This window comes from Semicossyphus pulcher, unplaced genomic scaffold (genome assembly GCF_022749685.1).
Source record: "Semicossyphus pulcher isolate SPU_LCO1_2020_fin unplaced genomic scaffold, fSemPul1.0.p SCAF_15, whole genome shotgun sequence".
NCBI lineage: Eukaryota > Metazoa > Chordata > Actinopteri > Labriformes > Labridae > Semicossyphus > Semicossyphus pulcher.
The window spans coordinates 25,340,682-25,484,860 of NW_027211659.1; the positions used below are offsets into that span (position 1 = coordinate 25,340,682).

Sequence of the window (144,179 nt, forward strand, 5' to 3'; positions counted from 1 at the left end):
ATTACTGTTTTGCTATCTCAGCTAACTTGAGCTTAATACTTGTTCTAGAAAGATCTAAATCTATGCAACACATTCATGCTATATTGCTTGTATATCCAAGAAGGATGAAGACAAGTTTGTGTGTTTGTCCAATATAAGAAATACAGGTCAAGACAGAGCTGCTAACATTAGCTTAAACTTTAGCATCTTTACTCTCACACAGCAGATGTTTAGTCATCAACAGATACAATATGGCCATTAATATTGCCTTTTATACAGTAATGCTGTTAGGCAAGGATATACTCTTTGGGTTTAAAGGGATAGTACGGATTTTGTGAAGTAGGGTGCTTTGATGTACTTAACCATAGTAAGTGCACTACATACAGTAGATAACAATCAGCACGGCCCATGCTGGTGCTTGTTTTTGTCCGGACTGTTCAAACAAAGGGTGCCCTGGTTACCTTATAGATTACACCGAGTTCTATTGAGTGATAATGGCGTTACATAGCGGTGGCTAGCGCCGCTGACTGTAAACATAAACTCCACACGCATCACTGGGACAGCTTCACGTCTGCGCCGATCCATTTTCTAAAGAGGTTTATGCGAAACCAATAATAATAATCCAGCTAGCAAGTTTGTGTAAGACAGCTTCAGTCTAGCATTAGATGATGTAGAGCCATCATATGCATGTTTAAGATCTTTCAATCAAGCCGGCTTCTCCTTACAGGGACCGTGCTGACTGTTATCTACTGAATCCGAACTGTCCCTTTAAAAAAAAAAGCTATGTCACTATTTAAGCTAGTTAGCCAGGGGATGCTAACATTTGCAGCTTACGTTAGAGCAGGCAAACTCTCTGTTGAACCTATTCTGTAACATATTGTTCCTGTATTACTGGCTTAAGAAAAGTGGATAAAACACCAAAGACTCTTATTGGCATATAGAAATCCAAAGGCGGTTAGCAAACTGTCTTTAAATCCATCCATCCATTATCAATACCACTTATCCTGTTCAGGGTCACGGGGGGCTGGAGCCTAGGGGAGGTACATCTTGGACATGTCAGCAGTCAATCACAGGGCTGAGTCAAAGAGACAGACACCTACGGGCAATTTAGAATCACCAATTAACCTGACGAGCATTTCTTTGGACTGTGGGAGGAAGCCGGAGTACCTGGAGGGAAGAACATGAAAACTCTACACAGAAAGGCCCACTTCGTCTGAACCGGGATTCGAACCAGGAACTTTCTAGCTGTGTAATACACTTAACTGGAACTAGTTTACATATATTTTTCGGTGCATTTCAGTCAATTAACCCATTCTTCTGATATCTGAGCTTTTAAATCTGAAGCATAACTTTAAAGAATTTTAAAGAAATATATTTTTGTGTGTTTAAGAAGCAATCGTGTGAAAACATAAATAAATAATTTATCAATTTAATATTTTTATCCTTGTATTATTTTCATGGGTTGGGGGGAGTTTAAGTGGAGCAGATATTTCCACATCCTCTGTAACACACCTGTCGGCTCAGTGCGTTCATAATCTGACACCGACAGTGAGAGAGATTTTTACTTCCCAACAAAAACCGAAACCGTAACACCCGCATATATCGTCCTTGAATTAGAATTTTCTTCTGTGTGTGTGTCATTTCCTGTTTTGCAGCAAATGGGCCACTTGTGTTTACTGATGAATCTCTGCTGATGAGTCTTTTCCCATCATTTTCTCCCCCGTCAGCCTGAGCATGCATGACTCTGTGGGAGAGTCACCATCTGTGTGTGTGAAACAGCTATTTTTATCACATGTCGTCGACTGAATCTTCTGGAAACAGGCTGCGTTTTTTGGCCGCGTTTCCAATCGACATGTAACAGTGAAAAAGTTTGAGAACGTATGATTAAGTTGATGTTCTTGTACATTCACAGTGTAAGCTCACGATGCACGGGATTAACTATTTAACGTGGAGGCGAATTTGGCCGGAGGTCAGGTCACGAATTAACTGGGGCGAGATGATTCTACTCTTTTCTTATATAAGGCCAGAATAATGCATTGAATAGCAGCACATTCAAGGAGTAAGGACGTATAGATTTGAGTCATTAGGTAATAATAACTCGGGCTATATGGATCCAACAAAAGCAGGATTTAAAGGACAGATAATGCATTAAAAGATGCTTAATTTTAAACCATATGTGACGGAGAATCCAGAGCCAATAACCGCCTAATCTGCATACGATGTGGAGTGGGTGCTAATCTGTTAAGCGTCACGCACAGGCAGAGGTAGTAACATCTTCCTGTGAGATTGGCATGCTTTGGCAGCAATCTCTGAATTTACTATCTTTTCATTATGTTGTGTAATTTCGCATTTAAAGTTACGTAAGGTTTCCCTTTAAGGCAGAGCCCGTGCAGTTTTTTCATCAATGTGTGCGCGCTGTTGTGGATAAGCTCCCTTACTGTGTGAACATTCACCTCTTTGTATGTCATCCAGCTGAGGCTCTTAGTCACACACAAGCAACGCAGGCCATGCAGCTTCATCTCATGCGTACATACACAACTCTCTCCCTCCTTTTTACACACTCACGCACACACATCGTTTCTCCCTCTTCTCTGCTGTCTTCCTCTCTCTTCTGCATCCAGCCACGCATGCATACGCACTTACTCTATGGATGGCACACACACACACACACACACACACACACACACACACACACGCATACACACAGCCTGCCAGGCTTGGGAGCATCAAGGCCTAATCTAGGTCACAGCATAAGCCCAGAGGTATCCTGGTCTCCACACACACACACACACACACACACACACACACACACACGCTCAAACGCACGCATGTTTTTTTGCATATTAAATCCATTTTGACTCGACTAATTTTCCCTGAGCAAAAGATTTTCATCAGACAACAGACACACCTCATTACAAGGGAAAAAAAGACGAAAATAAAACCAATAAACATCATATTTTCCCAGAATCCCCTCCCCATTCTCCTCTCCATCCTCTCTCTCCCAAATAACCCAATTTGTGACGGCTCTTATGATTGTCACAAGGCCGTCATTTCCTTGATTAAGTGCACTTTGGTGATCTTCCCGCTGCAGATCACTGAGTCAACATCCATTTACGACACTCTTGAAGCGAGCACTGAAGCCTGAACTAAATCGATTATTTGTGTGTGCGATCTGCTCAAATAAAGACGTGTGCGCTCCCTGCTGCAGTTTGTGTGCGTCGTCGCTGCAGAAGCACCATAGGATCCCTTTGATCTGCCTCCGCCTGACAGCGTACCATCCGAGATGCGACCGTGTGTCACAGCACAGAAATAGAGGAGCTTATTTCTTTACATCAGTCTCTCCAGCCTTCTATAAATATTCCAAAGCTCTCTGTTCTCTCTCTCTTTTTTTCTGTCTTGCTGCTTTCTCTGTTCTCCCCCCTCCCTTTCCCTTTCTCCCTTTCTTCCCCCCCTTCTCTCTCTGTTTGTCCATTTTTTCTCCTACACACTCTCTGCCTCCCACATCTTCCTTTTTCCCTCTGCTCTTGTCGTATAATGTGGAAAAATGTGCCTCTGTTCTGTCTAGAAAGAGGCAGAAAGAAAACATTCATGCTGGTAAGGTTTGTTTTCTTCCCGGGTGACAGTTTTGCAGAGCTATTTGGTAGGCAGAATCATCTCCTCCTTCCTTTGCTTACTTTACTATCCCACAGATTTCCACCAATCAAGCACAGTTAATCACAGCCTTTAATCACATCTACAACCGCTTATGTCTGCATGTCTGATTTAAACGCAGGAAGAAAAAGAGGGCAGGCAGATTTTGATCCAAAGCAACTGTCTGTTCGATGCTGCTGTTCCCAAAATGTGAGCGCACAGTGCCATCCTCTCTAACCTATCAGTGTGGGAAGTAAAGCGTGCCACCTATGAAGTCAGCAGTCCCCAACCCCCACCCTGAACACATGTTCAACATCCTCTGGGCACAGGCTGAGCACAGCACTGAGACACAGCTGAGAATTGGAGAGAGAGAGAGAGAGAGAGAGAGAGCAGTGAAGTGGAAATATGGGTGAGCATCAGAGAAAGACAGAAATAGAGCGATAAAGGAGTGAATTAGGCAGAGAGAGGAAGAGGAGGAGGAGAGCGTTTGAGTGAGGCGGCGATGCTTCGTGCCGACAGGGTCGTTCTCTCGTGAGCTCTCGTCGTGCCTGGATGTGAGCATCTCATGGATTTGAGCCTCATTGGAATTCATTGCATCTGGATTTGAAGCAGCTGCAGACGGAGGATGCGACCGAGGCTGGATGTTTTGATCCATGTGGGCCTGTGACGTCTGCACCCCCCTCAGTGGCTACCTTCTTTTTCTTCTCCCCCATAAGGATGTCTCCGGCAGCTCTGACCCAGATTGTGGAGTCGTGGCTCCTGGCCGTGCGCTGCTCCTCCTCGGGTGGTCTGTGAATGCGATGTGGACGAGGCATGCTCTACACCTCGGCCGAGAGCGCTCAGCCTGCTGACATCTGTCCCCGTGGTTACACACAGCAACGTGAAGGGTAAGGATGCACTGCTCTGACCTGCACGCTACAAATGTCAAGCCGATGGGGGGGTTGTGTGTGCGTGTGCCTGTGTGTTGTGTGTGCATGCATTACAAAACACAACCACCATGTGATCTATTACTACACAAACATGCTTGTCTTTCTTAGGAGTAATATATTTCCTTTCCTAGGCTTCAAACAGAGCTGTACTGTGGCTGTGAGGATGAGCTGTGTGTTCATGCACTATGCAGAAGAGGCTCATGTTTAATGTATGACCTGGGAGATATCATGGTCAGCAACAAGTAACTGCGCTTCCCCCAAAGTGGCGAGGAAAGTAGGCTAAGGATGACACAGGCAGAGGAGACCTGAATGAAAAATTGATTACGTCCTTTTGGATTCTGAGAGCGTTTTGGCTTCATTCTGCTTGGAAGGAAATTTGGACACACATGGGGAGTGTGTGTTCTTTTATCCCAGGAAAGAAAAAGCTGTTTTATTCAGCTGGATCTCATCTGAACGGGTCAACCGACGCGGTCCCTCCCCGCTCTGGTCACTGCAGGTCAGTTTAGGTCAGCGGAGGTTAGTGAATTGAATTTAGCGTCCCAAAACAAGTCGATAAGACACGACACAGATCAGCACGTCTCCTAGCACACGACAAAGGAGTGGGAGTCAATTTACCCAGGGGTCAGACGCTTTGATCAGAGGTCAGACAGAGGTCAGAGGGTTAGCAAAGAGCACAACTGACCCTTTTCATTCAGTAACACATGCCTCATGAAGGGGAAGGTAATGCTGACTTCAGTCCTTTTGCTTTCAATCTATTCTCATTATATCCCTCAGATGCTGATTCAGTCGTTTAAGAGACACATTTTGAATTCCTGTTAGTTTATAAAAACTAAATATGCACGTTTATAACACATCTGCTGTAACAGACAGAATATCTTATAATCTGGCTGGTGGCCATGTTAGGTTATGCTGGAGAAACAATAGTTAGCATGATGCGCTGTACGAACACGTCAAACATGGAGAATACAGCAATATCGTACTGCGCCTTTAAGAAGAAGAACAATAATACTGAAACAACCTGTGAGGGGGAAAGGAGACCACACTGAAAGGCAAAACTTTTCCATGCGCACCATTTAAACAACACTGAGCCTCCATCGTCTGAGCGAGATGGCAACTGTTTACGTCACACGCCAGCCCACATAGTTCACGTGCCGAGATTTGTCTCCACTTTACCGGCAGTCAGGCTGTAGCTGGAGTGATCAGTGGTGCTGAAGTGACAGGTTGCTCTTATTTTTGGAGTTATGGAACGCATATTGTACACTTGTTAAACTTATTACATAAATACGCAAGTTATTGTTCGTCTGTTAATCGCTGTTTATCGCTTTTCTGAAGAGCTACTGGTGATTTAAGAGTGGAAAGAGAAGAAGGGTGTCCTGGAGTGCTGGAGAAGTAATATACATTTTCAGACATTCAAAGTATTGCGCTCCGTTGCTCACATGAGAAGTGCAATAGTTGTCCTCAGCTGACCAATCACGGTGCGTTTGAGTGGATGTTAGATTGTTTTTTTCCAGCCTGCAACACACTGGCAGCTTTAAATATTTATTACAAGGGCACCGGTTTAGCTCAGCAGTTAAATTGGCGGCTCATGTACAGAGGCTACAGTCCCCAATGTGGAGGCCTGGGGTTCGACTCCCCCCCTGTCGCATGTCGTCCCCCACTCTCTCTTTCCTTGCTTCCAACACTATCCACACGTGTCCTCTCCATAAATAAAGCCATAAAAAGGCCCCAAAAATTATCTTAAAAAACAAAAAAAATATATTTATTACATTGGTGAGTTAGCGCACTATTTGAGACCTAAATCTCCTTTAGATTATGTAGTCCTATAGCCGTTTATTTATAGTCATCTATATGTCTTAATCCTTTAAAGTGATTTTCATTTAAATAAATGTTAAGTCACTATCTATCACCGAACACAATGAGGTAACACAATGGTGATTGAACCTATGGCCCACTGATGAAAGCCTTTGCATTTGCAGTATTACAGACTGGGTGTCTGTGGCGGAAAAAATCACAAGCGACGCCCAGTTAGTGACGTGTTTTCCATCAACCAGCAGTGGTTGGTCTGCCAGAGAGGGTAGGTGGAGCTAAGCGTCTGCTTTTCCGGTCTCTGCAAGTGTTGCGAGTAAACAGTAATCTACTATGGCTGAACAAACAAAGAAAAGATGGATGACTACAGATACAACTTCAACAAGAAGTGAAAATCCAAAGAAAAAGAAACAAACTCGACGCTCAGATGAAGCGAACAGTCTGAAAAGGAAAGCAACCGTCAGCCAGGAAAATCAACCGTGGACGTCACACATAGTTCTGGTTATAAACTTTACATTTTAGTCTTTGTACTGGCAAGAATCTAAAAACAAGAGTCATGATTTAATATTTTGTGATATACTGCAATAATGTATGCAAGGCAATATATATATATATATAATATTATTTTAGGGAAACGGTCATTGTATAAACATCCCACCATATGCATACAATCTGAGTTTAAAAAATTGTTTTAATACAATCAGATCAGTAGGATTATATGTATCAGAGTCCCTGTAGCATCAGTCTGGAATCTGAGCTCTACAGTAGCACAAACGTAATATGATACTGGAGTGCACTGATGTTTTCTTACAGCTGTAACTGTACCAGTCTGTTATCGGGCCCTTAATGGGGCTGCAGCTCGACAGAGAGCTCCTGCAGAAAGGGTTAACAGCAGAAGAGTCTCAGCAGAGAGCCGAGGCGAATGTGACAGCTGACAATTATAATGAATAAATAAAAGTGAACAACTCGGCCCGTCCCTCATGGCTGCAGAGCCCAACCTGTCACATTACTCTAATTGCTCCACTGACATGACAATCAGTTTGGAAATAACAGTTTATTCCTTTTTATAATGCTCCTCCATCCAACCTCACTTATCTCCTAAACATACTATGATACGGAGGAGGAGCTCGCCTCTGAACGGGAGAAGACCTCTTTAAGGTTTTATCGTAGCGACACAACTGACCTGACCTCGATGTAGAAAAAACCTTCACAGACGAGGATGTAAAGTAGCTCAGGGCAAAGACATAACCATTGTTTGTTGCTGCTTCTCTTCCATGTTTGGTGCATTGAAGCAGATAGTCTAATGCATACGATTGGGAGGCTGGATGATAGCATTGTGCAGCAGCATAAAAGGGGTCAGCGTTAGCCTAAAGGTTATAGAAATGCTTGGACAGTGAGAGCTCCAGTATCCATATTGGTCAGGCAAACATGTTAAGAAGAGGCTAATGCTCACTTCCAGAAGCTATTGTAGAAAATCCTCTGACCTGCAGTAATCAATATTTCTTTTAAGCTCTGAGAAATGTGCTTTTGTTTGGTGCGCATTTTTACTTCTCATAGCTCTCTGGGAGATGATTAGAATAAAAACTATACGCATTATATTTGAACAGGAAGTAGTTTAAAAAAGATGTCTCATATCGCATAATGAGATTAGTGTGTGAACAGTGTAAAACATTATGAAACAGGTTAAATGACTGAACCTTGCTGTGTAAACAAAATATTGTAAAGCCTCACTGCTGCAGTCAGATATCTATCTGCTCCTGGGAATATTGTGAATATTTTTAGGGAGAATTTACATGAAAACGTATCACAGAAGAGTGAAACATAAAAGTAAATGTATTCCTATTTGCATCACATGCGAGGACGATTTATTCTCTTATTAACTCTTGGTGTTGGAGCTGTTTTCATTGTTTTGTATAATTTGATTATTTTAAATGTAGTCATTTGTTGCTAATTCGTTTGAGGATGATATCGGACAGTTTGATACCATTCGTGTGTATATATTTGAGTATTTAGGCTTTTATTTTGAAAGAATCGGTAGTTTTGCACTGGGTGACGTGTACATATGGGCAGGTCAGATATCAGGAAGGTGAACTGTATTTCACCAGGACACGACGGAGGAATCATTCATACATACAACATTCATACAATCATACAGATGTTCTCTAAAGAGCACTTCCTTATTTGCAGCGCTGTAGCTCGTTCCTCTTGCTAAATCCATCAGTATGTACGACATATCAAACAATAAACATTATTAAGCATAGATTTTACCCAATTGTTTGATGAGGTTTTCTGAGGTTCTCTTTTGTCTCTTGAATGGTCGGAGGATGACTTGGCAAAAAAGCGCTGCCATCTTGTGTGGTGTATCGTGCTCCTGCAGCCACTAAAGTGTGCAAAGGAGGGTTTAAGGATCACAGGAGGTAGAATCAAATCACTATTCCTGGCACCATGGAGATGTTGTAGTGCCTCTTCAAGCTCAGTGCTTTGGTGTCACAGTTTGCATATTTACTGGATGGTATGAACCCTTCTTATCACCCTACCTAGGCAGTGGTGTTACCAGAATAGCTCACTACTCTACACTACCTGCCCAACACCAACTGGAAGACAAACTTTAGAAAGTTTAGAGAAATGTGAGATAAACGCCAGATTATTGTTCTGACAAGTTGGTGAAGAACAAACTGGAGTTAAAAGGTTTGCATGTGGACACTTGTCATACCTCGCTGCCTGCATGACAGGTAAACTATGAATTATTCGCAAGAAGATTTGCCAATTCATTAAACAACTTTATTATTGATGAAATATGTTGGCTCTGGGATTGCACGGTGGTGCAGTGGTTAGTGCTGAAACGTCACAGCTAGAAGGTTCCTGGATCGAATCCCGGTTCAGACATAGTGGGCCTTTCTGTGTGGAGTTTGCATGCTCCACACCTCCGGGTACTCTGGCTTCCTCCCAAAGACGGTTAACTGGTGACTCTAAATTGCGAATGTGAGTGTGAAAGGTTGTCTGTCTCAGCCCTGTGAGTCGCTGGCAACCTGTCCGTGTGTAACCCCGCCTCTCGCCCAATGACAGCTGGGATCGGCTCCAGCCCTCCACGACCCTGAACAGGATAAGCAGTGTAGATAATGGATGGATGTTGGCTCTGTTTCTTCTTTAATTTCTCTTTTAGTGTTCGGCTTCCCATACTGCCTGAAACGATCGTGTGACCATAACAAACAACAACAGTACGGTGCTAGCTGTGAGTGTAATGCCAGTCAAAGCTAGCAAAATGTTAGCAACCAGTAGTATTCCACATAATTCTGCATATTTCTTATTGTACTAGTATCAGAGTCAGTAAAAAAGAAAGGTATCAGAACATCTCTTTTCTTGCACACGATGAAAAACCAACAGTTTTTTAATTTCGGGTTGTGACGCTGTTAAATTCTAATACTGAGCATGTTTATGTTTACACCTCTGCAGTTGAAGCTGCTTATTCCGTCTAACAACAACCAGGTGGGACTGTTCCACAAATATGACAGTAATGAGGACAAGTACAGGTGTAGATAATACATTGAGTGAAGGCTGAATTCCATTTAGCTGCTTGAGTTTCAGGTACTGGTATTGTAGAAGCCGGCTGCCTGTCACACTCTCATAGCTTACTCAGACCCTGAACAGAACAAAGTCATCTTATTTGTAGCAACTGTGTAGCAAATGTTGCCTTTTTACATATCCAGATAACAGACAACAAATCCCTTTATTTGGAGAAGGATCTCAAATATTCTCTTCTTTTAGCTCTTTTTTTAGCTTTAGCTTTGAAACTCCAGCACAAAATATGTTGCCCTTCAGCTGCTGAGTACTCCACGGTGTTTACCAGCTGGTGCTGGGAGTGTGGTGTGGTGGTTTATACTGAACTGGGATGATAGGTATGTGTATGTTCTCCACTCTCGCATAGTTTTGTCCTTTGATCTACTGTTTAATGTCTTTGATAGTGCAACTTTACCCCGATCGGCCATAACATTATGACCACCTGCCTAATAATGTGTAGGTCCCTCTTTTGCTGCACCCATCGAGGCATGGAATCCACTAGACCTCCGAAGGTGTGCTGAGGTATCTGGCACCAAGACGTTAGCAGCAGATCCTTTAAGTCCTGTAAGCTGCGAGGTGGGGTCTCTATGGATCGGATTTGTTTGTCCAGCATATCCCACAGATGCTCGATTGGATTGAGATCTGGGGAATTTAAAGGCCAAGTCAACACCTTGATCTCGTCATGTTCCTCAAACCATTCCTGAACCATGTCTGCAGTGTGCTGAAAGAGGCCACTGCCATTAGGGAATACAGTTTCCATGAAGGGGTGGACTTGGTCTGCAACAATGTTTAGGTAGGTGGTACGTGTCAAAGTAACATCCACATGAATGGCAGGACCCAAGGTTTCAAAGCATCACACTGCCTCCGCGGGCTTGCCTTCTTCTCATAGTGCATCCTGGTGCCATGTCTTCCCTAGGTAATCGACAAACATGCACCCGGCCAACCACATGACGTAAAAGAAAACGTGATTCATCAGACCAGGCCGCCTTGTTCCATCGCTCCCTGGTTCAGTTTTGATGCTCATGTGCCCATTGGAGGTGCTTTCGGTGGTGGACAGGGGTCAGCATGGGCACCCTGACCGGTTTGAGGTAGTCAATGTGTTGATAAAATTATGGCTGATAGGTACATATTTGTTTTATCTAAAGAAAAGCACAATCAATACCTAATGTGGCCTCCTTTAACAAACATGGGTTTAAGTCTTAGAAACAGGGTGTAGCTGAGGAGGAGCATGTTTTCCTAGCTGACTCATTCCCTGAATAAAATCAAGTTAAAATTAAGCAACAGAATCGTAATAAATAGCTCCTCATCAAAGATTGAACTAAAAATTTGCTGCAGATCCAGATGAGAGGCTGAAAACGACAGAATGGTAACGACATTTCTGTGAGTTTCAACCTTTTCAACATGAAGGACGCCGAGAAAATAGCTTTGTGCTAAAAATATCTCGACGGAGGACTATTTATGGACCCAAGCAGAGAGGGATGCATAAAATTTCCATGTTTGCCAGACAAATTAAAACCCACTTAAATGCTGGCAGAAGTAGACGTGTTTGTGAGCTGCACGATGAATAATTAATATTGTTTATTATGTTCTTATTTTGTTTTTCTGGACATTTAATCAACACTCATGAGCACTAGAGGGGTGGAAGGCGTATGACTGCAGCTCTGTGACCAGCTGCTGATGAATAGGTCATTTATAAGTTAGTATTATATCTCTTTGTTTGGTACATTCTCTGCATGCTTAGCACATCTTTGGATTCTCTTGGCCTTTATATAGTGTGTCAGATGTTATTGCAGCTATTGTGCATGATGTTTTTCTCCTCCTTGTTATGAAACCTGTGCTTTTAGCCATGCTAACAACATGCTAACAACATGGCTGCAGGAAGGGCAATGGTCTGTCTGTGAGTCCTAATAGAATATAAACCACTGGAAGGATCGCCAAGATATTCTTTACAACCATTCATCGTCCCCAGAGTTTGAATCATAGTAAACTTTGTGATCCAGCTTGACTTTTCTCAATGAATGGCACATTTAAATACAAGTGAGATACTTTGAGAACTACATGGATTGTTATGAAATTAGCTGCGGATATTCCTCAATCCTGGGGAATAAATTCTTTAATTATGATTGTCGCTTATTCAGTGAAATATCTCAACAAGTACTTTATAAATTGGCATCAATTTTTCTGCAGTTATTTATTGATGAATAGTACGTTTGGATTCTTTGACTTCCCCTCTTGCACCAGAAGGTTGATGTTTTTCATTGCTACTGTTCTTACTGTAAAGATTCCCATCAGCGGATGTGTTTAGTGTTTAATTTTAACATGCTAACATGGGGCGCCTCCCTGTTGAAGTACCTACACCTGGGAGGACACCCCGGGTAGACCCAGAGCTCGCTGGAGGGATTATATATCCCACCTGGCCTGGGAATGTGTTGCTGGGAAGACAGACATTTAGGCTATCTTGCTTAGCCTGCTGCCACTGCGACTCGACCGCGACTCGACTGCTGAAAGGCGGAGGAAAAATGGATGGATGGATGGATGTTAACATGCTAAACTAACATAGTGAACATGGTAAACATTATACCTGCTTAACATCAACGTACTAGCGCTCATAATGATGTTAGCTTTCACATTTAAACCATTGCTGCAAGGGCGTAATATTTGGGTAGAGATTATACATAAATACTTACAAAAATGTATATATGATACGTGTAACTGTTGTACTTTTAACCTGCTGAGGAGTCGTGCATATGAGACAGTCGTCACTCTGTCTGTCACTGTAAACAAAGACTCCAGTCTACAGCTCAGTTTTCCTCTACAGTTTTGAGAACAAAAAACTGTCAATGACTATAAAAAAGGGCAACATTGGCAAAGCATGACTTCAACCTCTGTTCAAATTTGAGTTGTCTGCTGTATTTGAGTTGTTTCAGAACATTAAAAGAACATCAACTAGCCGGCACAGAATGCAAGATAAATATATCTCATATGTATCAAACATACTGGTGGTTCTCTAACTGCTGTGAAAGCAAAGGATTAGGTGTAAAAGTAATGAAAAAAAGTTTTTTATTCCCCTCGTGTACCCACCCACCTGAGCTTCACGTTTCCAAGTGTTTAAGTAGCTCCAGTTGTGTGAGTTGAAACACCGTCTTGCCCGTCTATCAGCAGGATGTGATTTGGGGGAGAAGTATGTGTTCATTAAATACCCAGGGGGCAAAATGCGAGCGACGTCCTGTCTTAATTCACTCCAACATCAATGCCAGAGGCTGAACTGCTGCTTGATTATACCAATTTACCCCCCCACCACTCCACCAACCCCCACCCAAAGGAAGACATGTAATTACTCTGTTTACACTGCAGAGCTTTCCCCTCTGAGAGGTCCTCATGTAAACACACGCCGCCTGCTTTTCTTTTGCGTTGGAGACATTATGATTGAAATGTAGAATAAATGCCGGTTTTGTTTTCCTGACACTGATGTAGAGAAACATTAACAGCTCTCACATACGGATTTATAAAAGGCTCTAATATTGACTGAATAACATCAGCTAATGGAGCGGTACAGATCAGTGTAACTGTGGTTGTTACATCATCATCATCAGATGACAGTCAGAGCCGCTAAATGTGGTTCAGATGATTCACATGAAGCTCTTTAGACTGTAGACAACAAAACAAACTAGCTTCAAAGGCATCAGATACATTTCTTTACAGATAGCTAAGAAGATAATGTTGCTCTGTTAGACCGGATATTTAAACCTGTAATTCACTGCAAGTTTCCCCTCTCTTTTCCATAATAATTCACAATGTTTAGATGTAGCAGGACCTGTCCTTACAGGCTGTATATGGTGTCTATGAGAGCTCAATGGAAGGCTTCTTACAGAAATCTGGAAACAAAGTAAACATGCACATCAGAATAGAAAATAAAAACCTGCAAATAAATAAACCGCAGCAAATTTCAAACAATTTTCAACATTGTAGAAGCCCTTTTTTATCTTTCTGTGAGTGAGAAGGAAAGATTGATATTGATCTTCAGTCTTAAGACGTAGTTAGCCTAGCTTAGCATTAATACAGGAGGCAGGAGGTATGATTTACTTGTAAAAACACACCTACCATCTCCTGTAAAGCTAAAGTGTTCATGGCTGTAGCGCATTTGGCCGAATAAGATCAATAAGACGTTTTTAGTCGAGGTCTGTACAGAGCCAAAGCAGGAAGTTGTGCAGAATAACTTCGTCCACCTGTTGTTCAACTAGAAATAGTTATAGCTTGTAACTCCCTGTGATACTGATACTGGTGTGTTTTTGACAGTGCTGTTTGGGTCACACAAACGTGATGGCCAACAAGGGTATGCACACCACCAACAGGCTGCAAATTCAGAAACTATGCCAATTCAAAAACACATTCAAAGGTCCAAAACAAATGCATCGATTGAAACATGCTGCAAAACCCTGAAACAAATGCAATAACATCAAACATGCTGCAAATACAATAATAAACTGTTCCTCTGAGCGCCCCCTGCAGGCCTGGTGCACTTCCGTTGTGTTGACTGGATTCGCAGCGTCTTTCTTTTGTCTTGTGTTTTCTGTTTGTGTGTTTTTGACTTTGCATCATTTCTGTATTTGCAGCACGTTTGATGTTGATGCATTTGTTTGGGCTTTTTGCAGCACGTTTTTTTCATTTGCAGCACGTTTCTGTTATCGAATGTGTTTCGGACTTTTGCTTGTGATTTGAATTTGCAGCATGTTTTCTAATGGAAACCGTTTGAGCTGTTGAGCGCGATCGGCCACAGTAGATACAACATGTTTAAAGATGCTTGGCCTTTAGGTCTATTACTTTACGTTGATAATAGCTTGAAAGAATCTAGAAAAAGTGAGACTTTTTTATTATTTACTATGAACTAATGACAATGACAACAATGTTAGAATATAATAGTTACTGCTTAGAGCTTTATATCAACTTTTATCTCATTGTTTAGTCGTCGGTTTTAAAACTTCTGCTTCATTTTAATGATATTCTGGTGACATTTTTTTTAAACCGCCGTCTTCAGCTAAAAAAACCTAAACCCATCAAAAACTCAACATACCCTCAGCAGCAGACAGCGTTGAAGTGTTTAAAGTCGAGCTGAAACGGCATTTCGAGAGTATCTATCTTCCGTATCGTATCGTATTTCTGAGTGAAACAGGACGTGCAGGCGGGACCTATCATTAGAGGGATTTGATTTGATCGTTGAGAAGTGGGCGTAGACAGACGTTCTCCACAGCGCAGTAGCTAGCTAACTGACCGAGCGTTCTTGGTGCTCTGCGGCTAAATGTTGCAGATTGATTGGTTGAAATTGTTTGGTGCCAACTTACGTAAGCACGCGTGAAATTTAGTTGTACCGGAAGAAAAAATGATCGGATTTTAATATAAGAATACGAAGAAATTGACTTTTTTCTTTTTTTTTGGCCTATATTGTCAAATAGATGCACAATATTACCGGGGATGTGATCGAAAAGAATTAAAATGACATTTTTCATTTCACCTCGACATTAAGGTATTTCCTCTTCTATTTCAGTTTACCTGTGTTGTCACTTTGAGCTTTATCGACCTGAACATTTTTATATTTCTTTAGATTTTATTTATATATTAATTCTGGTCAGCATTAATAACTTCATTCAAGTTATGCAAACATTACAAAGAAATACAATTAGGGATTAAACTGACTGAAAAGGTGTAGGCTGAAGCTTGCCCTACCCTTGTTAGATAACATACTGTGTTAGGAAACCATTTAACTACTAAGTTATAGTACACCATAACAAAGCTGAACAATCAAAGAGAAAGAAAACTGAAAAAAAGAAAAGAAAAAGAAAAGAAGACTGAAGTTCCAGAAGATTTCATCCTAAACAAGAAAGAAGACACAACCATTAAAAAAACACATATACACATATATATCTGTTTATCACCTTATTTTTGAACACAGTTCTGCTTTAAATTTGTCCTCACACCTGTTCCTCCTCGTTCAAACCGGCTGGCTCTAATTTGAAACAAACTCTGAACACAGTTAGGAAGTGATTTTGTGCTTTGTAAATTATGTGTGCAGTTTTTAAATCATAAAGAGATGAAAAATGCAGACTGCCCTTCATGCTGCATTAAACCTGATTACATTCATCTTTTAATACGGTACATTTATCTGACAGCGTACATGACTTGTTAACGCATTACTGTGTAGGGATGAACGTATACACACAACGTGTTTGTGTTTATTCTGCTTTAGTTCTTTTATGTTGACTTGTTTGTTGTTTTTAATTTGTGTTTGTTTATGTTAGACAGTCACTGAGTCACTCACTAAACCGTTCATATCTTTGTCTCTATTGTGAGTGAAAGTCTTTATTCACTCTCTGATTGAGCTGCGTGATTTAATGAACACAATCTGACCCCTGTTGGTCATTGTTGTATTATTACACTGGTGAGGTCGTGTCCAAAGAACCGCTCGTCACTATGTGCTGTTAGAGTCTGAGAATGGAGACCTTCAGTGTCAGTGAGTGCATAATGGAGTGCATTAACAGTAGACTGTTGCAGTGAAGTATTTAATGTACATCGTACATCCTCAGGGGCACAGAGATGATCTGTAGCAACATGATTTATCTGAAAGGTTTCTAAACATGAGATCTGCTGTTTGAGAAATGAGACTGTTTACTGACTCAGTCCCTCCAGGATGTTGTGGCCATTATCTGTGATTGTTGCGTTCAGGAATGTCTAAGTCCACAGCATCACACATACGATTTCTGTAAAGACGCCAAATAAAATGTGTAAAGTGGAATTAACACATGAGCTGTGTCCCAATCCAGGGGCTGCAGCCTTCGAAGGAGGCGGTCCATAGAGGATGCTCCATTCATAGCCTGTATAGGCCGTTAAAGCTGAACTGATATGAGACCGTCTGGTCTCTCCTGTTTGTGTCACCAGCTGTTCCCCTCCCTTACCCTTGCGTCACCAAATGCCGCTCCTGTCGCCTAGCAACAGGTAGCTAGCGGGCTAACTAGCTAGCATAACTAGTAAGTGAACCTATTATTTTAAAGATAAATAGTTTCAAGGGGCCTTTTGTTTTTGTAAATATGTGTAATGCTAGCTATTCGAGTTGAAACCAAAAACATTTACATTTAAAAGTTTATTCTTCGGCCGCATAAGAGTCCGCCATCTCGTTTGAATTGGTGCGCAATGCATCTCAGGATACGTTGGGCTGTGAAGGATGCACCTGATGGATCCTTGGTGGGAAAAGGACGACAGATTTGCCTTCAAATTGGAACAGCCTTCGGCGCGCTGCTGTGAAGCAATCAGCCTTCAAATACGGCCTTCGAAGGCTGCAGCCTCTGGATTGGGACACAGTTGTTATTTATGACATTTACGTTGTTCTACTCTTTGTGTTGTGGACGGCTGACAGTTTTCAGCACAGAAACATGAAGAAGACATTGATTATTGGTTCATTATTATGGACTCAAGGCTGCACAGTGGTGCAGTGGTTAGCGCTGTCACCTCACAGCAAGAAGATTCGTAGTTTGAATCCCGGTTCCGATGTAGTGGATCTTTCTGTGTGGAGTCTGCATGTTCTCCCCGTGCATGTGTGGGTTCCCTCAGGGTACTCCTGCTTCCTCCCACAGTCCAAAGACATGCTCGTTAGGTTTACTAGTGACTCTTATTTGCCCATAGTTGTAATTGTGAGCGTGAAAGGTTGTCTGTCTCTGTGTGTCAGCCCTGTTATTGACAGGTGATCAGTCCGGGGTGTAACCCCACCTCTCGCCCTGTGACAGCTGGGGTAGGTTCAGCCCCCCCTAGACCCTGAACAGGATAAGCGATATAGATAATGGATGGATGGATTATGGATTCACTGTACACAGTCTCATTAAAGACCTCATCGCAGTTTTGTGCTTTACAGCAAAAAAAGGTACATCTCTAACATGCAGCGTTCCAAACACATTAAAGAAACAGTGAAAGATGCCCTCTGATGTTTGTACAACATTGCAGACCTCAGGGGATCAATATATTGAATATCAAAGATGTGATCTCGGTGATGTAAATGAGCTCATGCATGCAAAATTGGAAAAGTTGCGTCAGTTCTATAAATTTGCAGGAATGCAACTTCCTGGCGGGACTGCTGAATGGTTTACAGAACAGAATAAGTGATGCACGCCTTAATACAAAATGCAGAGAAATGACAGGATTTCTGAGGATTTTATAAATGATTTGAAGTTTTAAAAGTCTTTAAAGCAAAACGTTTGGCTCAACATCTTAAAAGTTGTCATAGATATTACATTTGTATATTCTCCTACCAAGACGTGTTTGACGAATCTGAACCACAGAGCGGATCATTTTTCGCTTGGTGTGGTGACTAATCTTCCTTCAAAATAGATGTTGTTTATTTGTGAACAGAAGGTCACATGACTCATTCAGAGATATCATGTGACTCAGCAGGCTGAACCAGCCGCTGATATGAGAGGAAATGTGGCTCGCAGGCAGAACGTTGTCTTCCTCTGTGGCTCCAAAGAGTTACTGCAGGAAGAACAGACACACAAATGAACATAAAAACAGTGTGTGAGAGACAGGTGATGCGTTCAGGCGATGCAGGAGGAAAATGAATAAAGAACTCCATCTACTGGACAAATGTTGAGGAGCACTTTCAGGCTTGGAAATCACCTTTTCTGCATTTTATTACATAAATCAGATCAATTCAGTTTCATTTGTATGGTGTGAAATCACACAAATGTTATATCGGAACACTTTACATTTAGAGCAGGGCTAGACTGAACTCTGTGTTATATTATTCAAGTATATCAAACAGCTCCACTGTGAACGTAAGGCCAAATAACAACAGTTAACTCATGATACTCTACACATGATAATCAAAGTCTAAACCCTCCTCTTTAATGTGTTTTCTGTTTCTTTAGAGACAGGGTGTGCCTGATTTTTACAATGTTACGCAGATGAAAAAAGGCTGTCCTTAAAATGTGTTGAATGTGGGAGTTGAAGGTCGAATCCTGATCAAATAGAGCTCACAGATTCCTCTCTGTGGTGCAGGATGGCAGGGTGTTGCACAGGAGCGGACCTGGACTCTCAGCCCAGAGGGTGCGGAGCTTTCTCGTTGAGCACTTCTGATTATTATTTTAAAATTCCCAACTGAAAAAGAGCTGATATATCCTCTCCTATTGTACAAAAGGCCGTAGATTGACGACAATTATATAGTACGCGCTCTGGAGAGTGCAGAGAGAACGACCTGTTATTTTCATGTGAGTACGTCCTTGAGTTAACTTCTCTTTGCAGCACAACTTACACAAGAAATAAGCAGGAACATGTGCTCAAACTCGTCTTGCTCCTTGCACTTTAATGCACCTGTTTTATATATTTCTTTCCATTTTGGCATCTAGCTAGATCCAAAAACCAGATCAGTCTCACGCTGCATTGGGCCGACCAGTGGTGTATGAGACTCGGACCGTCAGTGGTCCATTGTCACGATCAAAATCTGTAAATTATTTTTGTGAAATGTTTTTTGTTCTGTTTTGTAATTTTTTGAATTCCCCATTGAAGTAACTCGTCTTATAGTGGGTGCATTTTAAATACGTTTAGTTTTTTTCTTTAAAGAGAGCTCATGCAGTGACGCCATACGTGCGGCGCTGTCCACAGTGCTGAAACCATAGACTGTATATAAAGACATAGCATATTAGGGGACCCCCACTGAGCGTGGGGCCTGGAGCAGCCGCATCCTCTGCCCCCACGGCTGGTCCGCTACAGATGATGCATCTAGGGCCGCTATATTATTTGATCCTGTGTCTCTGTTTGAACTGAAGGATTGTTCCAGCAGGCGATGAATCACCTCAATGGAAGGATTAACATTAATCACATCGACTGTGCTTGTCCTGCTGCTTCAAGACAAAAAAGGCTTTTTCTATGGATAATCAGAGAGACGGAGATGAGCTCAGGTTGTTGATCGCAAAATAGTGATTGTGTGACAAAGGCAGCAATGTGAAGTTAATAAAAACAGGCTTTGGTGTTTACATGCACGTATGTGTACTTTACTTTTTTAACTACATCTGTGAATCACCTCCAGCTGTAACTTATTTTTTAACGAGACTCAAAATAAGAATGTGTACGGAAGCCCTAAGCGGACATGCATATATACATTATATTTACTCCATTTTCCTGTGATAACGAGTAATTTCCGGATGTTTTCTCGAGATCCCGAGTTACTTACCTCGATATCTTTATATAACAAAGCTGGTTTTCTTGTGATAAAGGGAATACTTTTCTTTCGATCCAAAATCTCGTTATCACAGGAAAACAGAGTAAATAAAATGTATGGATGCATGTCCACTTAGGGCTTCCATAGAAACAGCTTTATGGCTCTATAGGAGCCTGATTAACAACTCTCACAGTGATTAAAGTAATACATCGAGTTTACATGTCTGTAAACATTAATGGATGTATACATTTTTAAATCTTTGTCTTCTCTCCCTTTTGCCCTCGATCATGTTTTAACTTTGGCCAGTTTTGTTGTGATCATGTTGAGTTATTTAGTTAATGCTCAGAAGGGAATTTGGTTAGCTTACCAGCTAAAATAAATTGCAGTTATGCATACGTATACGCACATGCATTATATAATATGTCCAATATGTAACAACAATATCTCTAGAAAAATCTGAATAATAACATATTAAAGTGTTAAAATATGGATAGTAACAGTGCAGACCTTTTAGACCTTCAGGATTGAAAGCAGTGGAGGAAGACTGACTGATGATCATCCGTCCTCCAGAACTCATAAACCAAACTGAAAAGTAAACGCTAGGAAACACAAGTTAGCTCCAGAGAAAAACACTCAATATCAAGTATCACTCAACCTTCCTCAGCAGATGACGTTCATTCAGTTGTCCAGTCATAACTTTTGCCCCTCATCGTACCATACATTTGATATTGAAGGATACTCGCTATAAATGACTGAATGAAACAATTTTCATAGCAATATTGCATCTTTTCCTTTAAGATACTATAAAGTATATTGGAGCAGGTGTGGCGCAGTGGTAAAGATGATTGTCTCTCAAGGTTGGCGGTTCAATCCCTGATTGCTACAGACGACAGATCGAAGTGTCTTTGGGCAAGACACTGAACCCCAAACTGCTCCTATGAATGTGCTGAGATCCTGAGATGAAATTAGAATAGTAGCCTTTGCCAACAGTGTGTGAATGTGTGAGTGAAAGGGTGAATGTGACATGTAGAGTCAAAGCGCTTTGAGTGGTCTGAAGACTAAAAAAGAGCTTTATAAGTACAGTCCATTTACCATTTGTGTTGTGTTACTGATGTTATCTAGAGGAAAAAATCTGCATATTGTGTAAAACAAAGTTCTCGTGTCTTCATCTTCTGTATCTCCCTCTAAATGACTGACAGTGTCCCTGCTGGAAATGTTTTGTTCTAAGAACGTTCTGAGAATGTTACGTGTGATGTTCTGGTAATGTTTTGAGCGGAAAGTTTTTATTTGTATCCCAGAATGTTCCTTTTAACAGCAGGAGAACGTTCTCTGAAAGCATGTTCACAAAGTTGCATCGAGAATTTTCAAATCACATTTCAGGAACGTTTTATAAATCACGTTCTGATAGTTCAGGCCAAACTAACATCCTGAAAAGATCCTCAGAATGTCGCAGTGAGCATGTTCTACCTTTGTTTTTATGTCACATTGAGTTTTATAAAAGGCGTTCAGACGTCCCAGGCCTCAATAACATCCTGAAATACCTTCTGAGTGCTGCAGTTAAAACTTTTTGTCTTACTTTAAGTTTTAACGTTATAAGAACTTTATTTGAAATGATAAACATCCTTAAAATGATCTTTGAATATTAGATTAAAATATTTTCTTTCTAACGTAAATAGAACTTGTATGTAATGTTATGAGAACGTTCCCTGCTAGCTGGGGTGCCCCTCCGCCATATAAAACATGAACTCAATAACAGGTTCTATATGTGATCATGGCGCTCGGGCCAGAATTTGATGATTTGGGACCACAGTTTTTAATTAGGCTGGATTAAAACATAAAACGTAAAGAATGAAATGAAATTATTTAGAACAAAACAGATGAACAAACTCAAGTGGAATGATCGCCTGAATAAATCAGCTGTTCTAACTAAAAGTTTTGACACCACTATAATCCTTAAGTCGTGTGTTTTTATTTGTGAGGCTAAAAATGAACTCTGACTCTCAGATATAAGTTTAAACGATGCAGTGGTCTGACATCAGAGTGCCTCACTCTGGCACTGATCTTCACACACCACTAGGTGGCAGTGTTGATTCAAAGTTCACATCCTTGTTGGGAACCCTGATTTTTAATTTATTGTATCATTGTGGAGAACTGTGACCCCAAAAACACCTTATCAGAGAAAAGACTGATCAATCAGTTCAGATAGTTGTTTCTCTCTGTGTGCTGTGACGGTTTTATTCTTTACACATTGTTCTGAACAAAAAAGCATTAATATGATTTAATCTCAATCCGACCAGCCGTTCTACTCACAGATCCTCCCAGGTGCTTCATTCTATGAATCCAAATTCACGACTTTATTGATTAACACAATTTCCTTTCACAAAATATGCAAATTAACTGCAGAGCTCTCAGGCCCATCCTCAGATATATGACTGGGCCCCTGAAAGGTCCTTTATAGGTTATTCATGTAAGTGCATCCGCCTTCTCTTTCACCACGACCTCACACATAAACACATGTAAGACTCATGTCCAGGCAGCTCATCATTATTCATCATTATTATCCTCAGAAGAAGCCGAGTCCTCCCTTTTATTACTACATTATTGCTTTAGCTCCCTCTTATTCTCCTTTTCTTTTTGGTTTCTTGTTTTTTTGCGCTGGTTATGTCATCAAGGACTCACACAAATATCACAATCCTCACAATTACGCTGCAATTTTGACATTTTCACATGCCGAGCAGATAATAAAAACATACTATTGTTGTTGTTTTAAGAAGTAATGAAAAGTGATTATTGTTGCATATATTTAGGATGAACAAGGTTATTGTTGGCCTCCATGGGCCCCCTGAGCGGCTTCCCCCTTCCCCGCTGACAGGCGGCCCTGAATGTTCTTACAGTAGTGATTCTCTGTTTCAGTTTCCCCGGATGACATTCATTACGGTACATCATAGCGGCGATTTGATCTCAACCAACAAAACTCTAAATCAGAACCAGCCGCTGTGGCACGCGGAGAGTGGATCGAATGCAGGATCAAAACAAACTTTCGTGGTCCAGGCAAAAATATGTTTTCTGTTACATTTATTAAACAACTTTTACTCACAGTCAAACAATGCTTTCACTCCTGTGTCCTGGTAAAAAACCATTCACCTTCCCGGTGCCCACCAATCAGACTTTACCTGCCAATATGCACTCACCGGCCACTTCATTAGGTACAGCTGGAAAATCTAATGTAATCCAACACACCAGCTCAGCCATAAGATTTGCTTTCATGTTGCATGTAATGTGCAGGCTTTTTCCTAAGCTGTCATAGACGTGTTAATTCAATGATATTTTAGAGTCATGGTCATAACTGGTGGTGGGGCTGCGTTATATTCAGAGGTGTTCCTAATACTCTGGCCCCCTCATGTATGTAAATATGGAGGACAACAAATTAGAGACACATCTACGGCCTCAGTAATAAACATCATTGAATTTCTTCAGACTCTCAACAAAACAAAAGTCAACAAAAACTACGTAAAAGAAGAATCCATTGCAGAGCTGTTGTATTGAACTGCATCAGACTTCCGATGCACGTAATGAAGTGGCTGGTGAGTAACACAAATAACACAAATGATATCAAACTTCCTTTATCTTCCTTCAAACGAAATAACAACAAATAAATAGAAAAGTAACTCTAAAATAATCAAATGAAAGAAAAATATGTGCTTAACATAGTTTTTCATGCGGCTTAATAGCTTTAAATCCCGATGAAGTAGAACTGATGTTTACACTAATGAATAAACCTGTGACCAGCGGCTCGGACCAAAACAGGAGAGGAAAAAACATCCACACAGACTGATGATTTCTGAAACAGAACGGGAACATTATCAGTTTGATTGACACACTGCGGTCCTCTTTATATCCCTGCTCAGACTGAGGAGAAATTAGCTTCATAGAAAGTCTCATTAAGTTGGTACAGAGTGCAGATTCAGCGAGCGTGAGGTAAATTAAAGATATACGATGGAAAATTTTTACATATTGTGCTCACATTTCCTGCCAGCTGAAGAACAAGAAGTGACCGCAGCCGTAATCCATTTTCTGTTCTCAGCTGAGTCACATTCAGACAAGTAAACACCCACAGGACAGGTCGCCAGGTAATGCACTCATTATAACATTAACAGCGGCTGAACCTTTGCTACCGTAACAGCGTGAGGGCATCTCAACATTTTTCATATTTACAGGTATTTGGTCCCAGAATGACAGTTTACCCAAAGGCCCTGTTTGAATGTCACAAGGAGAGTGTTTGTAGATTCACACGCTGTCGACTGTGGGGAAAACATGTATGTGGATACTAATATAAAGCAACAGTGTGTGAGGTGCAGAGAGGAGAGGTGAGGAGAGGCTGTGTGGTGATCCTGCTCTTGGTAAACTAACTAATACACTGTCCCTTCACAGGAGGAAGGAAGTGAACAGATGTACTGTATCTTTGAATCTGCAGTGGGATTATAAAATGCAAGATTAACAACAAACTAACTGTGTTTACTTCTCTCCCCTGCAGCTACGCCACCCAAACTGATCCACAATAATAATCCCCAGCTGGAGAACAAACAGCATCTGCGCGAGGAGAGAAAGGAGAGGGAGAAGTCTCAGCAGGCCGGGCGGCAGATGGTTACACTGCAGCAGCACTTCTCCAGGTAGCACCTTCACCACACCAACGATAAGACCCTCAAATACACTTACACACTCTACTAGAGCCTGACTGAGAGAGGTGTTAAAATGCAAACACCAATAGAGATAAAGGGGAGCGTTATCGATCTCACTCATCAAAGTCTGTTTACACGTCTTGGGGAGTATTATTGTATATGTGAAAAAAAAGTTGTGTAAAGCCTCTGTGTCTCCGGTGGGAGCTGCACAAAGTTACATAAATCTGGTTATGACTACAAGTGTGTTCATAAAAAAAAGTGAGCTCTGAAGCCAACTCCTCATCGCCACATGAAGCCAACTCCTCATCGCCACATGAAGCCAACTCCTCATCACCACATGAAATTCAAGTACATGATTACATTTTTTTGTATTCTTAGTGATCTTTTTGTGATTGAGTTTGAATTGAATACTCTTCACTCATTCAGGTGTGATCACCACAGACTGTATAAAAAGATGGACCACGAGACAGCTCCCTAAAAGAGAAGCCAAACCCTCTCTATCGCCCCCTGCTGACTGGCTGCAGTATAGCTCATAAAGCCCGCCTCCTCCATGTTAACAGATGGGACATGAGTCAAACTATAAAATCAAAATACACGTCAAATACATTTTTTTCAAACATGGTTTCTGTCATTATAGTTAGTTCTTATTATTCTGATTTATGTCCAAGTGTTCATTTTTCTGACAAGTTTATTTTAAATTAGTTATTTGATGATATAAAAAGGGGGTGTGACGTCATGACTGACAGCTCTGTTGACAAATCCGGCTCCTGCACACAGTCAGTGAAGTTTCCATATATCTGAATGTCTGCTTCAGACTAAAACAAACGGACGTGCAGGATCTTTGCCGTTCTTCTTCGGTGAGTTAAAAGTGTGTTTTGGTTAGCAGAAGGGGCGGGACATCATTACCGCGGCGATCTCTGCTGCGCAGTCTCTGCCTCCAAAAGACGTCACCAGCCCGAAATGGCAGCACCTGCATTAGGGGTATTTTGGTTTCAAATAAATACAATGAGAGTAGATGGAGACGAGTCATCCATATTTATATAGAGTCATTGATTATCGCTTAACTTTTGTTTAAATTTTCTCACAATGAAAGGACTAAATAGCCTCAGACAACTCACACACTACACAAACAATACAGCCTCTTCAGGCCGACAAACTTTGTGCCTACTACCATGAGACTAATTACTGCCTGAACTGGACTTGGGGCTTGACCCTATTATTTATTTAGTTCTTTATTTATGGACATTTTTAGGCTAACTTATCTAACAGGTGGCATTTTAAACAGTTTTTTCTCAAGCTGCTCTTGTCTGATGTTCACTCTTTGTCTGTAGCCTGTCCGGTTATGAGTTGTGTATGCACTGATGGTTTTACACAAATGGAGGGACGAGCTAGTTCAGGCAGGCAACTCAAGCTGCACTGATGTCACACTTGACATGAGTCATTCTCCACAATCACCTGACAAACACTTCCTCTCAAGTTGGCGTCTATTTAAGCTTTCTAAGCCAATTTTCTTCACTTTCTCATCAGCTTGTATCTTAGTAGTACAAACAGTTGGCCTCAACTCAAAGACCAAACCGTGCAGCAGAGCAACACACATAATGCATAACACACATCCATCCAACACCAAGAGTAATGACCTGCTGGGCCTCTGTGGTGACTCCCAACCTTTTCATTAACTTAAGAGCCCACTTCATGGAGAGATTGTCTTTGAAATAAAATCATCTCAGTTTTATTGAAGTAGCCGACACTTAAACTTGAAACGATGTGTCAACCTTCTGCGGGGAGTACGAACACTAATGTATCACAACTTATTGATTTTTCATCCCAGCAGGCGATAAAGGGAAATAATAACCAAGCATTAAGTCCAGCCAACTGTTAGGAGGCTGACGACCCCTCGTGAGTCGAGTTCGATCCCATCTGCATCTGCTCAGCGGGCTGTGAGATTACCCTGATGATTTGCGGCTGTGAATTAATTCACTCCTGTCAAGCAGAAGATATTTGAATTGCTGCCCAATATTTAGGGAAATTAGAAATTAGAGTGTTTTATCTCTCCTGTAGTTAGCACAGAGTGATGGGTCAGTCAGCTGTAGAGCACAACTTTTAATAGAAAAATCTCAACACATAACTAAGCTTATGTAGACTGGCATTTAGTGGTCAAAGTTTCTTCTCTTATTCTTAAGAATAAATCAAATTTTTGTTTACATTTACTTTGGTAGAAAAGCTCATCGTCAGAATAAAAATGTAATGGCACAGAGCAAATAAAGGTGAGGAACGTTGAGAAAATGGTAAAAAGTTGGGTTTTCTAATTTGGAGAAATAAGCAAGAGTTGGCTAGCTGAAAGTACCCTACAACAGAAATGCCAAAGCCACTCCTCTAAACACATAAATACAAACTTCCTCCTCACTACTGGCGTGGGACTAATCCAAGGTAGAGCATTGGGAAGAGGAGTGCAAAAAAAAACTAACCCTGTTACCAGTGCTAACATGCTAAGGCTCGCTAGCTTTAGCTCATGGAAGATGAGGAATTAAATGCATGGAATTCAAAATAAATTGCTTACAATAGCTTTAAGTCTTGTAGTGTATGGGGGTGCCGGTTAATAATAAAAAGTTCAGAGCCGACGTACTCAAAGACAGCTCTGGATATAGCATTTGAAAAAGAAGGATGTAGCTAACATTAAGCTAACGTTACTTTCTGTCGAGCATTGAGGGTGGTGAGACGCTCTGTTTTTAGATTTATGTTAGCATTAGCTTGTCGAAACAGAGACTATGACATTTTTATTAGCAGTGTCTTTGGTTTAAAAGTGTTAAAGGAAGTTAGTAAGTTAGTTTAGTAGATGTTAGCTAGAGGGATGACGATTTAAGTCAGTCAAACCAGCAGTACGATGTCACTGTTGGGTAGATGTTAGCAAAACAACAACATACACAGAGAGAAACAGCTGAGCCATTTAAGATGCTTTTTTGTCAACATTTGTAAAGTTTCCCTACAAACATAAAAAGGCTTTTTTTTAATTTGTTTTTTTATCTATCCTATTTTTTCTTACACAATAAATTATTATTCATAATGATAAAAAAAATGTATTTTTGCATATTTAATATCTTAATTAGAGAAGAGAAATCATACATGGAGCATCAAATACATTTCACAGTGGAATATTTATTACATATCTCCAGATAAAATAGAAAATGGAAAATAATAAGTGAAGTAATGTGACATGGTGACAACTTACAGCGTGTAACCAAATGATCCTGCTACTGAATGAATATTAGTGCTCGTATGTAAGGATCTAATATTTGAATTTAATATGTATTTGGCTCGGTACTTCCTCCTGCAGCTTCTGCTTGGGTCAGGTTTTGTGGAAGTGGGTAAAGGGGTCACGTTACTATGCAGAGATATCTAGGACGTTCATTCATACGTTGATGTGTTAGATAAGCTGACAGTCCTGCCTTGAAAAGTGTAGCCTGTAGCAAAGTGTCAAAGAGCAGCAGAAAACCCTCAGGCAAGAAGACAAGGGTCATTTCCATTCAAGACCAATATCTTTGCAAAGCCACTGAAGCAGTGTGAGACACGTACTGTAAACACATGCATGGGTGCATATGTATAGAGTTCACAGCATGTAAATGGTGTATGCTCGTTGGTCCTATTTAACAGAAAAGTACTTTTATGTGCCAAAATAAAATGTAATACAAGCATTTATTATTTAAAGATTAAACAGCAGAAACAATAACTAAACCATGAAAATAGATCATTTAGGAGTCCAGAGAGGCATATTTTTTAATCATGTTGATTGTTAGCTAAAAGAGCTGAACTACCTTCCTGAATTGTAGCTAGCAATCAGACTAGCTAGCAAGGTTTTCTAGCTAGAAAACCTGCCAACCTTAAGGAGTACAAAGGTCAGTTTGGTTGCTATTTCCTGACAAATTTTGAAAGATTTTCTTTAATAATTTTAATAAATTACTTAACATCATACTTTTAATTATTTTGTGTTGCTAATGTGGATGTAATAAAAATAACACCTGTCTCTTTCAGTTGCCGCTAACCGCCTGTGGACTGAAGCCTATGTTATGGACTTTTTATGTTTTTTTAAGGGATAATCCAAAGAATTAATGTTTATACACCCTCCAAAAACTTGTTTCTTGTCCTCCAACACAATCATTAGGACACTAACGATAGCTTAAGAAACGTGTCTGCTAATGCTAACAAACAACTAGCAATCACCACAAAACGGAGTCCAAGGCAAATCACAGAAAGTTTCATCTTGTTAAGCCCCTCATGCCAAACGGAATACAACCAACACTGGTGGGGGAACCAGGAACTAGGAACTAGGCTTTATCCATGTGGGGAAATTTGTTTAATTTTTTAGCTAACATTAGCCTGCTTGCTACTTTGGGCAACATTAGAGTCTAGCTAACATAATGCAAACAGTGCTATCATATCAAGCATTTAAACTCCATATTCAAGAATAAAGTAAGAATATTGTTTTTCAGTTGTTAATTAAAACCTGTTATGTTGTGCTATGTCTGAAATGTGTGAATTAAAGTGAAAGTGTTTCTAATTTTAACGGAGAACCAAACTATTCTACACATGACAGTAAGTTAATTAGTCATGGGAAGTTCAATTCAGCCGGTGAAAAACAATTTTAATCTGTCTCTCGTGAGTTTTTATAATGTGGCCAACAGTTTAGTGAAGGCCAAACAAAAAATCATTCAGCAGCACATCTGAAATGAGGTTGAACACAGAGGAACAATGGCACCGCAGACATTTCTCCTGCCAAACGGCAGTCATGAGACCGGGATGGAGAGTACGAGGCCTTGTTAGAGGGAAGCCAGACAGGGTGGGAACTTGTTTTTCCCCTTTTTGAGAGCACTCAGCTGCACATTATGTCCCACACGGTCCACGGGGAGACCAACAGACCCATTTTCTGCTGCCCAATCACAAACAGAGAGCAGACACAAACTGAGGGCTGAGGACGCAGAGGACCCGTGTGGTTTTCCTCATTTTAAATGGCCAGCACTGGTGAGAGTCAGTAGGAAAGCAGCATGGGGTGAGTGATGGCTGAGTGGGGAAAAAGTGGAAGCAATGAATGAAATATTTCTGAGAATAACATGAATTTTGAGGGGAAGCAGGTGGACTTGTGTGACTTCATAAGGAGCAAACATGATGAGCTGAGACTCTAAGGAGGGCTGGCTCAACAGAAGTTCCATTTTGCATTGCGGCAGGTGCACTTTGTAATGTGGAGGCTCAGATGCTGTGAAATGTAACCTGACGGAAAGAAGTGGATTTTAATTGACAAGACATTGTTTTCTAATTTAGAAAAGTTTAAATGTTATCGTAAGATGAAGCCACGGATTCTTTTTTTGATGATAATGTTGGTGGTAAAGAGTAGGGCATCAAGCTTTGAGATTAATTCAGTTTGACAGGGAGAAGAGAGGACAGAGACAGAGTGACACTATGACATCATTCATTTTTAGCTAGCATGTATAGCAAGGACCAGTTGCGGCAAAATAGGGTCATACAAGAACCCAATTCTTTGGAAGACATGCTGCAAGATTATAGAGGTCTTGAGCCTTATCAGTTTCAACCTTGTTCAGAAGATGTTGCTAATCTTGTAGGTGCCTGTTTAGTATTGTGTTTTGTTTGGAGATATGCAGCCAGCTGTAGCAAATCGACTGATACAAAAGTTGCTGGAGCTAAATCTACAAATACATCTCTGATTGCTGGTATTTAATGGTTTTATAGGAATGGCCCCAGACCTTTGACAACCAAGTAGATACATTTTGCTAATAATATGTGTACTGTTGCATGCACTGATGTGTAATATAACCTGCCTAAAAATATGAAACAGGAAATTACGTGATACATGTGGATTGTCTGCCTATTTAAATATCCAGCGGTTACAGAAAAAACACAACATTTACTTTGAGCGTTTCTTGTTTCACAGCTAATTTAAGTCTCTCTTCTTTTGCCTCTTATTCGACTCCAACAACTCTTGAAGAATTCAAAAAGCTTCATAGCATTTTCTTTTTGTTTGACACACTTAGATCATGTCTGTGGGCGTGGTCATTATCAGCCATTGTTTTTTGCTTATTGTTTTAATGCCTTGATTTTTGCATTTTAGCCTTTACCGTCTTGATTTTTTGGAATCAGAAGAGACCATATTTGGACGAGAGTGTAGATATGCATTACTACGCCCCTATCCAGTTTGCAGTGATAGCAATTTGGCATCACAGAGCGACGAGCACCTTTCTCTCTGTTAGTGGTTCCCAACCTGGGGTCCAGGCCCCCCTTAGGTGGGCCCCAAAGGTGCGTGAGGCTTTGTCTGCACTGAGATTGTCAAGATTAGATTTGCACATGTTAATTATAATCATTAAAAAAGCACTAACCTGATAATCAGAAGTCTTCAACTATTAAAAAACTATATTCAACCATACATACACACGTATGCACACATATTTTTTGACATACATTCATACATGCGTGCAGAAATGTCTACATCCACATATTTAAATTGAACTAAAAGGGGTGTTTGTTATAATAGCTAAAGATAACTTTGATAAACTAAAACAACAAAGAACTAAAGGCTGATTGGTGTTCATTTTTGCCAATTAAGATTTTGAATAAATCACTTTATTGTTTTGGTGTTCGTGTGTGCGAGCGAGAGTGGGCTCAGCCTATCTTAGATACAAGCAGGGGGGGCTCCAAGGGAAAAAGGTTGGTCTATGTGACTCTAAATGGGACCATAATTTAAAAATGAACATCATGCTGTATTAAAGAAGATTCAAAACTAATGATTTTTGACCATAAACTGATTAGGAAAGTTTTATTAGAGGTGATAAATCAAGTGAGAAGTAAGTCATATTCTTGTTGACTTCTACACCATCTAACCTCTTTTTGCAACCAGTGGAGACGCCCTCTGCTGGCTATTGGAAAGAAAGCAGGTTAAATTGGCTTCACTTCTAAAACCGAGATGCTTCATCCACTTCTTTGGTCCTGGTGGGATTTGAACCCCGACCCTGACACTGTTGGCGACCTACTGGAACCCTTGAGCATCACATGCATTACATCTTATATGCCGCACATATTCACATTTAAATGACTTTAAAGTTTGCCTTTTCTAGTCTTTAAACTCAACTTGAGAGCACATTTCCCCTCCCACCACCCGCTGTCTTCATTGAGGCCGGGTTTGTTTCAGGTCAGTGGCAGTGACTTGGGGCAGGAATGCCAATGACGTGCTCGCAGTCAGCAGCTTGTGCTAATGGCCGTGCCACACGCATCAAACTGGGGTAAAAGCTGCTCTGGAAGTGACAGGGCAAAATGTCACTGCCTACAACATTATGAGGAACATGGTCAGTGTCCATCAAGCATACACAGCTCCGAGGGAAAACAATTAGAAAATCACAAAGCTGAACTTTACGCTGACACAGTGAGGGCCATTTAAACAATGTCTGCTGCAGGATTATGTCTTATTAAAATGGAAGTATTATACGTCTAAGAACACGGTGGATTTGTGGAGGAAAATAAGAAAACTAAAATGAAACAGAGTTTTGCACTTTGAACATAATGTGAGACTCATTTTTCTGTATGTCTGAAGCCTTGATTACAAAAACGTTCAACAATTTATTCATTCAAATGGGATTTTACATTCGTCCTTTACAACACAAGAAAGTTTCACCTGCAGATTTGTCTGTATTCAGTGGATGAGGTGTTTATTAACGATCCCAAAATCATAACCGCCCTCAAATTACTTTCCGTTATCACCGTTGAGTAATTGGGTTTGAATGTGAACAGACACAGCAGGTCGTCTCAGCAGCTGATCTGATGATAATGTCGACTTTTCACCTCCTCCATCAACAGGTTCATCATCCTCACATTCCCCGAGTCAAACACCTTTGCATCCAATTAGCAACTTCATTACTGTGTCCACTCGACTGGAAAAATCACAATGTTCTGCTGACGATGGTAACTTCATCAGTCTGCGTCTGCCTCGTCTTGAAACATTAAATAACTGCAAATATGGTCAGTGATCCAAATGTAAACAAACGTACGTCCCCACCATCAACGTTGAAAACAGAGAATTGGAGTGATGGCCAAAGATTTGTTTCTAATATAAACTTGCAAGATGGTTTACTCGCATAACCTTTTAAGTACAGACGAATCCGGCGACCAATTTGTGTGTTCGCCATCTTGGGTAGCTGCCATTGCTGCGGCGGCAGCTCAGTGTCTGCTGCTGCCTGCTGACTGTGACAGCAGCAGAGTTAGTAAAGATGTTAGACAGCTGCCTCCAGTTACTGATGAAGGAACCTTATTCAGACCCCACTCGAGTTCAGATTGGGCAGGCCGTTCCTCCATCAGTTTCTCCATCATTGCCCAGTGTTTTAAAGTCCCCCCAGTCCCCAGACGGGACCCCTTCCAGGACCCCGCCTAGTGACTCCAAGAAGGCCGCGCACTCTGAACTGCTGTTTGGTGCATAGGCACAAACCACAGTCCGAGCCTTCTGACTCCAGTCGCAGAGAGGTGACCCTCTCGTTCACTGGGGAAAACTCCAACACAGCGGCGCTCAGCTGGGGGCTTGTGAGTATCCCCACACCCACCCGGCGTCCAGCCCCTCTCCAGGAGATTTGTTCCAGAACTGTGCGTGGACGTGAGCCCAACTATATCTAGTTGTTAACGCTCCACCTCCTGCACCAGCTCTGGCTCCTTCCCCATGCACGTCCAACTGGGTGGCGACCCCGGGGCAGACCCAGTGCTCGCTGGAGGGATTATATATCCTGTCTGGCCTGGGAACGCCTCAGAATCTCCCAGGAGGAACTGGAAAACGTTGCTGTGCACTTTTTTTTGCAAAGTTAAAGTTTGTCTCGACTGTTAGAGCAGCTGATTAACTCCACATGTTCTTCCCGATGTCTTTACATCGTTGTCAAAAGTAGAACTACTTTCTAACAGAGAAAAGACAGCTTGGATGTTGAAGATGTTGCAGGGAGACGCCACCACAGTAAAGGCAGTTTGTCAACTTCTGGTAATTCCCCGGATTAGTGTATATGTATACAGATTCCCGGGATATAAGCATTTAAAGATAAAAGAAATGACATAACAATGATTGTAAAACTACACTGGTGTATTTCTATTGCAGAGTATAAAGGGTTAAATGGTTTGTTAACAGTTTCGCTCTATCCCTGTTTTATCATCGCACACTGCTTTGCATGAACTCTTTGACTCCCCTGCACCTCCTCTCACACAGCGACCGGACTCTGACCAGTTTTCCTGTTTTGTTCTTGAACGCAGCATGGAGGAGACGGTGCGAACGCTACTTCAGAACCAGGACTCACTGGAGGGGCCCAAAGTGGACCCGCTGGACCTCATGAAAGCATACAAGGTACACAGGTTTACACTAGATGATATGTTAATGTTGTTCTCGCACCCTTGTGATTTGAATCAACGGAATTCAACTGAACTGAAATATTTGAACATGTTTTTTTATTTTTTTTACAAGTGGTAAAAAAAGACTTGCAAATTTAAGGACTTAGAAAGCCCTGAGGATGATTTGTTACTTGTAGCTTTAGCCATTTTAATTGGAATCCACTGTGACACAGATAATTTATTCTTCTTATTCTTTGTGACTCCAAGGCATGAATCTCCGCTCTCTCTGTGTTTCAGGACAAACTCCTGGAGGAGATGTGGAAGCAGCAGGACAGTCTGGAGGGTCCCACAGCCACAGCAGCAGAGACGGCTGCTTCTCCCGAGGCCGGCGGAGGGTCGGAGGAAAATTCAAAGGACAGCAATCCTCTGCTCGAGCGACTCAGAGCCCTGGAGGTAAAGAGGAGTGCATGGTCCACTTCTTCCTCCACAACTCTTCCCCACCACTCTTTCTGTTTCCTATGTTTTTCCTTTCATCCCTGCAATGACAGATTGATCGATAATGAGAAGACCACAATTTATTTGATTGTTTCACTACAGAGATTTGGAATGAGCTGCTCAAGGAAAACACACACAACTTGTTACGTGATTGTGTGAATGAGCACAGAGTTTTTGTTTCTTCCTTGGTTGGGAAGAATTACAGGGTTGATACAGTTGTCAGAATCGCTGTAAAAGCACCTCGCGTTTTCACAATAGGTATGATTGCTACCCCTCTCTTCTCCCCTGCCAGTCAGCTTTCACATGAATAATTTTGTTCCGTACCCGAGTTGCGGTAGGACTCTGAAGCAGAAGGTGGCGGTAATGTTCCTTAAAAACAAGGAGAAGAAGAAGAGTATCATCAACTACGGAACATTGTTTATGTTGTCGTTGTTGAAAAGCGTGTGAATAGCATGATCCCTAGCCCATACAGTGGAGCCGACCTTCACACTATGACTACTATTAGAGAAAATATCAAGAACGACCCTCTCGCCTACCTTCCTACGGTATCAGCCATGGCCGTGCAGTTCAGAGGATGAGATCAGCGGTGCTGTGGAGGAGACATAAAAAGCGGTCCACTTCTGTGGTTTGGTACAGTTAGCTTTCACACCTGATGCGTACCGTACCCGAGTACACATGAACCATACTCGAGAACACCTTTTCAAGTGGACCCGGGCACTGATCAACGAACTGTGCCCGAGTACGGTACACAGTGTTCACACTAAGCAAACGAACTGGACGTTGGGGTCAAGTGTACGCGGATATGAAAGCCCCCTAACACTTTGAAGGCCTGTGTCCACTCGCACTGTGTTTTTTTTGTTTTTTGTGCTGGCAGCGACTATTGTCTTTTCAAAACCAATGTAGTTCAGCGCCCTCGGCATCAGCTGATTTTTGTTGCTGTGCTCACAGCACTCTCAGCTGAAGCTCAACTTTTGGACTCACTGCACTGCACTCGTGAACGGCACCATTCATACATAAAGCAATTCAAAGTGCTTTACACAGTAAAAAACAGAGCATTAATAAAAGAAATGCGGCACAAAGCAAAAAAAAGAAATTGATATAAAAAAAAACAAATGTATGAAAATATAAGTTCAGGTCCGGTCAGAACACAACAACAGTACATGCTTACTTCCCTTAGGACGCTTTCTCACACAGAAAGTATTAGAAGCTCAGTTAAACTTGTTAGTCGTCTTCCCCAGAACACTTTAAATCTGCGGGTTGCAAACCCTGAGAAGGTGATCCCAGAACTTCCTTTTCTCCTGTAAAGGTTCCAAACCCTTGTTCTTACAATCACACAAATTTTAAAAGCAAAAGAATAATTTGTTGTTTCAACCTTTCAACCTTTGTGTTAAACTTAAATACCTTTTTCTTTCTCAATCACTGAATGCAAACAACTCTGTAGCTTATCCCTAAGTCTTCTCTCTCTAATTATAACTCGTCAGTCATAATTTGTCCTTAGTTTGTAGAATTCCCAGAATTCTCTTGGGTTCTAGACCCTGGAGTCCCAGACTCCTACTGTAACAAGATTCGACCTTCCCTTTTGTTTTAAAATTGTATAGAAGTAATTAAATGATGATTAAGCTCAAAGAATTAAGTAAAATTAGATTAGAAGTTATGCAGCAGTAAATAAAAGAGTTTTAAGACCTGCTTTTAAAGAGCTTACTGATTGAGAAAGCCTCCAGTACTCTGGTGGAGTCCCTGAAGAAGGGGCGGGTATACCGATATCAACTTTGTCAACAACAATGGCGGAGGAGAAGCTGATCCTTTTGTTTTTTTGAGGGTACAGTTTCCAGGTGTAGAGCTGCTGCTAATGCCAGAACACGCTTCCTTTACATTGTTTTTATGTTTTTTTTGATCCCTTAAATAAAAGCAAATATTAAACACACAGAGCAATATAAAACAGACTTCACGGTCACTACCAAGGGAAGCGGAAGTGCCGGCAGATAACTTTCGTAACCTAGCAACAGTAAGCGCCGGTGAGAAGCGCTCTGAAATTTGTGGGTGCTGACTGGATGTTTTGCTAATCAATAAACTCATTTAGTCATCGCTTTTTTCTCACTTTCACTGGTGGACCACGTCTGGCCCTTCACTACAATTATTTCCCCCGTGCACAGCACAGTCTTAAACTTTCACTCCCCTTCATCATAACCTTTAGACATGTTGCATAAATCGGCTGCAGACCCTGTGCTGTTTGAAAAGCTGTTCGGACTGGGGATACGTGGTGGAAACTGCTTGCTGAGGTTGAAGCCATATTTAATCAAAAGGAACATTTAGGATAATAATAATTAAAAAGCTGCATGATATACTGGAACATGAAACTTGTTAGTTACATTTAAGTTAACATTAGCATCCAAGGTCAAAACATTAACAATAAACACAATGTCGTGTGTCGTTATCACGGCTTCATCTGATAACCCCAGCGATGCGTGCAGATGACAAACAACAACAATCAGGGCGTCATCATGCTCGTATCCATCTGTGAAGTATTAGTGAAAATGAGAACCCATTAAGCTGAAGAGAAGCACCGAGGGCACAGAATCACAGCAGAAGACAAAGGACTTATTCATATCCAGGAGGTGATAATTAAAATGCTGACAGGGTGGGCAACATGTGCAGCCAGTGTTCCAGTGAATGTTCAGCCACACCTTCCCCGCTGAAAGGTGAAGAGACTCGCCATCTGTTGAGAGCTCTGCTACATACAGTATATACTATTAAGACTAAGCTACAACCAAAACCAGAGATTACTTAACTAGATCTGCTTTGTTTTACTGGATTCAGCGTGTTTTTATACGTTAATAATTGTTAATGTACACTGATCGTATAAAATGTCGTCAGAACTTATTTATTTTAAGGCCGAGAATAAGACATTTGTTCACCTGTACAATTTTAATTCACACTTAAGCCCCCTATGGTTTCACCTTATTTAACCTGCTGTAACCGTTTAAATAAAACCATCAAGTCTAGTTCAACTTTGTGTGAAGAAGGTAGAAGGGGGAGGGGGCCTTCTGGATTTGATGGTCTCCACGTTGATGCGTGGGTTCTCTCCGGGTACTCCGGCTTCCTCCCACAGTCCAAAGACATGCTCGTTAGGTTCATTTGTGACTCTAAATTACCCATAGGTCTGAATGTGAGTGTGAAAGGTTGTCTGTCTCTGTGTCAGCCCTGTGATTGACTGGCGATCAGTCTAGAGTGTAACCCCGCCTCTCGCCCAATGACAGCTGGGATAGGCTCCAGCCCCCTCGCGACCCTGAACAGAATAAGCGGCATAGATTACGGATGGATGGATCGATAAAGCAGAAACTTGTGTAAAACTGTTTCTCTTTGTCCTAACTCTATAAAATGGGAACACACAGATATGCTTATTTTTATCTGAAAACATCCATGTCTCTGTGCAGAAAGAATGAGGAAAAGATGACTTACCGATAACTGCAGGAAAGTTTTCTTCATTATAAAAATAAACTGAGAAAAGGAAAATAATTAAACTGCCCAAATGGCAAATCCATTGGGAGATTATCAATATATTATTAGTTATCATAGGATAAAAAGGATTGTAAATGAATGCATTCAGTGGACGCCATGTACACCTAATGTGTGCTGACTGCAAATCTTTAAATAACCAAGCGTATCATATTTGTTACACAACTTTTTGAGACCTCTACATCATCAGTGTGATCTTTTTTTCCCCTGAAAAACCTGTTGAATAGAACCAGACACATGCAGTGAATGGATAATCCACCATGGGGCAGAATCAGACCCAGAGGACCTTTGGATGAGACATCAAACATGGAGGTGGTCAGTCTGTGACCCACACGTGGACGCAGATTATGTTTTAGCTTTTTTTCTTTATTAGATAGGACAACTGAAGAGAGATAGACACTAGGATCAGAGAGCGGGGGGACGACATGAACAAAATGATCGGCAGACCGAACGAGAGTCGAACCCGCGATCAGTGCGACGAGGACTGCAGCCTCTGCACACTGAGCGCCCGCTCCCCCAACCGAGCCAAACCAGCGAGGAATATTTACTGGGTTAAAGCAACAAATTATGCCTTAATATTTTTTACTTATTTTATAGTAAAATCGTGTCAAAAATGTTCGTATCAAATTAGATACAGCAGGTATTTAAGATTACACCTGTATCAGTAGTCATTAAACAAACATAACGTGCTTTATCACAATAATAGATGAGTAATTGGCTCTCCTGCTTCTAGTTTTCTTTTGCAAATTGATTTTCGAAAAGGATTCATTGTCGTACAATATAAAACAAATGCTTTCTCTAAGTCTGAAGACGCTCACGGGAGGATTAAATTATCCGAGTGTTGTTGTGTTCCGCAGACGTGTGGTACATGTTTGTGGGTGCTGATATCGGCTCTATGACGGACATTTAAGCAGGTGTCTGCTTTTAATGTAACCAGTAAATTGCAAAACAGAAACACCTGAGGTATCAAATACGATACAAAAGAAATCTCATACATGCCAGGTGTTATTTATTTATTTGTTTTAATTGTACAGAAGGTTTAAAAAACACTACAGATTCAACTAATGTTATGGTCCAGCTCGTACAGGGTTAATGTTGCATCCTTAGTGCTGATAACATCGTGATCATTTTAATGATATTTGTCTGATTCTGCAGAGAAGTAGTTAAGAAAGCCTGCATAACCTCTCTGTCATTAGTGATGATCTCAGAATAAAGTGCCACCTTAAATTACATCTATTTTCTCGTCTTAGTTGTTGACCTGAGTGGATGACTCTGAGTGTATTTTGTGGTTTTATGCGATTGCCTCTGCATGCTGGCTGCGTTTATTCCATCCACATTTGTAATTAAACTTTAACGCTGAACTGGAGAAAAACATTACAAGGCTTTACATTTAGATGAAAACTACTTTCCAGTCATCTCCGCACACTTGGGTACTTTCCATAGCATGAAAAATGAACACATTTGCTCTAAGAAGCGCAGATTAGAGTCGGGAGATAAATAACTGAGCTTTGCTGTGCTGTCTGACTGAGGGGAAGTCACTGACTCCTCAAGCTCCTCAAGCAGAAAGTAATATTCAGTGGAACTTCACAGTGAAACACGGATTGATGCGACGCTCGCTGCAGATCAAGCATGTTCACTGTGCAGAAACAAGCGTGAGGGAGCCGAGCGTAAACACACAGCGGAAAGTTTGATTTGTTTCACATTCATGATCATTTTTCCAGATGTAATGCATCATGCAGAGAGTTAAACAGTTCTTACATTGTTGAATATTCCATTTAATCCTGAGTACTTTCATTTATTGACATGTTTTTAATTGCAATCTGCCGTTTAACACGTTTTCAATCAAGCTCATTTGTTAATGTGACGTAACGTCACTTCATTAGCGAGCGTTAGCACACATAGCACGTACTGTAAGACGCTCAAACACTTTTAAAAGTTCAAACTCATAACTCGGACTTCCCTGACCTTTACACACATGGCTACAAGCCTTCAGGCTGATCTGTGGCCTTTAAACACCGTCCGCACATTCCTCCATAAGAAAAGAACAATCAATACTCCTGTGTGGTGTGTTGTTATCAGTTTCAGGATATGAACAGTTTCACTCAGCATTGAAGTGAACCAGTTATAATACTGTGGTGGTTATGTTTATCTGTAGCTTGAGTTAGTTTGAAAACATTTTATAATTGGCGGTGGAGGAAGACGGAAGTAGGTCAGAGTTGAGGGTACAGAGAGAATGAGTAAGTAAAGCTTTCATAATATAACACATAAAAAATAGGAAACAGACCAAACTTAATAACCCAATTACAAGACAGGAATGGAGATCTAAGAGAAGGTTCATAAAGATTCAGTAGATCAGATTGTGGAAGATAACTACAGTAATTTGGGGCGAGAACAGCAAAAGCAGGATCCTGTTTTTGAGCAGTTGGAGCATATAGATGGGTAGAAGGCAAGAAGTGGAGTAAGGAACAGGGAGGTCAGAAATGCAGCTGGGGCGAGGTCATGTAGTGCCTTGTCTGTAATACACAGCATCTAGTTTAATAGGAAGTCAGTGAAGTGATGCAAGAACAATGTAACAAGGTAGCGAATAGCAGCTTACTGAGGCATGTGTAACGGGAATTACAGGAGAAAATCAAACTGTGAATTAATAGTTTGAGATCAGATACATCCGATTTTTGCAGAATTTCTTAGCTGAAGGAAACAGGACTGGACCAGCTTTGAGACATGATGGTCAGAAGTCATATGCTGGTCAAAGATTATATACGACAGCGTATTTGGGCCACTGTAAACAAACAAACAAACAAACAAAAAATGTTTTCATTATTCCGTTTGTGAAGTAGTCGTGTTGTCACAATGAGTTGTGCTGTCGGATTTTGAATAAAACTTAGAACTGTAATCGAAGCCAAATTGATTTAAAGTAGTTTTTGACCATAATGCAGGTTTGTTGACTTTTAGTAGCCATCATGAGTGCGTCGGGTAACTTTCATATGTGATTGTACCCCCTGGGGCAAACAGGGAGCATAGAAATGTGTGTTTTTGCAGCAGAGGGTCGCTCAGTCTTTCTCCGCTATGAAGTGTCTCGTTGCGAAGAAAATAGGCAAAATTTGCGCCAAGGTCCTGGCCATGTGTGCCTGTGTATGCAGCAGTGCCAACATGGCAGAGAAACAGGTGAATCGAGAGGGAGGGGGCCCGAGAACCCCAACCTACTTTTTGGTGGGGTCGCGGCTCAAAAAGTTTCCTATAATTATTTTTTCCTAGTTTTTGTTTCTCACAAATTTACGAGTTTAAAATCTCACAAATTTGCCATTTTTTTCTTGTAAATTTCCCACCTTAATCTCAGAGAAATCCAAGTTCTTTTTTCTGGTAAATTTATGACTTTAATCTTAAAATTTTCGAGTTTTTTCTCGAAATATTACTCTTCTCCTCCGTTTTCAATGGCTCTAACAAGCCGTCGAAGATTCATAGCGGTAGATTTAATGCTTAAGTAATATAAGTCAACAAACCGATCAGCTACAGTTTCTGTTTTGTCAGGGTTTAGTTGGAGGAAAGTGAGAGACATCCACATTGGATAGCAGCTAAGAAATTATGAAGGGAGGAAAGCTGATTCAGGTTTTTGGGTTTGGTAGAGAAATACAAATGTGTATCATCAGCGTAACGTTTATAAGACAAATCTTAATGAACAAATGACTCAGAGGAAGCACAATGAAAAGAGTATTGGTCTGAGGATGGAACCCTGAGGGACTCCACACAGCAGAGAAGCTGAGGTGGGCATGAGATTGATGATATAGAAATTATAATATCTATTACTTGACTAAGAATTAACCGCGCCTTATGTAGGTGTTGTTTTCTTGTTATATCAAAGTAAGGATACAAACCTTGTCAGTTTAAACTTCTTTCATTAGCTAATGGACTTTCTGATACCTTTTTATTAAGGGCTGCTGCAGCCCCTGCAGCACCTTTACTCCCAGTGAGCATGAACCCTGCTCACATCTGTGATTATCATCCATTTCTCTGATCTTCTGTGAACCTGTTGTTCAGAGCAGTTGCCCACAGCACTGAAGTGAAAACATGCCATCTCAGGTAGCCGAGCCTTTTAAGATTTACTGCGTTAATCATTTCAGTGAGAACTCACCTCCTGAGTTCCCAGAATGGTTTGTGTTCCCTGCCGTGCAAAAACCCTGTCAGTAATTGAGTTTACCCGCGGTACCTCAAGTGAGCCTTACAGACACAGTGAAGGGCTGCAGGATGGAGTTTGGATGTCTGAAATTTAAAGCATCATTCACTTAGAACCATCTTTCTCCTGCAGAGCTGCAGGGTGAGAACGTCTTCATTGATCCATCTGTGTGTCTCAGAGAAGAAATTATCACGAGAAGCTCACATCTATCATACTGCACATTTGTTTTTTTTACAGGAATGACTGCAGTATTTATCATGTGAATGTGATGTTGAGATATGAAACCTAAAGTAATCCCTGTAACAGATTATGTGTCTGTGTTTTGTGTGTTCAGGCGGAGAACTCTGCTCTGTCGATGGAAAACGACAACCAGAGGAAGCAGTACGAGCGCTGTCTGGATGAGGTGAGTGTTCCTCCTCTTGCAGTGATTTAAAGAACAAACATGTCCTGTGACGTGTAAAATTCTGTGATTGCTTTGACTGTTACTTTGCACAACAAAGCTTCGCAATGAATTTACATACAGGATTAACATTTGTCTCATCTTGTATTGGAAAATGATCCGGATCCATACTCTGATCTGGCTGAATTACCAGTTAGTGCTGATTTGCACGAACAAACATTGACACTCATTGAACCTCTGCAGAACTTTAATCCTGCTGTAATCAAAGGGGTTGAAGGGATTTGTCTGCTTGTAGCGGCTAATGTAGCTTCCAGCTTCTTGTCTCAGGCAGAGAGGAGGAAAGACTGCAGATGTCTAGTTATTCTATCGCTCATATCTGTTGTTCTGCTGGTAGCGGCACCGTCATTTGACGTAGTCGGTGGCCTGGAAGAACTAAAGGCTCTTTAATCTTGGCTTTCTAGTCTCCGCCTTCGCTTGTGTTGCAAACTAGTTACAAACTATGCTTCAAATGGTGTCCATGAACATAGAATAGAATAAGTTAGAACTTTATGAATCTCAAAGGAAATTCTCGTGCCAAGTTGCTCCAGAGTTACAGTACAAAAAACAAGACATACAAAATAACTCAAATATAAGTGAAATGTACAATATGAAGTGTACTATGGGTTAAATGCCATTACAATAAGATATTTACAGAATTAAAGTTGTAATTTTCTTTGGCGGCACCTTATGGTGATAAACAGTAATTACAGGAGCACACTTCCCAGATATCCAGACAGTGCTGCATGTGTGACGTCCACGGTTGGCTCCGGTTGTAACTCTTGATTTTCCTGGCTGACGGTCGCTTTCCTTTTCAGCCTGTTTGCTTCATCTGAGCGTCGAGTTTGTTTCTGTTTCTTTGGATTTTCACTTCTTTTTGAAGTTGTATCTGTAGTCATCCATCTTTTCTTTGTTTGTTCAGCCATAGTAGATTACTGTTTACTCGCAACACTTGCAGTGCCCGGAGACGCAGCCGCTTAGCTCCGCCTACCCTCTCTGGCAGACCAACCACTGCTGGCTGATGGAAAACGCGTCACTAACTGGGCGCCGCTTGAGTTAAAACAGACACCCAGTCTGTAATACTGCAAATGCAAAGGCTTTCATCAGTGGGCCATAGGCTCAATCACCATTGTGCTACCATATTTGGCGATAGATAGAGACTTAACAGACATTTATTTACATGAAAATCTCCGAGATTATTAGTTTAAGCTTAGTAAAAAAGTAATGGTGGCAGTAACATTAACAGTTGTATTTTACAGTAACAATAAGAAGTAAAACCTTATACTGCACGAGATGCTGACTGTTAAGCCGCATGAGATAAATATGGTACAGTACATGATAATTTGAAAAGTTATATTGCACAAGATAGTGAAAGTTAAGTAATAGCACATAAGTAAGTGGTGGTATTGCACATAAAAATGCACTCTATAAATATAAATAAAGCCCCTGATGTTGAGGGAGATATTGCACATGATAATAAACATAACATGAATGAACGGGGAGCAGTTAAACAGTCTGATGGCCACAGGTAGAAGAGACTTCCTGTGTGGTTCTGTGGTGCTCCTCTGTGGTCTCCGCTGAAGGTGCTCTGGTAGGACTCCAGTGTGGCACGCAGGGAGTGAGAGGTGTTGTCCATGATACTGAGGAGCTTGTTTGTGTTTTGGATAACTGATATCTACTCGTACTTGTTCTCGCCGGAGTGTACGTAACAGATGCAGCGAAGTAGTACATTTTTCATGAACAATGTTTGGAACCAAAAATGAATGTAATGTGTAAAATGATATCAGTGAATGACTGGAGATTCTGCATCTCGAGACACACACTCAGAGTATAGTATAAAAAGAAGAGCCTGACCAATGTAGGACTTGTAAGAATGATACTGATGCAGATTTTAAAAGGGGAATAAACTCATTGGCAGCGAGTACATTACATTTTGAGCTGAAGTGAAAATAGACTTTTTCTAAGTGGATTTTACACCAATATTTTTCTGCAAAGATACTGAAAATGCTGCTTTTTAGTGCGGACAATCTTCTGCTTCGCTATTTCAGCTTGGATTTCTAGTCTCCGCCTTCGCTTGTGTTGCAAACTAGTTAAAAACTTCAAACTGGAAAGAATAGTGTCCATAAATATAAGAGGATTAATTTTACCGTGTTTTGGATAACTCTGATATCTAGTCTTATTTATTCTCACCAGAGTGTACGTAAGAAACGCAGCGAAGGAGGCCGAGGCTGCAGCTGCTCACACACAATGGATCCTGGGATATGTAGGCGTTGCATTAATGAACTGAGATTCTGCAGCCTTGAGACACACACTCAGAATATAGTAGGGCTATTAATAAAAGAGCCTGACCAACGAAGGATTTGTAAGAATGATACTGATGCAGATTTAAAGGCAGCCACATTCAATTTTGAGCTGAAGTGAAAATAGACTTTTTCTTGGTAGATGTGCACTGATTTTGCACCAATATTTTTTTGCAAAGATGCTCAGAAGGTTGCTTTTTTTTAAACAAATAACTTTATTAGACAATTTTTGACAGTATTATACTTTGTGTACGATTCTAGTGCAGACAATCGTCTGCTCAGCTTTGATGCTCTGCTACATGTGCAGAGTCGGAGCACACTCTGCTTCACAGACATAATGACAACATTTCTATATTACCCCAAGCATTGTTTAGTGCATTATATTTTCTACAAATAACAGCCCAATATTGGAAAACATACACACCAATGCCAGTATGTTGTTATTGGCCCATATCAGGCTAAAAAATAGTCAGGCTCTGAATCACAGTGTTAGTGAAGTCCACAGAGGAAAGCCAAGAGAAGGGAACATCTCTAATTGAGGCGGACAGACAGCAAAGCCCTGGGCGATGTGAGCTGGAGGGCTGAACCTCTCCGATCAGGAGGACGGACTCCAGCTCCTGCACGTCTACCTGCTCCTCTCTCCTCTTTCCTCCCTGACAACACTCTGATTGTCTCTCCGTCTCATCCCCTGTCCTCCCTTCATCTCTCTCCAGCCAGCGAGTCTGCTCCACTTAACTTTTTTAGCAGCCTTCACTAATGGGCTTTTTTCTGTGGAGATTGCTGCCCATGAGAATTTAACATAATGGTTGAGGACAGAAAAATTTCAGACTTTCTGCTGTGGGATTCATTTCTGCTCTCCTGCTTTTCAGTCTTATTATGCACATTAATCTTTTTTTGGAGGGAAAGCTTTCAGAAGGCTTCCTGTCAGGGTGTGAATGAGCCGAGGCGAGTCGTTTTGATAGAAAGATGAAAGAGGCGGAGGGAAATCATTTGGCGGCAGACAAAAGTGGAAACATAGTTATTATTCCTGTGTCAAGGTATAATGTATGCTTCCGCTTCCACAATCAAAAAGTAAGTGAGAAAGAAGGCATTTCAGGATACGCTGCTCCATATCTGCAATAAACACTAAACTTTTCCCTCAGAACACAGAATAAAAAATAAGTTACATCAATACATCAGATAAACTGTGTAGGTACAAAAGAGAAAACTCTTAAAAACACAATTTTGTATTTTGGTTTGTCAGTGTTGTGCGGATAAAGTTAGATATTTAATGGCAGCAGGCAGCTGCTGTGAGATTTCACTAAATCTGACTGTGATGCAACATCCTGTCAGTTTGTCCTCACGGCATTAAACATGCCTCTGATTCTCTCTGATGCTGTTTGCACCGGGTCATTTTCATTTACAGTCTCGCAGCATCTCAAAGCTCCACTCTGAGTTCACACACTCTTACACCTGACTCTTAATATATTGTTATCATGTTTTAACCTTGTCTTCCAATGTCTCTCTTCAAGGTGGCGAACCAGGTGGTCCAGGCCCTCCTCACGCAGAAGGTGGGTGTTTGTCTCTGCAGCACTGAAGCATCGTTAATCTAGTCACAGTAATATGACTGCATGTCACCAACATGAAGAAGGATTAAAGCATAATCTCTGAAAAAAAATCATCTTTTCTTTGATGCAAAGATGTTACAGTTACAGTTAGATGTTATGTTACAGAACTGCATTGTAAGGGGCGCCGGTTTAGCTCGGTGGTCAAATCGTGCGTCCCATGTACAGAGGCTCAGTCCTCGATACGGCCGCCTCAGGTTCGATTTCCACCCTCGCCCTTTGCCGCGTGTCATCCCCCGCTCTCTCCTCCCCTGCCTCTGACACTCTCCACCGTCCTCTCTTTCTATTAAGGCATAAAAGGCCCAAAAAATTATCTGTAAATTAAAAAAAAATGTGGTGTCGAACATTCTCGTTTCCATTTACAGTCTGAATGTTGAGCATTATGTTCAGTGGCCCACTGGGCGAGCAAAAGAGGTTGAGTGCTGTAATACAATACTAGAATCCATCAGCATCTGATGTGTAACGATTTAGCAATTTGTTTTCTCTGTAAACAGATATCTGCAGCGGACAGTCCGCTCTTCGACATCGTCTCTTCACTTAAACTCAGTTTTCGTGTCTAAACTTGCTAAGAGGACTGTAAACAATGATTAGGCACTTACCTGGATAACTGCTGGCAACACTAGAGGCCCTGACAGATTGTGGGATGCTGCCCGAGGAGATTGACATCATGAAAACACAAATCACATGACCATTCCCGAACACTGGGCATGCACGTGTTGCTGTTAACTCGAACACACCAAATAGATCGTGGTTCTTTCATTCAAAACAGCAGGCTGGTAAATTTAAGAATATAATTAAATAAAAGATTACTTCCTACACATATTGGCAATATTAGCAGGGGTTGACAATGAGCACAATTTACCGCTGGCACTCCGGGCCAGTAACTTTACAAATTCACTGGCCCTGCCATTAAAACCACTGGCCCTGAAATAATTTGTTATTTTAACGTCAAATTCAGTTTCTCCTTATGTGAGGGTTCTTATTACTGAATGTGTGTTCAGTCAATTGTGGAACTATAAACTCAAACTATAAACTAAAAATAGACCAAACTAAGCATATGGGTATGAAGAGGCTTCTTTTACCACTCTTGGTTCAGCAACTCTGACACCCGCATGAATAAGTTAGCTGCAGTGTATACCTACCATTACTGACGCTGTTCAAATGTATGTTTAATCAGCGTGATCAGCCCGTGAGAGTGACTTTTTGAAACGAAATCTTACCTTACTGACTGTTGCCGTTAAAAGTAAACAATCCGCGGCACGTGCGCTCCGTGAACGGTTTGTTTATGTAGCCACAGCTCTAACGTGCACCGGGACGAGGTGCCGCTGATGACGGGAATACACACATTTATTGCCACCTAACTGCCCATCTTAGGACGGCAGGAGCATCGCGTGCATGTTAACGGTTCACAGGCAGGTGACAGTGACACACAGACTCTGTATGCACAGCGGTCAGTTTACTCTGTGCTCTCATTAAAAGCTTTTTCTGTTCTATGTGTGGGAAACACTTTGGGTGTTACGTGAGCGTTGGGGGAAGTAAATCTCCCTTGCGTGTGTATGAAAACTGTTTGTTTATACTAGTCCGCGGTAGCTTACTAACGTCAATTAGCGTGTTCTAGAATGACTGATGCTGATCTGTTGCGGGTGCAGGGAGTAGCGTGTAATGTGTTGTTGACAGCAGTATAAATTCTGCGTAGTAATTAGTCCCATCCATCGGGACTGTGAATCTCGGGAGGGCTACTGTATTGTTTACATTGTGGGCTTGTGGATCCTACTGGCACACCGGGCCAGTTAAATGCTTAATCTACTGGCCCGGGGGTGAAAAACATACCGTCAGGCCACCGGGCCAGTGCTTATGTCGAGCCCTGATTAGTATTATAAAATGCAGAATTAAACAGCTCTGCAGCAGCTAGCGCGGACAACAAGGACAGCAGCGCCTGTGATTAGTTATTTGTGTTGAGTTCAGCGTTTCAAGTCGAGGCTGATGTTTGTTAGATTCTGGAAAATGTTTGGTAACGTGTGGACGAAGCCTCTGAAAAGTGCATCTCTTTACAAGTTTGCATCCATAAATCATTACCACATCAATTTCTACTAATACAAGATAAGGTCACAAAAAATGGGAGGAGTCAGAATTCATCATGAATCTGACTTTACAAAATAAAACTATGAAAAATACTTCAACAACAATAAGTTGTGACTTGATGGACTGATTCCTGGCCCTTTATCCATCCATCTATTATCTATACAACTACCTGTTCATGGTCACAGGGGGGCTGGTGCCTATCCCAGCGGTCATTGGGCGAGAGGCGGGGTTACACCTGGACTGACCGACAGTCAATCAAAAGGGCTCATATTCACACCTACGGACAATTTTAGAGTCACCACTGAACCTAACGAGCATGTCTTTGGACTGTGGGAGGAAGCTGGAGTACCCGGAGGGAACCCACGCATGCACGGGGGTTCAGCCCACTTCATCCAAACTGGGATTCGAACTAGGAACCTTCTAGCTCTTAGTCGACAGCACTAGTCACTGCACCACAGTGAAGCCAAGCCCTATTTAAAATGATGTAAATATCTAAATGTACTAAAAACCAGCAGCGATATGTCCTCCTACTGTTTCCATAGATACATGTGTAGCTCTCTGAAACATCCCCGTCAGTCACACTTATTGACCCATTTTTCTCCTCTCGGGGGCTTTGTAGGACCTGAAGGAAGAGTGTGTGAAGCTGCGGACACGTGTGTTCGACTTGGAGCAGCAGAACCGCATACTGAGTGTGCTGTTTCAACAACGTGTCAAAATGTCCACGAATCCCGTCTCCCAGGTAAGAACACATGGCACCGAGGATACAAACAGGCACAGACAGACCTGCCCGGCCTCCAGGCTGCATGAATGTTGCATGAGGAGAGCTCTGCCTCTAAAGGTTACTAACTTTAAAAAAGGACGACAAAGAGAGAGAAAAATCCACCCAAAATGAAATTTACATTTTGGGATTTACAGTTTTACTGTCAGATTAAAAATTGAAAGTGGGTTCATTTTGGCTCTGTGCTCCTCCGTTTTTAACAAGTGTAGTAGTTAGTGTCAGAGTGGCAGGCTGGAGTGCTCTGCAGGTCATTTAACAAGCATTACCATCTCCTACCACTCCCCCTTTTCTATGCTAATCATGTCAGAACGTAGCCTAAGAGTGAGCCAGACATCTGACCCCTCAGCCTGAAAGCCAAGACAAAGCTGCACATGTTTCTCTAATTGGAAAGCTCTCAGCTGTAGGGATGTGTGGAGTGTGAGGGATAATTGGTTCACACTGTGCCTTCCCTTAGTGTTGTTATACATGATGAAAAACAAATATTCAGTCGTTGAGCTTTAAAGCTGCACATATCGAGATTTAAATACAAATATTAAGATTAGATTTAAATAGTATAGATATTGCTCAAAGTGACAGACAAACAGTTTAACATCTTTTAGCTCATTGTTTTGGTTTTCTGGCTCGCTAAATTCACTGTAATCACCATTGTTTCTCACCATGAAAGTTAAGTTAACAACTACTTGGTGAATATAGTCAATGACTAATTAGCTAAAGAGTGCACCAGCTGATCGTACGCCTGGGTGTAACTTACGTCCAACCTTGAGCTGAAAGATACGACAGACTTTAAATTCCTCCCTGTGCATCAGTTAGACTTAAAGGAGCGATTCATCCCTGGAAAAAGCCGCTGTCAGTCAAAGCTGGTGTTCTCTGTCATAGATAGAAGCAATAATATTTGAAATTGGCACCATAGCTGTGGAGAAAGTTGTACAAACAGCTCGTGGTTTCGCCCATTCTACATTCCGACAACACCCAGCGTGCATTGCGCCCCTCCCTCGGAAAGGAACAGCCCAGCGAGAGACGCTGGAGTGAAATACTGCCGTTTTGCTGCAGGTAACGGCTCAGGGCGGGACAGAATCTGAAAAAATCTTCAGTCTACATTTCAAAGCTGAAGATTCTGAACAAGACATGACATCAGAGGCGGGCGTCCTAGATTGAGGAAGTGTAGTTTAGCAAACTCCCTGGCCTCCGCCAGATGACGAGTTTTACGTAGTCTGGTGGAGGTTTTCCAGGAAATTACATTTTTTTCCTACCACAATGGCATTAGCTCCCTATGATAGCATGATAGGACTGAGGTTAAAAATAGGTGAACTGGCCCTTTAAGCCCTGTTTTGCAACCAGATGTATCTTTTACGCCTCGGACGGAGCAGGCGTAAGTTTAAATCCACAGTAAAACAAACGTAGAGTAAAGTAAAGGTCACAAAACACAATGGCAGCACGTCTTGTTTACAGGATGATTAATGAAAAAGGACATTAAAACAAGAGCGGATCATCCGTGATCGGTCCAACCCACTGGTAATCTACTCACAAAGCGAGCTGATCGAAAGGTTTCGTTTTGGCAGAGCAGCCCAGCTTGAATTAATTGAAGATCTCTCCCTTCAGCTGCAGCATGTGTCGGACAGGAACGTGGCGCTGTCTCCGCCCTGCAGGTGCAGACTGAGATCAGATTTGATGCCGACAGGGCCTTTCAATGCACCGTGGGAGATATGATTAATGTACATCGGACAACAGCATGCTTCATTATCAGTATTTGTTGCAGTGGTGATCAATTTCCTTGTTGATAGCTTTTGTTGTGTGTGTGTGTGTGTGTGTGTTCAGTTTTATGTTCTGCATATAACTGTGAGTTTCCTTATTTCACTAAAATATATTTTTCTTTACTGTTGGTTTGTTATCTTCTGTAGATAATTTGATGGGAGAAGTTAGAGCGTGGAAAGGGTGTTGCTTGGCAACAGTCCCCACTTTGCGAGTGTTCATGGACGCACATCATAAGACAGGGTGCAGCTATGACCTGTGTCAATCAGGCTTGGTGCACTCGGTGTATATTGGAATGAAGAAGTCAGTCCTAGTCGGAGGTAAGAGAAAAGACCAGCTGGTGCACTCTGCTCCTATTTCCCTCAGGAGAACTTGGATATAGTAGCCTCCATCTTTAATCTTGCTTCCTTTTATCAATTGCCTGAAAATTGCAACATCATTTTAGGAAGGGGAGGGGTTATTTCTCACGACGAAACCCTTGGAAAGGAAAAGAAAACAGATTCAAGCTACAGAACATGGCGACCTAAGTTCCTCCTGTAGCGTCAGAGCAACATGATTAAGTTAGCATCATTAATATGCAACATTAAGTTTTAAACTGAAGCAGTCAAGTAAAGGATAATAAGCATTAAAAGTCTGGTTAGACTTTCAAAATAAAGCTTGCTTGGTGAATTTACACACTTTATGAGATTTGGACGTGAAAAAGTTTTATGTAGTTAACGTTATTAAACGGTTGCAGTTTGGTTTGGTTTAGACACCAGAACTACTTGTGATAGGTTTGAGAAAAGATCATAGTTTCGATCGATCTCCCCTGACTGCCGTCCTAAGCAAGGCGAAGCACTTCATTAAATACTGATGAAACTTTGGGGCAAAGAGTTTGTTCAGGAGAATAAAAGTCAGACCAATTAGTATTCAAGGAAGTTACAATAACATAAAAATGTTTCTTTGTCACCAGCTGAATTACTGTTGTATAGTTTTTACAATTTAACTGATGCATATAAAAGTTCATGTTTCTCCTTTTAAAGAGGCATTGTAAACCAACAAACTGCAGTTATGTGTTTCTGCTCTCCCTTTATTTTCCTTTGCGACAACAGTGATATTAACTACGACAGCAGCCTGTAAAGATTAATATTCCTTTAACCTTTTCCGCCAGCAGCCGTTTGATCCGCAGGTTTGTTTGTGTGACCTTGCTGACGGGCTCCATTTGGCTGCTTTGATCAGCGTCTCACAATAATGAGGCAGCGCTGCTCTCATGCTCACAGGGACGGCCGAGTAGACACTTTATAAACTGAAACCAAACCTGAAGTGTGTTTAATGTGAGGAAGGTTAGCTGCGTCACACTTCCTATAGATACTTTATCACTACCTCCTGAATATTTTAATTTACTGAGCATTTCTTATAAAACAGATAAACTTTGTATCACAGAAAAAACAAACAACTTCAGGTTTCTGCTGATCCTGAAAACAGGTGATGTGTTGCAACGGACAGAAACTCCCGTAGTGAAACTTTCTGCATGAATAAAAAGTCAAGCGGCCGGCTCGGGCATTAATAATAGATGTGGGATGATATTTCTGATGGACAGATGATTTTTTTTTGCAATCTGAGCTGAATACTGAAAGAAAACAGGAAGTGATGTAAACTGTACCTGACAGAGAGGTTGTGTTATTGAACTGTAATGAGGGTGTGATGCTGTCATTGCACCAGCAGGAGCAAACACACTTGTTGAAGCCAATTATACACACACGACACAGTGAAAGTGTCTGCTACAGCTCTGCCAATACTGCTGCAGCGTGTCCACATGCTGTCATTAGCTCTGCTAGGCTGCAGAGATGTCGTCCTGAGTCTGGAGTTTGGTGTCTAGTGTTTTTCGCTCGGAGGTTTTGTACTGAATTCAGACAGAAGGCAGCAGTCAGCTGTGACAGATGAGGAGAACCAGAGGCAGGAGAGTCAAGCATGAAGTTATCTACGGAGAAAGGTTTTAATGCATTTGTAATTTTTAAGCTTTCTATGCAGCATAACCCCCCAAAATGTAAAGAAGAACCCAACAGTACAAAGAACGTTCTGTTGGATACACACGGATCCATATGGAGCAAACCAAGTCTCGTGGGAGTGGTCATGCTAAGGATTGTTTCATACAATAAAGGAGTGTGAAACACGTTAACGTTTAATTAATTTAACCCACAAACAGGATCGTTTTCCTCACCTCCACCAAGTATGTTTGAGCTCTTTTTACACCATCTGCATCAAATTACGAGACTGGACTTAAATACGGGAAGTGTTTCGGTTCCATTTGTGGAGCGTTTGTAGTCCGAGTAGTATTGACCAATCACGTATCGGCAAGCTTTGCTCGCATGCAGGAAAAACTGTCCATGTGGAGCGCAAAAGGAGCAGAATGCAATCATCTATAAGTCGCTAATCTCTATTTACAGATTCTACATTTCTATGTAGAAGCCTTTTTTCAACAGACTAAACTCAAAGTGCGTCATGAATGCAACTCCTGTCAGACTCATTAAGTCAAGGTAACTGTAGCAGTGCATACATGGAATGTGAATAAACACTACTACTGCATGCATGTCATAGGAAACGCATGTCCTTCAAAATAAAAGCACAACATAGACTTTTGGGCACAATTTTCTTTTTTTCAAGCACAAATCCGCGACCCACTGAAAACAGCTCCGCGATCCACCTTTGGGTCCCGACCCACCAGTTGAGAACCACTGCTTTAGAGTATGTTATTTATTAAGGAGTATGTAAGGTTACATTTTACAGTTCATAACTGAAGTAAGACTTGGACATACTAGTAATTGTTTAAATGCAAAATGTGTCTGGTCCATAAAATATTATATATTTCATGTATTAGTTTTGATTTGTTTGATCTTTATCTGTGCACACTTTAATCTTTCCTTGGTCCTGACCAGAGTGCTGGAAGAACTTTCCTTAACTTGTTAGATTCCTCTAAAATGACCCTCCTGTCTCTCAGAGTCATAATCATTATGCAGCAGGCAGGCGGGATGCTGCTTTGTTTCTAAAGGTCTCTCTGGTTTGTCGGGTTCTCAGCGTGAGTCCTCTCCTCTGACAGACTCCAGTAGTCTGCATTCAGGGGATCGGTTTGATATCAAAGACAGTTTGGGCAATTAATAAAAAATATTAAATAAACTGGATGAATCCTGCAGACTTTTGTTATCAAGCTTCATGAAAACGTTCTTGGAAAGTCTTAGAATTCCCCAACCAGATCATTAAGTATGCTGCGAGCCGAGCAGGGATCCGTCCTTCTTCTTTAACCTTTTCAGTAAAGGTCAAACGAGCAGGCTCAGCTGAAAGAGGGATCGTGTCTTTGTAGGAGGACTGTACCTATCAGTGCGGAGAGTAGTGTAAATGCTGACATTTTCCTTGGAGTCCATCTGAGCAAGGTCTCACTGTTCATTTACTGTTCATCCAACATTTAGTATTTGTATCTTTGGTGACAGAGTATCCACAAGGTTTTATGACTTCAGAGGAATCATATGAATGAGTCTGAGTCTTAATATTGATCATATTAGTTTTAAGAGTGTAGTCGTGTCTTTTTCTTGGTAGAGCTGCAGGATTGTCTGGTCGGGGCAATTTTTCAGACATGCATTCGTGCATAATATAAGAGTCTGTCTGCGAGTCTGACTCTTCAGACCTCTCTCTCATAAACAGAAATCTGATAAAAACATCCAGTAAAATATTTAGTTTTTATTCTCGGGCTATAAAATTCACTGTGTTGCCATTTGTTTGTTATTTTGGATGTTTAATTCAACATCTTACTTAACAGTTACACGTAAGATTTCCCCAGGTGGGATGGAGCAGGAACATGTGCAACAAAACTAAACAATAAAATAACCCTTTATGTGCCACATTCTGCCTTTGATTCACTAAAGCAGCGTTCCCACATATCCAGGAGGATACATCAGTACAGTAAGATGACTATCTCACAGCCTTAAGTTTACTACAGTTGTTCTATTTGTCTCCAGTTAACTCATAAACAAAGGTTTGAACATTTAAATGATGTATTTCAGTTTTAATCCTGTTTTACTGAGAAAAGTTACTGACAGAAAGATACTTTTTCAGACTCTGACAGCCCACAACGTTCACTGTTGCTAGGATACGAAAGTTGTCTGGCGGCACTTCCGCTTCCCTTGATAGTGATCGTTAAAGTTGTAATCTCAAATCTCAAAATCTCAGTTTCGTTCTCTTTGGCGCCACCTATGGCGATAAACGGTAATTACGGGAGCACACTTCCCAGATATCCAGACAGTGCTGCATGTGTGATGTCCACGGTTGGCTCCGGTTGTAACTCTTGATTTTCCTGGCTGACTGTTTGCTTCATCTGAGCGTCGAGTTTGTTTCTTTTTCTTTGGATTTTCACTTATTTTTTAAGTTACTGTTTACTCGCAACACCAGAAATGCTGCCTCTTAGCTCCGCCTTCCTTTCTGTCAGACCAACCACTGCTGGGTGATGGAGATCAAGATTATTATTTTAATGTTTGCTTTTATCCAAAGAAATGTTTAGCTTCTCCTCCGCCACTGTTGTATACAGAAAGTTGATATCTGATGTCCCACCCCTTCTTGATTTGGATTGGTCAGTGAGGGAGAAGTGAAATTAACAAACGCGGCGGTGTTCCAAAAGTTTAACTGTTTTCAACTGAGAGCGCAGCGACAAAAAACAGCTGACTCTGAGGCCGTTTCTGAGCTGAGGACAACTACATTGGTTTTGTATAGAAAATATGCGCTGCCACACTATCATGTTGAAGTGGCACACAAAAGATATTTTCAGACTGACCTGTGGGTTTAATGTTCTTTCATTGCAAACTGCTTTAATTCCTTTCTAAGTTGGTTCAATAAGAGTAACATGGTGCCATATCTGCAATGAATGTGCTGCTCAAACAGCCATATTAAATCCCTGCCAGGCTTACTATGTAGGGCTATAGCCCACACATTCTTCAACATACTGCAGTTAGTTTATGGTTTCTTCCACATCCATGTGGGTTACATTCAACGTGACACACATGGTATGACAGGTGAGATGAGTCTGGCCTCTGAGACGATGAGCAGCGTTATTACCACAATAAGAGATCATGGCCTTTGTACTTCCACAAAGTGGGAGCAAAGAGCCTGAAATCCATCAGGCTACGCGCTCCGTCACAGCTGCAAAGAGTCCTCGAACGAAAGATGAAACACGGGTCGCTTCATCGTCCTCGTCAGAGATCAGTGATGGAGGCTTTTTTAGATCCCAGTCGTTACACTCCGGCTGTGTGTCACTCTGTCAGATAACACTGAGGTGATTATGTTCAAATTACTGGAATGGAAAATTTGTTTTTCACTGCGAGTTCTGCTTGTTAGGTTCCTTAATCACTGTGACAGCACACCTGTTCCCAGTCACGTTTCCTGACTGCGAGAGAGATTACAGCAAAGTGTTGTGCATTTACACCACACAAAAGATACACACACAGAGAGAAGGAACATCACTCCTGTGTGAGCACCTTACTCAGGGAATGTGCAGCAAATTACAGGCAGGTGAAAACAATAATGTGCAAGAATACAGAAACATTTTTATGTTCAGTGCTGGAGGAAACTGTTGTTTCCACAGATTCAGTATAGCAACCAAAGCATCTCAGACTAACTAGGGATAAACAACAACAACAACTTCCGACTGCTCGCAACTGATTGAAAAATGTCTTAAAGCAGCTGTCTGTCTGGAAGCACTACTAACGGAACCCAGAACTATGTTTGTGAAGCATTTAAATGTAGGTACAGACAATAAGAAGGGAGTCATCAGCAGGAAGAACAGGACACTGTGGGATCCAGGTTTGAAGGAGGTTGAATCTAAGCTGTGCACGGCTTCATTTGGTTACATGAGGATTTCATCAAGTAGTTAAATATCAAAGTATTTAACTTATGGCCATAAAGTGGGAACATTTCAACAAGAAAAGACATGAAGAGACACTGAGAAAGAAACTTTTTCCTGTCTAAGAGACATAGAGCTCTTAAATAATCCTTTAGCATGCAGGGATCTAATGTTTTCAGCTAAAGGGACTTTGAAAGCGTGTCATTCCTTAGTTGCATATTTTTGGGCTGATTTTTTCCCTCTGTCTCTGTTACTAAAAAATTTTTATCTAATGTAAAAAAAGGGTCTGTCCATTAGATTATCAAAAATGTAATAAAAACTCATCTATGGTTCCAAAGGTATTATACAACAGTTAGTACCAACCAAGTAACCTTATTGGATAAGAGGCATTCCATGAGTGCTGATATACGTAGAAAACAACATCACTGGGACTTTTCACTCTGTGTATCACTCCGCCTCAGACACATGTTCTGAATACTGTTAATGAACGTTACAGCAGACCATCTATGTCCACATTAATCAAGCTGGTGCCTCTGAATCACACAGCAGACTCTTATTTCACTAGTTGCTTGATAAATTAAAACGTCCAGTTCAGTTAAGTTGTGGAAAAAACAATCAGTTGTTGATGATGTGAGGGATAATGTTTAGTGAGCAGGTTGTTATTGTGGAATGAAACCCCGCAAGCTGAGCAGGAACCCGGAAAGAGTGAGACAAGACCCCTGGTTATCTCTGTAGCCTTCTTATAATGAGCTAAGCTAGCTGTTTTTACTCACTTTAAAATGAGCTAAGCTAGCTGTTATGACTCACATTAAAATGAGCTAAGCTAGCTGTTATGACTCACATTAAAATGAGCTAAGCTAGCTGTTATGACTCACATTAAAATGAGCTAAGCTAGCTGTTTTTACTCACATTTAAATTAGCTAAACTAGCTGTTTTTACTCACATTTAAATTCGCTAAGCTAGCTGTATGTTAGATAGAATAAAAAGTCTGAGTATTATATAAACCAAAGTCATATTTTTCCTTGCAGTGTTGGTAATACTACAGGCGTGACTAAGCAGACTGTGCAGTAAATATACACCTTGCTTCATTCCTGTGAATTTGACTGCTGGACAGTTATTTGCCCCAAACAGCCAACTATACGATCATTAGCCGTTAGCTAGCTAGCTAAGGATGTGCAGACTGTGTGAACAGACAAAATTGCAAATTCTGCCTTTATTAGATTCTGTCTATACAGTTGGTTGGCTGTTTAGGTGGACAGACTGGATACATTTCCTGACTACACAGAAATGCTAACTTTAGCTAGCCAGCACAATACTGTGATAAACAGACACTCTCTCTTGTCCATGCATGTTTGGACTGGTTGGGCTGTTGCACTGCGTCTCTGTGCAGTAGAGCCCTAGCTGTTGAAAGTCTGGTGTCTCTGTGACAGAGTTGTTAGTCACAGTGTTGCTGAAATGCAGCAGCAGAGTGACACTCGAGAGACCGAGGCCCTGGAGGTTTTTAACAGCAGCAGGTGCCTCTTTCCTCTGATAAACTTCCTGTGAGGGCTGCAGTGGAAGATAAAGAAAAAATATATAATAAAGTCACATTTATTTGCCCCTTTGAAGTGCTTTAAACAGCATTTAATTTTGTGTCTGTGTGAGCTCATATAACAAGCCAAATTTATTCACCCGTTTTGAAGTTTCTGATGGAATACAAGCATTTGCTCTCGCCCAGCAGAGATTTACAACACAATGTACAACATAAACAACAGCTTTCCTCACAAGCTCTGATTTAACACCGAACATTTTATGTAAAGATATAAAGCTGCATTTAGTCTATATTTCACTGATTTACATCTGCATTTTGGTCTTTGGTCTGTTAACAGATGGGTGACATGGCAGAAAATCTTGTTATTTATCGCTGCGTACAATTTTGTAATGCTGCCAGAGAAGAAGTCTGGTAAAGATTGAGGCCTAAAGCCGGAGATATACTTGTTTTTAACTACGCGTTCGCATGATGGCTGCCCCACATGTTCTGCGTCTGTTTGGAGCGTCGGTTGTGTATGTCCTCAAAAATTAACGCTATGCAGTCGCAAGATGCAGTCTGCACATGAGCAGTAGGGGCAGTGTAGCGGCAGAGGATATGTGACAGGGTCAACACAGCAGCAGGGACAACAAGGCAGCAAGTTTTAAAGACAAGCTGATAGACCAAGTCTGCAATTATATCCATCTGTACGATGTGTCATTGCCACTGCACAGCGACAAACATGCCTGTCAAACAGCTGGAGACAGATAAGTTCTGTTTTAGAAGTCGACGTGGAAACCTGCAAAACTAAATGGAAACAAGTCCGGGACCGTTATGTCCGTGCATGGAGGAACATGGTGGTGCTGACGGTGTGTTCTGTCCACCGAACACACAGAAGCTGTCACTTTTACTGCCGTGATCTCAGAATGAACATAAAGGTAACCTCCTCAAGTGTCGCCATCTCTTTTGTTTACATCACGCACATTTGGTAGTTGCATACATCCTGAGCACTCTGGTGTGCCCTCTAGAGGTATCCTCCAGTAACACGTGTAGAGCATAGACACGATGCAGCCGGTTGATAACATGGCCGAAAGTTTTCTACCTATTTTACTTATTTTAAAGTAATAATTTGTTGCTCATGTTCCTGCTCCATCACACCTGGTGAAATCTTACTTATAACTATTAAAGTAATAATCTCATTAAATAAATGTCAAGTTGAGAATGTTGAGTCACTGTCTATCGCCGAATGAGGTAACACAATGGTGACTGAGCCTATGGCCCACTGATTAAAGCCTTTGCATTTGCAGTATTACAGACTGGGTGTCTGCTTTAACTCAAGCGGCGCCAAGTTAGTGACGCGTTTTCCATCACCCAGCAGTGGTTGGTCTGCCAGAGAGGGTAGGCGGAGCTAAGCGGGCTGCTTTTCCATTGAAGTGAAAATCCAAAGAAAAAGAAACAAACTCGACGCTCAGATGAAGCAAACAGTCTGAAAAGGAAAGAGAACGTCAGCCAGGAAAATCAAGAGTTACAGCCGGAGCCAACCGTGGACGTCACACATGCAGCACTGTCTGGATATCTGGGAAGTGTGCTCCCGCAATTACCGTTTATCGCCATAGGTGCCGCCAAAGAGAACGAAACTAAGATCTTCAAGATTACAACTTTAACCTGAAGATATTTTAAATCAGTGATAACATTGAACGAAGGAGTTTCATATTAAAATCAGTGTCTCTTCATGGATCTTCTGTGTAAACAGCATGTTCAGGTTGCCACTAACATTAGCTTAGCTTGTTCCTCAGAGCTGAGAATCAGAAGTCCTTTAATGAGGAACATTAGGTTAGGATTTCTTTAGTGTTCATCAGTCTCAAGGTTTTAATGGTTTTAAAGGCAAGATGTATGCAGAGGTCTCCTCTCCAAAACAAATAAAGGGGCCTCATGCTAAAACTTTGTGTCTCTCCAGCACCAGACACATGATCTCAGGAGACCCGTGAGCCACGCTGCTACAAACATAAGCTTGTTGCTGCTTGTTGCCACTATCTTCCATGTTACTGGCATAAAGTTGCATTTTTTGTCAAGAATTTCCTCATCTTTGGAGGAGAGCGGAAGCTTGCTTTGGAACTTTCCTGCTCCTTTGATTCACACTTTGAAAGACATCAATGTACAAAACTGCAGACTGACTGGCTTCTGTCACTGTTTCTGTTGTATGATAGGCCGTTTGATCCGTCCATATCGAGTAATAATGTCTAAAGTTTATGATTGTTATTGATGTAAATTTTAACCCCTACACAGATTGCTTTATCGCCCAGCTCTTGGTCAGTAACACCCCTAGTTTACTTCAGCCCTACCAACGCTCCTCACCATGCAGAGCTACTAACTAGTGCCGCCTGCCTTCTTTGCCTCACTCCTCTCTCTGTATGCTGACATTAAAGTGAGCAGCAGTGCAGCCAGTCAGATCTCAGCCCAGCAGGCAAAACACAGAGAGGGCAGAGCAGGTGAAGGTGGCATGAAAGGGAAAGACAGCGAGGTGTGCGTTAATGATCAGGGGCCTGAAGAAAAGACACTGGATGAGATGGTGGTCTGAGTGTGTGATGGTGAAAGAGCTGCGAGCAGTGAGGATGGGAACTGTTTGGAAGTGGAGGAAACTGTTCTGAGCAGCGGATGAGTGAGAGTAACCTTGCTTCGGGCGGCTCGGAGGGACGCATGGACGAATTTTGATGAGATTGTGGAATTTAAAGTGAACTCAGAAGTCCATGGAAGCTAAAGTACATTGTCCTTGTGTGTGGACGGTCTGCTGATCTGCTGCCTGCTTCACTGGCAGTGAGTGTGAAAATGGCCTGATAGCAAATTACCGATTAAATATCACATTCAAGCCACGATCTCGCACCTTTATTCACGTGTTTAAAGGGCAGGAAAAGATAGCGTGATAAATGGAATTCAATCTGAGTGTTTGTAAAAATTAGCTCTACTATTGACACTTCTGAGACTGATGCGAACATTAGCGTTGAAGGCTATCAATATGTTTTTGTTATTGTCAACAAATCTCCAATCACTTGATGCAAATCCAAAACGTACACAGATTCCTAACTGGAAGTGATGTGGAGGAGCATCTGATAGTTGTAATGTTCTTAATGAATGTTCAACGTTATATGGAATTCATTCAAATTATACCGAACACTAATGTCATTGGAGAGGGTCAGGGGGCTGGGTACGCAGATGTACAGTACATGTTGGGTACGTAGTAGTGCATACACTATCACTCTGAGATGATTGGTTCTGTAGCACGGTCTTACACTAGAAGTGTAGCTCTGTTTTTGGAAGAGCTAAGTGCGTGAGAGTGGGGTGGTAGAGAGAGGGAGAGAGAGAATATAAGTGTGTGTGCACGAGTTATATGAAGTCGGGGACCGGAGCAGAGAAAAGAGTGATCAGTAGCTGTATAAACAACAGCACTAATGTACAGTGTAGGCTGTGTTTGTGCATGATAAAGCCTACGACTCCTCAAGACTCAAGCCGCACTCCCGTGTCTTGCTTGCTGCAAGCTGCTTGCGTATAAAAGTGGCGGGAGTTAGCCTCGCAGCTAGCTATAGCTTCGGCCCTGGAGCAGAACAACAATAAGTCTCCGCTGTGCTTTCTGACTACGGTCGGGACGCTCTTTATCTCCACTAATCATATCTACTTTGACTAATAACATTAAAGTGTCTAAAAGATGTCTATTTAAAGTACTAATCAGATAGCTGATTTTAATAGGTCCCGCCTCTGAGGCAAATAGCCAATCATGTTTTAGGTTTTGGGGTGGCACCTAGGGTGGCCAATCAGATTTCAAGGGGGATCCAGGCCACCCCTGGCCATCCCAATGAATCCGCCCCTGCTCGTTAGTTTCCTCCATTGGTTTGTAGCAGGCACACGACTTTAAACTCTCTGGAAAGCTGTGCTTCAATTTTTAATTCAATCACATCATTACAGTTCGAACTATTAATATTTCCCCAGATTCGAACGATATATCAAATTTCGATTGAAAAGTGACAGCCCTACTGCCTGCTGAGGTTCTGTTCACGCAAAGTTTGGAGAGCTTGCATTTTATTTGCAGAAGAGGAAATCACAAGCAAACCACATTTAAACATCATCCTCTCATTTAGCTGCAGAATTGCTCCATCGATCGATCCATCTGCTTTAGTCCCCTCATAAGCTATATGCTATGAAGAGTTGTGATCAAATAAATGCTATTCCTCATTTGACTCCATCCCACATTTGTCCTTGTTGTATATTTGATCTCTAGAGCATCAAATGTATTTAAATTTGCAGTTCGTACTTGAATGACTTTGTGATAGGTCTACCAAATAAAAGCACCTGTTATTGTAGGATGTGACTGACTCTTTAAAAATAAAAACTATGTATTTATCAGCTTTTTTCAAGATTTGCATCTTCAGTAAGAATAAATGTTCTCGGGGCTGCGAGCAACAAAAAGAAGCAGAGCAGAAAAGCACTAAGAGTAACATAAATCCTTCCTGTCTGCACTGTTCACTGCTGGGCAGATGCATGTTGTCTGAGTGCTTCACATACGCTGGGCTTTAAGTATGCTTTAATGCTTTTCATGTAACATGGGACGGACCAGATGCACGGTCACATGCTGACATACACTGTACATCAACTGTGAGCTGCTAGTATATATTAGGGTGTGGAGAAATCTCCAGACTGGTCAGGGTTAGAGGCTGAATTTCCATTCGTGAATCTAACATAATAATGTATGAGGTCATGGTGCTGTGAGGTAGCTGTGATAAAAGCTTCAGCATGCAGTAACAGCACACTGTATGCTCTGTGGGGAACCCTCATAAGCTGTAGACCCTCATGTTCCTGCATTATTCTGACTGAGACGGCAGGATGGTCGCAGAGAGAGGATGATTTATTTACACAAGTCTCTCCGCCTGTCTGCGTGTGAGGCTAGACCTTAAAGTTAACACACTGATGATTCAAGGATACAATCCCTGTATTGTAGATCTTGAAGGAGATCCCAGATTTAAAGTTATTTTCTACAGGGCGCTGGTTGATCTCAGTTGGTAGAGCAGGTGCACCGTGTACACAGTCCTCGACTCTCGAGCTGTGTCCCAATCGAGGGGCTGCAGCCTTCGAAGGAGGTGGTTCATGGAGGATGCGTCATTCATGGCCTCCACAGACCGTTAAAGCCGAACTGAAATGAGACGGTCTGATACATTGGATTTCCTGTTTGCGTCACCAGCTGTTCCCCGCCCTTATCCTTGCGTCACCAAACGCCGCTCCTGTCGCCTAGCAACACTTAGCTACCGGGCTAACTAACTAGCATAACTAACACTGAGTAAGTTAACCTATTATTTTAAAGATAATTTATTTCAAGGGCGCTTTCGTTTCATGTGTAACGCAGCTATTAAATTGGGTTGAAACCAAAAACTTTTATCTTTAAAACGTTTATTCTTTCGGACACATAAAAAGAATTGGTGTGCAAAGTATCTCGGGATACATTGGGACCAATCGGGTGCATCCTGGGAAACGGAGGACACATTTTTTGGGCGCATCTGAAGGAGTCTTAGAAATTGGGACAGCCTTCGACACGCTGCTGTGACGCAATCGGCCTTCAAATACAGCCTTGGAAGGCTGCAGCCCCAGGATTGGGACACAGCTACAGTCTGTGACCATTTGGTGCATGTCACCCCTCTCTCTCTACTCCCCACATTTCCTGTCTCTTTTCAGCTGTCCTATCTAATAAAGGCAAAGGCCAAAAATAAATTATCTATTTCTTTGAAAAGCAATGCACTATAATTCCTGGAAAACCCACATAACTGTGAGCCAATTTGGACACATCCACAGGAACATTAGATGCTCATGGCAGCTGCTCCGGCCCTCCAGCATGTCGGACTTCAGGTGACATAGTGAAAGAGACAGTCTGCCCCGACACTCACCCAGGACACTGGGGTTCAGGTCCTGTGTGAAAAGAAAAGTTACCTTAAGTCAACCCGGACACATGATTTGTTACATGATTTGTTACCTAACCTTTTCAAAGTAGATTTTGTGCCCCAGCCTAACCCAACATCCATCCGTCCATTATCTATACAGCTTATCCTGTTCAGGGTCTAAAGCCGATTCTAGTTATCATTGGTCGAGAGGCAGGGCTACACACAGGGCTGACACACCGAGACAGACAGCCTTTCACGCTCACAGTCACACCTACGGTCAATTTCGAGTCAACAATGAACCAAACGAGCATGTCTTTGGACTGTGGGAGGAAGCTGGAGTACCCAGAGGGAGCCCACGCATGCACGGGGGGAACATGCAAACTCCACACAGAAAGGCCCACTACATCCGAGCCGGGATTAAAGCCAGGAACCTTCCAGCTGAGAGGCGACACTGCACAACAATGCAGCCTCTAACAAGACACTGTTTTGTGCGTCTATATGAGACACCAGGTGGGCCATGAGAAAGCGTCGTCGTATTTGACGACCTAGAGATGAGAACGTGTTGGATATTTGTAGTCCTGACTTTTAGTCCCTCCGTACTGTTCCGGTGGGTTAACCTTGGATTGCACATGATCTTTAATAAAACTTTTATTGCATCTTTTCTGGAGCCTCCAGCCTGGTAAACAGTTTAAGTACTTCTCATGCAGGTTTTGTATTAAAAACCTTAATGTTGAATTACATTACGACTAATGGAGCAATGCCTGCGAGCTAGCTACTTCCTCCCAATGTGGCAGTCTATTTAAGCTGCAAGATTTCTGGTATCTCTCTCTCTGCTCTGCCTTTGCCCCCGCTGCCCTGCACCAGGACTGCACTCATACTTTCAACCCCACCACCACCCCAGCATCCACCTGCAGGCTCCGGCTGGGGGAGGGGGGGTTAAGAGATTATCTCATCACTCCTCAAACTTCTGCATGTGAAATAAATCTGTGAGGTCGGAGCCGAGACATTTCAAACCATTCAAACTACTAAAAAACAATTACACATTTCGTACAATTTCATGCAGTTTAAGATGCCTCCAAAGTATGATCAAGCACCAGTCTTGCCTCTTGTCTTACTGTCAATCTGTTTCTAACTCTTATAAAAACAACAAAGCAATTGCTCTACTTGCGTAATTTTGTTCTTAATACATTCATTTCTTCACTTACATACTTCAAGCTGTGACAAAGATTTACTTTTCAGTAGACAATCCTGGCACTGAGCTTTCCAATATTTCGTAAATAATGGTCTTGTGATCTCTCCTCTTATAGAACCTTCTGAGCGTCACTACATCGTCATAGCAGAGCAACAGCAAAGACTTGTCAATATTTTTACTGCCTTTAAAAAAGATCTCTAATACACGTTTGATATTTGTATCAAAGTGTGACTCATTTCTCACTATGACGAAAGTAACTCGCAGAATGAATCTGTAACAGGGTTAGGTTTATAAATGCAGAGAGCTGATGCGTCCTGCCAAGCCTCAAATAGTGTTTTTAGCAGTCGGTCTTGCCCTGGTGCTGTTGCAATTAAAGAGACGTAATCTTTTTCCGCCCTATAAAAACTCCTATTTGCATTTTAAAGTATAATTAAATATTTAAATACAAAGCAGGAAAAAGATGTAAATATATGAAGAGGAAATAAAACGTCTCCACAGCCCTCGAGTTTGCCCTTGACATTAAGCACGCTGCCACTCTGACTGAAGGTTTTGTTAAACTGTATCACTTGTGTCAAATCTCAGATACCCTTCGACATGCTGACTGTAATTAGTTCCCAGATTAATCCGCTCCAGCGTGGGCGAATGTGGCCTTTTCCCGCAGTGCTTGAGAAATAAAGGCTAGCACGGATAATCAAATAATAGGTGAATATCAATGAATGGACCAAATCACTTCAGTCCCCAGCTCCCTTATGCAATTATTTCCTATTCACATTAATTATTGCTAACAGATGACATTAATGACTTTGAGAGGAAGCTGGCGATGGCAGCCCTGCAGACGATCAATGCTGTTTTAAATGGGGTCACAACTCTCGACACCTTTGGGTCTGTATGATTGGAAATGGCACCGAGTCAAACAGCATCTGGGGCATGCCAGCGTACAGTGCCAGCAGTTTCTGCTTAAAGACTTTCTGCACAGGACCCAAACTCTGCACAGATAACCTGTGAAGACATTAAACACTGCTATTTTATAATGAAGAATTCTACTTTACCCTGTGCAATCATTATCAAAAATGGCATTTTAATTTTGTTAGATTTATGGCTTAAAGTTACATGTTAAAACCTATTAAGTCTAAAATGAGCCATGTAATATTGATGGCATGACCACTTTGAGTTACAGTCGGTTGTCCTTAATCGCACTTCAGCTAATTCGAGGCACAAACATTACTTGTTGGTAATTCGCCCTCTAGTCCATTTGAGTCCATAAAAAAAACAAAGATGGTGGCGGATAAACTTACCAAGCATCGAGGATTCAAAATGTCAGTCTGTAAACCAATTAGTGACTTCATTTTGGCTACGTCCACCTCTATAGTTTCTCTGAGTATCTATGAGTTAACCATAAGTCTGCTATTACACTAAACTATTTACTAAGAAGGCTACTCACAAAGAACAAGCACATGGCTGTTCAAAAAGACTCGTGAAAGTTACTACTAAGAGTCATCTGAGTCAGAGGAACATTTGTTCATTTTGTAGACTCTGACCGAGACAGGAGCATTGTCATCTTACAATCATCAGTCATTGTGCAGTCATGAAATGTCTGCCTTCATGACAAAGAGGAGGCATAACTTTGAAATGTCTCACTGACCAGCTCCCAGAAACGCATCATGGTGCGCCTCGAAGACCTGAATAACACAAAAAAACACACTGTACTTTACAACAGGGCCAAACTAACAAGGAGAGTAGAAAATGTCATTCCATTCCTCAATTACCTTTTGGCTGGAACGAGACAGCTCTGTGTCAGCGTATCGATTCTTTGAGATCAGTGACGGAGACAAATTTAGAGCCACTGGGCTTTCTCATGGGTTTCATTTATTGTTCATACAGCAAAGAGAGTCTAATGTCAGGGATTGGGTGGAACGGAACGGACGTTGAGTTCAGTGGTGTAAATGTGAGCCCTGATCATTGTATCTGTCAGTACTGATAACTTTTATCCTACAAGTATGTCTCTTATTACCAGTGCTGTGTCAGTGCTGCCTGCAATGATAACCATTGTTGTTGGCTGCATTTTAATAGTGATTCCTGTTACCTGAGGATTTTGCTGCTGCATCTCTTTCTTTAAAGCGTTTCCTTAATTTCTGGTCATTGATATTTATTTTGCAGGAGGTCCAAAGGAATGGGAAGGCAGGTATTCCTGCAGGAAGGTGGCCCAGCCTCCTGAGTCTAACATGCCCACGCAGTAGTGGTAGCGGCAGTGGCAGTGAGCTGTCACTATCCAGTGCTTGTAGCGAGTACTCCAGTGGCTCCCACACTTGGGCAGATGCACGTGGATTCTCCAAGCAGGTGGGTTTCCTTTAAATTAATATATGAGGATAAATTGATGAATGCCATTTTAATAATCGTAAATATCTCTTTTATTGCAGTGCGCCACAAGCCGGGACAAAAGAATGAGCACAGGTTCAGTATCCAGCAATCACTCTGCACCCACTGAGCAGACAGAACTGGGGTGGAAGGAAGGACACATTATAAAGGGTCTGAAGCGTCTTCAAATGAGCTCCAAAGAGGCATCCTCAGTTGCACCTGTACCACACTGCAAAGACTGTATGACCTCCAATGAGGGCATATACTCATTTGGTGTCAAGTGTGGCCAACAAGGCGCACAAGCAAACCAAGTAGGCCCTACAAGTAAACATGTCAATGCTGGAGCAGGGATTACTTCCCTAGACTCTGATTCTGCAGAGGATGATTCGCCTAAACTACAAAATGCTGAATCCAGTGACCAACCAACAAAAGACCTTCTTTGCTTAGAGAAATTGGAAGTCACGAGGGATGATGACAACAATTTTCAAGACAGTCCCGTAAAACTTGCAAGGAATTCCAGTCTTTTCCCCTCACCTGTCACAGACAACTTCTTATTTTTGGAAGGCCCAACAATTAAACCTGGTGTCAGCCCAACAGAGAGCCTTACGCACCTAGAGGATAAAAACAAAGACTCACTAGAAAAACACAAGCCTTCAGGCATGAAGTTTAGTGACAAAAACAATAACCAGGAAAGGTCTACTGACCGTAAATCCAGACTTGATCATGTCAAAAGACAGGAGGGAAGAATTGCAGTCAAGCAAGTTGAAGCAGGGACAAGTGATCTAAGCTCATCTATTCAGAATTCTGCAACAAGAGCTCTGAGCTGTGCGAGTGCAGCCAGACAGCGCAGCTCCTCAATGGAGGTGCCTCACTGCAGGGATCAGGCAAGTCAAGCTGGCGGTGAAAGCCATAACCACACTATCTCAGAATCTCCACAAAGGAAACCCAAACCTCAACCATGTGACTCAGCAAGAAAAGCTTTCATTCTTCGGAGCAAGAGTGCAGATGCAGGGCAAGAACAACCTAAGCATACACATTCTCCTCTCCACCAAAAGCTCATTAAGGGTCACAGGCCCAAAGCACAGTCAAACCCTCCCGTGCACAGTGTTCCTACCAAAAGGACGACTCTTAGTAAAACACATGGTTCAAGCAAGGGAGCATTATCTAAAGTTGAGAAAGATGAGGACATTGCAGTATCAACAAGTTCCAAGTCACTCAAGAGTGTGCAACAGTGCTCTCCCCTTGCTTCCCCTGTGAAACATTCGAAGACATTTAAGCCTCCAGGGATCAACGAATGCTCAAAGAGCCCCACAAAATTACCCTTGCAAATGACTAGACCTCAATCAAGCAATGACTCTGTGGAAGAGAGTATCTATGACAACTTGCCCTGCTCTCCGCGAAAACAACGTCGCCAAGACCAGCACTGTGATGTGTCCCGTCAAGAACTTAGGTCCCCATCCCCACCACCACTCCCCGGCCGAACTACTTCTCTTATTCTTAGACCTGGTTGTGACAGCATGCCGAAAGCACATACATTAGCAGGTCAGGCTCATAGTGCTACTACTGGAAAGACTACATCAAGCACGACAAGGCCACAATCACATCAGTTTTCACATACGACTAAAGACAATCTACATACAACCCCACAAATGGGTGCTGAGGGTATGCCACTGAAGGAAATATCTGCCAAGGGTTACCATACTAACTCATCCAAGATCCCACCTTTCCCAGTTCAAGAGTCGCAAGCCTCAGAGTCAGTCCAGACGTCTATGGACAGAACTGCCACATGCCATTATGAAAATGGTGCTCCCGCTATCTTGCCAACTCAGTGCATCTTACAACGATCCCAACAGAGTATTAGTGAGCCAAAACTTTCAGAAGTCTTGCCTCAGGCATATTCTAATGTTTACTACCATGGGATTGCTAATAATCTTCAGAGTTCCACTTCAAGAGCTGTAAAAATGTCTCTTCCAGTAAATGCGAAATCTCATGAGGCGATCTCTGGACAGGAAACAAATACCTTCCTCGTTTTTGGAAGACAGAACAAAGATGATACCAACCCTACAACCTTTCAGACTTTCACATGTGATCCCCAAATGATGCATGATTGTGGTGCTCACGAAAAAGCCCGCAGAAAGATTGAGACCCGCTGTAACTCACTGGATTCTGAGCCCTCAGTTCAACCTGTCCCATCAGACAGTGGTGTGATGTTAGATTGGGGATTTGATGAGGAAGGTTGGCTGTTTAAAAGGTCCGTGTCTGTATCAACTAGACCTCCACTTAAGCCAGTCATGGGCATGAATGGGGCCAAGGCTCGTAGCCAGAGCTTTGGTGCTCGCTACATGGACAGGCCAAGCTTCAACAGATCTGGAAAGGTCCGTACCCAGATCAAAACACACTCGGGGAGCTCCTTGAACTCTCTAAGTGATGTCCTTCCAGGAAGTATGAGTTGCTCCAGTAGCTACCATTGCCCAATGAATCGATCTCTTTTGAACAACTTCTTGATTGAAGAGGGTCTGGCTGTTCCCTCACATTTGGGGTCCTCCAGTGAAAGACTTCAAAGTCTTAAACAGCAACGAGAGCAAGCTAGGCGCCTTCAGATTGAGCAACAGTTTTCAAGCGCCTTTGGTGAGCCAGTGTCTGAAGAACCAGAGAGGCAAAGTACTATAACGACGATCGAAGAGAAAGTGATGCTTGGCATAGAGGAGAACTTGCACAAGACTCAAGAACAGGAGAGAACCATTGAAGTGAAGCAAAAAACTGGGTCAACCTTAGCAAATTGGTTTGGTTTTCGTAAGAGTAAGCTTCCTGCTCCAAGCAGCAAAAAAACAGATCCACCGAAAGTGAAAGAGGAAAAGAGGGAGCAGAAGATTACATCACTTCTGGGAGGGAAGCAGACGAAGTCCGACAAGAAGAGAGACAGAAGAAAAAGCGATGGAAAAGACTGGTAAGAAATGTTTTTACACAATACCTGCCCTTTCAAGGAACCTTACATTGAAATTTCTTCTTACCATTTCCTCTTAGCTTAATGCCAATCAGGTATGTATCTCCCAGTGAGTGGTCTTAGACAGATCTGACAGTGTTCTACGCCCTTAGACAAGTGCAGACACATTTCACACAGAGGTTCACAGCCAGATTTCAAGAGATATAAGATAATCTATCAGTTGAATCACCCTGGGCGTGTTGAGTCAATATCAAACAACCTCAGTATGTTGTTTTTTTTGACAAATGGTTTTCTTTCAGCTCTGTGGGGAGAAGAGAGTCTCATGATGCCGTGCGGGCATGCATCTCAATGCCCTGCCCAGGAATGTCCATGAGTGAGATGCAAGGACATAGTGACATCATCGGGGACCCGAAGGTAAATTATTACCTAATACCAAATTGGTTGTTTGATTGGTATGCAACCATTTTTTTTCTTATTACCAAAATCTATTTTACAAAGATCTGTATTCCAAACCTGAACTTCTGTACAGTATGATTGTTACAGGAATGTGACACCAGACAGTCCTGTAATCACACCAGAAAGACACGTTGAAAACAAACAAAAGACTGATTAAAAACATTTATTCTAGATGTTAAACATTAATACAGTTGGATGAATTAAAAACAAAGAAACACAATTACATGACTGTCTTAACAAGTGAGATGTGCTTCAGGCTAATTTCATCAACTGTCCCTCAAACCCTGTTACACACAGTTTCATCACTCTGGCCTTCATTAAACCTTACTTTGAGACCTTTAAATTCATCCCTATGTTCATAACTTTACCCTTGTAGCCCATTTATTCTTCAAAAGGATTTACCAAAAATTCAACAAGTAGTTGCATCAAATTTTCACAAGTATCAGTCTGATAGATTTTGTTGTACTTTAAACATTTGGTTTTTGTTTTGAACTTCAAAACCGGTGAAACTGATAAACACCTCCAGGGAGGCCAGCCTGTCAAAAACCCTCCTCCCACCTCCCAAACTCTTGCGAGCAAGTAGAGCATAAACAGTGCCATGCATCAGTCAAAAGAAACAATATTGGTCGCCTGAGATCAATGGGAGGACCATGAGACGAAAATAAAAGTAGAGACAAAAGGAAGACAGGCAGAATATGGAGCAGATTAATTCATGAGTCACGTTATGACTGTTCACTGTCAGCATGAGCCACACAGGGATAAATACCTTTGGTATGAAAAGGGCCTTTAGATATAGCAACAACCGAACAATGACACTTTAGCTGTATAAGTATTTAACCACACATAGTTAACTCCTTTTTCTACAAAAACACAAATATGCAGATGATGAACCTGAGAGCTGATGGTGAAAATGGATCCACGGTGAGGAGCCCCAACCAGGAAGCTGTAATCGGTGAGATCTTTGATTCTTTGTTGTGAAGGACTGTCTATAATTTGTCGATGCATATAGTAATCGATCCCCATTTAACATATTGGTGTCTAAAAATCAAAAGCAGCTAACTTCACAGCAATGTTAGCTGTGTCACTTGTAGCATGCTCGCCTTCAGGTTGTACCTGTGCTTACCATTTTACAGTTTGCAGACAGAAGTGAAGACCAAATATGACAATATGTGTAAGTCATAAACATGATGAATATTTCATAAGCAGTCGAACAAGCAGGCAAAATGCTGAATTTTGTCAGTGTGTGCTTTTTCTCCATATTTATGTTCATTTTATTTGTTCTTCCTCTGCATTTATTTGTTGTTTTTGGTGGTGATTTTAATAAGAGACGATTTGAACCATTTCACCACGGTTGTGTTTCACGCACAGTCTGCCCTTTGATGGTGGTATTGTAAATAACCTTGACCGCTCATCTTCACAGACCCATGCACTGACAATTTGCATGCACAGGCTCATCCAATCAGGATGAACCTATTCATTCACGTGGTGGCCCAAGCTGCCTCCTGTCCTGGCTTAGTACACACTGACAACACTGCTGCAGGAAGATAGACTGTTCAAGCACAGACCTCCTTTAGAGATAAGCAGTAAATGCAATGGTCGATATTAAGGATGGGATTACCTAGAGAAATAGATATTCATTATTGGCGCACCAACCAAACAGCTAATGACAGCTGTCCATATTAAGAGTTAAAACTGATATTGAAAGGTTGGTGCTCGAGGTCTTCACAGGTCCACTTGGTTTCAGATAACGAGACCCAACCTCCAACCAAAGTCACCTGGAAGGGCCTGATTCATAGGAGTTAGATTGTCCGAATAAGCTTACCATAGGCAGCATATTTCAACCAGAATTCGCTACCAGTCTGCTCTCTGGTTGTTTTCAAACCTCAAACTTTCACGTCATGAAACAACAGCTTATGAGCTTGCAACCTAAATTCTGAAAAGGCTGATAAAAGTATTGGATTGTACGATAAAGCCGGCCGTATGTCTTTGTTTAATCTGGTGTTTTCTTTTGCTGCAATTTTAATACCAAGCCTCGCCTCGCCACTTGCAAATGTTCCGACAAAAGTTTCCTCCTGAAACTATTTTGAAAGAGCATTGTTGCTGGGCTCAGCACCACCAATAATTTTTGTTTGCAGAAAGAATGTTTTTCCCAATGGTGCAGATATATGATGGGTAGATGGCTTGCCATGCAAGACTATGTATGGTCACACAGTATTATTGAAATGAAAGTTAATAGTAGCAATATTAAGGTAGACAACTAAGTTCAGGTAAAAATAATAATAGTGCGATTGTAATGGCTGCTCTAAAAATGTGTGGTGCATCATGCTGCAGGATGGTGTTTTCTCCCTGGGTGTGTCTGTCAGTCCAACCACATTTTAGATCTAATCGTCAGGTTTATTCAGATCAGGATTGGCTGTAACCTTGAGTGTGTATGAAGTAGGTCTCTTTTGAAAATAGATATCAGGTTTGGGTCGTTTCCCATCAGCTGGTGTTGGGTTTGGTCCAAAAACTTGGATTAGAAAGTATCTTGAATATGTCAAAACACTGAAGCTCTTGGTGGCTAGGATCGACTTGCCGATCAATGACACTTCAGTCCAGACGTGATCCGTCTCGCTCGCTTCAACCCACACACATGAGCGTTTTCCACTTAGTACCTTATTGAAACGAAAGGTGGCAAAGGGACAGAGAGTGGGTGAGTAGGAGGGAGAAACTTGGCAGGAAGTAAAACTTTATTTGGTCTTTGCCTCGTCGCGGTCACTTGCTAAATTAAAAATAGCAGCAGATAAAAGTCTCCACATCGCTCAGGTAGAGTGTGGTGGCAGCCCTCGCTGAATTTTCATTGACCAGATGACACCATCGGCAAGCCGCTGCAAATATCAAGCATGTTTGATACGGACGGACGCCTGCCCTCAGGGGTTAATCACCTCATTAAAATTTCAGCGCTGCACCAGCTAAGCACGCTCATCCAAGCCACAACTGAGTCAATTAACTTTGCCTTCAGCTGTGAGCTGCATTATAGCATCCAGACTGGACATACACTTATTTTACCTTCTGTTGTAGAGTTGGCAGAGCACTTTTTAAACTTGATGATTGACAAGACAAACAAAAATAAGAACAGTAAAGTTCAGCCAACATTAAATATCGTCTTCAGTTTCACTCCAGACTAACACATTTGCAATTCTGTTTGTCTGAAGTTGGAGTTATCTTATTTTGAAGGCCAACTTAATGTTCGTTGCTCACAGTGTTTAGATCAAAAGAGGAACATTTATATGTTTTTGGTTGTGCACACACGGGTAGGAACACCACTTGTCTATATAGAAGTCAAACAACATCATCAACATTATTCTACCTCAAGTCTGCGCTAATTTTCACATACTAGAATAAGAAGCTGTTTCCAGCAGAGTTGTCTTGTGACATGGAGCACGTATTGATCGAGCTGGTGCAATAGAGAGGAGATGTGAGGAGGACAAAAACATCACCGTTCATGTTAAAGGCTTGTTGAAACCAATCAATTCTCAGCCGCTGCGTCTGTCTTTCCAGAGAACTCCGTGTCACAGCGCTTCTTGTTAACTTCAACTAAAGAACAAACCAATCGATATCGTCTCTCTTCCACGTCCTCTCGATTCAATGACTCGAGCTTGTTTACAAAGAAAGATAAAAATAACCAAGTTCATCTCAAGTGGTGCTTTTCTAACAGACACAGATACTGAAGCTTCATTTTAATACATGGACGCTGCAATGAGTGTATGCTAGTTACTTTTCCATAATGTCTCCCTAGCTCTCGTTCTACTTGTTCAATGTGATAATTAAGTGTCTTGTTAATAAATGAAAACTACAGAACTCACTCTGAAAGTTCTTTTGATTTCATAAGACTTCCCATACCTCCACATTTCTCAATTAAATTAAACACTTCAAATTCAACTAGCTTCAAAATGAAAACACAAAAGTGAAGAAAACAAGCTTGTAGGAACCCAAAAGAAGAGCGTAGAGTCTCCTGTGTGCACGCCTTAATTAATAAAGGGGGAGCAGCTGCTGCCTGTGCTGCCGCGAGTGATTGCCTTCAGGTTCCTGCTGCAGGGTTCATATTAAAAACACAGGCGTGCAGGGAAACAGCTCGAGGAAATCTTGTCTTATTTTGATGCTGCGCTCTCTGGTTCAATGGCTGAAGAATTGCAGTGAAAGACGAATGATTCTGCGATTCAAATGTAGCTGAACAGAATTAAAACAGAGTTAAAAGGCACAAAGTTTTAAAATTGTCTCTATGTGTCAGCCCTGTGATTGACTGGTGATCAGTCCAGTCCAGATTTTCCCCTAGCTGGGATAGGCTCCAACAGGTGCAGGTATAGATAATGGGTGGAAGTATAAAAATAGGTTCCTTGATGTTTAACTCTGGAGGATTTAAAGTGAAAACAATCTGCTAATTCTACATCTTTAACTCTAAAGTCCCAAAACAACACCTACATAATTGTTTGTGTTGGACAAATCTGATCACATGAGAGAGCATGAAATAGTCACAAATAAATGATATGAAGAATTGTGTGCGGTGATATGTGTTCCCCCTTTCTGAGCCCGTCAGCATGAATTTCACATTTAATGATGCCGATTTAAAGCCAACAAAAACGTCAACATGACGGCAGTACATGGTGCTGGCATGAATAATGCGATTGGCAGTCTTCATTTAACCAGGAGACTATCAATGTCCCATTTCAAACCACCCGCCAAAGTTTACACTTTCTTAGCCACACTGGGATCTTCTCCTAAACCTTTGTTGCCAACAAGGGCGTAGTCTTCATTGTAACATTGGTGGGGTTGACAACTGCACTTATGAAGGATTCATGAATTCACAAAAAAATAACGACCATCAGGTGATAATTGTTTCATCATGCTCGACACTGAAAAGAAGGAATTACTTAAATGTGTGAATTCTGATCTCTGTTTCTGTCTCTGTTCTCTGGCACGTCAAGCGGCAGGTGATACCGCACGCTTTCATGATGAGGTGTTTCCATTTCAAATGTCACGCTGCAACCAAAGATGTTAGAGCAGCGATTTTAATTAATATTATTATTTATAATATTTAAACAAACTGCACTCACCCAGGGAGAGAGAGAGAGAGAGAGAGAGAGAGAGAGAGGGAGAGGGAGAGTGCATGCATATGGACAGCACGGATGCGGCGCAGAAAGTGGTTTGATTTGATTATGAGACATGTTGTATCAGTTTCAGTTTAGTGAAGTGTATGAGCTGTAGACTGGAGTCCTTGTTCACAGTGACAGACAGAGTGATGGCTGTCTCATGTAAACGACTCCTCTGCTGGTTGTTAGTGCAACAAGTGTAATTTGGACAAATTCAATTCAGTCATTTCTGGATATCAGTAGGGACATGTCCCCACCGTCCCTCCCCAATTCTACACCCTTGGTTGCCAACAAAGTTGTTGCCAAGCAGCGCTTTGGTTAATGCGCCAAACTACTCAGTTAGGTTCAGGGAAAGATCCCAGTTTCAAAAAATATGTAACGTCAAGGAAGCTATGAATGAAGGAAGTCAGATCAAACTACATCCATGATGTAATTAATGTCAGTTGTCTCAAACTTCTGTTTCCAGGTCTCAAGTTTTGTGTTTGTTTAATCAAATCCAGCTGATATTTATTACATTGTTCTTGTTTGTTTCATGCTCAGGGGATTTATTTAACAAAAAGTTACATAATATTTAATCAATTATTTAATAAAAACAGGGAAGGATAAAAGTGGGATAAAAAAGGAGGAGATGGTTGAGTACGTATATTCCATATCCTGAAAAACAACAACAACAACAACAACAACATCTGCCCATACACACACATAGGTGTACATAAGAATTAATAAGTCAACACATTCATACATATAGGCTAGATATATGAGGTAGAGCACAATCTATGTCCACAATCGTGTATCTCACTTCTGTTCTTTTATTCAGCGCAGGTAATGTTACATATCTGTACATTCATTTGAGTTTTGTAGGAGGGGGTGTAAATTGAGTTAGATATCTGTTCTAAACTTAGTCCAATAGACATCTTTATGACGCTTATTACTTTGAAATTCATGCTGATTGACACAAAAAAAGACGGTAGAATCAGGTTCATATTCACGTCTTCACATATTGCTATGAGACCTGGTTGTTGTGACAGCTTTGTATGATGTGTTGTAAATGAAATACACACTGATGAAGTGTATTTAAAGATCATTTCATCTGCCATTCTGTGCATTTCATTTCCACAGTGTGATCAATGCATGCTGGTTGTCACACACCCATTAAACAGCATCTGTAATACAAAGCAGTGGTTCAAGTGGGCTTTAACTTGCATTACTTGCACAGGGCCACATTTCTGATATAATCAAGCGATAAACACGAACCTGCCTCCCATTTATGTGCAATTAAACTGTATTGAACTTCCATTATTTGCCACCTTTAAGAGGAAACATCACCAAATTAAACAGTTAAGCACAACAGACTAACCATCTGTTGTTGCTTTAAAATGACTGAAACACAACACCAGGATCAGCTGATTAAAACAAACACAGTGAGGATAAAGTGACAGGAATAACAAGGAGGCAGGAGGGAAACAATCAAATGACGCTGCACAGGAAATCCATTTTTATTGATTGGTGAAGCAGCCTGCATTTGATAGTGAAAGCCCTTTCACTGATTCGCTTCCTCAGTTATCATTTCTAGCACTTTATCCATCAGAATTAGACACAGTTGATTCAGCTTTATACAGACGTTCCTGGTGCAAAGTTACATAAAGGACATAACGCTCATAAAGCCAATTATATTATTAGTGTTTGTATATTTTACAGGTTTCTTTAGCGCCACTTCAACCATGGTTCCCCTGTTGTTCCTTCCTGTTGTGCTCCCTCTCTCTCCTTCCCCCCCTTGAGCCACTTCAACTGTTCTCCTTGTGCCGCAGGCTCCGGCTGCAAGATGCGAACGTTGGACAGTGGAATTGGGACCATCCCCCTTCCTGAATCCTGTTCCTTCTTCTCCTCCATCCTGCACCTCCTCCCCAAATCCTCATCAACCCCAGAACCGTCCCTGAGTCCTCCCAGTGTCCCCGGTTCCTCCAGCGAGGACGTGTCTCCTTCCCCGTTACCCCGGTGGAGAATCCCCTCCAGCTTTAAGGACGGCAGCCATGCAGGGGTGCCGAACTCCCTGTCCGACTCCTCCATGACCCATATCCAGTCAGTGCCTTTCCCCACTGTGGCCTTCCTCCAGCCCATACAACCCCAGTGTGAACCCATCATGACCTCTGCCAGTGTGTGTGATACCCAGAACAGGCTGCCCAGACCACCACCAGGTACAGTAAAGACACAAGTGTTCCAGAAAGAAGCATGACATGTGGACTGAAGGGGGAATAATGATGCATTTTAGTGCCATGGACTCATCAGACTCATCCGGCATCATGCGAGAACGGTCAGATTCTCGCATGAGGTTGAGCCAACTCTCTTAAAGGGGCCATATCTTTTAAATGGATATTCTCATATTTTCATGGGTTTCACACGTTTGGGTGTTTATCGTTCACAGTGAAAAAGTGAAAACAATCATCAACCAATCGTCATTCACCGTTGCCTTCAGACTGCCTTTTTGCTCTAGCATGTAGTCAAGCCGTCAAGATTTCAGCTTACCATTCCGATACCTCCTGGAGATTCTGGCTCGTACATATAAGGCTGAATAACCGATCCTAGAGCAGCCATGTTTTCTGCAACTTTGGAGTGACAGTGCAGTGCGGACACTCCACACGTGCTACGATGGCTAACTATTGGGGGCTTGAAAGTGGTTAGCGATACTGGACAAGACTTCCTTCACCCTGCGCTGCATTGTTTACAGTCCAACTAGAGAAGTGAGTTGAGATAAGAACAGAAAGTTAGCTGCACTTGCATGCAGATGTCTGTTTTTAGATATGAGTGTTGTCAGATGACGTTGGATTGCATTCTGCCTGTTTTGCTCTCCACATGGACTGTTGATTCTTTTATTGGTCTAAGTCTTCAGACAAAAATGCTTATTAGTTACATTATTATATTATTTATTTTTACCCTTTATAGTTTTAGTCAACGACAACTCAAAACATGTTAGTCCAGTTCTAGTCCATAAAAAGTCATCACGTTCTAGTCAAAACTTTTTCTCTCTTTAAACTAATTCAGTTAGTCTGACACCGGTTCAACCTGCTGTAGAGTCCTTTCATCTGTCCTTTCATTAATCATTAATCGTTTCCTGATGATGTTCTGCACGGGCAATACAGATCTCCTCAGCTGAGGATATGTGTAAATGGAAACTTCAGGAACGTAATGTTCCGCATGTAAAGCCACAGAACGAAGGCGTGCAGTTGGTTTTTACCATTAAAACTTTTTATATATTTATCATCACTTCTCATGTAAACAGTGTGACTGAAGCAGACAGCTGGTGTTCGCTTCTTTTTGAGCGGAAGAAGCGTCAAATAATGCACATTTTTCTGTGAGCACATTTTAGTCCCGTCTCGTCTCGTTAACGAAAACAAAACTGACGTGTCGTCAGAGTTTTTATTATCAACGATTTATTTTTAGCTCGTCTTCGTCATGGAAAAAAGGTCGTTGACGAACATTTTTCATCATAATTTTTAACAAAATGAACGCTGGCTGAAACCAGTTTGATATCCACTGATGCACTGAGGTTGCTTTAAAGTCGGGCATTGTGAGATGTATAAATGCTGCTTCTTAAACAGGATAAAAAAACACACATCTTTGCATACTGCATGGATTGACTTTTGAATGTGATGAATTGTGCTGTATGGGCTGCAGAACAAGCAAAAAATCTTTCTGGCATCTGTCCCCTTCCTGCTTCCTTTAAAAACACGACCGCCAGTGAATGTTGCGCTGGTGTTTTTCATCCTTCCTTTATCTGTTCTAAGGAGCATTAGCCGGAGATGTTGAAGCTACGTTCTCGTGACAAAATGTGTTTCACGACGAGTCACTCCTGACATGTTCTCTGCTTAAGTTTCACTGGTGTGCAAGTTGAATGGAAGGAACATATTCTATATTTAACTGCGTATAACAGCCTCCTGAGAGCAGCACCGATCACAGTGTGTCATTGCAATAACCTCAGCGTTTATCACTTCAGCTTTCCTGCAGGAGGACACAGTGCAGACATGGCCATGCTCAGTATGCTAATCACACAGCATGTGCCAAAGAGAAACACTCATTCTCACTGTCAGAAGGAACTTATGTTTGTTATGTGTTGATAGTGTTAATGAGTCATGTTTCAGTGTGAAGCCTCGAGGGTCCTCGACATGACGCACAACGTTTATTTCAATCTGCACAGTTTTAAAGGACTCTGACAGGAGACGAACACTAAATAGACTGAATCTCAGTTAAAGCCGCTGCGTCTCACTTGATTGACTGCTGCCACTGTGTAATTCTTCCAGAGTCATGTTGTGCTGCTGCTTTAAGCCTTTCAAGCTTTCCGTTCTCGCACAGCACACAGTTCTAAGGCAGGCAGCAGGCTGAACTGACAACTGTTACTGGCAGATTCATTAGCACTTAGCTAGCTGATTAGGGACACATTAGCTCCAAGAGTTTTTCATATAAACTGTCTCTTGCTACGTTTTTTAATGTTTCCTTCTCGCTCGTTCTGAAATAAGAACCCTGTATAAATTGTCCTGAATATTAAAAAGGTAAATTAAAGGCAAAAAACATAGTTAAACTGGCTTATTTCCAAGTATTAACCAAGTATAACTAAAGGCTGGTTTTTCATAATTTAACTGTAAATAAATAATAAATATAATATAATAATGATAATAATCCTGTTTTTTTGGGATGTGTTGTGAAAAAGGCTTCTCTTCTAACAATACAAAACCTACAAAAAGTACCCAGTTAGCCAATTAAATCCTATTTAATGCATAATTTCTACTGTAGGCAGGAACCTAGTTAGCCAGACATGCTAACGTTAGCAATTTATGTTACAGCAGACAAACCGTGGATGCATTTTTAAGACCTAAGGTGTCACCCATAGACTGTATAAAAAGATGGCCGACATGACAGCTCCCTCAAAGTGAAGGCAAACCCTCTCTAGGGCCCCCTGCTGACTGGCTGCAGTATAGGTCATAAAGCCTGCCTCCTTCATGTTAACAGATGGGACATGAGTCAAACTATAAAATCAAAATACACGTCAACTACATTTTTCATGTCATTATAGTTAGTTGTTATCATGCTGATTTATGTGTACGTGTTAATTTTTCTGACAAGTTTATTTTTAATTAGTTATTTGATGCTATAATAAGGATGATTGACAGCTCTGTTGACAAGTCCAGCTCCTGCAGCACTCTGTTCCTGAGTAGCAGAGTGGAGGAGGAACAGCGAGAGGAGACGTAACTAACACGAACACTACAGTCAGTGAACTTTCCATAACCGTGAACGTCTGCTTCAGACCAACACAAGAAGCTGTTCTGTTGTAAAATACACTGACATGCGGGATCTTTGCCAATTTTTTTTCAGTAAGTCAAGTGTCTGTTTTGATTAGCGGAAGTGGCTACGGTGGCTCCACCCGACGATCCCTACTGCACAGCTCTTGCTCCAAATGACGTCACAGGGTCTACTTTAGCTCCAGTTTTGCACAATGAGAGTACATGGAGACGTCGTCCATCTTTATATTCAGTCTTTGGTGTCACCTCGAAGCCTTGCTCTTAATTTTTCCCAGTGGCCACTTGAGGTATTGCATCCCAAAAAGCAATTTACCAGACATTTTTATTATCCATGAAGCTTTTAAAGTTGAAGCACGTAACTTAAGGCTTGAAAAGCAGAAAAATATTCTGTGACAATGTGAAACTTTTCATATTCAGTGGGCCACATTCTTCTGGAAGCTTTTCTGACGTGTACGCACGGCGAGCAAATCTTATTTGATTGTGTAAGCTTCATCTTATGTCCTGTATCCAGGTTTTAATAGCACATCCTGACTCCGGAGCTTAGTGCACATTTTGTCCTGATGAACAGTGAATACTCTTAAACTCAAGCTGTCGCTCCACATCTGACACATCTGAAACTTTCATTTACACAGTGTTCCAGGTAAGTTCAGCTCAGGTGGTTGTCCCTTTAAAGTCAGGATTATAACATGTCAGCTGCTGCTCCTTCAGTGCCACGTGGATCTCCTGACACTTTGAATTCAGAATGAAGTTCTTGTTCTCTCTGAAGGTGTCAGTCTGTCAGTGTCACTCTGTTCTCCTAACTCCACATTTGACTTCTTTTCTTGACAGGTGAGACATTAGGTGTGACTGCTGAGAATAAGTTTCACTCTGTGCTTTTTCCAGGTGGAGTGGAACCAAAGAAGATGACCTACATCAAATCAAAAACACGAGCTCCACCGAGTCAACAGAAAGAACAAACGAGACTTCAGCTCGCCAACTGTAAGAGGGAACAGGTTTATATTTAAGTGAAGGATAATGGCAGTAAATCAGTAACATGTTACGTTCTCTGCCCACGCCAGTGCTCAAATTTCTGACTTTAATATTAAGCTTTATATAAAAGGAGTTCTGAATATAATACAGAATTCATTTTCATCACCTTCCTGAGTCAGAGTGACCGCGCTCACTGGCTCAATGACAGACATTTCAGACATTTCAGACAAAAAAGATTTTAATTAACTTGGCGCTTCAGCCTTGCAAAATACAAAACAATACTTTATTAAAGAAATGAAACAAATGTTGACAAGCTCCAAACGCTGAGGTCAAAAGACTAATTGAAACTAAAAACAGGGTCACAGTTTGTTCCATGAGTTTTTATTTCACACTGTTTTATTCTTGTAAGTGAGATTAAAGTTAGAGAGCTCTTCAGTCAGTCAGAACTTCTTTCATCGAGACTCTTCCTCCATATTCAAACTTTGTCTTTCAAAACTGTCACTGAAGCTTGAAGCCTTAAGAAGAAAAACCATTTCATTTTTCACATTGTTAAAGCAGTTCGCCTCAAAATGACACTTTACATACTGTAAATAGTTATTAACTCTAGCTGTACTTTTATGTTTAACCAATCTCCATCCCCACTGGGCGGCTATTAAGCTTCATGGTGGCAACTACACACATGACTGACACAAGTTTCCTAAACAGTACAGAACATTAACGCTGGCTTTTAAAGATCGTTAAATGCGCCTGTGGGTTAAAAACCAGCCACAGGTTTCAGGCCGCACGTGAGCTGACATCACACACACACAAAATGCACGTAAAGAATCAGTGGGTCTAATATTTTTATATCACAGAAATACACTCAGGTTTAATACGCTTAACAACATATTTACAGCATTGTTCTAAGTATCTTTATACTATGCCTGTGTCCCACTTCAGGGGACAGCTTATGAATCAGACCTGCTGTCATTGTAACTGAAGTATTTAGATGCAGGTTTCATCATAAACCATCACTGCCATCTGCAATCAATCATAAGGTGTCTATTTCAGTTTGCATTTTAACCATTGATGCTCTAGCAGCACGACTTTATCTGAAACTAGTAAAATTAATCTCCAACACTTTGAAATCGCCCAAAACTGTAATTTAAGCTCGTCTAGAGTAAGGAGAAAAGTGTCTGACTTCCCTTTGAGTATAAGTGGTGGTGTATGTGCAGGTTCTTATCACACACCTTCAGGAAATGTTTGATAATATGTGGTGTAACAGGAGGAGGAATAAACACAATTTCGCTCTAACCCAGAGAAACCCCTGACCATTAAAGTGTTAATCCCGAAGATCTCTGTTTCGTTTGGCGGCACCTGTGGCGATAAACGGTAATTGCGGGAGCACACTTCCCAGATATCTAGACAGTGCTGCATGTGTGACGTCCACGGTTGGCTCCGGTTGTAACTCTTGATTTTCCTGGCTGACGGTCGCTTTCCTTTTCAGACTGTTTGCTTCATCTGAGCGTCGAGTTTGTTTCTTTTTCTTTGGATTTTCACTTCTTGTTGAAGTTGTATCTGTAGTCATCCATCTTTTCTTTGTTTGTTCAGCCATAGTAGATTACTGTTTACTCGCAACACTTGCAGAGAGCGGAAAAGCAGCCGCTTAGCTCCGCCTACCCTCTCTGGCAGACCAACCACTGCTGGCTGAAAACGCGTCACTAACTGGGCGCCGCTTGTGATTTTTTCCATGACAGTCGCCACAGACACCCAGTCCATAATTCTGCAAATGCAAAGGCTTTCATCAGTGGGCCATAGGCTCAGTCACCATTGTGTTACCTCATTCGGTGATAGATAGAGACTTAACAGACATTTATTTAGATGAAAATCTTGGAAATTATTACTTTAACCCAGTTTTCATAATATAATATATGAACTTTTTTCTACCTAAATGTGTCACTTTTCTTCAAATGGGAGAGACTTTAGTTGGACTTGGTTCACATCTCACAGTGCAGCAGGATCTAACACTCTGCATCTTCCCTTTCAGAGTCTATGAAGCTGAATGAGTCAACCTGAAGCAAAGAATCAGGCAACAGTTGGATTTATCACTCTCACACACATGGCGGACCTCTAAATCGCAGTCTGAACAGTCTGTGTATGTATCAGGATGAAATACTCACAACTGGACTATAAGTGAGTTTGGCTTTGTAGGCTTCCAGGTGTGCTCAGTGTAGTGTTGAGATACTGAGCAGCATTTCAGGTGTAGTAAATTCGCTTCTGGCGGCCATATTGGAAGTTTGCAGCTCGTTGGCATTAGCTGAGTTGCTGACTGAATTTGTAAATGTAGCATCTCTGCTGTCACTGGGCTGGAGTTAAACACACATGGCTGGTATCTTGGTCAGTCCCCCCCCTCAGAGAAGGACAATTTCACATGAACATAAACACATTTTTCTGTTTTAATAATGACAGGTTAGCTACTGTAGCACTGCCTTGGCTGCCTGTAATCATCACCATGTCACACAAACTACTGCATAGACTGTGGGCCCAGGTAGAGCTAATTTTGGAGGTCAGCAGCTGTGTTTTTACATTGCACACTAATTAGCTAGCTATGCTAACTGCTCTCATGCTAGTGCTTGCTAGCTACACTTTGTATGTAGCACAGCAATGATGTTGGAACCCTTTCCCCTTCAGATTATAAGTACAAAAACCTTTTGAATTTACCTTGGCTTATACGTTTTGGTGGACACACATGGGCACCTGAATTATGCTCATTTATAAACTAAAAATCAAATCTTTAAATTGCGTCCTTTTCATTTGTTTTCTGTCCGGCAACTGAATCTGGAGAAAGAGAATTGATATCACGTATATCGTTACTAAGATTGTGGCTTTGAAACCCTTGGCAAATCCATATGTGGTATATCAACACACAAATAATAAAGTTACGTTAGCTAAGTTGTTGTTAGCAAGCAGTCAATTCAGTTGCTGATGCATAGCTAACATGCAGAGAGGATGAGACTAAGAGCCGGCACACCAGCTCCAGTCAGCGATACTTACAACTCTCCTGCCACTTGAGCAGCTTAGGTTGGCTAACTCTGAGCCACTTTGTGAGCTTCCTGTAATGCACACAGAATGGACAGATAGTGGACCGTGAGGAGATATCGATTGAACTTGACAAAAGTATATTGCACGACCCACCCATAAAAGTGAATGCTGACCAAAAATGATGGAGCAAAGTCCCTGGTCTCCAGTGTTTAAATGTGTTTTGTAATGCAGGATATCGATGTAACACTACTTACTGCATGGAAAGAGAAAGAGCCCGTGAATGTTATCAGAAACATATTAGCCAATGTGGCTATGTGAAGGAGACAGACAGACATGTTGTGAGAAGAAACTTTCTTATAACAACATAAGAATTTACCCACAAAGTCTATAATGGGAAAATATCTTACAATATTTACACACAGAAACCCATTAGAACAAAATGTTTCATACATATCTGCTTTTGGGCGGTAGGGGACAAAATAAGAGTGTAATGACAGATACAGAACCCCAACATGCTGTCGCATTATGAAGCTGTCAGCATGTTGCAGCTACCTAGTTAAATACACGGCAGACACAGAGAAACATTAACATCACCTTTGATTGTTTCTGAACATTTTACAGTTGAATAGTCAAGAGACTCAGCACTTAAAAACAGTTTCTGTTATCTGTGCAATAAGGAAGGGAGAAAAGGCAGAAGTCGCCCAGGATATTGTAATTTGGTAACATCCTGTTCTTAACGATATGCACTTATCTAATTTAGCTAACGTAACTACTCATTTCAACCAGAATTTCTTTATTAACCTAATAAAGTAGTTCTGGCAAAGAACAGTGCTATTCAAATCAGTGAGCCAGCTACTTAGTAGAATTGTAATTCGGTGCACGCAGTTAGCATACTGTGGGTTTTTATCATCAAAAATATTGATAATCCAGGTTTAAAGAGGGGGTATTACGCTGTTTCACATTTTAAGACATATATATAATGTAACAATGTTGGATGTCCAGACTAAACGTGGGTGAAGTTTCAAATCTGTAGGTAAAAGTATGTTGGAGTAATCCCCAGGCTTCTCAGATCAGTCTGCAGGCCGCTGTGAACACCATGCTTTTCTACATGCTGCACTTTGTGACGTCACAGCAGGCTTCAGAGAGCTGGCCAATCAGAAGAAAGCAAGCTTGTAGGGGCGAGGTTTCTTAAAGGGACAGAGCTGACTGAGTCGTTTCCGGCAGAGGCTGTATGAGGGCCTGCACAGAGCGCCAGTGTGAGAAGAATTAATAGTTTTTATAACTGCAAATTATACTAAGCTCCACAGGTATCACAGTGTGAAATATAAAGCTTGAAATTAGCATAATACCCCCCCTTTAAACATCGCAATAACATTGTACAAGCCGAACAGCACATCCATAATGACAGCAGCTGTGGTCAGCTTTGGAGGTGAATGAAAGACCTCCAATAAAAGTTTATTTAGTCATGTATGAGCTTTGTGTGAACCTCTAACACTGCTTTGATTTAAAAACTATACATCATATAAAACATCACACTGAACCTTATGAACTCAAGACTGCAAGCTTCCATCCTGAAGACATGTTATGTACAGCACTAACTACTGATTGCCATTCATGAGCTCTGTACCTGACTGAGTAATGTGATCTTTTAAAGTGTGCACTAACTTGTTGGAAACTTTTTTATTTATTGTCACAATGTTAATAATATAAACTTGCATGCAAACACCCTATGGCTTATTCTAACCACAGAAAGGAATCCAACAACCATCATATGAAGAGTTTTATTACAGGACCGGGGAAATGCTGACGTGCACGGCTAAATGACTTTCACGCCTGTTATCATTCAAACTAGCCGTCACTCGTCTCCTCTTGTAATGAAACTCTTCATATTCGTTCTGAATCCTGCATTTTCTACATGTTCCCACAGTTATGACATCAAGACAAAGCGGTGAGTTTTGCATGTAACCTTAGTTAAAAGCACCTAGTAGGCACATTGTAGACATTGTTGTGCTAGCTCAGGGAAAATGCAGTTTTTTTTTGTCTCTGATAGATGCTGTGGATTAAATAAGAAAACCTCAACCATTTCTTTGCACCAGATTTCTCTGTAGCTGTTTTAGGATATTACCTGAACTCAATATTTTCCTCTTGTTAGTTTGTCTGAACATTAACCTGTAAGATATCTCACCATGGTAACTCTCTAAACGATGTATGCTGTGTCCTCTCTTGTGATGTTTTTGGTGTTTTGAATGCATCCCGACATATTTGACGGTTTTAGCAGCTTGGCGATGTTTTTACCCCCTCACACCTTTTTTTAAATCAGCTTCCTGCCTTTCATGTGTAGATATTTGCCAAAACGCATATTGCCAAACACTGCTCTGAGCTAATTACATATACAGAAAATGAATGCAACTCAATCTACATATCAGACGATAGCCATATTCTTTAGAAACACTAGAGACAGATTCACATGATGTAGAGTACCGTTATGTTGCACAATATCATATTTCATGTCATCTTACTGTATTTACCTCTTCTTTAAATCACTTGCTACATGTATGTGTTGAAAGTAACACGCAGGTTAAATAAATATGAAATATGTAGCGTACACAGGAGAGGTGTAACCGGATCAGGGAACAGATTGGCTGTATTGATACGGGTAGATGGAGCATGGCGTCTGTGTTTTTAAAAAAGACGGCTCACATAACGAGCGAGCGTCACTCTCACAAGAGTATTGTATTTTTTTAACATTTACTCTAATGCCCTGTATTTGTACTCTGCACTGATGAGTGTATTTGACCATTTATTGCACATATTCTTACTCACTTATAACAATAATTCTCCTCCTAAATGTTTTTTTTTTCAGAACCCAATAATAACAGTGATGTTTTTGTGTGACAGTCACCTTAGCAGTACAAACTGAGAATTGTATATTAATGATATTGTTTGTTTTATGTAAAAGAAGAAGGAAAAAATAAACTATTTCAATACTTATACGTTTGGGGAGTTGTTTTGTTGGGTTTGTTGTATTTGACTGTGGCCATGAAAAGCTCCCAGTTTTCTCCCAGTGTGCGTGTCCACTCCAGACTCAATCAGCTGCTCTGTGCTCGCCAGTTTGAAAGATGGACGCACAACAGAGCAGAGGGTCCAATTTAGTTTTCCACATCCGTGGGAACAAGTGTTGCTTTTTTCCATTAAATTCAAAGTAAACAGTCTGCAGATTACACACCAACAAGTCACGGGCAGCGGACCAGAGTTTCTCAAACTGGAAACAAACTCCTGCTGGGCTGCCAAACAATGTGTCAGAGGAAAACTGAAATAAAAAACAAACTGAATGCTTATTTGATTTTGCAGTGAACTGAACAAAAAACCTGGAAATGAGGGGAGAGGCGACTTCTGCTCAGTCTATCCAGTCCTGACTCCTATAATTACATTTTCAACTACACATTTTGAAATTAACTAGCTGGAAAGTTGCTTTAAAATGAGATGTTAGAGAACACTGAAAATGTTCAGTTTTCATCCAAATAAGACAATTTTGCATTTTCCTGAATACATTATGTTTGCAGGTCCCCCCCCTGCATGCGTGGGTTCTCTCCGGGGTCTCCGGCTTCCTCCCACAGTCCACAGACATGCTCGTTAGGTTCACTGGTGACTCTAAATTGTCCGTAGTTGTGGGTGTTGGTGCGAAAGTTTGTCTGCCTCAGTGTGCCAGCCATTGACTGCCGACCAGTCCAGGGTGTAACCCGCCTTTCGCCCAATGACAGCTGGGATCGGCTCCAGCCCCCTGCGACCCTGAACAGGATAAGTGGTATGGATAATGGATGGATGGATGGATGAATACATTAGTCAACATGTTTATGGGTTAAAACAGAAACTGTTTCAGTAATTTTAGACTTTTTTGTTGTGTCTTCAAGGCCTTTTTTCAGTGTCAATATGGCCTCAACATGGACCTGACCACCTTAACCAATCAATCAATCCATTATCTATGCCTTGTCCTTTTTTCTGCCTTGAAGACACCTCTTCAGGGTTGCAGGGGGGTGAGAGGCAGAGTACACCCTGGACTGATCGCCAGTCAATCACAGGGCTGACACATAGAGACAGACAACCTTTTACGCTCACATTCACACCTACAGACTATTTAGAGTCACCAGTGAACCTAACGAGCATGTCTGTGGGAGGACTGTGGGAGGAAGTACCCGGAGGGAACATGCAAACTCCACACAGAAAGGCCCACTTCGTCCAAACGGGGATTCGAACTAGGAACCTTCTAGCTGTGATGCTACACCTCTAACCACTGCAGCCAATGTTCAAAGAGTTTTTTGTTGACAAAAAACAAAAAAGTACCCGAACAATGAAATTGATTAGTAAAAAATTAAGCTCTTAACCTTGATGCCAACTAAGAACATTCTAATTGATGTCCTCAACTGTAAATCGTGCAAGCAAACAGCCTCACAGGATGTATCAAGGTACTTTTAGTTCTGCTGTCAAAGTCCTGAAGTCTTCCCATCTTTGACATAATGACTCCCTTTTGATTCATAGACGCTCATTTAATAACAAGGCATGCTTTATGATCCTTTCCTGAGACAAAAAATGTCATATTTCACTTTTAAATTGGGTTCATTTTGGACATTTAAAGGCTCTACTTTGCTGATGCAGGGCACTTTGTGTATGCAGTGTAGGTTTTTGTCTGATCGGATGGTCAGTCACCCTTTATTAGTGTTTCTGTTTTAAAAGCTCTGTGCATAATGCCCCCCAGTGTGCCATCAGTCATGTTATGACACTCTTCCTCTGGTGCATATTTAGCTAAAATGTGCTGCTCTCACCACTGATGCCTGACTGAGACTGTATTTCACTCTAAAGCATTAGTTGAGCTCATAGGACTTGGTGTCTTGAGTTAGGGAGGGGTAATCACTTTATGGCGGTCGTCAGGTTGGCACCCTCTTTCATTGGTGTCTCGTTGATAGGCCCAGGGCACCTCCAGAGGACTCAACGGTGACACCTGCCATCCCAGGTGTGATCCCCTCTGCTTTAAACCTCATGATGGACATTGAGCAGCCCAGTTGGGGTTGTTTCTTTTCCTCCAAAGCCAGTTGTTGCTTCGCTCAGCAGCCTCTGATAGTGTCTCTACGGCCACTGAGAAGGCTTGTCCTCGAACATACACCCCATACAAGCCATCTACAACCAACCTCTACAGGGAGCACCTGGGTACGGCATATCTGCCCCAGCAGTTATAGAAGGGGCTGGTGTTCCAGTGTCCAGGCATTGGGCGAGGGATGGCATTGGTGGTTGTTCTCTTCCCTTCCAGTGTGATCGCCAGTTGGCCTCGGACCTGGTTGTGCCTCCAGGTGTAGTGGCTTTGAGACGGACTGGTTTTGCCGTGGTGAGGATGTGCGTGAATGTTCCTGGGGTTTGGCAGAGAGCACATGAGGGATCTTCTCCAACCAACAGGTTTAGGTTCTTGGGTGTGGGAAGAACATCAAAGGTTTTGCTATCTTCCATCTCCCAGAGATTCCAGGTAAGCTTACGATGCTCCAGGTTTTCCCAGCTAGTCCATTGGTTCCTGTTTGGACTGTGTGACTGCCTTTGCCTCCTCGTCAACCACCAACTTCCTTCTCTGGATGGATGTTGCCTTTTGCCATGTTGGTAGACTTGTCCCAAGTCCAAACCCGCCTCTGCACCTGTCCTACCATGTCTGCATGCTTGAGAGCAGATTTCGCTTGCTGCACAGCCTCAGACAGGGTCCCCTTCATCCCAGTTGCTGGCAGCAGCCACACCATGTCACATCATCTTAAAGACTCAGTCAGGGTCATGTCCAGCCTTACTTTGGTGCACTTGTAGTTTTCAGTGAGGCTAGAGACTGGCAGTTCCAGAGCACCATGCCCACACAAGCCAATACTGCTGCAGCAACACAGCTTAGAATGGGTGTTTCATCGATGTGGAATCTCTGGTCTATGAGTTTTTCTCTGATGATGGATATTGGATTTCAACATCCAAAAGTATTGGCAAGGTCCAGAATTAAGATATGTAGATATCTTCTCTCCCTTTTTGCAGACTGGATTTGATGCCATATCATGCATTGATGTTGTAAGCATCCCAAGAAGGCTGGTATACCGGCCTTCTGTACTGACGTGTCAATTAGGCTGCTCTGTTTCAGGTAGGTTGTCATCCTGTGAGCCATAATGCTGAAGAAGATTTTCCCTTCAACATTCAGGAGATTGATCTGCCGGAATTGGTCGACGTTCGAGGCATCCTTTTCCTTGGAGATAATCGCTCCCCCTGTTCTTCGCCATGCCTTTTCATTTGCTTCCACAGGAGTCATAGGCCGGTATGGAACTCTGTTCGGTCCAGGAGCTGAATCTGGCCTTGCCTTCCTCACCACCCTCTCAACCAAGCTCCACCTTGGGAGGTTGTTGTCAACTGGTGCTCTGGCTGAGGTATTGCTTGCATGTGTGAAGGTACAGTATCTCCATCCACTCAAATTTTTGGGTGTTTCTGTGCGTTGTTTTCAGGTGGTCCTCCAGTTCCCTCTTAGGCACCTTGCGTGACCCGCTCTTTTCCTTCGTGAAAAGTCCTTTGACAGATCTGAAGGGATCCTTGTAGAAGGATGTTCTTGCCTCTCCTTTCGTCTGCATCAAGTTCTGAGGTTTTATTCTCTTCACAGCCTTGCCAGACATCCCTTCAGATCTGCTTGCAGGAGGCCAATGCCCACCTTCTCCCCCAGTGAGGTTTTCCTCCATTGTTTCCTCAAACCCTGTTTGATATCTTGCAGCCTTCTGGACTACTGGGAGGGGTTGTTGTTTCTTTCATTCTTGGCTCTTTTGTTCTGAGCCTTTCTAACACGTGAAAGTAGATTAGATGGCTCATTTTCTCCAACATCTCCACTGTTCTTCTACGTGTACCCAGGATGGTGTTCAGGTCTAAATCTGTTGTCGCCCACTTTTTTTGTACTTGGATTTTGGCCACTTAGGGTCTGTTGCTTTGGATGTTCTTCTCCAAAGCAGGCTGAAATCGGCTAGGTTTTACATTCTCAGATGTCAGGCTTGAATTCCTCGCAGTCCCTTGGTTTCTGATGCTCAGTGGACTGTGTGTTGAATCCAGCCGTTGAGCTTCACTCGCTTTACTCGACCTTTCTCTCAACAGATAATGATCAATGCGAGAGATGAAAACAAAGTAAAATCCCTTAAATTAGGAATTTGGAACATTTGTCTCCTAAAACCCTGAACCATCTTTTAATCCCTTGACAGCTTCAATAGCTGCCTATTATATCTTTTACTTTCACACCAGCAAGGTTTCACTTTAATTATCCTCCTGGGCGTCTCCTTTCAGAGTAAAAGCTTCTCTGTCGCTATTGTAAATCTTCTCATTGCCTTAATGTAAATGACCGCCAGCTAATTTAAAGTTCGACCAAAGTAGAATCATAACATTTAAGTGTGTCTTAATGTGTAATTATCCAAGTTCCAATTAAGCTGATTAGCGCAGTAAATCACAAACAACTTCCCCGCAGCCCCTGAATGCAGCGCCGTGACTGTGTTTCATCCGCTGATTACAATGAGCGGATGATGAAGACTTTGAATGGGACTTTTGGAGTTTAGAAGGAGGATTGAGAGAGACTAAAATCTGCTCCTCTTGAGACCTGTAAACAATGACAAAGCAGAACGTGACCCTGCTTTGCTGCAGATCAGCAGTTTGCCCTCATCGTGGCTCTGCACTGAAATCTTCTCACTCTCTTTCTGCAGCAGTGTGTCGGTAGGTGTAGCGAGGCATGTTCAGTATAAATTAGCTCTGGAAAGAACAGGCTGATATGGAGTCATGATCAACACTGAGGAATTGAGAATCCCTTTATGAAATATAAGCCCACACTGCACAGAAAAGGAGAGACTAATCTGCCTTTTAAATACGTGTTCCAACTGTTGTTCGACTCCCTAATGCTGCAGACTGTTATAAGCGTTTGGAAAGCACTGAAAAGTGCCACAGATTCTTATCTCAGAGACATTGTGGCACATTTTGTGTCTTTCCGCCACACACTGAAGCAGACAGCGGTGTGCCACTCTGTTTACCTCTGACTTATGATGCATTTTACAGCCTATTATATTCTCCTCAGGCACATGTTGTTTGAAGTCTGGGTTTATGACTTGTTCATAAAAAGCAGCCATTAAAGGTTCCACAATAAAACTTTGTTAAATAATCCTGGGTGCTTTTGGTCCATTAAGAACGCGGGGCCAAAACAGGTAAACAAAAAACTGCAGTTTGAAGGAGTTAACTTTTGTCCTATCAGGGGAATCATGTATGTTTTGTTTCAAAGGACTGAGCAGGCAAATCATGCAGTTTGTATGTATTTTCTTTAATGAACCAACAATCAATTACTTTTTCCCTGTTATTATTTAATTTACCTAAAAAGCTGCAGCTAGACAAGGATGTCAATAATGGATGAGTAAAATATGGTTATGATTATTAAAAGACCATGGTTGTGGAAAATAAACATGGTCAAAGTTAGGCAAAAAAACCCCACTTTCTTCATTTAATTCTTAAAATAGGGCAGCTTGGTGAGTGGCCCTAACCCTCAGATTCCACAGGATCTGTCTCCGGCCATTTAAGTCAATGCTCGTGATTCCACAGCACACGCCGCGGTCCGTCTCCGGCATGTCCCAGAAGCGCCTCTCCACTCTGCGTGGGCTCGCGCTGTTTGACGGACCAGAACCGCGGCGCAGACCGAACGAGCCGGACACGGTGTGGGATCCTGTGGGATCCAGGCATAAGGTTCAAAATATAACTATCCATGTATCCCTCTAGCATAAGTTTTGCCAGTGCAAGGCCATGCGGTCAAGTTAGCAATAATTATTAGCAGCATCTGGTTAGACTTTCAAAATGAAGCTTGCAGAAAAACATTTCACATTTTGTGAGTTTTGGACGTGCAGCTCTAGTTAACGTGGTTTAGTTGCTAAATGTTTGCACCTAAAGTACTAAGTTGTTTTTAGGATAAAATTATGGTATGGGTTACAATAAATATTAATTTACATCATGTAAATGATATATGATAAGTCACTTAAAAAAAGAAGCTAACTTAAAGTTTGTATGAGCCATTCATCCACCTGACCCCCCACCCAAGAGGACTTTCGCACTCTTCGTACCACGTCACCGGACTTCAACAGCACATGAAAACATTAAGCTGTAGGAGAGCGTTCAGATAACACACTCGAGGGGAACCTACTGTACATTTTGAAGCATTAATCCACTGACCAAGCTGCCGTATACGACAAGTTAGGAGTGAGAATGGGCCGCAAAAAGAGTTGGTTAAAGTTTCTGAAAGATTCTGTTTAATGAAAAAGGCAAACATAATACAGGTCAGTGAAGGGGTGTGTCCTTCAAGCTCCTGCATTATCATCAATCTCTCTCTACGCCCATTCTCCATCCCATACTGCACTCCCTAACTGCCCACCCTGCTGCATGAAGAGCACACTACTTACTGCATAAGCACCAAGCATGGATGGATGTTCCTAAATTAACCATGAACACTAACTGTAGTTTAGATAGAACAAATAAATGTTCTCCTTTCTTCCTTCAATAATTGCTGAGGTGCCCAGCTGTCAGGAAATGATTCATCCTTTATTAACTATATTTTGTTTATTACAGATTGAAGCCTTCAGTCAGAACTAAAGGGCTTGGGTCTGAATGTCACAGACAGAGTAGGAGGGTGGGAAAGTAAGGACAGGCCGACTAACTCACCGATACACAATCACACCAGGCGTATCCTGTAGTGTTGCTTTGGTTTGTTTCATTGTATTTTATCCAACCTTCATCATTTATCAAATTTGGCGATTGAGAGATCTGAACGTCATGTAGACATAACCTGTGTGTCATATACAAACCACAGGACCTGCAACATTTCATGCCAACTACAACATACAAAGGTAAATATGCCTCACAAATCATGCAAATAGTCCAGTGCAAAGCTAATGTACTCAAAGTGTTAGCAAGAATAACAGATCTGCATAATAACACTGATAACCTGTTTGCACATTGTTAGAGTGTTCACAGTCTGTGTTGCCTTTTTTCAAACGATCTTGAAACACACTAGACACATATCATCAGCAGCTTAAACAATGGCTGTTAAAAAAGCATGCATGTTAGACTGCAGATAAAGGAGATTGGTGTCAGTAGGCCACGCTGCCATTGGCTCCTGAGAGCGGTGGGCGGGACGTGGCTGCAGGTGCAGTGTGAGCGACATATTCCTCAGCCGTTATGCTAACAGAATGAGAAGCCAGCAAGCGTGCAGTCACCGCTATCTGATTTAAATGTATGTTAGCATGAATACATTAGCTTTCATTGCTATCGTTTGGATGTAGCTTTGCACTCTGTACGTTTATTTGACCTTTGATCTTTGCTTGGAAGCATCTTTATGTTTCTTTTATTTATGGATTTATGGATGGATTCTGTTTTCCTTTAAAGATGTGATATATTTTATTAAAAAGACTGAATGAAGGTAAAACTGAAGGTAATAAATTGCTTTTCAGCACTGAGATTAGTAAAACTCTAATTGGGGACTTTGGAGGTCAAAGCACTGAAACTTTGCAGCCCGTTTATAGTCTAATCTGTGTAAAACGATGAGCTATAAATCAAGCAAATGAAGACTCTGGAGGTGTTTGGGTGTATAAGACAGATTTATAGTGAAGTAAAACGGCAGGAGACATTTTCTCAGCCTGTTAGCTTGTGTTTGACTCTTAATGAAACTTGATACAAATGAAGAAATCATTTGTTTTGTTGTTTTAGCAGCAGAAAATATAATGAGAATGAAAAAGCCATCTGAAAATATAATATAAATGTCAATTGTTATAACAATAATTAGGTTCCTCAGTGGGTTTTTTGATTGCGCGCTGCAGAAAGTCGTGCACGCGCGTGTGTGCGTGCGTCAGCGGCGGATAAGAGAGGTGAAGCATCGCAGGAGGTGTCAGGCTCACCATGCCAGGCTGCCAGCTGCTCCTCTGCGCGTCAGACCCGGAGAACCTCCGCCGCTCATGTGCCTGTTCAGAGTGTCAGTAAGCGGACCATGCGGCTCTTCACCGTCTCCTCTCTGCTCCTCTTCTTCTCCAGCTCAGGTATGGACGCACACCTTTTCTTTCTCAGCACTCCACGGGACTGTTTAGGCTGTTATTTGGATCCAAAACTTCCAAACGAGAGTGTTTTTGGAGAACAAGCGCGCGGGCTTTAATGGTGTCAGACGCAGCGCGCGCAGGTTGGAGGCACAGCACTGATCCAACGTCGTCTTACTTAAAATTTAACTGATTCTCTGGTTTCGGCTGGTCATTATGATGATGTTTGAAAGCTTAGATTTGGATTTTCTTAGATTACACTCTCTAAAGGTCTCTCTCGACACACAGAGCTGGCTTCGTCTCTGCGCTCCCGTGCGTCTGAAGCGATCCAGGTACCTAAATATTTATAAAGACTGCTGATCAACAACGCGGAGCCCAGTCTGACCCTGAACTGTGACATATTTCCTTAAATCTGGCCGCTTTTTAATCTCATAGAGGCTTTTGTTGCGCAGTGATCGCATTGACAGTCAGGATGAGCGTTTTTTCTTTCTGTGAAGTCCAGTGCCATTTACTCAGTCAGTCAGGATGCGGTGGAAGACGACACTTCACTAAGTAGGAAAGTGTACATTAAATCATGTTTAAATGCTGCTGAACAAATAAAAGCAGCGGAGTAGAAATGTGAGTTTTTCCCTCTGAAATGTTGTGATGTAAATGTGTACAGCCAGTTAGAATGGATCAACGACTGTCTATGACTTCTTCAAATGTGCGCAACTTAGTCAAATCCACCACTGACAATGTTTCCCGTAACTGAAGCCTGTTATCTCACATGCTGCATGTTCATTGGCTGCTGTTAAATTAACTATTGTACACACAGGCAAAGTTTAAATTATTTTCACGAGTGGTAAAATACGAGGTTCGTCTCTAGCTTTTAATCTCGTCCTTTCCAAAGCCAGCAACGTGTTTTACTGATGATGTTTTTATCACTGAATTAATGCAGGGTGTATCATACAATCCTGTTTCTCACCTTTAACAAGTGAGCGAGTCACTTTGAATCATTAGTTCACAGTTAATCATCAGGTAAGGATAGTTCATGCAGGAAGTAACCTGGACTCAGTTATTACATGACAGCAGGTAGTTTTCTGCTTTCAAAGAGGCTGAACATGTAACCAACACAGCTTTATGTAACTGTAACCAGTTAATTTAAACATAAGAATACATTTTTAAGGTAACTCTGAATAAACATTCCTTAAAGCTGGGGCAGTCAATTTTAAAGAAGCCAGCCAACCTGATTACAAACACACACACACTCCCACACCGAGTCCTCAGTCAGGCTGCAGGACGAGTAACGAGAGAGCATCGAGGAGAGGAGCAATCTCGCCACCATTACCCTTATCCTTCTGTATTTTCTGCATTGTTGTGTACGGAAGCCCTTAGCGGACATGCATACATACATTTTATCTACTTTATTTCAGGTTGTTTTCTCGAGATCTTGACTTATTTATCACGAGAGAAAAACGCAGCACCGCTATAACATCAGATGATCATAACTCATTTCCCCAGAGCTGTGAAAGCACAAAACGAACATAGAAACAGGTTTAACTTACCTCATTAGTGTGGGCAGTGGCAGCATGGCATGTCCTGCTCTGTAACATCACAGTGACCAGACTAATGTCTACAAAAAATGTTCCCGTTATCACGAGAAAACCAGCTTTGTTATCCCGAGATAACGAGATAAATTAATCCGTTATAATGGAGAAACCAGCTTTGATATCCTGGGATAAGGAGATAAATAAGTGGAGATCTCAAGAAAACGACCTGAAATAACTCGTTATCGCGGGAAAACAAAAGTAAATAAAATGTATGGATGCATGTCCGCTATGGGCTTCCGTAGTTGTGGGTCTAGCCTGCTACTTGTAGCTTGACTCTGCTTATGAGCAGTGAGTGCACAGGCAGGTGCAGGTGGGGAGACAGATGACAGACTAGTTACTGCCTGCAGCAGCCGTCGATATCAATGTTTATTCCTTTTTTAGAGCAGTTTGATTTAATGATTTCTTTTAGTATGTAAAGAGAATCTTAATATCCTACCCGAGCCTGAACTGATGATCTATGAAGTGTGAAGTAAACACATAAAGTCAAAGTGTCGTTTGTTAAAGACGAGCAACAAGAATTCACGACACATCTGCATTTAATCATCACATGTTGTGCATCAGTCAGGCATTACTTTAGCCAATTAATTCTAAGTTTATCGTCAGGTTTTATCTCTGCCAAATTTCTTTTGCTAATCAAGGATTATTGATGTAGTTCGATTAGTCTCTCTAATTGAAAGTGGACTGTTTTTGTCAGCTTGAGCTGAAAGATGTCATGGCCACAAATAAAGACTACACTTTGTATTCTGTGCACGCTGTAATTTAGCAACTAACAGGAGGCTACATTGAGACCACACTATTTCAAACGTCCCTGCAGTCGGAACAAGCGAGTGTCCAAAGCAGTATTTCGTGAGTTAATGGGAAACTGTTTATCACTGAGAATAAATTAGTATTTTAAAATACTCAGTGAAGCAAGCTGTAAACAAACATGTCTTACAGTCCAAGGAGTGAAATTTGAGCTATCAAAGCAAGACATGATGAAATGTTGCAACAACATGCTGCTGAAATAAACCAGCAACTCAAATGTTGCTAAATAATTGAGGAAGTCTGTCACATCAATTTGAAATGGTCCGAATATTCACCAAACTGAAGCTGAGTTCACTTTGAGATGAAACTTTCTCTGTGATTAAAATGTAAATGAAAACTGAGCAGTGGTGGGGTCGTGTCGCCTGATGGAATTGATAGATGTAATGTGTGTGTGTGTGTGTGTGTGTGTGTGTGTTGCAGGGCTGGCTCTGCAGATTCAGTGCTACCAGTGTGAGGAGATGACACACGACTGCTCCACGCCAGAGTTCATCGTCAACTGCACCGTGAACGTGCAGGACATGTGCCAGAAGGAGGTGCTGGTGAAGGATGACGGTGAGTCTCCGTCACTTTCACTCTCTGCTGCTTTTTCTGTCCGGACCACGACCGACTGGCCTCAATCCAACACCAGCAGATTAGGTTTTAATGGTCTTAAATCACAATCTAACTACTACGACTACTCGTAGTTTTTGGCGGGCAATCAACAGTTATGGCTTGAGACTGAAATGATAGGATTAATGTCAGTGTGTGGAAAACTGTTCACAGAAGCATCTGGAGCCGCTTTCACACGTAGACTGCACTCCTGAAGCTTCCCCACATTGTCAGAGAGGGGTGCAAGTGTGAACTAATGACTGTATATAGGATGGGCGATGCATCTCCAACTCCTCTCAATGCACAGAAGTGACACCTAAATAACCCCGGAGCGGGCACTGCCATCTTGCTCATTTGTACCCAGAGTGTGCGCAGTCAGTCGGCTCGTGGAGCTACAGTATTGACTTCCTGCTCCTTCCTTCACCAAAACACACGTTTAACTTGTAGACTTGACGTGTTGGAGAACTCAGGTGGGCTCACTCTGCAGCAGGACAGCTTCTTGTGTCGGTCTGAGGCAGTGTTAATTTCCTTAACGAAAATAATGACGAAAAATTTTCTTGTTTTCCATGACGAAGACGAGACGTTGACGAGCTAAAAATAGATCTTTGATAATAAAAACTCTGACGACACGAATGTTTTGTTTTCGTTAACGAGATAATACGGGACTAAAATGTTAGTGGGCGGTCGGACATCCTTTCCCCCGCTGTGCGTCCAATCTGTCTGCCAAAATACAAGCAATGCATTCCTGTAACTGGGCAACAGGTATCATGAAGGTTGTTGTGACTTTCTCTGTGTCACTCAGGCGTTCTGCTTCAGGCTCTGTGTACGCTCACAGACAAAGGGGCGTTTTCTACACAAAAAGAACTCATCGGCTGTCTGCTTCAGTCAGACTGTTTAAATGAGAAGCAAGATAAAAAGTCATCTTTAGATGCTGTGTCCTCAGCATTGTGTTACTGTTTGGATAATCTGCTAAAATTTAAAGTCTTTATTTTACCTGCTGAAGAGGGACACTGGAGGGGGGGGGTCATATTTTCTCAGGAGAGAAGATGTTTTGACTAAAATGTGACTAAAACTGATCTACAATGTTTTGAGTTTGCATCGACTAAAACTGTAGCTCCTCCAAGTAGTGGGGCAAGACATGAGGCCCGAGGTCATGGTTAAAGAACGAGGTTTATTTCAAAGACCAAACTGTGAGAACTGGGTTGAAAGAGAAAATAAATCAAATACATAAATAAGAAAAGGAATACAGTAATATACTAGCACAGTTGTTTACCATATGAATGAATTAGGACCCAAACATACCTCGTAGGCTGCTTACTACGAAAGAGGTCTAAATCTCGCTGCTTCTTCCTTGTCTTTTTCTTCTTTTCTTCTTTCTTTCTTTCCTTTTGTGCTGATATTTTTAACATTTAAACTTAGTTAGCGAGCTCATCCATTGTTTGCGTCTTTTCACGTCGTTTTTGCAGGGTGTGTTAATCAATTGTGTCCGTGCAGAAACTAGCTCCGCCTCTAGGAATATTTGCATTACAGGTAGGAACCAAAAACGGGAGGATCATCAAATTGAACAAACTGCCGATGTGGGGCAGTTGCAAAAACTATAAAGGGTAAAAATTACTAAAGTGTGACTAAATGTAAAATGGCTGCCAGAATGAACACTGATCTGAAGCAGATATTCATGCTTATGGAAAGTTCACTGACTGTAGTGTTAGTTACATCTCCTCTTGATGTTCCTCCTGTACTCTGCTACTTAGGAACAGATCGGCTGCAGGAGCCGTATTTGTCAACAGAGCTGTCAATCATCCTTTATATGGCATCAATTAACTAATTAAAAATAAACTTGTCAGAAAAATGAACTATTGGACATAAATCAGCATGATAAGAACTAACTATAATGAGAGAAACCATGTTTGAGAAAAATGTATTTGACGTGTATTTTGATTTTATAGTTTGACTCATGTCCCATCTGTTAACATGGAGGAAGCTGGCTTTATGAGCTATACTGCAGCCAGTCAGCAGGGGGCAGCAGAGAGGGTTTGGCTTCACTTTTAGGGAGCTGTCATGTCGTCCATCTTTCACACTGCTTTTTTTCTGCCATCCCAACAGTAAAAAGTTTGTGTGAAGTCAGGGTGAGTTGACGTGTAAACGCAGCAGGTAAAGGTCTGGAACGTTCATGGGGAGTGAGTGGGCTGGGTGACGGCGTCATTCACCTTGAACTGCTGCTTTATACTCTTTACTGCTTTATGTTTTTCTACTATGGTGTTTGTATTGCAGAAATGTCCACATACATGTTGTAGTGATATGAAGCTTGTCGTTACAAGACTCCTCCTTCTGCAAGCTCAACCCAGGCACCTCCCCTCACCTAAGCCAAACAGAGTATTCTGCTGTGAGGACACAGCTGTCACTGGCAGTCTGGCTCTGTGTCGGCCATGTGTTTAAGGCAACTTGGGAAAAATGTAATGACCTAAATGCCCGGAAATTGTCCAGAAATTTTCATGAGTTCAAATGTGAGAGGTGCTTAGCTGTTCATGAGCAGGATCTGGATGCACCGTGCGTTATTTTGCTATATTTTCTACATCAATGGCAAAATGATTTTGTTTCTCAACATCAAAATGTTTTGAAATGAGGCCGTGGAAACTATTTGTATTGCTGACATGTTTGAAATAAAACAAAGACCACACAGAGGACGAGCTCTCCAGCATGCTCAGCCAGCAGCCAGGCTCTCTGCTGTGAGCCGAGGTCAGCAGTGAAAAGCCCTTCAGCGCTCTGTTTCTATCATTAGAGGATGAAAGTCCAGGTGAGTGTTTGAAGAGTAGTCATGGATATAAACTTTATATCCAGTGTGGCCTCACAGAAATATGTGAACTGACCACAACTTTTAAACACCGTATCATGTGAGGGGGGCACGTAATGTGGTAAGATCAGTACCACAGAAACAATGAGAATGTGACGTCAGTTAGGATCCTTCGTCGTTGTGGACACATGAATATTCTAGACAGTCTGGAGTTATTTTATAAAGAGTGATGGGGGTCAGGATTGAGGGACTTCATCCAAGGACCGTGTGAGACCCAAACTCAGCATAAGGTCGATCAATTCGATTTTTGTCATTAACGTGAAGTTTGCCGTCTTCATGCCGGTAGCGTAATGTACATCAGAAGTACAAATATCAACACAAACCAAATTCTTTTGTGTTTATTTGGATTCACTATTTACAGAAAAGCAGAAATAATGTGTCAGAAAAATTAACGCAGATTAATCGCGCTTTATTATATCCCCTGACCTCACACATCACTGATCATGTAGCCGTGTGAGGCAGCTTTGAAAACATGACGGAAACACATCACAGATGATGAAGACAGTCAACATCGCAGACAGACAGAGACAGACCGTGTAGAAGCAAGATATAAGAAACAGGGTAGTCCAGACTGAGTCAGTCTGCATGTGATGTGGTGCTTCTCACAGAAATCACTGATATATTTGATTAATTCATTACAAAGCCTGTTATTAATTAGATTAATTTAAAATTGCCCAACAGCACTGATTAAAACACAAAGCAGGTCTGGTGCTTAAAAATAAAGTATTTTTTACATCGCATAAGGAATGAAACAAATGTTCCTTTATTTAAAATCCAGCCACATTATTTTGATACCTTACAAAGTACATTACTCACAACATGTCAGGGTTTGGACTAAAACAAAAAGGGAGAGGACCCAAGGTGCAGAAAAAACAAAAGGTTTTATTAACAAAAGACAAAAGGGCAACAAACAAAAGCTTACTGTGAAACAGTCCAGGTAGAAATCCAAAAAAAATATCCAACTGAAAGGTAAAACCAAAAATCCAACAGAAACATCGGGAGTCACAAGAAAGTCCAGGTACAGGTTCGGGGAACAGGATCACTGACAAGGATTCGGGATAAAGATGACGACTAACTGACACTGACACAAGGGAGCACAAAGACTAAATAAACTTGGAGGTGGAGCTAATTAGACACAGGTGAGACAATCAAGGGCAGGTGAAAGCAATCTGAAAGGCAGGAAACAGAACGGAGGGAAGAAAAACAAGACATGTCATACAATGGGCAAGAACTACAAAATAAAACAAGAACCAAACTCAGGACTGACAGGACTACAAAGTAAAACAGGCAATTCTCTAAATGAAATGCACAACTAAACCAGACTAAACCAAGACAGAACACAATATACAAACTAAACAAGAACTCATGACAACAAGAGACAAAGTGACCGAGGGAAAAAAAGGAAATAATGTCAAAACACCAAAATACAAATCAACAAGTAAACTAGAATGACTCATGACAAAACAATTACTTTCACACTACTTATCATGTTCACTCTTTCACACAAAGATCAGCACACTGATGGCTGAGGCTGCTTTCAACATGACAATCCCCAACCTTTCCCATGAAAGACGGCCGCCCTTACCGCCGAGCCACAGTCGCCCCAGATTAAAGGAACACAACGGTGTATGGCAGCGTTAGCTCAGTGTAACACAGACTATATTACAGTTACAATCCAGACATTAAACATCATCATGCAGAACAGTTCTGCAGTTACCATCAGCTGTACTGAGAATTAAATTGTTCTGGTTCTCTCTTCCTGCTCTCATTAACCTTGTTTCTTCAGTAACAGACATTTTCATTAAAGAGCTGTTCAGTCCCAACTTTACAGCAGACGGACAAAGTTAGCTACCAGCTGCTGAAGATTACAAAAGTACAAAATTCAGCAGCAAGAATTAAATTATTTTTCTCACAGTAAAACAGGATGAGAAAGTTTATGTTTGACGTGTCTTTATAGAGTTGCTAGAAAAATGAACAAGCTAGGAAAGAGTGCAAATCTCGAGTTGAGGTGTGGGTGAGGATCATGAAGTGAAGGGCAGATTGTCTGTCCAGCGTTTGTTCATGACAGTAGTGGGCTTGTATTAAACCTGAACATCTGCAGATTATTTACATACTGAAATGTTATAATGTGTGGTGCAGTCTGTTCCTTCGAGATCGTGTCTCCGTAGCTGTGCCCTCTGGAGTTGGGGTTACGATAGGCCAACATTTAACCACCGCGTACTTTGTCCATTGAGTTAACAGGCTTCCAACCTGTCCAGATGTTGATGTTGGTATGTGTATTTTCTCCTGTGCTGTATCTGTTTGATAGCCTGCTGCTGTAACGCCACAATTTCCCAGTTTGGGATCAATAAAGTACACCCACCTACCCACCTACCCAGAGAGTAGGAGACCTCTGCAAAACCACCTTCATCTTGAATCAGTGAACACCATAAAAAAAACATACTGCGCATTTAGAAACAAGTGGCACTAACGCTAACGCAACTCCCGTCCTGAAGAGCATCAAAGAAACTTTGAAAGGTTTGATTGATCTGTGATTTCAGCTTTAAAAATTCCTGAACAGGAAAACTGGTTTCTAATATTTTGCTAGCTCTAATGTTAAACTATGCGCTAGCGTCCCAATATTGTTATTTGATATCATCACGTGATCACTAAGCTGAAATCTGTTCTTTTTCACCACTCTAAAATAGCAGTTGCAACTATAGTACTTCCATCGTGGCCGCGACTTTCCGTGTAGGGGCCTGTTTTGAGGAGAGAAGTGGGATTAAATGTTTTGTGGCTAATAAATGATTGGTGCATGTGACTCAGCAGATCCTGTGGCTTTATTGGAAGCATGTCTGGCTTCTGTTTATGACATTAACTCAGTCACATCTCTTTTGTTTTGTCACATAAGTCCATCTCATTCACTAAAGCTTTGTATCCTCTGGTCGTGCAGGGTGGAATATCTTTGCAGACCTGAAACTCTGCTTTGACGATGTGAACAGACTGTTAAGTGCTGGTTATTCACTCCTTAGAGTTTGCAGGCTTTCATGGCTTGTGCATTGTAATGCTGCCTCTTTAGTAATGAATAATGTGTCTGCGCTGTGTTCATGTGCCTTTTTGTTGCTGGTTATTAGAACCCAGGCGCTAAAGGTCACTGTGACGCCCCGGGTCTGCTTCGTTTTCACACCCACAGAAAGTTGGGGATCATTTTTTCCCTCACTTTACCGCTGATGAGAAAAAGCAATAAGCTGCTGTCTTTGGAAATGCAGTTCCCAATCTAAAGGGCAGACGCACGGCACTATAGAGTCGACAGTTCTTTAATAAGAAAATTTCCGCATGAGTGCCCGTGTACATCCCAGCCTTTATCTCTGAGTGTTATCATTATTGCTGCTCTGCGAGAAAAGGAGTGCTTAGCAATTCAACTGACCGCACCTTATCGCTATTTGAAATGCAATAGATCTATTCACAATTTACTGCCACGCTGGTGCATGTGCTTAAGTGACAAGAATAAAAATCAGTGAGGCAGTGTGATTCTTCATGAGTATCCTCTGAAGGCCTGTGACTCTGCACGCAGCACTACAATGTAGATAAAGGACAAAGAGGTGCTTACATACATCTTCAATTGGGCTACTTTCTGTCACCTTGCTTAAAGATGAGTCCTTCTGTATCAGGAGGTTCGATACCATCAGTCTTTATCACCGTCTCCAGTTCTAAAAGAGGCCGCCTGGCAGAACTTCAAGGTATCGCTCAGGAGTGAAATTCCTCTGTCAGACCACGGAGAGGAGAGAGACTTGTCGGATGAGGGCTATTTTTCTTCTTTGCAGCATGAGACAGGACCGGCTTCCTCTCTGAGTCAATCTTCTTTAACTATCATCATCCTTCCCCGCTGATTGTGCCGTGAGAAATGACAAAAAGTGCTCTCTTACCTCACCGCGGGCTGTTCTGCTCCCTCTGCCTTTGAAGGAGGGTGATCGTCACGCTGCAACAGGCTACCTTCGGTTTCATTGTCCTCTGCCCTCCTTTAAAGGAGGGGGAGTAAAAGAACTGTGATGAGGGACAAAAAAGTCTATTTTTCAGAGGCCATTTGTAAGGTTTAGTTACTACATTAATGTAAAACACACAAAAAACATACATGTATAATACTCTGTATGATGGAAAAAGGGTTTGCTTGCTTTAAGAAGCATTATAACCCAACTCTGCAGCACTTTTTAAAGTCCATTTAGTTTTCTGGCCCACAAATTTAATGTTAACTTAAGTCTTGCAACTTTGCTGAACCCTGTTTTGCTGTTTTGGTGTGGTACACTAATTTCCCAGTTAACTGTTAACGGCTAGCTGGTGAACCAAAGAGAGCATTTAGCAAGCTAAGAGATGGTTCAGGTTAGTTTAGTAGATATTTGCAGATGTGTTTCTGAGAATTCACGAGGCAGAAATTTCCTCTGACATCACACTCGAGGTGGAAAGCTCATATGCTGTTATCAAAAGTATAATTTCCTACCGCTGTGTTCGGTTGCAAGTTGTGTTAATGCAACCAACTATTAGCTTTCCCCTTTAAATAGAAATAAATCAAAAGGAGATAAAATTGAACTTGTACTGTAGCTGAAATGTAATGTGGGTCTGGTAAGTAGTATGCTACCTAACTCCAAATAATCTCCCCTTAGGATAATGTAGGGTTAGCCAAAAGTGTCTCTTTGTTTTAAGTACTAAAATCTTCTGCTTCAAGTTATAAACTTGAACTTGAATGAATAACAACAATATACAAATATTTGCATAATCAAAACTCAAGTCTTTGTGCACCTTTATTTTTAAGTGAAGAACAAACCTCCCAGAAAAGCATGTCCTTATTTTTGCCATGTGAAATAGTCCAAATAGTCAGTTGAGACTAAATCTTTTTAAAAAAGTACCCCCAAAAAATATTATAAAGCTCTATAGTAAAAATAATGTTCTTTAATAATCAGAGATGTGGACTTGAGACTTGGTGACTTGGACTCGAGTTGACTCGAGTCACTGTTTTGATGACTTGCAACTTGACAAAAAATAAATGACTTGAGACTCGACTTGACTTGAGGCATGATGACTCGGATGACTTGAGTGTGTTCATTAGTTTGAATGTTAGCTGTTAAATATCAAATGATAAAATTCAATGTTGTCAAGTCTCTGTCTATCAAGTATGTACGCAGCGCAAACTGGGAATCATGATTGGACGACTCAAAAAGCTCCCCGGTATGTGATTGTCATGATTGGATGACTGGCTGTCAGTCAAACTCCTCGCTATGGCAACACGCAACATCAAAGTCCCCAAAGAGAAGCCTCATCAGTCGTACCATCATCATGGCTGCGTCTGTGCCAAGATAACACAGATACAATTCACTGTCATACTTTTTGAGCAGGCTATTTAAATTGGCCAATAATGTCATTATTAGAGGGGCTACTAACACCTTGTCTTTTCTCTTTATAAAGATCGGTTACAACAGGTAAGAGAGCTGGATCTTTGGTGGAAAAGAACTGACTTGATTTGGGACTTGACTTGACTTGCCGAAGAAAAAATGACTCGAGACTTGAACGAAATGACTTGAGACTTACTTGGGACTTGAGCAAAGATAACTTGGTCACAACACTGCAAATAATCAAGTGATCCAAGAGCAATGGTAGATGATGGTTGCAGATTTGTCTCCAGTGTCCGTTGAGCTCCCGTGTCATCCACCAGCTAGCAAAAAAACATCATAAAAAGCGATGACTTGACAGCAGAAAAAGCTCGAGGCTGGCAGCATGTTTATTCAAGTGAAGCGGAGGAGGCCTCGTTCAATACTCTTCTATGAGAACCCCGTACCCTGCAGCCGTAAAGCTGTGCTTACTGTTGTGATTCATAAAGAGACACAGCACTATAAGCACTGAATCACACAAACTAAATAACCACTGCATAACATTTACATATGGCAGGTCTATATATGGCAAGTCAGTATCATTTCACCACGACCCAAATTGATTAGCAACTGAAAAAGACAATGGATTGTGACCTAGGGCCATATTTCAAAGTAATGACATTTAAACAGTAAAGTTAGCATTTTAATACATGCTAGCTAACATGTTAGAAACAATGAAAATAATTCCAAAATGTTGTTACTGCATGTAAAAGATCTCTTAATGTATTCATATAATCTCTAGCTAATGCTAATGTAAGCTAGCAAGCGGCTAAAGAGAAGTCTGATTCCTTATGTTTCTGCAGAACACAACAGTGTCTCATTATCCCTCTGATCAAGCATTTGAGCTTCCCTCTCCTTGTATGACGACAGAGGAAAAGGGCCGCCGTGTGAATATGATGAATAGCCCAAAGCAGAATAAGACTTATCAATCAGAATCTCCCTGAATCCAGTTCAGACGGGTTTTAGATGTTCCAATAGCAACAGGTGACTCCATCGCAGTTCGTTTGAGTCCTGCGTCTCAACACAGTCGGAGACGCCGCAGCACAGAGAGCAGCATGGAGTCACACCGTGTCTGCACTTGTGTCCCAGATTTCATGCCTTATCTAAATTAGCTTTTGGAATTGACAAAAGTCAATTTACTGTATCAGGTTAAAGGGAAATGAGAATGTGGTTTGGAACTGTGGTTAACGTTCATTTGGTTAAATAGATGGCTGCGTACGGCTGCTGAGGTTTGTTTGTGTGATTGCTGGGTTTATGGACAGGAGTGCTCGTTCTGCTCCAGGTCGTCCTTTTTCTTTAGTTTGTTGTGTCGTTAATGCTGAGCTGAAAAAGCTTCAGTGAGGCCACAGTTAGCCACAACTGTACTTACAGTGCAAATAAGCAAACATGATAACACAAGGAATTATAGACGAACCCGGCAACCAATTATTATTCTGCCGTTACTGCGGTGGTGAGTCAGTGTTTGCTGCTGCCTGAGACAGCAGCACAGATAGTAAAGATGTCAGACAGAGCCGAGATGAAGGAACTTTAATCAGACCATCTTAACATTATTTAGATCTAACATATTAGACATCGGTTTCAACAACAGCCTGATTACATCATGGAGAAAAAACTAGAGCATCTTCCACATATTATTGATGAAGTGCTGTAATATAACGTTATCATACAGCTGCATTTTATCTTCACAGACTAGCTGCATTGGCAAATACGTTTTTATAGATATATCAGCATGTTTTCTCTTTCTTTGCTCATGCAGCTGCTCCTAAATGATGACATGCAGCTCTAATGCTCACTGGCTAGTAGAGGAACCATATATACAAGGTCATTTCATTAATCGCCTGATGATGAGCAACTAAATGCATCTACATGTCACCCAGACAGGGCCTAAATTACTGTAATAACAATAATATAATATTGTAATATAATAATGATATTCTTGATCCACTTCTGAAATGAGATGGTCTGGTCTACCCTTGCGTCACCAAACGCCGCCCCTGTCGCCTAGCAACAGGTAGCTAGCGGGCTAACTGGCTATCATAACTAACATTGTGTAAGTTAATCTATTTAAAGATCATTTGTTTTCTTAAGCACGTGTAACGCAAGCTATTTCATTGAGTTGAAACCAAAAACTTTTACATTTTAAAATGCATCTCGGGATACATTGAGCCGCGAAGGATGCACCTCATGGATCCTTCGCGGCCGGGGAAACGGAGGATGCATTTGTCAGCCGCATCTGAAGGAGCCTTCGACGCACTTCAGTGAAGCCATCGGCCTTCAAAGGCTGCAGCCCCTGGGTCAGGACACAGCTTATCTAGAGGGTCCGGTCTCATACAGAGGGACTCTTCATGACGTTAATGCTTGTGTATTGTGCACTTTTTTTTTGTTTGTCAGTTTGAACAGCTGATTAATTCCACCGGTTCCTCCTGATGTCCTTCACATCGTTGTCAAAAGTAAAGTAGCACAGAAAGTAAATGTAGAAAGTTGTTCACTTCTGAGGGCAGCTTGCTTTCAAACGTGCAGCTGTTGCAGGGAGACGCCACCGCAGTGATGGCAGCTTGTCAACTTCTGGTAACTGACCGGATTCGTGTTTATTCTTCCTCACTAAAGAGGAAAGCTTTTGAAGAGTTTTGAGACAACACTTGATGGAACATTTATCTTTGAGCTTTATGAACGTTAACACCTGAACTGAAAGATCTGCGCGGCACATGTAGCAAAGCATCACAGCTGAGCAGACGCTGGTCTGCACTGGCACTGCTTGAAAATGTATAATAATAAACAATATTATTTAATAATGTTATTTTTCAGCCTTCCGAGTACCTTCAAATAGCCGTGTTGTTCCACACAGAAAGGGTCTATTTTCATTCTTACTGGTTTAACAGGCAACATCACATCACTCCTATCCTTGCCTCCCTTCGCTGGCTCCCTGTCCGTTTTATATTAACATTTTACTGATCACTTTTAAAGCTCGTTTGGGTCTTGCCCCGAACATTTTAGAAATGCTGACACCTCATGAGCAGATCTCGTGCCCTTAGATCCTCGGGTGGGGGCCTTCTGGTCGTTTTGCCGTCAGAGCCCCTCGGCTTTGGAACGAACTGCCTGAGGAGATGAGGCGTGCAGAGTCGGTGACATCTTTTAAATCACTTCTTAAAACTCACTTTTACAGACTTAATTATTTTATTTTATTTATTTATTTATTATTTAACTTATTTATATATCTCTTATTCATTTTATTATTCATTATCTCTCTTCCTCTGATGTGATTATTATCGTCCTTTTATGGTCTTTCATTACTTTATTTCTTTATTTATCTCTTAATTTGCATTGCTTATTGCGCCAACTGTTTCTGTTTTGTCACTTTTATTCTTTTTACTTGTGTTTATTCTTCCTGACCTTTGGTGTTTGGCCTGAGTTCTTACCTTTTGTTGGATTTTTGGCCTTAAAAGTTCTTTAATCTGTTTTGTACTCTGTAATCTTCCTGAGATCCTGCCTTTGCTTTGTCTGTCAAAGCACTTTGTAAACATCTGTTTTTAAAGGTGCTATATAAGTAAAGTTATTATTCCAGCTAGAAATGTACTGTACACTGTACTTTAAGTGTTTATATTCGTAAAGATGATCCCTTGTAAAGAAAGAAAGAAAATCAGGTGAAAAATAAAGAGTAAATTCTGAACTTGATCACTTTTACTACTTGGTGAAATTTATGCTTTTATCTCAGAAAAATATCTACGATCAATATAATTTTTCACACCGATCGTTTATCAGGACGACATCTTTACGTCGGCTCGTATAACTTCTGCCACCTAATGTCAGTGCGGAGCCAGGTCTGATTTAGATGGATAATAAACCCGCAGAGCAGACGGATACAAATCTAACATAATGAAACACCAGTCTATCAAAGAAACATTTAATGTTTACACACGTCAAGGACGGTCTGCTCACTTTTATCAACAGGTCTGTGTTTAAAAGCAAAGAGCTGTTTGACGAGTGATTCATGTTTAAACTGGTATTAACTAACAAGGAACCAAATGTGTTGAAAGTTTTCTTTCTTTTTGTCGACACCAAACAATCACAGGCAGAGTCGCTGATTTCCTGTTTTATTTCATCTCCTTTTCAGAAGCAAACAGAACACTTTGGACGTCTCATTCGTCCCGTACTGACTCTGATTAGACCAAACTGTGCGAGTTCTCTCAGCGCTGAGAACTTGATAAGATATTTCAGCCTTTTTTCCCCCATAAATTAACTCAGCAGCATGATTTAGATTGAAGTGCTGAGTCTTTGAATTCCCACGCACAGATTGAATAAAACCCCCCCAAAGTGCTTCAAACATCATTAAGTGTGTTTCCCCGTCGTGCTCTCTCAGATTCATTTGGGTGATATTTGCTGAACAATTGTTGTGCAGCTTTATTTCTCTTTGCTCATAATGGGTCCATATGGGATACATTCAGGATGTATAAGATTGTATGTTTGTGGGTATTTATCCTAAGTACATAATAACTCATCCAAACACCATTATGATCATTTTTGAAAAAGAGCCCTTTGTGATCTGTATAAGACTTTATCCCTTTTGTTTGCCATTAATTAGGATGTCAGAATTACCTGCAAAAAACAAAATAAATACACCGATCAGCCGTAACATTATGACCACTGACAGGTGAAGTAAAACACATTGATTACCTCCTTACAATGGCCCCTGTGTTGTGTGGGATATGTTAGGCAGCGAGTGAACATTCTGTCCTGAAAGTTAATGTGTTGAAAGCAGGAAAAAGTGTAAGGATGTGAGCGACTTTGACAAGGGCCAAATCTGGGATGGCTCGACGACTGGGTCAGAGCATCTCCAGACCTGCAGCTCTTGTGGGGTGTTCCCAACCTGCAGTGGTCAGGACCCACCAAGAGTGGTCCAAGGAAGGAAAACCAGTGAAGTGGCGAAAGGCTCATTGATGTGCATGGGGAGTGAAGGCTGACCTGTGTGGTCCGATCCAACTGAGGCGCTACTGTAGCTCAAACTGGTTCTGATAGAAAGGTGTTAAAACACACAGACGGTTTGTTGTGCATGGGGCTGTGTAGCTGCAGAGAAGTCAGGGTGCCCATGCTGACCCCTGTCCACCTCCGATAGCGCCTTCAATGGGCACGTGAACATCAGAACTGGACCACGGGGCGATGGAAGAAGGTGGCCTGGTCTGATGAATCCTGTTTTCTTTTACATCATGTGGATGGCCGAGTGCGTGTGTCGCTTACCTGGGAAAGACATGGCACCATGATGCACTATGGGAAGAAGGCGAGCCGGCAGAGGCAGTGTGATGCTTTGGTCTATGTTCTGCTGGGAAACCTTTGTTCCTACAATTCATGTGGATGTTAATTTGACATGTACCACCTCCCTAAACATTGTTGCCGACCAAGTACACCCCTTCATGGAAACAGTATTCCCTAATGACAGTATCCTCTTTCAGCAGGATGATGCGCCCTGCCACGCTGCAGAAATCTTTCAGGAATGGTTTGAGGAACACGACAAGTTCAAGGTGTTGACTTGGCCTCCAAATTCCCCAGACCTCAATCCAAACGAGCATCTGTGGGATGTGCTGGACAAACACGTCCGATCCATGGAGGCCCCACCTCGCAGCTAACAGGACTTAAAGGATCTGCTGCTAACGTCTTGGTGCCAGATACCGCAGCACACCTTCAGAGGTCTAGTGGAGTCCATGCCTCAACGGGTCAGGGATGTTTTGGCGACAAATGGAGGACCTACACAATATGAGGCAGGTGGTCATAATGTTATGGCTGAAATGTTGTACTGGTGTATCAGAGCACAAAGTCAGCTGGAGTGAAGTTTTCTCCTGGATCTCTGCAGACAAACATCAGGGCTGATGTGTTTCCGGAGCTCCTCTCACAGTTCTAGTTTCGTATTTAAAGCGCTGCTCCGTCTTCAGACATGAATCTGCTCTGACAGCTTCAGTCTATTCGAGGTTGTACATGCTACTTTATGCTTCACGTTTGCTTTTGTCGCCATGGCTGTGGTTGTTGTGCTTCCCTCTTCACTCATTGTTTGGTTCTATGTGACGATCCATGGAGTGTGCGCTCGGCTCTCCTCGGACTTCCCCCCACACTACAGGATATCAGATCCTAAATATTGAACTTCTTTAATATTAAAGATTTGAAATCAGTGCGAGCCTGACGTTTTTCTGAGCAGATTGGGGGAAGTAAAATCACTCTTAACATCCCTCACACCACAGGAACATCTGGATAGATCATCCTTAGAACCATTAGACATCAGGAGGGGGGAATCAGGCAAAAATCCGCCTGATTATATTGTAGTGGGAACCTCGCATTAGCTGCTTAATTCTTTGTGATAATGTGCATGCTGGTTGACCCTTGCACTGCGGCCTACTGGCACACTTGAAGAGAAGACAGGCACAGGAAAGAGCTGGTGAAAAAGGTTCATTACATTGAATTAATAACCACTAATTTATATAACAATGCATATTCACATGGCAATAAGGAGTCCATGACAACCTGCCCAACAACACTTATAAAACAAGATATACTGTACATACTTTCATATTTAAAACTGATCATTTAAAACCTGATCATTTACAGAATTTGAACCGCTCTTATCATGGCTGACACTTAAACACTTCTGGGTCATTTCACGCCGTTAGGAACCTTCCTAACCAAAGAGCACTATTCGACCGCAGGAGGACCGAGGATGAACTGATCACATTTTTGTTGTAAAGGTCAAAGGTCACTGTGAACTCTTTTGTGTAAAAAGATTTTAATAATCTATGATAATTATGATTAAATGTCTTGTAGGATTTAATGACAAATGAATTACTTATTCTAACCCAAAGGGTCAAAGGTCAACTTCAAGGTGAAATCATAATCATCATGGCTATCATTCCAACACATGAAGGAACTAAACTCAAATTTTGCACACAATTCTTGTTGGACTCACGGATGTGATCAGACTTTGGAGATTGGATTGTTTACGATCTTTTTTTACCGTCTGAACAAACGGGGTCATCTTTAATTAAATCTGCAGCACGGTGGGACGGGAGCCTAAACTTTCTTAAACTCATATAATTCCAATCAAAGCTCCTCCCAACAGCAACCCGAGGACAGTTTATTCAGACAGACAAAAAAACACTTTGTGGGTATAAAAAGCTTTTACACGGATTTCCTCAGAATCACGAATAAACAGAATAATTAAAAAACTTAACGTGAACAGACTGAGAGGAATAAAGTTTTGTTGATCCAAAGCTTTCAGTAATCCTTTTCATAATTTCCTTTTCCTCTCAGTCTCCTGACAGATGGTTCAAATTGGAGCTAATTGACATCAATCTGCTGCAAAGTCTCTGCTTCATTTCTTTCTGTCCGATGTTTGTTTCAGTAATCTCGGGTTTTAGACGTGAGGAATTCTGAAAGACGTGCAAGAAACTTTCTAGGCGGCAGCCAGACAGCATGCCTTTAACTTAGCGAAAAGTCAGTGGCTGTAAGCAGCGGAAACTGTTAAAACGCCTCTCAGACGTCGGTTGAAGACTGTATCAGTTTTCTTAGAGGCTGTAAGCTGTTAAACTGCCATCTGAAAAGTGAGCACTGAAATCAAGTCTGACTCCCTCTCACATCTAAAGAAAGTTTTGTCTATGAGACACTTGGTATCTTTAACGTCATTATATACCACAGACTGTATAAATAATGGACATAGCCACTGGGACGTCACCCATTGTTTTCTCAACTGCGTAAATAAAACCTCAAGTTTAGGACTTGGCCACCAGCATGTTGGTTTTCTGGAGCCAGAAGTGACCATATTTTGATGAGAGGGTGGAGCTGGAGAGGAGGCGAGGGGTTGGCAACAGTCTGTGTCTGTGGTTGATTCATTTCATGAACAAGCTATTGTAACTTCCTGATTCGTCCAGAGCAGATTCTGTTTGTGGTGACTGACCGCAGCTGGTAATTTATAAGACTAAGGACGTAGTGGACTCGCCGGCAGGTGCACGGCACGGACCAGGAAACTTAAGATAACCGGTCTTTTCTGTCACGTTTCTGGTTGAAACAAAAAGGGAGGAGAGGATGCAGATGCAGACAAAAATGAGTTTAATAAACAAAAAGGGAAAGAACAAAGACTTACTAATTCCAGGTTACCAAAATCCAACAGAAGGTCTAACAGTAAATCCAAAAAAAGGGAGAACACGAGGAGTCAGGTGGAGAAAGTCCCAAAATCAAACTAATAAAATCCACGAGAGAAAAACACAACTCGAATAAAGTTTCCGGACAAAAGAAGATGAACTGACAATCAGACAGGGGAGCACAGAGACTAATTATCTTAGGAGGTGAGGCTAATCAGACACAGGTGAGGCAATCAAGGGGCAGGTGAAGGCAATAAGGGCAGGGCACACAATCAAACAAGCGGGAAACACACAAAGGCAGGAGGTGGATATCACAAGAGACAAGGTGTCAAAGTAAAACGGGAAAAGCCTAAACGAAAATGAAATGAAATGAAATGCAGAACTAAAGTAGACTAAATAATGACAAGAACATGGAATAAACGAAGCACAAAACTAAACAATAAGAACTCATGACAACAAGAAACAACAAGAAATCCTGACCTACACAAGCTGCTGAAAATAAATGAATATCTGACAAACAATGAATAAGCGCGCACAATATACCTTATACTTAGTGTAAATATGCAGTATCAATACAATAATGGTGGCAGCCACCCTCCTCTTCCATGTTTAGTCTCTACCCAGTTTTCTTCTGCTTCAGCCTTTGGTTGTTGACGTTGTTCTTGACATCGAACTTCGAATGTTAGCCAAGACTAAAAACTCAAAAACATGATGGGTTTCATCGTAATGTTTAGTTTTTTGGCCTTTATTAAGAGAGAGAGGACAGATGAAAGTGTCAGAAACAGGGGAGGAGAGAGACATGACAGGGGGCCGAGGGTGGGGGTCAAACCCGGGGCATTACGGGCGGACTGTGGCCTCTGGGACGAGCAATTTAACCGCTGAGCTAAACCAGCGCAGAGTAATGTTACGAAGAGATTTAAGACAGCTGGGACCCCTTTTTTTTATGTGGACATTGGAAAATTGACAATTGGGATGCCCCTTTAAAAGTGACTTTGTGTAAGGCAGACATGAGATGAAAGCACTGAATTGGCACTGAAGAGCCAAAGATAGCTGACCTCTACGTGTAACTGGAGATTACTGACGCCATCCAATCTGATTTAAACATTTTGCACAAAACAGTAAAAATCTTTTATAAAGGTGTAAAAAATTTGAACTGATATCGGCTGGTTTAGAGTTGAAATTAGGTTTCAAGGTGAAAGTATTTATGAGTATTAAGAAGTTGAAGAGGGGTGGAACATCCCTGCGGGCGGGCCTGTGTAATAAAAAGTGATTGTTTAAGGTGAGAAAAGCCATCAAATGTGTTTTCTCTGTCAGTGACATTTCCACTTTTACTACACCTCGTTTCCCTGCCTGCCCGTCTTATCGGCTGACTCTGCTTTCCAGTAACTGCTGAAGATAAAAACCAGCAGATTAAACAGCCAGGATCGTTATTTCAGTCCCCTTCATCATAAAAACAGCTAATTTAAGATTTGGATAAAACATGGCAGAGAGTGTTTGCCATCTTTTAAAGTCTGACAGCTAAAATCAGAGATATAAATACAGAGTGAGTCAGCTTTTAATCTCTGTTCCCTCCAGATCTCTGCAACATTTCACAGCGCGTCTCCTCTGGATTACTCAGCAGCTTCTGGGACCTTCTCGGATATTTGCAGTTTTAAACCGTTGGAGGATGCACAATTCAAGATAACATGCAGGTCTGCGGGTGTTACTGTGTGGGTATCTGTTGCACCCGGGAGCAGAGAGGAGTCGCACAGTACAAGGGTTACTGGAAGTTCATGAACTCATATCTGACTCCCTTTTGAAGTCAAATGTCAGCCAAAAGCCTCGCTCCAATAATCCTGCAAACAACTCAGACATGTTCCAACACGCCCCACGGTGTACAGGACACCCAGGGGTCTTAGACGTACTGAAAAAGGATTTTTAATACCCTCAAAATATGAACCTACTAGTACGGAGTTTCATTTACAAAGGGTTGAATTTAGTTCGCAAAGCTGTTTTTTCCTGTCCTTTTGAATATCAGGAAAGAAAACAAAACGTAAACGATATGCGAGGTTCACACTACAAGATAATCAAGACGATTTTAAGGCCCGATTCCCCCCTTCAGACAAAAGTAAGCAAAGTCCTGATGTTTTGATGCTTCTAAAGATGATCTCTCCAGATGTTCCTGTGGTATGAGAGATGTTAAGAGTGATTTTACTTTCCGCAATCTGCTCGGAAGAATGTCGTGGCTGCACGAGTTCATTTATGATCTGATATCCTGTTTGGGGTAGGGGGCACGCAGTCTGTGGATCGTCACGTGGCAAGCTGACTGAAGAAGGAAGTGCAACCATAAAGCATAAAGAAACATGTACAGCCCATGTTCACGCTGTCTCCACCACTTCATCCACAGTTTGTTTTCATCATCGCCAATTCTTCCTCCTCGTTATCCACCATGTTTGCTTCCTCTAAAGTCTCGTTTGACCGCGAGAGATTTAGTGAGATTTCCAGCTGTGAGAGTCGGACTCAGGTTGTTGGTGAATGAATCTGTTCATGTGTGGTGTGCTGTTTGGGTCACATCAATGCTCTCACACTCAGGAAGAAAGCTGTTCAATCTGTCATTATTTGTCATGTGTGGGCTCTCTCACATTTTCTGTTAAGATTAAAAAGATCTTTTAGTGCAGGTCAGGCATTAAGAGGTCCTCGGAGGCTGTTTTCCAGGGAGCAGTGAGATCTCATAAAAGTTAAATCTCCCACATTATTGTTTTCTGTCTTGTAACTTTGCCTCGCCGGATGAAAATGGGGCGTTTGTATTTTATTTTGAAAGGCTAGCGTTGTCCAGAAAAGGACCTGTAAAGTTGTCAGCCTCTAAATGTTGGCTCATGAAGCAAACACAGAGAAATGTGTTGGAATCCATATTCATTAATACATTTGAAAATGTTTTTATAGTTTGGCGCATAGACTGTGTTAAAAGGTGGACGACATGACAGCTGCCTTAAAAGTGAAGCCAAACCCTCTCTAGCGCCCCCTGCTGACTTGCTGGCGTATAGGTCATAAAGCCCGCCTCCTCCATGTTAACAGATGGAACATGAGTCAAACTATAAAATCAAAATACACGTCAAATACATTTTTCTCAAACATGGTTTCTGTCATTATAGTTAGTTCTTATCATGCTGATTTACGTCCAAGTGTTCATTTTTCTGACAAGTTTATTTTTAATTAATAATTTGATGCTGTAAAAATGATGATTGACAGCTTTGTTGACAAATACGGCTCCTGCAGCGCTCTGCAGAGTAGGGGGAGGAACGTCGAGAGGAGACGCAACTAACACTAACACTACAGTTATTAAAGTTATTGTGAACGTCTGCTTCAGACTAACACAAGAAGCTTTCTGCTGTTAAACACACCAGCCAGATCCTTGCTGTTTTTTGGCAAGTTAAGTGTGTGTTTTGGTTAGCGGAAGTGGCTACAGCGGCTCCACCCGCCGATCTCTAATGCGCAGACTCCAAATGACGCCTATCACAGGGGCTATTTTGGCTTCACTTTCGTACAATGAGAGCAGATGGAGACGCGTCGTCCATCAATATATACAGACACTGGTCTGGCGTCATTACAGTTATTAATACAGTTACAGAAATGTGTTTAACCGCTAAACGTTTGTCCTTCTGGTGTTCTTTTCATATTTTGATGCAAAATCTACAAAACTTGAAATGTCTCATATTTAGTATCTAATTAATAAAGTTGTGTTTAAAAAAAAAGAAAAGAAATCAGTTTGAATTTGTGAGCGTCGTTCTGTTTTTCTGACGGGGCTGTTCGTGTGGACTGAGTTGAAAAATGCTCTTTGCTGGTTCTCAGTCAACTGCAGCTCTTCGTCTCGTCTCCTGGGGACTACAGGGTTAACCGGTCACAGCTGAGGGTCTCCTCTTAAGTTCCCCTCTTCATATCAAAACATTCATTGTGATGTGAATTACAGCTGCCGGGTGGAGATAAGTCTACTTTTGTGTGAGATGGATGCTTTTCAGAGCAGCTTTGGAAATTGAATTCAGTCACTGTCACTATAAATATACTTTTTCAGTGTTGGGGGATTTTTCTTTCACAGAACCGTCACATTTCTTTTTGCACAGATGGACGGTAAATAGGACAGAGCCTGCTCGGTGTCAGGGGGGAAACTTTCAATCAGAAAGTTTTTATACACAAAATAAAATCATGGAGGTGATTTGAGAAGAGAATAAAGTGTCTGATGGGAATGCTAATGAGTCCAGCCAGTAGTAACCATTTCATTACCGTTGCTGTTGTACACCCGCTGTGGTCTTTACTTTACGTGGTAATTGCTTCCTCACACAGGTGTTTACGTTCAGGCTGATTAGAGCTCTGCTGGGAAAACACGCAGCCATCAAACCTTTAATTTGTGTCCCCTGAGCTTCTCCCGCTGCTGTGACGAGTCCAAACGTCTGCCTGATACGTTGCTCTGTCCCTCTTGCAACATTTTGCAGTGTGCCAGTTTGAAGACCCCCCGTTTTTCAGTGTGCTGACACAATTACCAGTCCCTACAGGAAGTTGCAAAGAGTTTATGTTACCGTGAATTCACACAAATTCAACCAATTGCCCCATATTTTCTCGACCCTGCAATTTTGGTCAATCGCAGCAACTTTTCTGCCAATGTGATCAATCGTCCTGTTTCCCCCACGCATGTGACGTCATTTAGGAGGGCATCTTTTACGTTTTTTTTCATATGTTTGGAACGCTGCATGCCAGAGACATTTTTGTTTTGCTGTGAAGCAGACAGCTGCGGCGTTCCAACGAGGCTCCGGTGTGACCGTCTCTTTCTTTATGAGCTTCCTAATCTGGCCTTTAAGGAGACTTTATGCACTGATTCCATATTAATAAATTAATTATCCCATGTCTTCTTGTGACCGTCTTGTGACCACTCGTTATTCCGTGGACGTAGAACAGCGTAAATGTCACAATGTGTAGATTCTCCTTTGCACATGTGGACAGCACTGACTGTGCACATGCAGTCAAAATAAGCATTTCGTGGCAACTTAGTGTCATTTTGTTTTTATGCATTTCGTTTGCCGTCTTGCTGCAGAATCTGACCAGTGGAAGTGATGTCAGACGACAAACAGCTCGCTCAGCCAATAGATGGCTTTATTGGAGGGTTTTTTCCAAGTAGCTCACAGTGTGACGTGTGATGTGTTAAACAGGAAAAAAAAGCCCCAAAACTTCGCATTGGATTTTTGGCTGCAACAATGACAGGAAACGTCAGAGAAATCCTGGAGGGACTGATTTACTTCAGGTACCAGCGTGCTCCAAACAACTTCAAACTTACCTGATGCCTCTTTCTTCTGCTTTGCCGTTTTGTGTCAAAGAAATAAAAACAGAAATGTTGTTCCTGAGGTTGTAACAGATGATCTGACGTACATGGGGAGGACCTGGCAGGAGGCTGATGTTTTCGGATGTGTTGCGTGTGCTACCCAGCAACAGTTTACGTTTCTTAAGATGTGTCCGATATCAGATCGCAGCGTGAACTGGTCACGGTCCTGAACTGACCCGTATGCGCAGAAGAACAATTATTTTGCGCAGCCCGCTGTCGTACATAAACAAACATGGGTGCCATGGAGGGCAATGTTTAAGGTTTAATGTGGAAACTGACGTGCCGTGGAAGCCAGCGAATTCGACAGCAGATGATAACGTGGACGAGAACAAAGAGAGACATATTTTTAATTATGGCTTTTTGTGCAGAGATGGCTGCTACTTCAGTACGGAGGTGTGTGGACGTGGAGGAAGTGTCACCACACACACTTGTGAGGTCTAACACCTCTCTAACCCTCCTCTGACTGACTCTGTCGCAGCCGTCTTCCATTTAATTTCTACAGTTTGACTTCCGCCAGCGCAGAATTGTGACGAATGAGAGTCTGATATGAGAGTTCAGACTCGCAAAAATCTGTATCTGATTTAGGAGCACATATGAAAGTGACCTATGTGATTTGTACCGTTTGTGCACATTAGCAACCAAAAATGTTGCAATAATACTAGAAGCTGCTGCTGTGTCATGTCTCACCTGCTCGTCTCCTGAATGCCGGCATGCCGTCTGAAATCTCACACAGGAGCAGTAATATGTCGGCAGTTTTTGGTTCAGTGTGAAAAAGCAGAGCTGGCAGAACGTCGGATGGTGTTCATGAAGCTATTGGAGGATCTTTGTATAAAGGGGCAAGTGAGAATACACGAGTAAAAGGCTATAGTTTTCCTCATTCACTAACTGTAGCAGACACTGATTAATAATTATATGCACATCTTTTAGAGACACTTAAAGTTTGGTTCCCCTCGACGAAAGAATAGATCTTATGATCCTTAATTAAAAGCCCCCTTCTCACAGCTCCTGTCTTTGTCTCTCTCTCTCTCGCTCTCACACACACACACACACACACACACACTCGCACACACACACACACACTCACTCTAATCCTCTCATTACGAGCCTAATGCATCCATTTCTGTCTCTATTTTAGGGATACACTACCGCAAGTCCTGCGCCTCATCGGGAGCCTGTCTCATCGCTTCCTCTGGATACCAGCAGTTCTGCACCGGCAAGCTCAACTCAGTGTGCATCACCTGCTGCAACACTCCGCTGTGCAACGGGCCGCGCCAGAAGAAACGACCACAGCCGTCTGCAGCCATTACCCTGAGCGAGCCGCGGCTGCCCGTGCTGCTCCTCCTGCTGTCCTCCGTCCTGTGCTGACAGGCCTTCACGCACGGGGGAAAAGATCCCGACAGTGGACACAAATGAAGTGGAACTGTGTTACCGGAGACAGTGAGGACTTGGTGATGTATCTTCTTTAAGGTGAATGGGCGTCTCGTACAGTGTTTCTTCTCTTGACTTCCTGGATATCTGTCGCAGCTAAAGCTAAGTTAAAAAGAAACACACAAACTGCTGAGAGCTTTTATCATCACGTCTCGTGTCACAGTGAAGCTACGAGAGCAGCTGGGTAAGATCACGTGGAGGACGGCGCCACGGATGAAACAGCTTCTGGCTATTTAGCTGTGCAGCAGGCGGCTCATTCTCATCTGTCTGTTAACTCAAACTACAAGGTCGAATAAGATGTTTTGTAGTAAAATAAAGTTGCTTCAGATTCATCATTTGTTTTCTGAGCCTAAGGGAGAGCGCTCAGAATAAATAACTCTGTCACCTGGAACAGTTTTGCTCTAATTAAACTTGGAAAGACGTAGACAATGTGTGTGACGATGATGCTGTGGAAAGAAAAGTGCAGTCGAGGAAAACAAGCAGCCTGTTTCACTTCCACATAGCTCGGCTGTAAAATATGGAAGCTTGGACATCGGCCCTGTGCTTCAAAATATGCAGATGTAGGTACACCTGTCCTCTGGCTTCTGGTTCAGGTGGGCCGTTACTGTCAGGTGAAGTAGTATGAAGTCCTCGGGGTGGCGGTAAGGGACTGACAAACTATCACTTGATTTTCTTTCAGGAATGACAGGTTTGATTCCCATGTGACACCAATATTCTATATAGACTTTTTTCAAGAGAGTAACCTGTTAGTTACTATAGTAACTAGGGGCGGTTGTGGCTCAGTGGTAGAGTCGGTAGTCTCTCAATCGAAATGTTGGGTGTTGATCCCTGACCACCACAGCCACATGTCATGCCACAAGTGTCCTTGTGCAAGACACTGAACCTCAAATTGCTCCCGGTGGCAGAGCCATCAGGTATGAATGGACATAGATCTGATTGGTGATTGGTCGGAAGACGAGACATTTACCACGTGCAGTCCATTTAGTTGCAAAACTAAGTAGCTATACATAATGTTAGTACGTATTAGGGCTGCACACTGGTGCAGAGGGTTCCTGGTTAGAGTCCCAGCTTGTACGTAGTGGGCCTTTCGGTGTGGAGTTTGCATGTTCTCCCCGTGCATGCGTCCAGAAACTACGGCTTCCCAACAGTCCAAAGACTTGCTCCTTAGGTTCATTGGTGACTCTAAAATTGCCCGTAGGTGTGAGTATGAGCTTGAAAGGTTGTCTGTTTCTACGTGTGTCAGCCCTGTGATTGACTGGTGATCAGTCCAGGGTGTAACCCCGCCTCTCGCCCAGTGACAGCTGGGATAGGCTCCATTTCCCCCGCGACCCTGAACAGGATAAGCCACATAGATAATGGATGGATGGATTGATAGTACTTAAACCTGACAAACGAAACAACTTAATGCCACACAACGTTTGCTACTGTTTCTGACCTCTTCAAGTGTTTCTCAGAAAGCTTTGTTTTTGAAGTCGTATTGGATGTTGCTTTTTTATTCTCGCTAACTTTATTTTGAAAGTCTAACAGCTTGTTGTTTAGTCATTGTTAACTTGACCCTGCAGCCCTGCACATTAAAAACTGGCGCTCGAGGGGAAACTTCATCTTCATATTTTGAAGCACAGAGCCACTGACCAAGCGGCCATCTTTCACAACCTTATATGCCGATGTTTTGTACATGCCACTGACTCTATTCACACCCCACCAAGGCTCTCGCAGGTACATCATGTTTATCCAGAAGAGCGAATAACAAACTGAGAAAGGTCTGTTTTTTTATCCGTCAATCACTGCTGTCTGCTTGCAGATATTGTACATAGAGCTACAAGAGCATGCAGAGATACACAAACCTGTTGTAAACATCTTACCACATGTTCATTACATGTAAATCAATGAAATAACAGTCTGCCTGAGGTGGAGCAGCAGCAGTGCATGAAGTGCGGGTCACCGCTCAGTGTGCATACGCTGACAGAGATAATTTCAACTATTGTACGGCACAAGTTAAGGTGTTGTGCTTCATAAAGTTGGGGTTCATCAAATCGAGACATTCATGCAGTGGATTGTTGATGGTGTGGAGGTGAGCTCAACTTTAATGGTACCTTCTGCAGTTTTCTGTAAATAAACATGGTGATGTTTACATTCAGTGTTTCTCACAGCAACATTGTGTTTGTCCTTGAGGTCTAACAAACATTTGGAATCCATGTTTATGCCAGCTAGCAGTCCCTTTTCTACCACTGTTGCAGAAGTGTTAGCTTCCTGTGGCTCTAGTGACTCCAGCTGTGCCACCAGATAAACAGCATAAAGCAGAGGGACATGCAGGAGGAAATCTGAGTTAATAACCGAAGAAGACGTGGAAGTGCCAAAAACTGCTGTCACTCAACGGGCCACTTGAGGCTGAAAGTAATTTTATACAACTCACTGTTTTAATTTTTTAGAAGCACACGTCCCAGATATCCAGACAGTGCTGCATGTGTGACGTCCACGGTTGGCTCCGGTTGTAACTCTTGATTTTCCTGGCTGACGGTCGCTTTCCTTTTTAGACTGTTTGCTTCATCTGAGCGTCGAGTTTGTTTCTTTTTCTTTGGATTTTCACTTCTTGTTGAAGTTGTATCTGTAGTCATCCATCTTTTCTTTGTTTGTTCAGCTGTAGTAGATTACTGTTTACTCGCAACACTTACAGAGACCGGAAAAGCAGCCGCTTAGCTCCGCCTACCCTCTCTGGCAGACCAACCACTGCTGGCTGATGGAAAACGCGTCACTAACTGGGCGCCGCTTGAGTCGCCACAGACACCCAGTCTGTAATACTGCAAATGTAAAGGCTTTCATCAGTGGGCCACAGGCTCAATCACCACTGTGTTTCCTCATTCAGCCGTTAGCTGGCTGCAAGTCACAGAAAATAATTGAAGTCTATTTCACAAGTTTATTTGCCTTTAATTGGTTGTAGCGTACTGAGCAAAGACTGTATGATGAGGACACAGCCTCTTGGATTCAAAAGTTCAGCACATGCAGAAGAGCCTTAAACCGGCTTTCTTTCTAAAGGCCAGCAGGGGGCGACTCCACTGATTTAAAAAAAAAAAAGTCCAAATGAATGTTGTCGTTCAAAAAAGTTAGCCAACTTAGGTATAATATATTATAAGGTATAATAAGTAGGATTTTCATAGAAAAATAAAATATAGACTTTTACAAATATAATATTAATCATCAGTTATGGGCCTCTATACATGTGTGTTGGTGAGTGTGTGTGCAGACCCTTGTGAGGCCCTTCCCTCTGCGTCTATTCTATCGTTTACAGGAGGGGGCGCTGTCGTGGTTCCCTGAGCCAATCACAGCGTAGAGGTGAGTGGGAGTGGATCAAATTAGCAACTGGGCCCCATTCAGACCAGCGAACATGGCGAAAGAGCGAAGCAGAGTTGGCCATCTTTCTGTTGGTGCCTCAAACCGGGTAGGAAAAGATAACCAGCAGTTAGCATGCATGCGCAAAGGTAACCGTGATGCTGTCGCTGTTAGCTCAGCGCGGTGGGCCTGCTCTTGAAAGAGAGAGTGAGAATGAGTTTCTGGTGACGAAGAGCCCAGGAGGAGGGGCCCAGTTTGAATGTGTTGCAAGTAATGTCAGGAAAAATCCTACTTATTATACCTTTAACTGTGTTCTCATTTAGATTAAAGAAGTGGATAAAGCAGGATATAGTTACGGGCGTGGCTTCATGATTGACAAGACGCTACAACAACAGCCTGCCCATCAGTATAAAGGACGTAATCATGGTCACCTCTGGCTAAAAAAAAAGATCATTCAGGTTAACTGTTTTGTCAAAATGTCTGAACATGATCTGTCAATGAAATTCCTGAATCAACACTTTGTACTGTGTTTACTTTGTATAACAAATATCTATTATTGTTTCTGATGTTACAGCAGAAGCTTCACTGGTTTGTTTTTACCGTTTACTGTGTCATTAAATTGTAAAGCACATTACACTTCACTCTCTGATGGTACAGCTGTCTTTGTTTGGAGAGCAGAGTCAGACTGTTCAGTGAGGTCGAGGGACGTTTCAGTGTTTGAAGCCACTCCTGAGTCACTTTGTTGTTGAAAGGTCGTAAAGGTCGGAGGGGTTTTAAGGGTGTTCTTGCTACGTCGCAGTGACTTAAGCAGCAGGGGCTGGATGGAGCGTCCAGAGACAGCTTTGGAGCCGTGCAGCGTGCGCTTGTTGATGTGTTCGATGGTGAGGCGGCACCGCAGCACCTGCATAAACACCTCCCTGAACTGTCGGGAGGAGAGGTTGTAGAGGAACGGGTTGAGGACGGAGCTGAGGTAGAAGAAGGTGTCGGCCACAGGGTGGAGGGTGACGTAGCTCCGGAAGTAGGAAGTAGTCCAGCGGGACTTGGGCACGGCAGCCATCATGAGACGGCGGATCTGGTTGGGAAGCCAGCAAACCATCAAGGAGCCCACGATGAGACCTGAAGAAGAGTCAGAGAGAACGTTAGAAACACGAAGGAAGGAAGAGTCAAGAGCACCCTGACAGTTCAGCAAGGTACAAAAAATTATATTTATTAATTAATTCAGTCTAAGGTCATTTGTTATTTGGGGAAATACTCCAACTACAACCAGATGTTTAGCCAATGTTAGCATAAAGATTGGAAACAGGAGGGAAAAGCTAACATGCCTCTGCCCGAAGATAACAAATAACAAACAAAACACCAAGGTCTGCTCTTTTCCTGCCATCACTGAACACCTTTAATTATTACTTTTTACAACAGGCATCTGTTACCAAAGTATTTATAAGTTTCGTTTAATTTGATCTTTAATAGGGTGCTGTGTAGGAGTGGGAATAACTCCTGATACAGTGCGATACGGTATAATGACGCAAATACACGCAAACAGCACCGGAGCACAGAGGCAGTGTGCTGACCAAGTCACCTTTGCTCAAGTCTCAAGTCATTTTTTCTTGGGCAAGTCAAGTCAAGTCAAGCCAAGACAAGTCCTTAGTTAAGGCAGGTCAAGTCACTTTTTTTCCACCCAAGATCCAGCACTCTTACCTGTAGTATCCGGTCTTTATAAAGAGAAAAGACAAGGTGTTGGCAGCCCATCTAATAATGATATGATATATGATATATAACCTGTTCAAAAAGTATAACAATGAATTGTATCTGTATTATCTTGGCACAGACGCAGCCATGATGATGGTCTGCTCTGAGTCAACTCGATCCCAAGTCACCAACTCTCAAGTCCACATCTCTGCACTTTGGAATGCCTTCAACCCTCTGCGTGTGCTTCTTTTTGTGTCATCTGCACAGGTTTAGCGGACGCAAAAGCTGCAATCCTTTAGTGAATTATCCCCCTCATGTATAATATGGTGGATATTGTCTGTATCTGTAATGACAACAAGTGTATCATCACCTTGCATTGCACCAAATGTTCGTGCTTTTATTCCTGTGTAAAGTCATTTCCTGCACTTGCACCTTTGAGTAAACCACACATTGTTTCCCACTGATTCACCAAAGTGAAACCCAGGACATTGACCTCCATGACACAGGATGCTGCCTCTGACTCCTACACCAGCCGCTGATGTATCCGATCTGTCAGGTCTGAGTCATGTGCTCACTCTTCGGACAGACTACACATTCTCTGGTGTTTATCCATGTCTCCTGCTGTATTTCTAATGAACAAACACTGTGACCAGACAGCCGTCACAGAATTATGTGGCCTGAGACATCACTTCCTCCCGCAAATATCAACACATTTATTTATAATACGTCGTCCAAGACTGCAGAGAAATTATTCATCAAGTTTAATTGAGGAAAGAGACAAATAAATGTGGTAAACTGACTTCACAAAGGGACAAATGTAAGTGTTAAAAATCCCTCTTTATGCTTTAATAAATGTAGAGCACGCTTTCCTCCTCGTGTGTGTCATCAGTGCACACGGGCTCACTGAAAGATCCGTGTTCAGGTGTTTCTGTCCTGTTAGAAGCACTGATTCTCACTTTGTGCTAATCTCAAGTGTCAGCGTGCTCTCATCGATGTAGGCCACGTCTGAGTTTGTTTTTCTCAAAGCCCGCCGTGTAAGACACATTATTCAGAGCCGGAGTTACAGCTGACAACACCGAGGACATGGACTCTGTAATTTTGTGGAAATTTGGGCATTTTAGTGTTTTTCTTCAGACTTTTCCGACTGTAATGGCTCAATTTTAAAGTGCAATCACTACCGGGCAGGTGTAAACAATTGCTGCGTGTCTATGAAAAGTTTTCCTTGAAGTAAACTGACACTAAACACTAAACACACAACTACACACTTCAGCTTTCTCAGCATTTGGTTGCCAAAATTTAAAACATGGATGCCATTTTTTCGCTACTTTGCAGCAATAGGTCCAAATAATAATCAAATGTGTTTGAAAGCTTTATTACAACAGCTGAATACAGTGCTTTTTAATTTTAATGACATATTGGCCCTATCTTACACCCGGCGCAAAGTGTCATTTTCACGCCCAGCACCCACGTTGTGTAAATAGCACGTGGTTTTCAAATGAGGGTGGCGCGTTGCTATCTTGAGGACGCAGAAAGCGACTACACCTTAGACCAACATGAACCTGGTCTGAAGTCTAAAGTCTATGCAGCAGTACAGTATGATCCTGCTATTTAAAGGGCGCACAGCAGAGCTTCTACTCATGCTAAATGGACTGTACTTATATCAATCAATCAATCAAATTCTATTTGTATAGCGCCAAATCATAACCAGAGTTATCTCGAGACACTTTACAAAAAGAGCAGCGACTTTTTGTTATGTTATTTAAAGAGAGGCCCAACATGAATCACCATGAGTAGCACTTAGCAATATTTGGCAGAAAAACTTTGTTTAACAGGCAGAAACCTCGAGCAGAATCAGACTCATGTTGAACATCTGCCTCGACTGGATGGGCCGAAAATGGGATAGAAGGAGATGCAGGATGGAGACAGGCAAAGAGAGCAACAACAACATGTGTTCTTGTTATATGAACAACAACAGGTAATACATACTTATGGTTACAATGCCAATATTACATATAATACAATTATATAGCGCCTTTCAAGTCTTCCGACCACTCGAAACGCTTTACAGTACATGTCACATTCACACACAAGGCCTAAGTGCCAATCTCCAATCAGTATCTACTCATTCATACCTATGCCCTCAGTGTCTTGCCCAAGGACACTTCGGCATGAGGCTGTAGCAGTCCGGGATCGAACCACCAACCTTCTGATTGCGAGATGACCGACTCTGCCACTGAGCCACAGCCGCCCCTCATAAGTTAGGCGGGTTTGACTCCGACCCTCTGCCCTTTGCTTGTCATCCCTACTCTCTCTGCCCATATTCCCGACTCTATCCACTGTCCTCTCCAATGAAGACAAAGGCCTAAAAAGAAACCCTCAACAAAAGATTGCCTTTATTTCCACTTTCCAATCATTTATAATCTGATCCTGTAAACACACCACCGGTTTATTTGGCTATTTATTTGTCGATTTATTTGTCGATACACTAACTATAAAGTCAGTGTACCGACGTGGTTTTTGTATCTACTCTACATTAAATGGGAATAAAAGTCATTAAAAGGACCTAAATAGAAGTGTTGATACTTCTACAAGAAAGAAGAAGCTTTATTTCCTTACAAGGAAAAGAGAAGTGCCACATAAAGAGAAAAACACTTGTTTCGTATTATTCCTCCGGTAGTTTAAAACGTTTATTCATTATTATGAAGGACAGAATCAAATGAAAGTGAAGAGGGAAAGTACAGAGAAAGCAAGTCACGAGCAAGAGAAGAGAACAAATTCAGGAAAGTGAACAAGCCGGGAACACAAATGAAGTCCATACAAGGTGAGCAGAGACGGAGGAGAAATGAACGACCAGAAACACGCGGGGACCAAAGCTGTCTGTGTTTGAGTCATTCATTCATTGCTCCCTTCAGGTCTGATAGATAATTAAAGTCACCACGGTAACTGAGTGACTCTGTTTGTCAAAGTGTGTAAATGTATTCTCCTCTTGACCTTTTCAAAAAGCCAAACACCCATCCCACGCCTGTCCCACATCTGACTTGTTAGACATTTTCTTTAATTAACAGACGACTCAGCCGTCATCTTTATGTGTATGTGAGGCAGAGGGGGTAATATGAAGGGGTTACTGTGCAGCCACACTGTCTATGAGTCTTTGAAAAACTGCGTATGGGATAAACAACTACCTGCTAAGCCAACCTGCACTCACAGTGACAAAACATAATTCAAGATTTGTGTGCATGGACTTCCTTTATTCAACTCAAATTGTTTTATTGATTTATTTATTTTTTAAGATAAAATTTAGTGCATTTTACCTTCATTAGGAAGCAGCTGAAGAGAGACAGGAAAGGTCACGAGAGAGAGAGAGAGAGAGAGAGAGAGAGAGAGAGAGAGAGCAAACAAAGAGGTTTCGATGCCTTTAAGGCCGACGTATATTTGCTTTTAAATAGGCATTTGAGTGCACATGACGGCTGCCCCACGTTCCCTGCTTCTGTTTGGAGCGTTGGCTGTGCACGTCCTCAAAAATTAAAGCTACACAGCTGTAAGATGCAGTCTGCACATGAAAAGTAGGGGCATTGTAGAGGCAGAGGGGAGCTGATAGACCAAGTCCACAATTATACACTAGACTGTTAGATGTAAAAATTCATGTTATCTTTAACTTAAATATGGTGTTTACAGCGAGCAGGAGCCAGTAGCCATGAAGAATTGATGTCTAGCTGTTAATAAGCGTTTTTCAAAAGTCAAAAAGGTGCAGAGAAAGAGATCCCGTCCTATCAGGTCTCCCGTCTCGTCCCATCACTTCTGCATGCTGAAGAAAAATGTCAAGTTGACTTCTGGTATGCGGTAAAAACTTTTTACCACATACGCTTGCATCAAATGAGTTTTCAGACAGCAGACAGACCCGGACTCTGTCGCATCATCACATTGTGTTCCTGTCACAGATTGCACAGACGGGGCGGCTGTAATTGACGGCGGTTTAACCTCGAACAGTAACAGTGCATGTTCGTCATGTTCTGACATCATGTCAGTCATTGGCATTTTAAAAACAAACATGGGTTGACAGGAGAGGAGGCTCCGTCATTAAAGGTCACATTTTCTGTTTTAAATCTGTATTATTTTTTATTTTTAAACCTCTGACATTTCAGACAGGAACACTGAGTGATCATGAAATGACTACACTGTGAAACTGGTTGCTCCTCCTGCTGAACCCACTTAAAGCTTTACACCTAAAAACACTATAAGCTTCTTTTTCAGCCTCTTTTAGCTAGTTGTTTTGGTTGTATACTAATGCTTAACAACCGTCATATAACCACGGGCAGTGGCTGAACAGGCAAAAAGAGTGTGTCCAATGAACAGGCTCATATTTTTGGTGAAAAGTTAACTGAATGATTCAGTTTGGAACTCATTAAGGAGAGCAGGAGCGTAGTTCAGTCTGGAGACCGAGAATGACCGCTCACTTTCCGAGAGTTGCTGAGCACTGTGTTTTGTGGCAGCCAAAGTCTGATGTACGGCATGACATATCTAACACTGCTAGCAATTCAGACAATGCAGCGGTTCAGCTGAAGACATTTCTTATGGAACTTTGAAGGAGTTTTCTGAGCCAATCAGTCCAGATTCCAACGGCAAAAATCTCACATTTTTCTGCAAATTGTTCCCGCCGGGGCTGAAAAACACAAGTCCCAACGTCAGTCACATCAGCAACGAATTTAAAACAACACATCAAGCTGTGAACTTGCACAACAATGACCACATGCAGCATTTTCAGTAACAAAGCTCAGATAAACCACGTGCAGTGGTGTATAAAGTACCAGAAAGCCATACTTGAGTAAAAGTACAGATATCAATACACCAGTCGACGTCCACGATGTTGCATTACTGCCACCGTCAGTGTTTACCCTCCATATTTTCAGTTACATGTAAATGTCTCCCGATTGACGAAGTAACGAGTAACGGAGATTGTTCGGGGGAAATGTATCAGAGTAAAAGTAGAAGTCGTCAGAAATTTAAAAACTCAAGTAAAGTACAGATACTCTGAGAAAATACTTAAGTACTCTAACGAAGTACTATTACTTTGTTGCATTACACCACTGACCTGAAGTGTGCGTTACCAGGAAGTTACATTTGTATTCTTTTAGTTTGTACTGTGAGAATATATAATAGCAGCCTGGATTGAACTCCATACCAACGTTTATTTGATTGATGAGGGAAGTTTGTTTCCTGCACTGAATTCGTAACAAGGTAGAGATCGGGCTCTTCACCTCCACACGTCCCACTTGTGGTTTAGACAACAAGGTCAGTTAAGGTCAGTGGGAGATTGTGGGTTTAAACATATTTTAATACACTTTGTGTCCCATTCTTTAAGTCTCAATGAAACCAAGAGTTCAAAGGAGTGGGACATTTGGACTTTTATGTGTCAGTGATAAGAGACAACTTATATTTTGCTCTGTGTCTGCTGCCTGTAAGAGGCAATGTTTGCAAACAAGTAAACTTATGTCTGCGTTTGGTTTGGATAGTTGTGGCTCTCGAGCAAGACAGGAAGAGCAACCACCTTCTGAATCCAGACCCCAAAACGGATTCTTCCAACTAGTTATTGATAAATTATATTATTTATATTTGGTTATATATTTGATTGACACTGTAAAGAGAAAAGAAGCAAATCACATGAGAAAACTGGAATCATTTTTGCTTTTAAAGTGATTTGAGGAACAACTTCTCATCAAGAATGTTGCTGATTAATTTCCTGCTGATTGACTTCTTACAACATCAGCTAATTATTTCTAATTACACATATGGCTGTTAATAAGAGCAACAATTAGCACAAGGCTTATTTTTGCACTGGACCCTGATAGCAGGTCGATCCAGTCCTGACCCCCATTTGGTAAAAGTCCAGTTTTCTACAATTAATGGGCAGCTGATGAAGCTCTGCCATCTTTATTTCTGCCCACCTTACACATGAAACTGACCAAAATAAGATGTTATCAACCCCACACAGTCCACTGATCCAGTTACTAGATAACTTGTAGGGATGATGCATTTGTGAAGTTAGTTAAAAACTTTTATAACTTTTTTTATCAGGCCTCTGTAACGTCCCTCAGAAGGAAGATGCAGCGTGCTACTGATGAGCCAACACAGCGGTCTTTATTATTAGTGGTCTTTCTCTGACGGAGGCAACACATCATGTATGAAATGACACGATCTGTCTTTGAGATGGATTTTTTTTTCAGTCCTGTTCTACGTCTCGCGTCCGGTCGGCTCATTGATCACAGTCCGGCCGCTCGTCTGGAAAATTACCACTGAGTCAGCGCGCATCAGGAAGAGAGGCGTGTGTGTGCAGCTCAAAGTGTGTGTGTGAAGCACTCACACATGTTGTTGATTCATTTTATTATTATTATAATAATAATTCAACTCCGGTCATGCTGAATGCGCTCGCCTTAGAGCTGCAATCTATGCTGACGATCTCATCAGGGATGTCCCCAAGCCCACACACACACACACACACACACACACACACACGGAGACCTACTGTCTTCCTGCCATGGGAAAATATAACTCTGCTAATTAGAGGGAAATTAAACAGATTATTGGAACAGTTAATTATCAGTCTTTGCTGTAATTGGAGGATGTGTTGTAGGTTCTCAGGTCCTGGTTGCTGCACACAGACAGGGAGGACAGAGGACGTGAAACATCATGTAAAGTTACTTACATTGTTAAACACGCTGAGAAATGCAAACAGGAAGTCTTTATGATGTCACCAGCAGCATTAAAGATGGAGATCTGTAGCTGTCAGTGTCAGCATATTTCTTTAGCAATGATGATTAAGTATGCACAGTTGGGTAAAGATGCTGCAGATGGGGGAAAAAGAGGACTGCGTATACAGGCCCTATGTAAGAAGAGCACATAAAGATACTCAAATGAACACCTGTAGGTGATGGGAGGGCCCCAAACAAAGGCCTATCTGCAGGGCCCAGAGCTCCAGACTGCAAGCCCCCTGCTGGTTTGCAAACAGACTCTTTTTTCTAACAGACAGCTTTTAACATTTGAATGAAGCTAAATACAAATAACTAAACAATATTTAATTAACTATTTTAAAAAAATTGTAAAATTTCAGCTGGCACTTCAAACATGTCCAACACACTTCACCTGCTGTCCGTTCAGAGGACACGCCTTCAGACTCATGGTGATCGTGCATTTGAGGCCGTAGCCTCTGGAGCCTGCAGCGTTACGTTCAACTGATTCTGTTGAGTTTTTTAACAAACAATTAAAAACATATCTGTTCGTGCATTCTGGTCACCATGTTTCACTCAGATGCTGCTTATTGTACCTTTTTATATGTCGTCTGTATGGCATGATTTTTATCATGTGGTTCAGTGAGCCACCTTTTGTTGATGCTAGTTTTGTATATAGTTTTTGTTGGTGTGAAGCACTTTGTGACTTCTGTCTGTGAAAAGGGCTTTATAAATAAAATGTACTTACTTATTTATTCACTTAAAGTCGAGCTGAAACGGCATTTCCAGAGTATCTAGCTTCTGTATCGTGACGTATTTCCGAGTGAAACAGGACGTGCAGGCGGGACATATCATTAGAGGGATTTGATTTGATCGTTGAGAAGTGGGCGTAGACAGACGTTCTCCACAGCGCAGTAGCTAGCTAACTGACCGAGCGTTCTTGGTGCTCTGCGGCTAAATGTTGCAGATTGATTGGTTGAAATTGTTTGGTGCTAACTTACTTAAGCACGAGTGAAATTTAGTTGTACCGGAAGAAAAAATGATCGGATTTTGATATAAGAATACGAAGAAATTGATTTTCTGTATTTTTTTTGGCCTATATTGTCAAATAAATGCACAATATTACTGAGCATGTGATCTAAAAGGATTAAAATGACATCTTTCATTTCACCTCGACTTTAAACCAGCAGTCGTTGATGAACAGGAAGTCATTTCATTGGTAAGTGTTGCATGAAATTTATGTTTATATCAGTGTTTTTATTCATTGCTGTTAGCTCCCTGAGATTAGAGTTGTAAAGGTGCACAACATGCACAAATCTCTCCAGGAATTGTGCCTGTGTCTGTAAAGGCAGTGAGAATGACTTCAATAGATGAAAGCAGAAGAGGTTGGATGAATTCAAGTCTCTGAAACTTGCTGAAAAGTTACGAACAAAGCGCCCCCTGCGAGCTAGTTCAGAACTGATTTCACTCTTGACATGCGCCATTCTCCCCAAACACTTCCTCCCAATGTGGCGTCTATTTAAGCTGCAAGATTTCCGGTCTCTCCCTCTCATTGCCCCCGCAGCCCTGCACCAGGACTGCGCTCATACTTTCAGCCCCACCACCAGCCCCAGCATCCACCTGAAGGCTTCACTTAGGGGGGTTTAAGAGATTATCTCATCACTTGTCAAATTTCTGCATGTAAAATAAATCTGCGAGGAGCGATGAGGTCGGAGCCGAGACGCCAAACATGAGCTGTGTTCTGCTGCTGCAACAAACATTTGAGACAAGATATATAATATGTTTTTATATTGGACATAGATTCAGGCTGGAGACACTGCCCGCTAAAACACCAAAACAGCTTGAAACAGGTACATCATTCTCTCTACATATCGTGACCCTCGGTGCCCTGTAATGTGATGAATATTCAGCAGCACTAGCAGAGACTCTAAAAGGATCACTTTAATAACTCAGAATCTGTTCCAGCTGAGTTGAATCCTTCACTTGACTCTTTATGAAGCAGGCTCTAGAAGCAGCACACACCTGCACCGCTGTACGCTGCATGAATGTTCATCAGGGCTTCTGTGAATTCAGAATATCTCTCATAACTCAGGAGGAACTTTTCAGATGGAGGGCATCACCGCATCATTGATTCATTCACTTCAGTGACCGGAAATGTCTCTGAAGACTCAAACTGAATAATGAAGAGACGTGAAAGATTTCCTCCAGTGTTCAACTGTTTGATTGCATATTGATTCAAAGCAGTCGTCAAATATACAAAGTGTTAGTAAAGGAGGAGATGAGTGTGGATGAGTCGCGATGATTTGTACAGTAAGGGTAAAGTTAAGCATCCATCCATCCATTATCTATACCGCTTATCCTGTTCAGGGTCGCGAGGGGCTGGAGCCGATCGCAGCTGTCATTGGGCGAGAGGCGGGTTACACCTGGACTGATCACCAGTCAATCACAGGGCTGACACACAGAGACGGACAACCTTTCACGCTAACACCTACGGGCAATTTAGAGTCACCAATGAACCTAACGAGCATGTCTTTGGACTGTGGGAGGAAGCCGGAGTACCCAGAGATAACCTACGCTTGCACGTGGAGAACATGCAGACTCCACACAGAAGACCGTCTAGCTGTGTCTTACTCTCAATGGCACCATCATTTACATCATGCTGTAGTGAAAAAGAATTGATTGAAAAGTAGGCTCATCTTCTGGTAGACTTAAATCCACTGTCTTTTAAGCAGAGTAGTCGCCCCCTGCTGGTCATTAGAAAAATGCAGGTTTGAGGCTCTGCTGCATTGGCTTCACTTTTTAAACCATTCACTACTTCCACCCCTTAAAGACTATTGCTAAAGGTATCAGGAACTAACGGGAAACACGAGCAATAGCCTGGATAGATTATTACATTTGACTAAGACTTAAACAGCAGAAACAAAATGAGCAGTTGAATGATACGATGAGATCAAGCTCAAGAGCAAAATTAATTTTATCGACTCATTTGTAGTGAAAGAAAAAAAACTGTGTTTCCTTTGTTTTTACTGAATTAATATTAGATTATGAGATTAAGATTTATAATTGTTTCTTTTTACACTCGGTTGTGAATACTTAACAATACTCAATAATGATTGATTCATTGTTTGTATTTTTCATTCAATATTCAACTCAGTTTTCTTTTATGGCAAACCAAGAAGAGGGATTTGTTACATTTTTAGCACAAAAATCCTCTCACATTTCTGAGTCTGACGGGCACAAACACAGAGACGTCCTGCCCCTCTGCAGATGAAACTGTTGGTGACGCTGGGCTGTAATCCAGGAAGAGTGTTAACGAATTAATTAGAAGGCTAACAGAAGATCCTCCGTCATCAAAGCACGTCACTAACTCGAGTCAGACGCAGACGAGTATCAGTCACAATAACAGTAATCTAATCATGTTGGAGGAGGTTTTCACACGCAGCCGGTTGGTGGATAATCCCGCTCCGGGGATTTGAGTTTGTTAAAAAGGATGCTGTTGAATACGTGCAGATGTTCACAGGCAGAGCGGATGTTTAATTAATGCAGATCATTTTCTTACATACTGACAAAACCACTGGATATTATAGTGATGCTTTCATAGTTTTGGTTTAGTTGTGTGTGAATTTGGGATTTAATTATGCTTTTAGTATGACACAAAGTTTTCTCTCCAATTTACATGAAGCATGAACTAATCTAGGCTGCGCAGCTGTCGCCTCACAGCTACAAGGTTCCTGGTTTGGACCAAGTGACCTTCTGTGTGGAGTCTGCATGTTCTCCCCGTGCATGCGTGGGTTCCCTCCGGGTACTCCGGCTTCCTCCCACAGTCCAAAGACATGCTCGTTAGGTTCATCTGCGACTCTAAAATGCCCGTAGGTGTGAGTGTGGGTGTGAAAGCTTGTCTGTCTCGATGTGTCAGCCCTTTGATTGCAGCAGGTTGGAAAGACCTCCTGCATCTGTCTCTGGAACAGCGAGGGTGGACGAGTCTGTTGCTAATGTGGATTTTCGGATGGTCCAGCATGTTGGGAAGAAGGTGGGAGACATTGTTCATAATAATAATCAAGAGTTTCTCCAGTATTCTGGTCTCAGACAGCTCTCCCAGTCTGACGAACTGCAGGCCCACAACACACTCAGTTTGTTCAGTCTGTTGGCGTGAAGATTGTGCTCACAACAACAGACTGATAAAACATTTGGAGCTGCAGACTTTAAAGGAACTGAAACACAGGTTCTTCCTGTAGACAGCGTCCGTGTTGGTGGATCACTCCAGCCTCTCATCCAGGTACCTGTAGGACCTGATGATCTCCACCTCACTCTCACTGATGCAGACTGGAGAAGGAGAGGTCGTAATCCTTCTGAGGTTTCTCCACGTTTAGTTGCAGGTGATTTCCCTCACAAACTGCTTCACCAGGCCCCCATACTCCTCCTGTCCACATCAGTTCACCCCACGATGGCAGTGTCATCAGAGAACTTTAGTAGGTGACATGAGTTGGAGTTGTATTAATAATCACTTGATACTTTCTTTTTATTGTATGCAGATGATGCGGTCATTTCCTGCCTGCAGAGTTGGCCAACACCTGCCTCAGTGCAGTGCTGTATCTGGTGTTTGATTCAGTGCAGAACAAAGTAATGCAATGATTATCATATGTGAAGAGGGCAGAAGAGCTCTTGGTCTTATCTATAATGTTGTAAATGATACGGTAATAGTAACAAACTTGTACTTTGAACTTTGCTCTTTCATGTGCTGAACTTACGTAAAGGTCATGACGAACATGTGATACTGCTGGTAATAAATGTACCCACATATCAGCGGGAGCGTAGTGCTTTGTGTTGTAGATTCATTATGTTGAGATTATTAACAGGCAGTACTTTGGAATAAGGTGTTGGTTGTAATAAGCGAGGGATTAAGAATGAGTTTAGTTTGAACGGCACCTTGTCGTTTCCATAATATTGTATTTTCTTTAGTTTGTCGTCTCTTCTACAAACCGCTGACACAAACAGCTGATACGACGCCGCACGCTGCAGGCGCAGTAACACCTGTGGAAGTACATGTGGAATTGACCCTATCTGCAGCGGCATATAGCCTAGCATACATGCCTGCACTCCAGCTGGTTTCTAAACACCGGGGCCGTGCTGACCCGCATTTGTATGTAGTACACTTACTATTGATAAGTATCTCATACAACCCCACTTCAAACAAACCGAACTATCCCTTTAAGCTTAGAATTTCAGATGGGATGATTTCATGCGATATTTTTTGTGACTGGTAATTTCTGTTTAATACAACAGCGTATTAGAGCCATTTTAAAAACGGAGCAGGAGAAGAAGAACATTCAGAGAAAAAACTCGAGATTAAAGCCGTAAATTTCTAGTAAAAGTCGTACATTTACCAGAAAAATCTTTTGAGAATACGCTGGCCCTAGTTTCTGCATTTTTTCATTTTTCTGTTGTGTCGTGTCGTCTCCTTCAGAACGAGTTGTGCTGTCGGATCTTGAATTAAAAAATTAGAACCATAATTAAACCCAAACTAATTTAAAGTAGTTTGTTTCCTCTCAGTCTCCGTCATGAGGTCGTAGGGTAACTTCCATGAGTGATGTAACCCCTGGGGCAAACGGGGAGCATAGAAACGTGTGTTTTTGCAGCAGAGGGTCGCTCAGTCTTTCTCCGCTGCTTCTTGTGTGCAGAGAAAACAGGCTAAATATGCACCGAGCTCCGTGTAAGCAGCAGAGCCAACAGAACAGAGGGGAGAAACAGGTGAATCTGGAGGGAAGGGGCCGTGAGCCCCAACCAGCCAAGCTCAAAAAGGTTCCTAGAGACACTATTTTCCTAGATTTTGTTTCTGGCAAATGTACGACTTTAATCTCAGAGTTTAGAGAGTTTCTTCTCCGAGTGTCACTTTTCTCTGAGATTTTTTTAAACTTTTGGCAACAATACAGCAAAACACAGGCAGGAGGCCGGGACAAACCCAAGACAGGAAGTGTTCTTGAGAGTAAAGCCAGCAGGAAGTACTCCAGCTCTGAACAACACTCCACTGAGTGTGATCATTTTGAATGAATTTAATTAAAAGAAGCTGCAGCATCGAGTGTGCTCATAACATCATGTCTCCATTCAGCACACTCCACACACGCCTCAATCAGTCACACCGATACTGGAGAGGATGCGAGCTGAGGCAGAGGTTGGCTTTACTCTGATTAAAGGAAACAATTCTTCATTTATTGAATAGTAACAAAAAGCAGAATGAACGTCTCAGTTTACAATGTGGAAAAACGAGTAAGCAACACTATTGTTCTCTGTTCATCCTTCTTGTGCAGCCCCGTGTCACTCCCCTGTGCTTTGTTTTACTTTTTAAGTATATATTGTCTAAAAGGATGAAGAAAAATAACATAACATAATTAGACTTATTAAAAGCTTATTCTAACACCAGCTCCAGTAGATTGGTTCACCCAGCAGCTGCAAAGAGCAGGCTGTAAGCGCTGTAACGTTAACCTTGGGGGTAAATGTGTACTGTCAAATTGCATCCACTTAAAGTTGTTGTTTTGCCACTGCGAGGCTCAGAGTATTATTCAGACAACATTACGGAAAGGATTCTGACAGGGACACACTCTTTGTTTAAGAGAAAGATGTTTTTGAACCAGAAACCAGCTGTTACATCTCTGTCTTCAAAGCCACCAGACAAAAACAGGGACTTTACCTTGAAGAACAAGAGAGTTTCTGATCTGCCGCTGGCTTGATCTGGTAATTACTGTTGCTGTGTGTGATTATTGTGTTGTATTTGAACATCAAAGATACACAACCAAACTTACTGATCTCATCTGGTTACATACAATAGATTTTCTTTTTATAACCAGTGGAGTCGCCCCTGCTGGCCATTAGAAAGAATGCAGGTTGAAGGCACTTCGACCCCACAGGATCCGTGTCCGGCGCATTCTGTCTGTGCTGCGGTTCCGGTCCATCAGACAGCGCAAGCCCTTGCTTACAGGCAACGTGTCTGATCCGCAGCGCAGCGGAGCGCTGGCCCAAGCAGCTGGATTTGCGAGATCTCAAGGTCCCAGGAGAACTATATTATCGTTCGAGAATTGCAAAATTCAAGATTTCAGTGTGCTGTTGTTATGAAAACGGAAAAAAACGGGAGCCTGTACCGGTCTGTAGATGGTGTTTTATTTTGAAATGAAATGAAATGACCGGCCGCTGTATGCTGTTTCCGTGTGTGACTTCCTGTTAAGAACGATCTGCTCTGTTCAGCTTGACGAGTGCTTGAAGCGGCCTCCGTCAAAATTAGACGGAGATGGACCGTGGTGCATGCTGTGGAATCACTGTCATTGACCTGAACGGGCGCGATCGACTCTGGAGGTTGCGGCGCACGTGGAACGCACCAGAGACGGATACCCTGTCGAATCGAAGGGTTATGCATTCACTTTACTCTTAAAAACCTAGAGGCTCCATCCAGTTCTTATATACAGTCTGGGGTGTTTACTAGGTTAGGAACTATTAGGTTCTAATGTTATCTAAATGTTGTACCCTATAAAATGTTGTGAATGAATTCATTGACACATGGTTCACTAGCAGTTAATTCCTCATTTGCTCCCTATTTGTCTCCTGGTAATTATAACACATGTATTTCTCTTATTTGAAACTGTTTAAAGCAAGATTTGCAATCACGTCCCAGCAATCTGGGAACCCATCTGCTATAGTCTGACGATGATGCTGAACATATCAGGCCTTCCGGTTTAGCAGGCGGTTAGTGATAAGGACTTCCTGCTAAGACTTCCTTTTTTCCGTGCGCTGCATTTGTTTACAGTCCAGTTAGCAGCTTGAGAAGCGTCTGTGTGTTAAGATCAAAAACAAAGCAAAATTCTCCCCTCCAGATATGTCTACAAAATAAACGGCGTCACTTCATCCCATCCCCCGGAGGAGCGTCTGTTCATCTGTTAGTGCTGAGTCTCAGTTTCACTGTAAACAGTAAGTTACACAGAGGCTGCACTCTGGCTTACTTCAGCGGGATCAAGCGGAAACAGAAACAGATTTTATTGTGAGTGACTTTAATTAACGGCTCTTCAGTTTGCTGAAATAACAACATCAAGATGCAGATTAGTAACAAGTCAACATGAAGCTTTGTCAGGTATGTCCTACAGAGGAGAAGGTTGTTGAACAGAGGGCGGAGCCATCGTTTCTGATGCATTCATGGAAATCGGGAAATCTAAACGCTGAATGGCTTTCGTGACACAAGGTCACGCAGATTCTTCTCAAGTTTAATTTTTGATCTAGAACAGATTGTTAGCTGAACTTGCTGCAGATGTCTGTTTGTAGAGATTAATAAGAAGCTAAATTGTTGTCAGATTACCTGATGGGAGCCGGGATGTCATCACATTCCGCCTGCTTTACTACTAATTGGACTACAAACGTACTGCAGACGGAAACCAGTACACTTCCCGTACTAAAACATGTAAACAGAGATTATGTCTCTGGTAACCTGATCAATGCAAATCTGATAATCAATCTCTTTTCACTGCCACCGCCTCTCTGTGTGTTCTTCCTTCAGTAAACCCTGATAAAACCTTGTAATCTTATCTCACATATTAGTATCTTATATTCTTAACACAAGTCATTGAAGAAGTTTCTTTTGTACGCTTCGTTTCATGCCTGGTAAATAATTTATTCTCTGATAAAAGTTAGAATGTGAGTGTACGCACGGAGGCAGCAGCACTCTGATTCATTATGTAGACTTTGCTGCAACACAACAAACATACCAAAAGTGTTTTAGCAGGAATGACATGTTACTGTGATTCATCATCCTTCAGGGCACATCTCCTGTTTTCATCTCCTTCCTTTTAATGACTTTAAAGAGTGAATGAGATAAAACACGGCGGTTTGTTTTGATTGAGACGAAGCTCCTTGAAGCGCTTCATCCCACAGGACTTTGAAAAACTCCACCTGCTCGCTCGCTCGTGTGCCTGCAGCTTCACCCTCAGCAACAAGCAGCACAACAGAAAGGCCTCATTAGGGAAGGAAGCGATTTTACAACTTGAGGAGAGGCGTGATGGTTTCCTGAAGAGACGGAGCTCTGAGGTATTCAGATCTGGTTTAGAAATTAACACTCGAAACATTATCTTTTATCAGTTGTTAATTTCTCACTCTGATTGTCATTGTTATTGTCTATGGTGCTTTAAGTTTTCTAACAGCCTTGGTTTCTTTTTTGGTGCGGCAATTTATGAGTTTCTCAGAAGTGTAGCAACTCTGTTGTGGACACCTTTGATGCAGCTCTGTTTAGCCTTTGTCCTCTGATTACTTATAGATAAAGGAACCAGGTTGATATCATTGAGGAAGCCTTTAAAGGGCCAATAAG

General features: G+C 41.9%; 3 protein-coding genes across 3 annotated transcripts in view; 2 read left to right on the forward strand and 1 right to left on the reverse strand.

The window, feature by feature from the left end:
* Window positions 1-4,323: 4,323 nt before the first annotated feature.
* LOC138592039 (nck-associated protein 5-like) lies at window positions 4,324-82,928 on the forward strand. Its single transcript, XM_069662646.1, has 15 exons — window positions 4,324-4,496; window positions 24,632-24,767; window positions 34,053-34,143; window positions 34,425-34,580; window positions 42,644-42,712; window positions 46,557-46,595; window positions 49,351-49,470; window positions 67,896-68,075; window positions 68,156-71,040; window positions 71,337-71,451; window positions 72,376-72,445; window positions 72,627-72,639; window positions 77,440-77,444; window positions 78,431-78,817; window positions 82,796-82,928. The coding sequence occupies exons 2-15, from the start codon at window positions 24,739-24,741 to the stop codon at window positions 82,915-82,917; spliced, it is 4,281 nt and encodes a 1,426-aa protein (XP_069518747.1). The 5' UTR covers window positions 4,324-4,496; window positions 24,632-24,738; the 3' UTR covers window positions 82,918-82,928.
* Window positions 82,929-96,920: 13,992 nt separating this feature from the next.
* Window positions 96,921-123,833, forward strand: LOC138592826 (ly6/PLAUR domain-containing protein 1-like). The gene is made up of 3 exons (XM_069663706.1): window positions 96,921-96,993; window positions 99,801-99,932; window positions 122,815-123,833. Exons 1-3 carry the CDS (start codon window positions 96,945-96,947, stop codon window positions 123,042-123,044), a joined length of 411 nt encoding a protein of 136 aa, XP_069519807.1. The 5' UTR covers window positions 96,921-96,944; the 3' UTR covers window positions 123,045-123,833.
* Window positions 123,834-127,065: 3,232 nt separating this feature from the next.
* The window catches only part of LOC138592842 (G-protein coupled receptor 39-like), a 34,519-nt gene continuing 17,405 nt past the window's right edge, over window positions 127,066-144,179 (reverse strand). Inside the window, exon 2 of the mRNA XM_069663726.1 lies at window positions 127,066-127,550. Coding sequence (XP_069519827.1) covers window positions 127,066-127,550 — 485 coding nt within the window. The remainder of the gene's footprint in view (window positions 127,551-144,179) is intronic.

Coding starts and splice junctions, on each gene's coding strand:
- LOC138592039 (XM_069662646.1), top strand. CDS start 24,739: ATGGTTACACTGCAGCAGCACTTCTCCAG. Junction 34,581..42,643: donor AGCGACTCAGAGCCCTGGAG/GTAAAGAGGAGT, acceptor TTGTGTGTTCAG/GCGGAGAACTCTGCTCTGTC. Junction 42,713..46,556: donor ACGAGCGCTGTCTGGATGAG/GTGAGTGTTCCT, acceptor TCTCTCTTCAAG/GTGGCGAACCAGGTGGTCCA.
- LOC138592826 (XM_069663706.1), top strand. CDS start 96,945: ATGCGGCTCTTCACCGTCTCCTCTCTGCTCCTCTTCTTCTCCAGCTCA. Junction 96,994..99,800: donor CCTCTTCTTCTCCAGCTCAG/GTATGGACGCAC, acceptor TGTGTGTTGCAG/GGCTGGCTCTGCAGATTCAG. Junction 99,933..122,814: donor GGTGCTGGTGAAGGATGACG/GTGAGTCTCCGT, acceptor TCTCTATTTTAG/GGATACACTACCGCAAGTCC.